This window comes from Sardina pilchardus, chromosome 4 (genome assembly GCF_963854185.1).
Source record: "Sardina pilchardus chromosome 4, fSarPil1.1, whole genome shotgun sequence".
Classification (NCBI taxonomy): domain Eukaryota; kingdom Metazoa; phylum Chordata; class Actinopteri; order Clupeiformes; family Clupeidae; genus Sardina; species Sardina pilchardus.
This window is the reverse complement of record NC_084997.1, coordinates 33,649,895-33,794,073: the sequence shown is the minus strand read 5'-3', so window position 1 is coordinate 33,794,073 and position 144,179 is coordinate 33,649,895. Positions and strand designations below refer to the sequence as shown.

Genomic DNA, 144,179 nt, shown 5'->3' with positions numbered 1-144,179 from the left:
CCAACCTCCACATCCCAGCAGTGAGTCCCTGAGTTAAAGCCCTCAGAGCCCAGGACACTGTGATACTCATTAAATCTCTCTGGGTTATCAGGAAGCTGCTGCTCCTCATCACCACGTCTCACACTGGTCAGATCCTCAGACAGGATGAAATTGGGTTTTGCTGTGTTGGGATCCAGAGTTACAGGAGCTGCAGAGAGAAACAATAATAGTCTAAGTGAAAAGAGAACACCACACACGCATGCGCACGCACACGCGCACGCACACACGCGCACACGCACGCACACACACACACACACACACACACCACAGTCCATTCATGGAGGGCAAGGCCAGACATGGTCATCACACCCACATTCCACCATGTGTTCTCTCCAACCTCCACATCCCAGCAGTGAGTCCCTGAGTTAAAGCCCTCAGAGCCCAGCACACTGTGATAATGATCAAACCTCTCTGGGTTATCAGGAAGCTGCTGTCTCTCATTACCACTTCTCACACTGGTCAGATCCTCAGTGTGCAGTGATGAATTGCGTGCCAAACATTAATTGGGCATCAATGCTGAGCTCATGTGTTTTCCTCCATCTATATCCAGCAGCCCAAAGCAGCAGCACTTGTGTGGACTCTACCTGAGCTGCTCTACAGTAACTGCAGTCTTCACTGGTAACATCCTCAGAGGAAAGACACCAGTATTAAAGTATGGAAACACTCTCTCAGTGAAAGTGTGTGTGAGAGTGTGTAGGTGTGTGTTATTATCAGGGTCAGAGAATGACAGCTTTCCTCTGTCCCAGTCCAGCTGCACTCTGATCCTCTGGAGTTTGTGCTGCACTGTGAGGCGAGTGAAGGGCTGTGGTGCAGCACGTGCTCCATATGCACCATCTTTATAATACACAATCCACACTCCACTCATGGAGTCGTAGTTTCCCTTCCTATGGAGAGACTCTGTCATCACACCCACATTCCACCATGTGTTCTCTCCAACCTCCACATCCCAGAAATGAGTCCCTGAGTTAAAGCCCTCAGAGCCCAGGACAGTGTGATACTTATCAAACCTCTCTGGGTTATCAGGAAGCTGCTGCTCCTCATCACCACATCTCACACTGGTCAGATCCTCAGACAGGATGAGATTGGGCTTTGCAGTGTTGGGATCCAGAGTCACAGGAGCTGCAGAGAGAAACGAGAACAGTGAAAAGAGAACACAAGCATGCCCACACACACACACACACACACACACACACACACACAGACACACACACACACACACACACACACACACACACACACACACACACACACACACTGAAAACAGACACAGACCTACACAAATACACACACATGCATACACAAGCACACACAAACACGCCCAAAGACACACACAACTCAATGAATTAGAATCATTGCTCTGTGGAAGCCCTCAACTCTTCATGCACATGACCCCTTCACTCCAGTGACTAAATAATTTGTGTGTGTGTGTGTGTGTGTGTGTGTGTGTGTGTGTGCGAGCACACGCTCTATATGCACCTCCTTTATAACAACTACACTCATCAAGATACCCAAAGCACCAGAACACTCACCACACACCAGCCTGAGGTGGAGAGAGGGAGTGCATGGAGGAGACAATTACACTGGAGGTGATGAGGGGACTGAATGGAGGAGACAATTACACTGGAGGTGATGAGGGGACTGAATGGAGGAGACAATTACACTGGAGGTGATGAGGGGACTGAATGGAGGAGACAATTACACTGGAGGTGATGAGGGGACTAAGTGGAGGAGACAATTACACTGGAGGTGATGAGGGGACTGAATGGAGGAGACAATTACACTGGAGGTGATGAGGGGACTGAATGGAGGAGACAATTACACTGGAGGTGATGAGGGGACTGAATGGAGGAGACAATTACACTGGAGGTGATGAGGGGACTAAGTGGAGGAGACAATTACACTGGAGGTGATGAGGGGACTAAAGGCCCGAGTATGGTCGCGCATCTGCGTCACGCGCACGCGGCACTGGTGAGCGCGTGACGAGAATTGCGTCATTTTTACGGCATGCGTCGCGTCTTTGAGTCGACCAAAATTTAAGACCGCGCGTCTCTTTCACGCGTAGACTGCGCATGTGTGAAACGGAACTGCTGTAAAGACGCCGCTCCAGTAGGTGGAGCACGTACAGAAATAACGCTTAAAACGCAGCAAACAGAGACAGAAGAACACTTAAACTGGCGTTTCCTACACGCTAACGTTGTTATATGATGACAAAACATTAGTCTTTGAGTATTTTAATAGTCAGTTGTAAACAAAGACCTCCTATGTAATCCAAGTTGTGTAAATGGACTGAAGTTCGCTCTAAATATATACTTTTATCGATTATGCTAACCGTTAGCATCTCTATGGGATTTCTCATACACATTAGCCATAAGCTAACCCATTAGTTTAGCTGTAACTTGGAATGCTAGCCAACGCGTGGTGTGCTGTGCCTGTTCTGGTGGATGATAAATGGAGAGATGTGAAGAACCAACTCATCAAACTTTTCAGCAAACATGAGAAAGTACTAGTGGTGCTTCTCCTCATCTAACAGCTGCTTTTTTTGTGTATTTAAGTGTGGAACACTCCTTCCCTGGCTCTTCCTTAGTTCAGTGGTCGCACATCCTAGAGCAGGGGTCTCAAACTCAAATGAGCTGGGGGCCACTGTAACCAACATCAACTGGTTGGGGGGCCGCATAGGTCCGTCCCCCCCCCCCCCCCCCCCCCCCCCAAGTCTGTGGTTTACGAAGGTGTAAATACTGTATAGCCTATCTAATCATCATATGATGCCTGGATGACAATACCTCGAATTATGCACCTCTCAGTAAATACTGAATGTTGAACATATTTGAGCAGTTTTACTTTACTTTTTTTGTCCTTTCCCCTACATAAGAAATTAACAGCAAAACAGTAAAATGTAACAACAGTAAACTATGGCTACGCCTACTAGGCTACTAACACAACGCTTTTGTAGGCTATACAATGAAGTAGCCTGGTCAAATCAGTGCCTGTCAAGTGACTTTGTAATTTTTCAGCTGTCTGTACGGGGTCCAGGACACTATCATCTCAATTACCACTGGCACCTCCATTATGTTGGGCAGAGGGTCGAAGCATGGTAGCCGCTAGAAAACACTGTCGTTCACTCAAAAGACGCACCTTCACAGACGCACCCAGATCACTGTCAATTACGATCGATCATAATCTCCAAAAGGCAGACATACTCCAGAATCAGATATGTGAATAACAGACCCAAGACCTCATGAAACGTGATTTTTTGTTTCAACATTTGATGTATTTCTGCTTCAGTTTGTGCAAAACTATGTCCTGCATGCATCGCTTTCGCGTCATTGCAAACCGCACGTCTCCTGCGTGTAGTTTAATGAGGGGGCTAGTTCGTGAAAACGTTGCTTGAATCGAAACACTTGATGTCTAGCAGGTGGAGTCTAGGCTACAAATGAGACTTGTCACCGTACCTCCCGTCTGTTTTAACCCGTGTCGTTTATCGCATAGAAAATACCCTCAAGGGGCGACTTAGGCATTATTATTTTGACAGAAAGTTGCGGGCTGGAACATGTTGCAAGTAAACAATTGCTAATTCGTGTTGCTGTCACGAGCCTGAGCTATGGTAGCGCAGCCATAGAGCTCAGCCCACGATTGTTACAAACTATAAAATGCCCAGATGCATGCGCGGGCCGCACTAACATTAAGCTTCGACTTCAGGCCGGGGGCCGCAAAATATCATCTCGCGGGCCGCAATTGGCCCGCGGGCCGCGAGTTTGAGACCCCTGTCCTAGAGTATCACAGTTAATTCGTAGTGCGCCGGCGCTAATCTTGATCGGCTGGCGCGCATTCAGGACACAGACATTGGAGTATGCCTCTTATATGCGTCTAAAATGACGCACGTCAAATGTCCAGTGCCGCGTGCGCGTGACGCAGACGGAGGAGTGTGCCAGAGCCTTAAGTGGAGGAGACAATTACACTGGAGGTGATGAGGGACCAGACTGAATGGAGGAGACAAATACACTGGAGGTGATGAGGGGACTGAATGGAGGAGACAATTACACTGGAGGTGATGAGGGGACTGAATGGAGGAGACAATTACACTGGAGGTGATGAGGGGGCAAATTGAATGAACCGAGTTGGGATTGTAGCCAGGACTCTTCTTTACCACAGAATGCCACAGAATTTCTAATGACCACAGTGAGCCAGGGCCTCGGTTTAATGCCTCATACGACGGACGGGACATTTATAACACACACACATACACACATACACACACACCACAGTCCATTCATGGAGGCCAAGGCCAGACTCACACCCACACTCTCTCTGGGTTATCAGGAAGCTGCTGCTCCTCATTACCACATCTCACACTCACGACTCACACTGGTCAGATCCTCAGTGTGCAGTGATCGATGGGATCCAGCAATATGTGTGAGCTTGAGTTTCTGTGTGCACGAGTGTGTGTGTGTGTGTGTCTGTGTGTGTGTGTGTGTGTGTGTGTGTGTGTGTGTGTGTGTGTGTGTGTGTGTGTGTGTGTGTGTGTAAACAGTAGGCTACTCACTGTACTGAACAGTCTCCTGAAACCCTCTCTGGATCCTGCAGTGTGCACTGGGCTCTGGAATAACATTCAGGAGTCAGTGCTGCTGTGGGTTTGGGTTCAGAACCACAGAGAAGAGAGAGAGACAGGAGGCAGATCACTCACCTTTCCACTGTGCTCTAGTTCTGGAAAACAAAGGATGAACATGTAATATTACTACACAGCGCACACACACACACACACACACACACACACACACACACACACCAGCAACACACTCAGTAATAAATATCAATTAAACACAGAAATGTCATATCATCACACACAGAAAATACAACTATATGGCAAATACAATTAATCTGTGAGGCAAATATGCCAGAAATAACTGGAATGCTCATATGGAATACTGTATGTGGCTAATGAAACATCCTAATGTGAGAGACTGTTTGAAAGCATTCAGTACAATTCAGCACTGCAGAGGGAGAAGGAAAGAGCTGGAGGTGAACTGCCACCTGGCTGCATGGAACAACACCGACTACCTCATTAACAGACCGCAGTATGTGACACTTTTGTGACTAATGTCACTAGTCTATTGTGGTGGTCTGCAGCACTGGGGCTTTCTCTTCACTCTGTCCACTTCAGACACAACTCAAACACCTGTCACCTCCAGCAGTTCTCCCACAACACAGACATTATCAGCTGGGTAGTAAAGGGGGATGATCTACAATACAGGGAGGTTATCGCCACATTTGTTCAATGATGTGGGAGGGACTATCTTCTCCTGAATGCGAGATGATTGACTCTCACCGTCAAGACAGCATCATTTATACCAGTGAACATTCAGATTCAGGGAGTTGGGATTGAGGCTGTACCAGTCTACAGATACGATACCTCCACAATAAACTGGACTAGTCATACAAAATGTCCTGGGCTGCTCTCTCCACTGATACTGTTGGTCAGAGGAAGATGTTGGACAAACTGGCCACCGTCATGGCCCTCACGCCCCCTGCACTGGACAGTGGGAGCGCTAACAGCTACTTTAGCAACAGACTGCTGCATCTATCATACTCGTTAAAGTCAGTGAGGCGAGCAGGTTATTAATAAGTGGAAATATCATATTTACAGTAGGCTATGTGGCGTTATGAAATGATGTGTAAAATGATGGTTAATAGAATTACATGTTCCCTGTCATATAAACAAACCAGCGATCAGAAGAGTTAACACCTTTACAGGCAGTGGATGGTCCCTACCTGCAGGAATGTGATGTCATCATGTTTCATCGTCTCTTCAATGGCTCTGATGGTGTCTGAAAGAGATGAGATCTCTCTGCTCATCTTCTCAATCTTCTCCTTCATCATCTGACTCTTCTGCTCCTCTTCCTCCCTCAGTGCAGCTATCCTGGCTGCCTCTTCATCTCGTAGGAACTGGTGAAGCTTCTCAAACTCCTGCTTGATTTGCCTCTCTGTGTGCTGGGCCTGAGTCTGTATAACATCAAGTCATGTTTACTCATTTAAAAAGAGAATAAGCACAGAAAATCAGTACTTCAGTCAGACTTACATAGAGTCGCATCACAAAGCAGAGTATCAGTTGAAGTGTACTCATTTAGAAAGAGAATAAGCACATAAACACTACTTCAGTCAGACTGACACAGTAGACTGGCATGAAAAGTGCAGAGTAACAAACATGTGACAGGTGGGGTCTATATCAGGTGCACAACAGAAGTGCTCTGTTCAGGGAGCGTAAACGTAATTTTTAGTTGAGTCTAACTCTTTCTAATGTGTGCAGTAATCTCGTGTCTGGTGTAGCCAGTTCAATTGTGTTTCAGGACAAGCACCATCAACAGAGTGCTTCAACTGTACACAAGACAGAAGATACAGGGGTGTGGTGGCATATTTGATACCAAACTATTTTGTTCCAACTCAAATTAATTTGTTTCAACCGTCAACATGAATTTGAGGAATATATGAGGATACAGTCAATGACAAAAATCAATTCCGACATGAATAGTGAAAAATCACACAGTACCTTTAAGAATATTTAGAAATGACAGGTGATTCACATATCTACTGATTTCATACATCAAATGATAAAATTACAGCTAGTATGTAAAAACCAACACATCACAAAGAATGAGATGACAGGTACGTCATGATTCACATTCTCTAGTACAGATGTTACATAAAATATGCCCCCACTCACCTTGATGTGTATTGCTGTTTGATCACAGGTGACTTTAGCCTCTTCAAAGGTCTTCAGTTTCTTTTGTAAGGGCTGCAGTTTGATCTTGAGCTCCTCCTGGAATAAATAACAGACCTCAGTGAATACGGCATCATCTTTTCTGACACCAGTTGTTCATTAATCAGGTGATTAAATCTCATATCATGGTCAAGAGGAAACACATTTTACCTTACGGTCAAGAGCTGCTTCATCAACGGGGTGAAATTTGTGGCCAGTGTGCTTTTTGGAATCTCTGCACACCATACACACAGGCTGTTTATCCTCCAGACAGAAGAGCTTGAGTTTCTCACTGTGCAGACTGCAGAGCACCTCAGACCCTGATGAAGCTCTCTGACTTCTCTCCTGTAAGAACGTCTCACACAGGTTCCTTAAGTGGAGGTTAAGAGGAGGATCCATTGATGACTTCCTACTGCAGACAGGACATTCTCTGGATCCTTTAGTTTCCCAGAACTGCTGCAGACAGACTTTACAGAAGCTGTGACTACATTTCAGCAGCACAGGGTCCTTGAAGATGTCACAGCACACAGGACAGGAGAAGTCCTCTTCGGAAAATGATTTTGATGCCATAATTGACTGTATATTGAATACTTACTGACTAGCCGTTTACACAACTTCACTTTCAAATTAGCTGAAAAATCTTGTCAGTTACTCCGTTACAGCAATGAATTGTAAATCCACAAGGCTGTCATGACCATCTACATGCATTTGAGACATGTATTTAGTTTGTTAGTTGAATATAAAAGTATCCAGTACCCTTGTACCTGTTCAGAGTTCACAGAAATAACAGCAAGTTTGTCTGCCTCAGCTCCCCACTTCCTTGTTCAACAAGAGAGAGTCAGAGGGAGGGACCTGGATCTGTTATCTAGAGAAAGTGCAAAGTCGAGTCTAAATATTTAATATAGCCTTACCCATAAACTGATTGCAAACACACAGTAGCACTTAACCAACTATATTGTTTTTCTTTTCTTTTCCTCTCACAGGTACAGTATGTGTTGGAATTATTTTAATTAAATAAATACTTGCCTAAATGAATTGAAATACACAAATCAGCAGATCCATATATGATAATATCTTAAAAGGGAAACCCTAAAATTGCCTTGTAGGCCCTCAGATTATTCTACAGAGGAGGACACATCACATCATGACATGGCAGGAGGATGATGGGACAGAAGTGCATCTCTGCAGGAGGACTGCTGTAGTGTGCAGCACTCTGCTGCCCCCTTGTGGCTATTTGGAGGTGGACACAGTGCCTGTCAGCCCATTTCCATCTATGGGTTTTCACAAAGATACTTTGTTGTAGTTTGTGTTTATGGGTTTGTTGTAAATCGTGTCTAAGGCTTCAAAATTGGGATCACTTCCTCTAACTTCCCCTAACACTAACTTTACTCAACAACCTTGAGTGCTTTTTCTGCTAGTTGGATGTAATTGTTGATATGACAGCATCAGAGTCAGTTTGATGGGAAACAAACTCGTAATAGAGCGAATCATGCTGCTAGCAAAGCAGGAGGGCCTGCTGCTGTCAGGACCAGTGATGCTGGCAATGCTACCAAAAGATCTTGTTAGAATCATGAATTGCAAGACGTCACACACATCAACAAGTTATAAGGAGCAGACGTGAATGATGGCAGAACCGGGCAGTGAAGAGAACAGAGAGAGTGAAGAGAGAAAGAAGAGGAAAAGAGAAAGTCGACCTCGGTCAGGCTTTTATTTCAGTTGTAAATAACAAATACTCTGCAACTCTAGGGGGAGCTTGTTAACAAAATGTACACAAAACTGCATAGCGCCCTTCTCATTTGTCTATCCTCCCTTCCTTCCTCGGTCCTCGTTCCCACTGATCTAGATAGAGAATGATGGGGTGGCAATGGAATAGTCAATCTATATAGACCAGTGGGAATGAGCCAGAGGACTGAGGAAGGAAGGAAGGGAGGATAAATAAAAAGAAGAATGAGAAGGGACCATTGTATATCTTTAAGGCTATGTCCAGAAGTCAAGCGTGCACGCTGGGCAGCGTGCATTTTCTGGAAGTTACGTTAGAATAGACTGTCCGAAAGTCAAGCGCTCTCACTAGTGGGTACTTCGTTTGGCGTGATTTCCAAGCGTGCATCGATGCATCTTTTTTGGCCTCAGATATCCCATAATCCATTGCGCAGCGCAGGTCAAGCTCCACACGTCATGCAAATCGTCAACACACCCCCCTACCCGAGTCAGGTGACGCCAACTAGTTAGTGCTGTCCAAATGTAGATAGGGACGCACACTGAGGAGCAAGCTAACTAACACGCTACTGGGAAGAAGGTACTACCCAGCGTGCACGCTTGACTTCTGGACACAACCTATGTGCCTTACTGAAGGGTTCAAAGGTGGAAACGTAACCACACTACCACCACGCCCTTGACCTTTGGTCAGATACAAACCTCTCTGCTACTGCATGTTCACAATCATTATTAGAAACGGAAAACACAATTGAATTATGTGTCTGATTAGCAGGTCCATTTATTCAAAACAGCACTCAGGTATGACGTGAGTTAAATTACTTTAGTGTTCCATACTGTTTCTATGGCAACTAAAGCTACTCTTGTTACATGTGTCTAAACCTTTAGCCCTTTACAAACATTCAAAACAGTGACAACCACACAGCAGGTGGCCAGAGATCACATGTGTAAACCTGAGAAAGTGTGTGTGAGAGTGTGTAGGTGTGTGTTATTGTCAGGATCAGAGATTGACAGCTCTCCTCTGTCCCAGTCCAGCTGCACTCTGATCCTCTGGAGTTTCCGCTGCACTGTGAGGAGAGTGGAGGCATGAGGAGGAGCGTGTGCTCTGTATGCTGCACATGCACCCCATCCATCCATCCATCTATCCATCCATCCATCCATCAATCCATCCATCCATCCATCCTGCCATGTATCTGTGGAGGATCAGTGCTGCACTGATACACCACTAATAACATTCCATACAGAATAACAGACTGCTTTTAATGAAATGAAAATAGATGAAAGATGAAGATAAAATGTGAAAGTACAAACAACTACTATACAATGGCTATATAACTATACAATTAAATTGAAAATAATTGTGTGCCAAACATCAATTGGGCATCAATGCTGAGCTCATGTGTTTTCCTCCATCTACATCCAGCAGCCCAAACCAGCAGCACTTGTGTGGACTCTACCTGAGCTGCTCTACAGTAACTGCAGTCTTCACTGGTGAGATCCTCAGAGGTAATAAAGTATTAAAGTATGGAAACACTCTCTCAGTGAAAGTGTGTGTGAAAGTGTGTATGTGTGTGTTGTTATCAGGGTCAGAGAATGACAGCTCTCCTCTGTCCCAGTCCAGCTGCACTCTGATCCTCTGGAGTTTCTGCTGCACTGTGAGGAGAGTGGCGGGCTGTGGCGCAGCACGTGCTCCATATACAGCACCAGTATACCTCACAAACCACAGTCCACTCATGGAGTAGTAGCTTCCCTTCCTCTGGAGAGACTCTGTCATCACACCCACATCCCACCCTGTGCTCTCTCCAACCTCCACATCCCAGCAGTGAGTCCCTGAGTTAAAGCCCTCAGAGCCCAGTACACTGTGATACTCATCAAATCTCTCTGGGTTATCAGGAAGCTGCTGCTCCTCATCACCACGTCTCACACTGGTCAGATCCTCAGACAGGATGAGATTGGGTTTTGCAGTGTTGGGATCCAGAGTCACAGGAGCTGCAGAGAAGAAACAATAATAGTCTACGTGAAAAGAGAACACCACACACACGCGCACACGCACACGCACACGCACACGCACACGCACACGCACACGCACACGCACACGCACACACACACACACACACACACACACACACTCATCACCCACATGCCACCATGTGTTCTCTCCAAGCTCCACATCCCAGCAGTGAGTCCCTGAGTTAAAGCCCTCAGAGCCCAGAACACTGGGCTACTATCAAATCTCTCTGGGTTATCAGGAAGCTGCTGTCTCTCATTACCACGTCTCACACTGGTCAGATCCTCAGTGTGCAGTGATGGGATCCAGTCACAGCAATGAGTGTGAGCTTGAGTTTCTTGTGTGTGTGTGTGTGTGTGTGTGTGTGTGTGTGTGTATGTGACTGGGTGTGTGAGGTTGTGTGCACTTTCACAATGTTCAACAATCTTGGGTCTCTAAATAGCAATAATCTGTGTAATTACGTAATTCGACAGCCCTAAGCCCTGACGATTTTTTGTGAGAACACGCACCAAACTCTGTGAGTCCATGAGTCTGTGAGTCCGGACATTGTGATTGGGCCTGTGTGTTTCACTTACTGTACTGAACAATCTGCAGCAAATGCAGTTAGGGAAAGAAATGTGTGTACTCACTGTACTGAACAGTCTCCTGCATCTTCTCCCAGACTCTGAACTTCAGGTTGCCCAGGTGCTTTACCACATTGATCAGAGCTCCTGAAACCCTCTCTGGATCCTGCAGTGTGCACTGGGCTCTGGAATAACATTCAGGAGTCAGTGCTGCTGTGGGTTTGGGTTCAGAACCACAGAGAAGAGAGAGAGACAGGAGGCAGATCACTCACCTTTCCACTGTGCTCTTGTAGTTCTGCAAAATAATAAAGGATGAAAAGTATTAAACTCCACATTCTTTTTTAACAATGTATTTTCCGCTGCTGTCATAACATTTAAGCAAACAAGAGACACAACAACCGCACAACACACACACACACACACACACACACACACACACACACACACACACACACACACACACACACACACACAGTTCTCAGTCACTTGCACTAACAGATCACCACATGGTCCCACAGGTCCACAACACACCAGCAACACACTCAGTAACCAATTAAACGCACATGCCAGAAATGTCATATCATAGCCTACACAGTTAACACAATTATTATGGCAAATACCATTAATCAGAGAGGCAAACAGGCCAGAAATAACTGGAACGCTCATATTGAATACTATATGTGGATCATATGCTAATGTGAGAGACTTTTTCAAAGCTTTCAGTACAATTCAGCACTGCTGAGGGAGAAGGAAAGAGCTGGAGGAGGAACTGCCACCTGACTGCATGGAACACCGACTACCTCCCTACCAGACCGCAGTATGGGACACTTTTGTGACTGAGTCTGATGTGGTGGTCTGCAAACCTGGTGGGGCTTTCTCTTCACTCTGTCCACTTCAGGTACAACTCAAACACCTGTCACCTCCAGCAGTTCTCCCATGACACAGACATTATCAGCTGAGTAGTAAAGGGGGATGATCTACAATGCAGGGAGGTGATCGCCACATTTGTTCAATGATGTGGGAGGAACTAGCTATACAAAACAGATGGCCTGTACAAGAAGGGCCATAGCGGTCTCCATCTGCAGATATAACTGAGGGCCTTCAGTGTGTGCAGGAAACTGTTGAGGACTTTCCATGACACGGTGGTAGCGTCTGCACTTTGATAATCAGTGGTCTGTTGGGGATGTGGGAGTTCAGAGAGGAACAGAAAGAGGCTGAATAAGCTGCTCTGTCCTGGGCTGCTTTCTGGACTCCACTGATACTGTTGGTCAGAGGAAGTCATTGGACAAACTGGCCTCCATCATGGCCAATTCCTCACACCTCCTGTATGGGTCAGTGGGAGCGCTAACAGCTACTTTAGCAATGATAGTTGCAGCAGCGACTGCTGCATACTCGTTAAAATCAGTAAGGCAAGCAGGTTATTAATAAGTGGAAATGTCACAACACCCTTACAGACAGTGGAGATCTTACCTGCAGGAATGTGATGTCATCAGCTCTCATCTTCTTCTCTATGGCTCTGATTGAGTCTGAAAGAGATGAGATCTCTCTGCTCATCTTCTCAATCTTCTCCTTCATCAACTGACTCTTCTGCTCCTCTTCCTCCCTCAGTGCAGCTATCCTGGCTGCCTCTTCATCTCGTAGAAACTGGTGAAGCTTCTCAAACTCCACCTTGATTTGCCTCTCTGTGTTTAGGGCCTGAGTCTGGATAACATAATTTCATGTTTACTCATTTAGAAAGAGAATAAGCACAGCAAAACAATACTTCAGTCAGATTGACATACAGAGTGGCATCAAAAGTGCGGAGTAACGGACATGATGACAGGTGGGGTCTATATCAGGTGCACAACAGAACTGTTTTGTTCATGGAGCGTGAACGTAATTTTTAGTTGACTGGTCTTTCTAACATAAGCAGTGCTCTTGTGTCTGGTGTTGCCAGTTTAATTGTGTTTCAGGACAAGCACCATGAACAGAGTGCTGCAGCTGTACACAATACACAAGATACAAGTGTGGTGGCATATTTGATACCAAACGATTTGTTCCAACTCAAATGATTTTGTTTCAGCTGTCAACATGAATTTGAGGAATATATGAGGACTCAATGCAAATCAAACAGGCTAATAGGTTCTGGAAAAAACGCCATGCTTATCTCTAGCTATGGTGAAGGGTATGTGATGATGTGGGGCTATTTTAATTCCAAAGGCCAAGGAAACTCTATCAGGATGGATTGTATCCTGGATCCAGCTGGCCTTTAAAAATAAAAATATGCCTTCCTCTATGGGAATTTAACATAGGAGGGCAAATACTTATGCCCACTGTATTTTAAGGAAAACATTTATTTATTTACGATACATTCTTCATTCACAAAGAACATTGGTGTCCTAAGGCTGGATTTTTACTCCCTTTTCAAATTGAGGCATGAAGATCAATTTCCAAAAGATGATTTTATATTCCTCTTTTTAGTCAACATAAGCAAGGGGGCAAATACTTTTTTCACAGCATTGTATCGGCTGATTTCATACATCAAATTATATCATTGCAGCTAATCAATAGCCTATGTAAAAACCAACACATCACAAAGAATGAGATGACAGGTGCATCATGATTCACATCCTCTACAGGTGTTACACAAAATGTGCTCCCACTCACCTTGATGTGATCTGCTGTTTGATCACAGGTGACTTTAGTCTTCTCAAAGGTCTTCAGTTTCTTCTGTAAGGGCTGCAGTTTGATCTTAAGTTTCTCCTGGAATAAATAACAGACTTCATTGAATACGGCATCATCTTTTCTTACACCAGTTGTTCATTAATCTCCAATTAATCAGGTGATTTGCTCATATCATAATAAAGAGGGAAACAATTCTTACCTTACGGTCAAGTGCTGCCTCATCAACAGGTTGAAACTTGTGGTTGGTGTGTTTTTTGGAGTCTCTGCACACCACACACACAGGCTGTTTATCATTCAGACAGAAGAGCTTGAGTTTCTCACTGTGCGGACTGCAGAGCACCTCAGACCCTGCTGAAGCCCTCTGATTTCTCTCCTGTAAGTAGCTCTCACACAGATTCCTTAAATGGAGATTACAAGGAGGATGACTCTTTGATGACCTTCTCCTGCAGACTGGACATTCTCTGGATCCTTTAGCTTCCCAGAACTGCCGTAGACAGACTTTACAAAAGCTGTGACTACATGACAGTAGTACAGGGTCCTTGAAGATATCACAGCACACAGGACAGGTGAAGTCCTCTTCGGAAAAAGATTTTGATGCCATAGTAGACTGTATACCGAATACTTACTGACTAGCCGTTTACACAACTTGCTTTCACTTTCAAATTAGCTGAAAAATACTGTCAGTTACTCGGTTACAGCAATTGAATTGTAAACCCACAAGGCTGTCATGTCCATCTACATGCATTTGAGACATGTATTTAGTTTGTTAGTTGAATATAAAAGTATCCAGTACCCTTGTACCTGTTCAGAGTTCACAGAAATAAACAGCCTGCCAGTCCGTCTGTCTCAGTTCCCCACTTCCTTGTTGAACAAGGTTAAGGTGAGTCAGAGGGAGGGACTTTGCCTGAAGCGGATTCTGATTGGCCAGTTCTGCTAGAGGGAGTGAAACAGCAGTTGGTTATCTAGAGAAAGTGCAAAGTCGAGTCGAGAATGTAACATAGCCTCTTACCCAGTAACTCATTGCAAACACACAGTACAGTAGTATTTAACCAATTATATTGTAATTGTTTTGATTTTCCTTTCACATGTGTTAAAAATAAATGTTAAAATTATTTGAACTTACTCGGCTAAATTTATTTAAATAAACTGATCTGATTCATTTTGTCAGCCTAAATTATAATTTATTTGCACTATACAAGATAAAATGGAAACCCCACAATTGCCATCATTGTGTAGGTTCACATGGCACGAGATGATGGGACAGAAGTGCATCTCTGCAGGAGTACTGCTAAAGTGTGCAGCACTCTGCTGCCACCTTGTGGCTATATGGGGGTGGACACAGTACATGTCAGCTCAATTCCCTCTGCTTGACTCATGCTGTGGTGTGCCAGACCAACTGCTCGACAGTCTAATCAGCACCAGCACTGAGGAGTGGACCAACTGATCTACAGTCTAATCAGCACCAGGACTGAGGAGTCCCATACACAAAAGAAATATATTGGCCATATATTTTCAAGATTGTATGTTAATATATGTCAGAATATATTTTGAAATATATTTCTGAAATGCATTTTGAAATACATTTCTGAAATGCATTTTGAAATACATTTCATATATTTCTGAAATATATTTTGAAATACATTTAAATATAGGGTGAAAATACATTTTATATATTTCTGAAATATATTTTGAAATACATTTTATATATTTCTGAAATATATTTTGAAATACATTTAAATATAGGGTGAAAATATATTTTATATATTTCTGAAATATATTTTGAAATACATTTTATATATTTCTGAAATATATTTTGAAATACATTTAAATATAGGGTGAAAATACATTTTATATATTTCTGAAATATATTTTGAAATACATTTTATATATTTCTGAAATATATTTTGAAATACATTTAAATATAGGGTGAAATACATGTAAATACATTTCTGAAATATATTTTGAAATACATTTGAATATAGGGTGAAAATACATGTAAATACATTTCTGAAATATATTTTGAAATACATTTAATATATTTCTGAAATATATTTTGAAATACATTTAAATATAGGGTGAAAATACATTTAATATATGTCTGAAATATGTTTTGAAATACATTTAAATATATGCTGAAATATATGGCAAAATGTGTTTCCAAATATATTACAATATATGTTGAAATGTGTTTAAAAATATGGTGAAATGTTCTATTTTTTAAATATAAGTGTGTATGGCCAAGTATACTTGCACATGCAATGGATTTGGTCTCTGCATGAATTAGTGAGATGTAGCACACATTAACCCACAGAGTGAGCTACCTTGCTTGATCAGGGATTGAACCGGCAACCTTTTGGTTACAAGTCTGAATCCCTAACCAGTAGGCCACAGCAGTCTTGCTGAATGTGTTGTGATATATAACTTATATTTGACATATATTTGTCAAATATATGTCAAGTATATGTCAATGAGCAGCAACATACAGACAATGCTTAGTAGTTCTGCTAATCCACTTAAAAATCTGTGATTTTTGTGACACCTACTGTATGTATGGAAACTGACTTACTTAAGTTCCTATATTGTTGTTCTTTTTTCTCTTGTATATTTGTGGAACCGACATCATATTAAACCCTATAGATTAAGAATGGGATGTCACTTAAATTCATATATGAGTCAAGGCAGGTGACCAAATACTTTTGGCAATACAGTGTATATGTTCTCTGACAGCAATCTATTTTGCATCATTCATTAATACACAAGATAAGGTGTTGTATTTCAAGGTAAAAAACACATCTCACAAATACATGTGGGACTTGCCTGACCTGAGTCCTGACCTCAACCCAACCCAACCCAACCCTTAACCACATTCCTTGTATACACAACTATACTAGCCGTTTTTTTTTTTTTTTTTTTTTTAAATATGCCGTATGTTTGCATATATCTTAAAACATATTTCACCCTACATTGTAAATATATATATTTCAAAATATACTGTATGTTACAATATATTTTATATATTTTTTTTATATTACAACCTCATTCTCTGAATCAAATTCTCAAATGCCTGAGTACATTTATTGAATTAATCTCCGTTTTTGTAAAACCATAGACTGCTTTCACCTAAGTAGGTGCATTTTACAAAACTCATTAACCTGTTTTGCAAAACTCTAAACACATGTTCATTATAATGCACTTCTTAATTATTGATAACCAAACAACTCAGAAAGTGAACACAATTAGAGCACAGTTGTCCCCATTTGAACACTACCACTCAAAATGTATAACACTTGTGTCTAATGATGTGACAACCAATATAAGTCAGTACAGAATTTACAGTAAACAGGAATTTCAATGAACAGAAACCAGAGACGCATGGGGCAAGTGTGTGTTAGAGGTGGTATACAAGGAAGAGGAGGGGGGCAGGTAGGGGAGGAAGAGGAAGACAAAGAGTCCCAATACAGTAAATGATGACAGTATGCCTGGCCCAATACAGTACACACATCACAACACATTCAGTAAGACTGCTGTGGCCTATTGGTTAGGGATTCAGACTTGTAACCCCAGGCAAGGTAACTCACTGTTAAGGGTTTGGGTCACTGTCACTGTTTGGGTTAATGTGTGCTACATCTCACTAATTCATGCAGAGACCTGCTCTGCACTCATTGGATAGACCAAACCAAACAGAACAAGTTATTGCGCTGTCAGTATCTATCTTGTACACCTGATAGCGAAATGTAAGACAACGAAATATGTAGCAGGGTAGGCTATATGGAAAACATTTCCCCTTCCCTGACAATTTGATTGGTCCGAACAGACCTCTATTTAGAATAGTAGTAGCCGAACGCAGAAGTGCCAGACCGAAGTTCCCTGCAGAAAAAGGATGTACTGTAGGTGGGGACAGGGATGTGCACAGGAATTTTGAGGGGCAGTTGCTCGGACCTGAAAAAAGGGTACCCCCCCCCCCCCCCCCCCCTTAAAAAAAAACCCCAAAAAACACAACTCATCTCTTGGCCAATCTGATATATGCCTCATTCTGGTCCACATTTTCCAGGGTCTGGGGGCTTGTGGCTGCTCCTCATCTTAGATGTAACATAGCCTTAGCCTATGAAAAATTGTCATTACTAGGCTAAAATATGAGTCTGATTAATTAATCAATTCGCCTACACAGTGTCATCTTTATGTCATCTTTATCACAGTGCATAGTCTCTGTCTCACCTGCTGGTAGGCTTTTTCGTAGCCAACCCTGCATTGATGTGCTGCCCTTTGCTGCCTACTTGAGTTGTCTCTCCCTCTCCTGATTTTTTTCAGTGATCATTTTTACTTCAATACCCTAGTGATAGGATTTAGGCATTCAACCATTTTGAATGAAATAATGAATGTGATGCATTAGGCTACTTCCATCATTCATTGTTCTTGCTAAAACGAAATGTGAGAACTATTATACCAAAAGAAAATAGTAGGCTAGCCTGCTATGGGACAACGGGCTGCTTGTCTGCTTGCAAGCTGTCTGATTAGGCTAAACGTAGCAAACTCAGCCTGGATTTATGGAGATTGTAATTAGAGTGCATGAAAATGCACTCTACTGTTATCCGGTTTCTTCTTATTACAGTGCATGAAAATGCACTGTACTGTTCTTCCTAGGCTTCTTCTTATTATTTTTCTTCTTCTAACGCTCTTAATGCAGCTTCAACCGTTCAACGCTATTTATTTTTCATCTTTGTAACTTTTATACTTTTTTAACTATTAATTTAAAACTGTTAAAATTTCCCCATAGACTTAACATTGCTCATTATGACATCACGGCAGCAATTAGAATGTTACGCCAGGTGGCCAGTCCAGGTGCAGCAGCTCTCTCTCTCTCTCTCTCAGGCTTTAGCTCTCTTGAGACTACATTTTCTGTTCCCCTGTATCAACTGTATCAACATAAGTCTTCCTAATTCCATCCAACTTTCTATCCATTCATCTTCTTCAAACCATTCACTCATCCACCCATTCTAAACAGTCTGCCTATCAACATCAATTAGACAATCTACATTCAACTTTTAAACAATCTACTCTGTCTCAGGCTTTAAGCACACTCTGGCTCTCTTAAGACTAGCCAGTTAAATTGATTACACCTGTATCTGTATCCACTGCTCTCAGTAGAGAGCTGTGTCTCTCCATTCTACAAGAATATAAGGCACATTCCATCCAACTTTCTATCCATTCATCTTCTTCAGACCATTCACTCATCCACCCATTAAACTGTCTATCAACATCCATTAAACTCTCTGTCTATCAACATTAATTAGACTATCTACATTCAACTTTTAAATTATTTACTCTGTCTCAGGCTGTAAGGATACACTCTGGCTCTCTTAAGACTAGCCAGTTAAATTGATTACACCTGTATCAACTGTCAGTTTCTCTGGCTTTAAGCATACAATCTCTCTGAAGACTACATATCCTGTTAACTGTTTCCTCTGTCCACAACTGTTTCAAAATAAAAGTCCTCACTGCAATAATACACTATGAAATCATTTAACCATTGAAACTACTCAACTATTTAACTGTTCAACCATTCCAACTGTCAGTTATCATCAACTATGCCTCCAGTCAACTACATGAAACCTCCATGTACCTAGCAACCAACATAGCAACCATTAAAATTAAGCGTTTATGACCGTTTCCATAGCAACCAACATGATTATACTGCAGTAACTTCTTGTTTCCTGATAGTGCCCACCATGGATACCCTAGCAACAAATGTTTCAAAATAAAAGTCCTCACTAGCAAGTTATCTAGTTAGCATGGTTAGCATTGTTAGCATAGCTAGCATTTTTAGCATAACTGCAAAAAATCATCAACTAAGTTAGCTAATCAACCTGGTTAGCATTGTTAGCATAGTTAGCATTTTTAGCATTACTGCTAGAAATCATCGGTTAAGTTAGCTAATCAACCTGGTTAGCATTGTTAGTAAAGGTAGCATTGCTAGCATAATTAGCATTTTTAGCACAACTGCTAGAAATCATTAGCTAAGTTAGCTAATCAACATTTTAACATGAATAGAAACCATTAGTTAAGTTAGAACTGGAATGTTTCAGCTTTAAACTGTCTACCTTCACACTATCAACTCTCTGTATACTACGCAACCACCATGTTTACCCTAGCTACACCTTAGTAACCATATCTACATTATCTATCTTTTTTTGCATTTTCATGCACTGGTAATTCCTTGGAATTGCATTTCTAGTTATTATTAGAGTGCATGAAAATGCACTCTACTGTTATCCGAATTATTCTTATTATTTATCATAGGTGATATTATTCTTCTAACGCTTTTTGTGCGTCCAATTCAGCTTCAACCGTTTAACGTAGAAACTTCATTCAAACTGCGCTGCGTAGGTCTTACTTAGGTGACTTCAGCTATGTATTTTTCAACTTTGTAACTTTTATACTTTTTGAACTATTAAATAAAAACTATTAAAATGTCCCCATAGACTTAACATTACATTATGACATCATAATAGGGCAATTAGAATCTTATGCCAGGTGGCCAGGGCCACCTGCAGCAGCTCTCTCTCTCTCTCAGGCTTTAAGCATACAATCTCATTAAGACAACAGATCCTGTTTCACTACTCCTCTGTCCACAACTGTTTCAAAATAAAAGTCCTCGCTGCAATAATACACTATTAAATCATTTAACCATTGAAAATACTCAACTATTTAACTGTTCAACCATTCCAACTGTCAGTTATCATCAACTATGCCTCCAGTCAACTACATGAAACCTCCAGGTACCTAGCAACCAACATAGCAACCATTAAAATTAAGCTTTTATGACAGTTTCCATAGCAACCAACATGATTATACTACAGTAACTTCTTTATTTCTGATAGTGGCCATCATGGATACCCTAGCAACAAATGTTTCAAAATAAAAGTCCTCACTAGCAAGTTAGCTAGTTAGCATGGTTAGCATTGTTAGCATAGTTAGCATTTTTAGCATAACTGCTAGAAATCATTAGCTAAGTTAGCTAATCAACCTGCTTAGCATTGTTAGCAAAGTTAGCATAGTTAGCATTTTTAGCATAACTGCTAGAAATCATCAACTAAATTAGCTAATCAACCTCGTAACCATAGTTAGCATGGTTCGCATTGTTAGCATAGTTAGCATTTTTGCATAACTGCCAAAAATCATTAGCCAGGTTAGCTAATCTGGTAATCAGGTAAACTAATTCAATTTTAAACAGTCTATCTTCGCACTATCAACTTTCAAAAACTATGAAACCACCATGTCTACCCTAGCAACACCTTAGTAACCATATCTACATGATTAATCTGTACATTTTTGCATTTTCATGCACTCGTAATTTCCTTGGAATTACATTCTCTAGTTTTCGGCATTATTCTTCTTCTAACGCTTTTTGTGCGTTTAACACAGCATCAACCGTTTAACGTAGAAACTTCATTCAAACTGCTCTGCGTAGGTCTTACTTAGGTGACTTCAGCTATGTATTTTTCAACTTTGTAACTTTTATACTTTTTGAACTATTAAATAAAAACTATTAACATTTCCCCATAGACTTAACATTACATTATGACATCATAATAGGGCAATTAGAATCTTATGCCAGGTGGCCAGGGCCACCTGCAACAGCTCTCTCTCTCTCTCAGGCTTTAAGCATACAATCTCATTAATTTAAGACTACAGATCCTGTTTCACTACTTCCTCTGTCCACAACTGTTTCAAAATAAAAGTCCTCGCTGCAATAATACACTATTAAATCATTTAACCATTGAAAATACTCAACTATTTAACTGTTCAACCATTCCAACTGTCAGTTATCATCAGCTATGCCTCCAGTCAACTACATGAAACCTCCACGTACCTAGCAACCAACATAGCAACCATTAAAATTAAGCTTTTATGACAGTTTCCATAGCAACCAACATGATTATACTAAGGTAACTTCTTTATTTCTGATAGTGGCCATCATGGATACCCTAGCAACAAATGTTTCAAAATAAAAGTCCTCACTAGCAAGTTAGCTAGTTCGCATGGTTAGCATTGTTAGCATAGTTAGCATTTTTAGCATAACTGCTATAAATCATTAGCTAAGTTAGCTAATCAACCTGGTTAGCAAAGATAGCATTGTTAGCATAGTTAGCATTTTTAGCATAACTGCTAGAAATCATCAACTAAATTAGCTAATCAACCTCGTAACCATAGTTAGCATTGTTAGCATAGTTAGCATTTTTGCATAACTGCTAAAAATCATTAGCCAGGTTAGCTAATCTGGTAATCAGGTAAGCTAATTCAATTTTAAACAGTCTATCTTCGCACTATCAACTTTCAAAAACTATGAAACCACCATGTCTACCCTAGCAACACCTTAGTAACCATATCTACATGATTTATCTGTACATTTTTGCATTTTCATGCACTCGTAATTTCCTTGGAATTACATTCTCTAGTTAATATCATACAACTTCATGATGATTATTGTTCGTTTGTTATACATTACTAACAAACCTTTTCCGACAACGTTGAGGAGGCAGTCGGTCTCACCAGACAACCGCGACAATATCTTTAGTCGAGGGCCGCGATAGACTGTCATGCAGGCTCAACTCAGTTGCCAGTCGCGTGAAGCGCTGCAACAGTAGCCTATACGTAAACAGAATTTGCCCTCCTTCTGACTTTCACTATCGGTGCCCCAATGGAAGTGAATGAGGCTACTTTTACTTTGCGATTTTTAAAAAATCTAGGCCCACGTGAAATTCTGCATCCATTGTAGCCTACAATTTATTATTATTGTTTGCCCTCGGAAGGGCAACATGAGTCGAGAAGGGCATATGGGCAGTTGCCCGAGCAACCTGAGCAACCCCCCTGTGCACGTCCCTGGGTGGGGATAAACTTCGGTCTGGCATTCAGGCTAATATATTTCACCCTATATTTAAATGTATTTAGAAATATATTTCACCCTATATTCAAATGTATTTTCACCCTATATTCAAATGTATTTTCACCCTATATTTAAATGTATTTTAAAATATATGTCACCCTTTATTTTAATACATTTTCACCCTATATTTACATGTATGTAGAAATATATTTCAAAATGTATTTCAAACATATATTTCAAAAATGTATTTCAAAATATATTTCAAAAATGTATTTCAAATTATATTTCAAAAATGTATTTCAAAAATGTATTTCAAAATATATTTCACCCAATATTTGAATGTGTTTTTAGCTTATATTATAAATGTATTTAGAAATATATTTAAAAATATATTCTGACATATATTAACATACAATCTTGACAATATATGCCCAATATATTTATTTTGTGTATGGGTACAGCGGTATGCAATTAAACATATATTTCACCTGTTAAAAATCGCAAATATATGTCAACTATATGTCAAATATAAGTGAATTTATATCACAATATATTTCAAATATATTTCAGAATATGTTGTTATAAGCTGTCTGAAAGATAAATATATTGTAATATATTCAACATATATTTCAAACACCCAAAAATATATTAAAATATATTTATTTTGTGTATGGGGTGGACCAACTGATCTACAGTCTAATCAGCACCAGGACTGAGGAGTGGACCAACTGATCTAATCAGCACCAGGACTGAGGAGTGGACCAACTGATCTACAGTCTAATCAGCACCAGGACTGAGGAGTGGACCAACTGATCTAATCAGCACCAGGACTGAGGAGTGGACCAACTGATCTACAGTCTAATCAGCACCAGGACTGAGGAGTGGACCAACTGATCTAATCAGGACTGAGGAGTGGACCAACTGTTCTACAGGCTCAGATGATATCTCACCCAACGGCAAACATCCCCAGGAGTCTTCACTGTTCCAGCATTATCAGGAGCAGGGGAGGACATCATGAAACCTCCTGACCTTCTGATAGGGGTCTTCACTGTGCAGCAGAGCTGAGGGAGGAATCATTCAGTTGGCCAGGTACACAAGACTCTCATCACTACCCCTGCCAGCCCTCCATCTCAGGACCTCAATGGGTTTATTATTTGACTGCACACTTTACTACCTGCTTATAATGGTGCTGCTGTTCAATACAAATGACTTGATCTGCCCAGCAGGGGGAGCAATGACTTGTCCAATAGTAGAATCAATGCTATCTTGTGCTATGCTGTGTGACTGGTATACAGTACAAGCCTACAGCTGTCCAGTTAACCAGGACTCCATATTTGCATCTGGTCATTTCAGAAATAGCCTTCTGAACAAACACTTAAGCACACATGACAGGATGTAGATGTGGTGTAGATTGTAATATAATCATCACTTCATAGAAAGATTTGAGGAACTCTGGACAAATTCAGTTATCAGCAGGAGGTTCAACTTGCTTAACAGGTTGAACAACAAGATTGCACACTGGATCCTCCAAATATAGCAACAGTAACTTTACTCAACAGCCTTGACAACCTTGCATCTCCTGTCTGTTGGATGTGCACTCCACAGCCTTGAGTGCTTCTCCTGCCAGTTGGATGTGCACACAGCACACTCTGGGCTGGGTCACTGTCTCATGAGTTTGAGAGTGTGTGCACCCTTCACCACTTAGCAACTGTTGCCATGCATAAAAACAAACCTCTGGAGTTGGTGGTATTTTTTTTTTTTTTTTTTTTTTCCATAATTTTGTTATATAGGTACTAGTATCTATGCAATGTTTGAATAAATAAATAAAGTCATTAAAATAATGACAAAGCATACAGTAAATTGCTGAGACACTGGTCTTGAGTAAACAACAGTCAGTCAGGCCTGGTAAGGTGTGTCTACAGTACAGGTAACCGGTGAGCTACGACAGCTCTCTTTGTGTTCGTCACACAAGGGGCAGGGCTCAGGGCTCAGGGCAGGACTGTCAATATTATTCTCACTTTCCAGCAGCAGAGACTCAGATGCGGTTGACTGCAGAGGAGCAGTCGGGTGGAGATATTTGAGCGGTTATGGGGCCACTAGTTTGCATGTGGCTCACTTTCTGTGGGACGTATTGTGTACCCATAATCTCACACTAGTCACACACTACGGAACAGGAAGTTTTCAGCCATAGGATTTATTTTCGTTTGTAACCTGGGACAGTGCGGAGTGCAGTCCGGAGGTGTGGATTTTTTGAACTTCACACAAGCTTCCGTTCTGGCTGACCCTTATGTGTCAGAGGAGTCAGGACTTCTCCCCTGGAGGGATCCGTCCTGTCCAGCGATTAAGGCGTCCAGGGCTCTGTGTCCTGCTGTGTCTGATGATGACCTGGGTGACCCCCACTGCAGGCTGGGGTGAGTGAGTGCCATCAACACGCAGAGAGAGAGAGAGAGAGAGAGAGAGAGAGAGAGAGAGAGAGAGAGAGAGAGAGAGAGAGAGAGCTACCTTAAATATTATAGTAGCCTACAATGCAGCTACTGTATGTACGAACCTAAGAGAATGGGCCACCTTAAATAGTATAGTACGATGCAGCTATGTACGGACCTGAGAGAACGGGGCTACCTTAAATATTATAGTACAATACAGCTGTGCACAGACCTGAGAGAACGGGTTACCTTAAATAATATGGTTTGATAAATTGGACAACCCTGTTATTTTTTTACAGTGCAGCTACTTCCTGGGGGTGTGAGTTGGTAGGGCAGCGAAGAGCAGTGAAATGCAGGGAATTCTGGAGTTGTTGGCTGTCATCCTCATGAGCCAAAAATACATTCTTGTTTTTTTTCCTCCCATCTTATAGGGCAGAATGATACACGGCCATTAAAATATGACTGGGTTTCTGATGATACAAAGCTTAATGCAAATGAGTGAAAACCCCCTTTAAAGAACCAGGCTAGTCAACAGTATAGCCTCAAAAGTTGTGGGTTCAGACAGTTCCCAGCTTCCACCATAGTGTCCTTGAGCAAGGCACTTAAGCAGCTAGATATCATCTTCTATCATCAGATAGCAGCTGGTTAGGCCACCAGGTGGACATGCTGTCGCGACATGAGGAAGCTGGTATGACCAGTCGGTCGTGTGGGATACTGCTGGTGTGAGATGGTTGTTGGTGACCAGTGATTTTGCTAATGGCGGTTGTTGTTCTTTACAGATCACCACATGCTTGAGGTGCAGAACACAGTCCAACGTGGTCCCAACAGAGACCTGCAGTTCTTCCAGACCACCCTGTTTAACGGAGACGTCGTTTTCCACTGCCAGAGTCCCACACTGACAGACCGGCCGAGACAGGAGTGGGTGAAGGACACATTCAGCGCGAAGGAACTCCAGAACAAAAACAAGTTCTGTGTGAGGCAGTTCTATGAGCACCTGCAGTGGTTTGAGGAGATCGATAGACACATCAATGGGACTGCAGGTAAATATAAAATAATATGATGTGATATTATGTAATATAAATGTTAAATAGTATAATGGTAAAATGTAAATATATTATAATATATTTACATTTTATCAAACTGTGTTGCCCTTTCTTTTTTATTGTTATAACATTTTTTTTTTTTAATGTTTCAGAGATTCTCCAGAGACGACGTGGCTGCATGGTCAACAGCTCGGGACTCTTTCCATTCGACCAGTGGGGTGTCAACGGAGAGGCCTTCCTGACCTTTGACCTCCACACTCTGACATGGACGCCCCAAACTGAACACGCAGCCTCGGCAGCGGTGGAGTGGAACCAGCTGGATCTGAAGAACCAGATCAGGAACCACGTGTACGGAGACTTCTGTCAGACTGCGTGTCGCACGTCCCACAGCTTGGCCAAGAGAGAGATGCAAGTGCAGGTCCAGAGAGCAGTGCACGCAGGTGAAAAAGCACACACGCACGCACGCACGCACACACGCACGCACGCACGCACGCACGCACGCACACACATATAGACACACACAGACACATGCACGCAGTACGCACACACACACACACACTCGCACACAGACGTGGGTGAGTTACACTGGCTTACTGAAGTCTACACTGAGACATATTCATTACAGTAGTAGAACTTACACTTCATTACAGTGCTGGGAAAGCCTGCCTTGAGAGAGTTTAACCACTACACTATCACCGCCCTACTGTACATATGTGCATACACTGTGTTCACATCATTTCATCTCATTATATTCACCATGTCAACACATTACAATGCAAGTTGGAAAGCTAATATAAGACATTTGTGCATTTGTCTGGTCTTACAGATATGGAGGTGCATGTTTTCACCAAACCCATCCCAGACAGTACTGACACAGACCTCAAGTGTCACGTGACTGGCTCTGACCTATCAGGCGTGAGGATCCAGTTGACTAAAGATGGGGTTCCTCTGGATGGAGAGGTGAATCTGACCGGACCTCTTCCCAACGGAGACGGAACCGTTCAGATGAGGGCCCATGTCAGGGTTCCGCTGGCACCAAAGGACACAGAGGCTTACCAGTGCTACGCCCACAGAGACCCCAATCAGACTACAGTCGCATGGGGTATGTTGTGGGCGATGGAACATCGCTGATGGTTATAATATTTATTCTATGATCATGCTGCCACAGGTTATAAGGTCAAGTCAAGTCAAGTCAAGTTTATTTCTATAGCGCATTTCATACACAGAGGTCATTCAATGTGCTTTACGTAAACAAAACCCAAACAGTAATAGCAGCATAGATGGCCATATTTGTGGCAATGTTTCAGGTAACTGTGTGCATTCCTCTGTGACAGATGTACAAACAGTGGATAAGAAGTCTGCCTCCTCATCAAAGCCCCTGGATCACGACCGCAACACTGTCGGTGGTGTGCTGGTGTGCACAGTGGGTCTAGTAGCCGTTGTTGTGTATGCGTTGATAAGACTGAACGTGCAGAAACTGACAAGTAAGACGTATTTCATTACTGTGTGTTTTTGGGTGTGTTTTATTACTGAAACAATTAGCTTTCAAGACCATCTGTGTGTTATTGAGTGTGTTTCATTACTGACACAATTAGCTTTCAAGAACATCTCTGTGTGTTATTGGGTGTTTCATTACTGACACAATTAGCTTTCAAGAACATCTCTGTGTGTTATTGGGTGTGTTTCATTATTAGCTTTCAAGACCATCTCTGTGTCATTACTAAATTAAGCAATAAGCCCGAGAGGCCGTCATTTGCACTGATTTTAGAACATCTAAGGGGCGTTGTTAGGCACGACGTGCGAACAGGCACAGCTACGAGAAACAACGATTTATTCATAGATAATCATTCTTCCGCCAAGAAATATATTTCCTCGCCCTGGTTGCCAAGCAATGTCAAGACGCAGCTTCTCTAACGTTTGTATGTGGCTTAAGTCGTTGTAGCGCAGTAATATAGAACGAAATGCGGTCAAGGTGTGTTCGTGTTGGATTTTACAACATCATTGAACACGATTCAGTCAATCATAATCAAGGACTGGAACTATCAGTTTCAGAAAGATGTGCCACTGTATGAGGCTGTTATGGTTCAGAAATGAAGTACAAACTTCCTTACGATTCTTGTTTTTGTTATGGTTTGTTTCTCTTCCAGACATTCGCTGTGTATCCGTTGAGCGGCAGATCAGATTGTATCTCCAGTTTGTCTTATCCGATGATGAGTATGACAGATGGATGAAGATTGCTGATAACTTCTATGGAAAATACCAAATGGCTTTGAAACGCACCCGACTGTAATCACGGAACCAGGAAAACCATCTCATGGAAACATTTATTTTGAGAACGGCTCGTATTTTTGTGATTTATTCTTAATTGTTTTATTATTCAATTTGCTAGCTGATAATTGGCTGATGCATTTGTGTAAGGTGCTGTATAATGACTAGAGACCAAACATTGCACTTTACTATGACTACTATGAGCAGCTTTAACTTAATTGACTTGAGTTAGGACACCAACAATGAAGCTTTTGAGAGGAAGGGTGTTTTAAGATTATGAGGCCGGCAAGTTTACAAAAGATCAGGCGAATTAAGTGTCAGAGGCAACATTTGGAGTTGGATCCACTACATGACTGGTGATGAATTTCATTGAAGTAGCACTGAGGTGATCAGGAGGTGATGAAAGGAGAGTCAGTCTTGTGGTGGATGGAGGTCTTATTTCTTACAGTCAGGTGACTTGATGTCCGGGACCAAAACCGGGGACATAATCCCCAAAAAATTGAAAAAACAGAGACATTTTCAGTTTGACTATCAATCTGATTGAACTACACAAGTTTTATCTTCAAAAAAACGGGGACATAGTTTTTCTGTATTTTCCCGGGGACAGGCAACCAAAAACGGGGACTGTCCCCTGAAACCGGGGACGTCTGGTCACCCTATCCTACAATACTGTGACGTGTTTTATGGAGGGAAGGGGGTCTGTGCTGCAGGACAGCATCGATTAGGGACCCGTTGTGGGACAAGTATACTGTAACCGAAGCACTGATGATGAAGCAGGTTGTCCCCTGTGGAATGCTCACAAGAGTGGGTGCTTCCTGCTATTTTACAGCATCAAGTATTCTGTTTTATTATTACATTACAGTCAGTAGTGCACACTGCACTGATTTGCACGTTGTACTTTGGCGACACACCCTTTAGCTTTGTATGTTAGTATGCATTATAAAGTATGTATACTTTATGTAGTATGTATTGCATTGACCCCTCACCCTGGGTAGTGATATTCTATTGCAGTGACCCTTTAACCTGGGTAGTGATATTCTATTGCAATAACCCTTTAACCTGTGATATTCTATTGCAATGACCCTTTAACCTGGGTAGTGATATTCTATTGCAATGACCCTTTAACCTGGGTAGTGATATTCTATTGCATTGACCCTTTAACCCGTGATATTATATTGCATTGACCCTTTAACCTGGGTAGTGATATTCTATTGCAATGACCCTTTAACCTGGGTAGTGATATTCTATTGCAGTGACCCTTTAACCTGGGTAGTGATATTCTATTGCAGTGACCCTTTAACCTGGGTAGTGATATTCTATTGCAGTGACCCTTTAACCTGTGATATTCTATTGCAATGACCCTTTAACCTGGGTAGTGATATTCTATTGCAATGACCCTTCAGCATTATATAATTAATCTGTCGTCTGTGCCAGCTGTGGTATGTTGCAATATTGACATTTTAGCCTGGTTAGCCTGCTAGCCTAGCCTGGCTAGCGCCTACCACTCCTCAATGAGACGTGGTCTGGCAACCAAACGGTCATCTTCTCGTATTTGAAAAAAATGCTCAGATCCGTTCATTGAGCGCTACGGATGTCTATCAAATGCATCTGTGCATAGCTCATCATCGTCTTGCTTTCCCCCCTGTTCTGTGATTGGTCCCCTATCTGAGGCAAAAATTAGGGCGGTAGTTTCCAGGCTGAATCCCGCATGAATCAAATCGCGTGCAAGGCAAAATGGGAATACCCAGGCTACTGCTAGCCAGCGGTATGCTATATTAAAAGGGGTAGCCAGTGATATGCTATATTAAAATGCAAAATGATGAAGAGAATTGTGTTTGTTAAGCTATGATGGAGCCAGATGAGGTGTGTGTGTGTGTGTGTTTGTAGGTGAGAGAGTGAGAGAGAGAGAGAGAGAGAGAGAGAGGGAGAGTTCACCATTCTATGAGGCCCTCATAGCTGATTGTGTAGTCCTGAAATATACTGTATCTAGTTTAGTAATTCTGAATTACTATTAAATATGTGTCTGAACCTTTATATGTGGTAATGGTTCTTTGTTTTAACTATGTTATAAGTCCTAAGCTAATTCTACGCACATATTACTCTGTTCTTGAACGGTGACTATATAGGGCATGGATGGTATTGGATCACTTGTGATCTATTAAACAGACAAAATAAAGAAGCATTTGTCCTGTACGAATAAACTGAAGGTTCTTAAATAAAGCTGCACAACGTGTTGTCTTATTGTGTCATGTTCACTAGACTCTCTTTGCACTTTCACTTAAACAGGTTTGGCTGCATTTGTATTCTGATACTGCAATATTGGAGGTTAACACAGGTTATCCAAACCCGTTTGGAGCGACGATCTCATGCAGCTGTTGCAGTTCACACGCACGCACACGCACGCACACACACGCACGCACGCACGCGCGCGCACACACACACACACACACACACACACACACACACACACACACACACACACACACACACACACACACACACACACACACACACACACAGCCAGTGGCATGCTTTTGCAATGACCCTTTAGTGCCTGTGTACGATGTGGTAATGACAGTTAATTATGGGTAGGCTACAGAAATGTCCCTTTAGCCTACGTAGCTAGCCAGTGGTATGCTATATTCAAGTGTTCTCTCTTATCAGAGAGTGAGAGAGAGAGAGAGAGAGAGAGATCACCTTTCTATCGGTGGTTAAACGATTCTGAATAACTATATGTGGTATGGTCCTGTATTTTCTATATCAAAAGTTCTGCGCTGAGTCATGGGACAAATGATGCATATCTGTTCCTGTGTACAGTATGTTACCATATAGGGCGCCATCTTTGTTCCTGACACTTGTGAGTGTTTTGACAACAAAAACAAAGACCCATTTGTCCTGGTAAGAAAAAGCTGAAGGTTCTTAAATACAGCTACAGTATACAACGTGTTGCGTTATCGTGTTGTTATTGTGTTGTGTTCGCTAGACTCTCAGCACATTTTCACTTGGCTCAAGGTGATATTCTTCTGACAGGAAGTCTTACAAACAGGTACAGCTGCATTTGTTTCAAGCTGTTCTCTGCTTGAATCTGCAACATGCAGTCTTGGAGGTTTACATAAGTTATCCAAACCTGTTTGGGGATTTTTGTGTGTCAACTCGAGGGCCGTGGACCAAAGGGGCGTAAGTGACATTTTGGTCAAAATTGAGTTATATATATCACCTGAAAGCTCTTGATGAGCTCTCTTAGCTGACACAATTATAGAAGTAAAATATTTATGAATATATAGTTATTGAACAAAAACCAAAGGTCTTTAACTGTGAACATATAGAAGTTATATACATATAGATTTGTTTTGGCTCTCCTGTAAAGTTGGTGAAATGTCACTTACGCCCCTTTGGTTCTCAGCCCTCGAACTTTGCAATGTTTTTTTTTTTTTTTTAGCACACACGCTCGCACGCACACAATGCAAACAACTCTGTGTCTGTGAATGTATGTGATTCAAGTAATACAGACATTAAGGGACAATAATTTAAGTCTGAAGTCTGATTAAGTTCATAACTATGCCAAACCTACTTGGGAATGTTATATCATGAGCAAAGTCCTCAGCACCACCTTGGTGGGTCAGACTTATTTAAATTATGGCCCTAAACTTAATTTCTCTTTCACACAGAATCGGTGTAAATAAATAGCATATTAAACAGCCCAGTAATGCCCTTACACAGTCCCTTGTGTGGACACACAAGCACACACACTTTGAAACAGAGCTGTAGAATTATGAAAAGTGTTGCTAAAGTGTTAATAAAGTACACATACTGTGAGCCTATAATTTATATGTGAAGTAGTAGTTGTCTGCAGTGCACAGCAACAGCTAAAGTCTGAGGTTTGGCGTTTCATCCCTAGCTCTTGTGGACTGGTTAACTTGAGCACCCAAGATCAACAACACATCTGCAGGGCCAGAATGTACAAGGGGGCGTGGCATCTGACAGTTTCAGAACAAGAACACAGAATGGTGTCACTTGGATCACAACAACAAGTTGGAAACTCGTTGCAATTCATCCAAACCCTTAACTCCGCCCACTGGCCTCATGCAGTGAACTAGCGCCCTATAGGGCGATACAGTGAACAGCTGTCTATTGCCATCTTGTGGCCACTCAGCAGTCCTACACACTCAGGGCTTCTTGTGTGGCACCTACTTGGCTAACTCTAGATGGCAGCGGACAGGAGCCCTGCAAGAAAGGTTTTGATGAAATACACACATGCAATGATTAAATCAGGAACACCAGAACCTAATTCAGTTCATATGGCCTGTCTAGTGACTAACTGTGTCAGGTTTGAAGATTTTTCAGCCTGCTTGGTAGATCTTGCACAAACATTGTATGTCATCAACTACCTGTAAACAGTTAACATGCGATTATAATGAGTAAGTATGAAGATCTTAACGGATTTAGAAATGTCATGCAAACACAGTGTCATGATGGAAAGAACCATGAATGCATGGACAGACAATCAGAACAGTAGGTCTATTAGGCAGTGGATGTTTTTGTGGGTGTTTTGGTATATTTGAGCGATCCCTGATGAGGGAGCACTCATTTTTATTGTAAATAAGTTCTACGGCTTTCATGATTAAACCTGATTAAGAATAAAATTGCAAATGTAGAAATCCAGGTCTTCCCAAGATCATTATTTTCTATTCATTTCAGAAAAACAACCTCAGCCCACCGCCTACCAGCACCACCGCCTGCCAGCCAGCATTGGTAGACATAAGCAAAGAACTTAAAAGGGGAGGTCAAATTATTTGAATCAATATGGTCATATACAGTACAGGCCAAAAGTTTGGACACACCTTCTCATTCAAAGAGTTTTCTTTATTTGACTATGACTATGACTATGAAAATTGCTGATTCATACCGAAGGCATCAAAACTATGAATTAACACATGTGGAATTATATATTTAACATAAAAGTGTGAAACAACTGAAAATATGTCTTATACTGTAGGTTCTTCAAAGTAGCCACCTTTTGCTTTGATTACTGCTTTGCACACTCTTGGCATTCTCTTGATGAGCGTCAAGAGGTCACCAGAAATGGTTTTCCAACAGTCTTGAAGGAGTTCCCAGAGATGCTTAGCACTTGTTGGCCATTTTGCCTTCACTCTGCAGTCCACACGGTGGTTGGAACCAAAGGTCTCATCAGACCAAAGCACAGATTTCCACTGGTCTAATGTCCATTCCTTGCGTTCTTTAGCCCAAACAAGTCTCTTCTGCTTGTTGTCTGTCCTTAGCAGTGGTTTCCTAGCAGCTATTCTACCATGAAGGCCTGATTCAGCCAGTCTCGTCTTAACAGTTGTTCTAGAGATGTGTCTGCTGCTAGAACTGTGTGGCATTGACCTGGTCTCTAATCTGAGCTGCTGTTAACGTGCGATTTCTGAGGCTGGTGACTCGGATGAACTTATCCTCCGCAGCAGAGGTGACTCTTGGTCTTCCTTTCCTGGGACGGCCAGTTTCTTTGTAGCGCTTGATGGTTTTTGCGACTGCACTTGGGGACACTTTCAAAGTTTTCCCAATTTTTTGGACTGACTGGCCTTCATTTCTTATGAAGTAATGATGGCCACTCGTTTTTCTTTACTTAGCTGCTTTTTTTCTTGCCATAATACAAATTTTATCAGTCTATTCAGTAGGACTATCAGCTGTGTATCACCCCTGACTTCTGCACAACACAACTGATTCCCAACCCCATTTATAAGGCAATAAATCACACTTACAGTATTAAACTGGGCACACATGTGAAGTGAAAACCATTTCAGGTGACTACCTCTTGAAGCTCATCCAGAGAATGCAGAGTGTGTGCAAAGCAGTAATCAGAGCAAAGGTGGCTACTTTGAAGAAACTAGAAGGCATATGTTCAGTTGTTTTACACTTTTTTGTTAAGTACATATTTCCACATGTGTTAATTCATAGTTTGATGCCTTCAGTGTGAGTCTACAATGTCAATAGTCATGAAAATAAAGGAAACTCATTGAATGAGAAGGTCCAAACTTTTGGCCTGTACTGTATCTAACTTGCAGAATGTATAAAAAGGAATGCTTACCACCCATTTATCAACTAAGACACAAACCAAACTATATTTAATATTGAACATTTGTATAAACACGACACGAAAAATAATGATTGTAGTAAGCTATGCTGTTTTTGTTGTTGCACATCATAACTTGTATCATAATTTTTACAGGCTACTACACACAGATTGATTAATGCAGGCCAGGTATCAGATTATGACTAACCACTGTTAATAGGAAAGATTGATTGTCATTTATTAGATTAGAATGATTTGATTTGCCCCTCTAAATGATCAAACTATCATGGCTTTGGAATTTGATGTCCCATAGTGGCTGTTGGTGATCTTTACCAGGTCTTTTTTGATTCACTGTTTTCTATTTTATTATTATCAAACAAAGTGGTACAGTGTGATGCCCACTAACACAATACAAATACCTCCCATACCCCATATAGACCTCACAATAGACTATGGACTCTTAACTCAAGAGAAAAATAGGGGACAAAGAAAGGATATACAGTACAGGCCAAAAGTTTGGACACACCTTCTCATTCAAAGAGTTTTCTTTATTTGACTATGACTATGACTATGAAAATTGCTGATTCATACCGAAGGCATCAAAACTATGAATTAACACATGTGGAATTATATATTTAACATAAAAGTGTGAAACAACTGAAAATATGTCTTATACTGTTCAGTCTCTCTCTCTCTCTCTCTCTCTCACACACACACACACACACACAGACACACACACACACACACACACACACACACACACACACACACACACACACACACACACACAAACACATAATCTCGCGGATGTGTCTGGTGCATGTGATGGATGGGGTATATCACAGCCAAGTCAAATCCTAAACATACAGTATGTTTAGGATTTGACTTAGCTGTGATATACCCCATCCATCACATGCACCAGACACATCCGCAAGATTATGTGTGTTTGTGTGTGTGTGTGTGTGTGTGTGTGTGTGTGTGTGTGTGTGTGTGTGTGTGAGAGAGAGAGAGAGAGAGAGAGAGAGAGAGACTGAACTCTCTCTCTCTCTCTCTCACACACACACTCACATTCATTCACTCACTGACACACGCATACACACTGCATTCTTCTGTACATTTTTCACACATTCATTCTTTTACTCACTCTGACACTCTGACACGCAATAAACCTTGACCATTTTGGCAAATGCTGGTGAAGTCTGAAATGTTTTTACTTTGGAGATCATTGGCAGTGTGCCAGTGATTCATCCCAATTATTTAATCTCGATTTACAAAAGGTTATATGATAACAGGTGCCAAGTAGGAATGCCCCTTTTATTGTGTACGTAATTCAAGAATGACTTTTGTAGGGCCCCATTTTTGTATTTTGCCTAGGGCCCCAAAATGGCTAGAACTGTATCCGCCTTGATTAAACTACAGCAAAACAGGTTTAACTGGAATTTGTTGGACTAGCTATTAGGAGGTGTCAGAGTGAAAGTAGATCACAGAGCTGTTTTCCTCTCACAATAAGCGGCAGTTGATAACCTTTACAAGTGGATAATTATTTTTACCTGAAGGTTGCCTATTGACAACTCTCTGTATTTTTTCCCTCTTCAAGTGAGTGATTACTGAATTATGTGCCACTTTCAGTCCTGGAGTTGATATGATCTGAACGCCAAATGCACGAGCGGACATGGAAATTATCTCCTTCGGCGGATCAGATTCAGCTGAGACGTCTGTGGGTGCTGTCTCTGATCAGCATTCATCTCTCAAATGGTTCAGGTACAGTATCCGTTAGCTTCAACCAATTTTTAAACCAATTGTTTTATACTTACTGTAAAAACCAATATTGAGACTCAGGTTTAACTTCACTATCATGGTCATGTGTCTGTTTGAAACTTTTGGTAGCCTATATGCACAAATGAGTGACAGTTAATTAACTTGTCGGTTCTTATTTCCTAAAACAATGTTCATTGCTGATTTATGTAATGCTTTGCCACTCACAATAAGGCCTGTTGTCAGGTGTTTTCACAAAGGCAGAATTAAAGCTATATTGTGTAAATTATTGAATTGATTCTAAAATCTATTATTTCCTTCAAAGATTTGCGCTCATTCATGTGTATAACTAATGCCCCCCCCCCCAGATGTCGACACACTTGAGGTCCAGTACACAGTGTATCCTGACTCCGATGACAAGCTGCAGTTTCAGCAGACTACTCTGTTCAACGGATATGTGGTATTTTCCTGTAGCAGCCCAACACTGAGAGACGAGCCCAGACAGGCCTGGACAAAACAGACATTCACTCCAGATGAACTGCAGGAAAGACACCAGGAATGTAAACAACAGAAGGATGAGCTGTTTATTTGGTTTCAGGAGATTGTTACAGCAACAGGTGGGTGGTAACTACTACTACTACTACTAGGGGAGAACTGGTACAATTGTACTGTAGATAGATACATGTAGATAAATGATGGAATTCCTATGTTAAAGCAAACATGCACAATTATGGTATCATTTAGGTAGGTAAATTGTGGCTACATTTTGGCTGGATCCTAAAGGTGAGCTTGCGCCTATACTTTTGGATGATTTTGGCATGATTTGGGCCAGTTAAGGGCCATACTGCACATCCACCCAGGAGAGTGGGGAGCAGCTGCGGCTTACTGGTTAGGGCTTCAGGTTTGTAACCAAGGGTTTGCCAGTTCGATCTCTGACCAGTAGGGAAAATGTGGGTGGAGGAAGAGATTGAGCACTGCATAGAATTGATCCTTTTTTGATACCGTAATTGAAATAAATGCATTTAACCCACTTTAACCAAATTAGTGAACACACACAGCACACAGTGAGGTGAATCACACACTAGCCTAACCCAGAGCAGTGAGCTGCCTGCCCAGCCAGCGGCACTCGGGGAGCAGTGAGGGTCTGGGTGCCTTGCTCAAGGGCACTTCAGCAGTGGACTGGTCGGGGATCGCACCGGCAACCTTCCGGTTACAAGCTTGAAGCCACAACCAGTAGGCCACGGGCTACTCTGGTGTGTAGTGTCATCTGTGTTTGTGCCTCTGTCTGTACATACTGTTTAACAACCTTAACCTTTGATTGTACTGTCCTTGTGTCACCTGAAAGGGATGTAGAAATAACATGTACTATTACTATTGTTATTATCGTTAAGGTAAATATAAAGTACCATGTCGTGCGGTTTTGGAAAGTAAAAGCCACATATTGTTTCCACCTGTATATTTAACACAGGTGAGTTCACTAGTTAGATTTTTACTTCCTGAAGCCAGACTTTTACAACGCTGTTCACTATTTTCCATGACACAGGCACATGCAAAATGATTGTTATTGTATGTTCAAGTACACTGGTGTAACACTTCCTTATTCCTTCATACTGGAGTTTTCTGCAGGAACAGGCCTTGTGTAGGTGTGTGTGTGTGTGTGTGTGTGTGTGTGTGTGTGTGTGTGTGTGTGTGTGTTTGTGTGTGCACACATGGTCCTGCCATCCTGACCATACACTTCATGCACTACGCATATTATGGAAAATGACAGAGGGGGCACTAACAGTTTGCATAAATATGAGTAGCTTTACTGCAAACGCCTTTTCACTCTTTCATGTACAATTTCAAAATTATTAACACCATGTCACATAGAGTGCTTATGTGCGGCCCCTGTCTTTACTGGTTTTATCAAGTCGATATGACCAAAACAAACACATTCAAAGGTTATTGTGAGGTAGCATAACACCATATGATATGGTCTGCAATGGTTAATCAATCGTACAATAAATGAGCTTTAGCAATCATACATTTTGACTTTTTTTGTTGATTATATCTGAAAACAATTCCTCTTTGTTCAAGCCAGCAGTGTGTTGTGTTAAAAATGTGTTACAGGATTCATGATTTTAGCACTGTTACATCGACAGCATTGTTTCATGATGCTTATCGTTACAGCTGTGTCAAGGTTGTAACAAAGGTACATGTCGTTCTTAAGTTACAATTCTTGACAAACCATAACGTATTCTTTTTTATTCTGTTTCAAGTTTCATGGAGCAAACATGTATGACTCCGTTCTGGTTTCACAGCTCTCAAATCGAATGTCAAATTGAGTCTGAACTGAGAAAAAAGTGTTACAATTGTACTAGTTCTCCCCTAGTACTACTACAGTACTACTGCTCTTACCAGCACCACCACTACTACAACATCAATAATAATAATAATAATAATAATATGCTTTTAAACCAATACAGAGTTTCTACAGCGACTTTGTGGCTGTATAGCCAACAGCTCAGGAGTCTTTCCCTTTGATAAGTGGGGTGTGAATGGTGAGGACTTCCTGACCTTTGACCCCGAGACCCTTAAATGGACGGCTCTGTCTGACCTGGCTGCCCCGGTAGCAGTGGAGTGGAGCAAGCATGCTATCAGGAACCTTGTGTATAGGACATTAGGACGATGTTATGTGACAAGACCTACAATACCTTTTTGATGAAGAAAGCAAAATGGACAAATGACAATCCACAAAGAGGTAATTGTAAAAAACTGTGAGCTACTAAGCGGTAATAATCTTCTAAAGCAGTAAAGCCAGCGGCAGCAGGAGGCCACGTGGCTACAGAGTATTTTAGAACAGCTAAGGGTCATTGTGAAGGTGAATCATAATACATAATAATGTACGTGTTTCTTTGTGTTATGGCAGATATGGATCTTCATATTTTTGCCAAACCCATCACAGGAATCACCTCAGTCTACCTAAAGTGTCAGGTGACAGGCTCTGACCTATCAGGAGTCAGGATCCAGTTGACTAAAGATGGAGTTCCTCTGGACTATGGGGTGAATCTGATTGGACCACTTCCCAATGGAGACGGAACCGTTCAGATGAGGGTCCAGGTTCAACTGACACTAAGGGACACAGAGGGATACCAGTGTCATGTCCTGAGGAGTTCTCTTAAACGTTCTGCATTCTGGGGTACTAGTTTGTCTTATGTTTTTTTGATCAGAATATGATTATGAAATTGGCTTTGCTGGACTGCCCTCACTGAATTAAACTTTCGCCTTACAGATGGACTATCACTTGACAGTAAGGCTGTGCCTCTGTCTAAAAGCTCTTCGTCAGTAGATGTGATGAAAGTGGTAGTTTGTGTAGCGTTGGTGGCATGCTTTGGAGCTGTGACTTTTAACATACACCGGAAATCTCTGACCCGGCTGAGCCATGGTAATAAGTGTCCTTGTCCTTATCCTTGTCAGACTGAAAAGTTATCATTTATTCATGCTGTCGGAAATATGGGACTAAAATTGGTTTGTATTTCAGCAGCAGGGGGATGTGCCATCAGCATGATTGAAATGGAAATAAAGAAGTACCTGCAGTATGTAAAAACACAAGAGAAGTTTGAACAATGGACAAGAGAAGATGACGAATTCTACACCTGCGTAACAGAACAGCAAACACAGGTCAAGTCTGCTACCACAGATCGTATTTTGTAATAAGATTATGTATGGAAATGATATAACCTACTTCATATATATTTGTGATCAGAGTTGTTTGTAATATGTGTCCCAGGTAACACGCCCATCTGGGGCCTACATGGGATGTTGCTTGGGTTCAATGGTCTTCAACTGGGCATGGGCTCAATGTGGGCTTTTCCGTTGGTTGATGCTGGGACCCACATGGGCAGCCTGCCAGCCCACCAGCCCGCCGACCTATTTTATTCCAGTCAAAAAGTTTGCCCACCCTTGTTCTAATCCAAGTAGTCATATTGGTCACTAAAACATCACTTTTTAATAATCTTGCTTCTTTTGATGTATGGTCATGTCAAGCCTAATCAGCAGCCTATACACCTCCTTGTATCAATGTATCTACCCCATCTGACTTCAAAGACCACAATTGCCTATGAATGAACATATGAGTTTACTTCATATGAATGTCAGAAATATTGTTCCTAAAATGGAACTAGTCAGAATGTGGGTCTCCTCCTCAGACCCTGATCAAAAATCTGGTTGAACAAATCTGTTTTGGATTTCTCTACTCACATTAATGAATAAAACTAAAACTAAATTCCCCATAGTGATCGTCTAAGCAAGTGTGGTGGGCTTGCCACTGCGGACTAACAAACTCACATCCCCTATCTAAGCTTTTTGAGTCTTTTTCAGTTGAGACGTCCTCGTCCTTCAACACACTGGCAGATGTCCTAGCCGAGTTTCAAGAATGTGAATGTTCATTATGTGAATGTGAAATTGTGATTCAAAGAGATTTAATATGGGATTGTCTCTCTGACAACTCTGACTCTTTGAAGCATGAGTATTGCAACTTGCACATTTTATTCTTTCCCCTACTTACTGTAATAGTTAACACCAAAATAAGTCCACTCTAATATATCTAATACTCACCAATACAGCACAGAAATATCCAACTGTAGATGTTTTCTCAAATGACACCAGACATTGAACAATAGCTTCTGTCAGGGGCACCAGGCCAAGTCTTGTTAAGATAAACTTTTGAAAGGTCAGTAGAAAAAAAAACTGATGGGATCTACTTTCACTCACTTTTTTCTTTTATTTTTCTCTGATTTAGGACACAAAAGCTGTATAGGCCCCAGCAAGGAATTCCAACTCTCGTTCTGACTTGATGTAGTTCAAATTCAAAAAGTCAAAACATATGTAGTCATCTCATGAGAAAATGTAAATCTGACTTATTCCTTCAATCAATTTCTAGTAATCTGAATAATCCCTCCAATGTCTGGGAAACAATCTCCAACACACCCTGTTACTGACACCGCCCTCCTTCAACATATTGCACAAGATACTCAGCCAATAAAAAAATGTATTGTTAATTTATGTAATGATCATTTCATTAAGGCAGATAATGTATTTGACTACATCCATACTGGCATCTCCTCTGTTGTCTTCAGTTTGGAGTTTTGTAGCTCTTTTATTATTTATAGTTTATTGTGTCTGGACTTACAATATTGTATACCATTTTTACTATACAGTACATATACCGTTTTTACTGCAATTATTGTAGACTTTTTATGTTCTAAGTGTACTTTTACTTTTGCATGGCTCCTTTAATTAACACATATTTTTGCCCATTTCTCCACCACGCCACTGGTGGTAAGTCAAGGTATTGCAGGTGGTATAGACAATGCATTCAATAATTCATAAGCGCGTGTGTGTTTTATTCATCATTCTGTCGGTCTTCATTTCCGTTATCCAATTTGTACTGTAACAATTCATAACAATAAATGTATTATTACAGTATGCTTGTTTGGTCTTTCTGTATGTTCATGATATTGACATAAACAATAAACACATGATAGCTGATTGAATACTACACTGCATACAACAGAATCAAGCACAAGTTCAGTTGGCCTCATAGCTTACACTGTGGTTTATCTCAGTTTCCCCTTACTGCTGGCAGGGCTATAGACCTCTGAAGTTTGCCTACAAAAATGCCACCATCTTTGCACAAATAAGGAGATCCGGTATCTTGAGATTTTTTCTGGGAAAATAACATGGGGATTTTCAATTATCGCACCTGTTAAACTCTCGCGGGGATGATGACATTGGAAATGCAGACGTATTTCACTACACAATTTTGTCCACTGCCGTCTAGTGGATACTGTGATCTTCGGTAGGTGAAGACGGCACACTTTGATCTTTGCTACCCCAGAGCTAACTTACCATGCAACTTGCCATAGGCAGTTAGCTTCAATTAACTCCCGGATCTCCTTATATGGGCAAAGATGGCAGCTTTGGATCATTTTTGTAGGCGACCTTCAGAGGTCTATTCACACCTATATTTACTCATATTTTTACTTCTTACCCCACCAATAGTGGTCCTCAGTTTGCTTACTCATCATTTGGATCACACAGGGGGTCAGGATTTGACTGATTAGCTTCGCCGATTAGCAAGGCACTTCCTCGTCGCCATTTTCCAGAAATACATCATGTCCGGTGCCGTTTTCCCTGCGTTTTCCTCATGCTGATTGGTGGCTGTTCCACTCTCAGCTCATGCACGAGCTTAGTGTGGGCACGAGCTCTCCTTCTGTACCTTACGTCAATCAGTAACCTGGCACTTAATTGGCTAAGTAAAACGGCACCGGAAACAAGTCCCTTGAAACGCCATGTTGAAGCCTGAAAAAAATCGTTCAATTTTGGCACTTTTCACTAGCCTAGCATTCCCATTGAAATGAATGGGGGCGGGACTTGTTCACTTTCTCCAGTTCTTATAATACCTCCATGGGATCACAACCAGTTGGAAACCCTTGATGCAATTCATCCATGCCCTTAACTCCACCCACTGGCCTTATGCAGTGCACAGATGTCTACTGCCTTCTTGTGGCCACTCAGCAGTCCTACACACTCAGGGCTTCATGTGTGGCACCTACTTGGCTAACTCTTTATGGCAGTGGACAGGAGCACTGCTAGAACATTTGGGCCCTCTCACAGGTCATCTCTGGGGCCCCCCTTTCAGTGCTGAGCTCTTAGCACTCCGCTGCCCCCTACAGGTGCCCCTGGGAGTGGAAATGAGCCCCGAAAATGGCATGTTGAAAAAATTTGACATTGAAATTGAAATTGAAAAGCTGTTTTAATTTAAAGCAAAACCTTTCTTCTTCGGTCCCCCTATGGTTTGGAAGCGGAATTGACCATTACTGCTGTTGTATTTAATTTAGCTTGCCGCAGCCTACTGTTCAATTCAAAGAACTTTATTTTTTTCCGTTAGGAACTTCACATGTGGAGAAGCAGCACATACCATCACACACACACACACACACACACACACACACACACACACACACACACACACACACACACACACACACACACACACACACACACACACACACACACACACACACACACACACACTCTCTAAAAGATAATAATAAATACAATACATAAAATACATAAATACATAAAAGAAGACTAAGAGTGACTGTTCAACAGTCTAATGGAAGCAGGCACAAAGCTACTGTAGCCAGGGCTCTGTTTGTTCTGAGTGGGAGGGATCTGAGTCTGTGTCCTGAGGGCAGGGGGCAGTACTGACTATGGAGAAAGTGAGTGGTGTCTTTGGATATGCATGTTGCTTTTTCCACAGTTCGTCTTTTGTATATGCTGGAGAGTGATTCCTGTTGTTGGCCAATTATTTTACAACTTAGCTTTATGATTCTGTTGAGTGGGTTCAGGTGAATACTGGACAGTGCCCCAAACCAGGATGTGATGTTGAAGGTGATTATGGACTCAATGAAGCATCTGTAGAAAGCTGTCAGAACTGATGAGTGGACCTGAAGTCTACGGAGTTTTCTGAGGAAGAATAGACGTTGCTGGCATTTGGAGTAGATGATGTCTGTGTTATGATGGAAGTTCAATTTATGGTCAATCATTGTCCCAAGGTACCTGTATGTGTCCACCCTCTCTATAGACTGGTTGTTGACAGTTAGAGTGGGGATGGTGGTGGGGGCTTTACGGAAGTCAATTAGTAGTTCCTTGGTTTTTGATATGTTGAGGTCCAGAGAATTATGTGTACACCAGTCTGCGAAGGAGGCCAGCTCAGACTGTGGTTGATCATATGAATTGGTGGGGTCCATAATAACAGTGTCATCAGAGTACTTGATGTATGTGATGTCTGGGTTAGTGCTCTGACAATCGTTAGTGTAAAGTGTGAATAAAACCGGTGAGATTACAGAGCCCTGTGGAGCGCCTATGGAGATCAACTTATCAGAGCTGAGATGGCCATTTACTCTGACTCTCTGATGCCTGTCTGTCAGAAAAGACAGAACCCAGAGAATGAGGTGGGGATTGACCTCCATCTGGAGAAGCTTTTGGCCCATCAGATGGGGTTGCACAGTGTTGAAGGCACTGGAGAAGTCCACGAACACCAGCCGAACAAATGACTTGGGCTTTTCTAGGTGGGTGTAGGCTCCATATAGCAGCGTCAGTATGGCATCATCCACCCCCCTCTGCCGCTTGTATGCAAATTGGAGTGGATCGGTGTACATACTGACCTCCTCCTGCAGCTGTGAGAGAATTAACCTCTCAAAGCTTTTCATGACCAAGGATGTTAAGGCCACTGGGCGGTAGTCATTGTCGCAGGTGGGGTTGCTCTTCTTTGGTACGGGGCAGATGATAGATGATTTCCAGATTGAAGGGATGGAGTGTTCTGACAGGGAGCGGTTGAAGAGGTCACAATAGACTCCAGCAAGCTGGCTGCAGCACTCCTTGAGCAGGCGGCCGCTGATCTGGTCCGGCCCTGGTGCTTTATTTGGTCTCGCCCGCCTCAGCACCAGCTCAACCTCCTCCTGCTGTAGTTGCCAGTTTGCCTTTTCATGAGTCCTGGTCAGTAGCTCCCTCATGAGCCCCTCCCTTTCATGCTTGTGGTCAGTTTTGTCAAACCGACAGTAGAACTCATTTAGTCTCTCTGCCATATTGACACAGTCTGCTGCCCCTGTAGTGGGCATAGCTGAGTTGTTATTGGGAAGGCCAGCTAAGGTTTTGACACCTTGCCAGGCGTCTCTTGCTTTGCCCTCCTGGAAGAGTTTCTCCATCCTTTCTTTATATTCTCTTTTCGCTGCCTTTATTTGTTTATTGAGTTTGTTTTGGATGAGTTTGGACTCAATTTTATTCCCGGAGATGAAGGCCACTTTCTTTTCGTTTAATGTTGCTTTCAGGTCTTTTGTAATCCAGGGTTTATTGTTAGAGAATATTTTAACAGACTTAGTTGGAACAATCATTTCCTCGCAGAACGTGATATATCCAGTGACTACATCGGTGGCTTCCTCAAGGCTGCTTCCCTCTGTCAACACATCCCAGTCTGTACATTCAAGGCAGCTCTGGAGAGTTTCAGTTGCTTCTGTGGTCCATTTTTTAACACACCTTTTAGTCACTCCCTCTCTTTGCAATTTTGTGCGGTAGGCAGGGATAAGATGGATAACATTGTGGTCAGCGGTACTAAGAGGAGGTTTCCTGCTAACCCTGTATGCATTCTTCACATTGCCATAACAGAGGTCGATTGTCTTGTCACCTCTGGTAGCGCATGTGACATACTGTTGGAAGGTTGGCAGAATCTTATTTAACCTACAGGCATTAAAATCGCCTAGAATGAAAACAGGCGAGTCAGGAGATGCGCATTGGATATTGTTGACGCACATAGCTATAGCCTCCGCTGCGCGTGTGACGTTGCCAGAAGGAGGAATATAAACAAGCACGACGGCCAGCTGACTAAACTCGCGGGGAAGATATTTAGGTCTAAAAGATACAGAGAGCAGCTCCAAATCAGGAGTACAATATGTGTGCTTCACCTCAGCAGTCCTGCTCCATTTCTGGTTTACATAGACACACAGCCCGCCCCCATGTTTCTTGAGGCTACTCACAGTATCTCGGTCCAGTCTACTGTAAGTGGTGTTCCGAATCCATCCAGAAGTAGCTCTGTGTCGGCAATTGTGTTGTCCAGCCAGGTTTCGGTGAGACAGATCAGGCTCGCCTCTCTGTATGCCCATTGGCAGGTAACGTTTGCCTGTAGTTCGTCCAGTTTATTCCGTAGCGAACGGACATTAGAGAGTATGATGGATGGGAGAGGCGGGCACTTAAAAGTACCGGTGAGTCTTTTCAGCCTCTGCCTGACACTCCCTCTCTTACCCTGCTTCCTACTCCGGGTATCCCGCCGGTGGCCGGGACTGGTGTTCGTAACGTTACAGCGCCTCAGTTCTTTCCAGTTTACATCCAGATTTAGTGCAGGATAATCCGTACTTCGCAGGAGGAGCAGGTCTTCTCTAGAATACTTCAGAATTCCCATTCCGAGTCCTCCAGGTACCGTCAAGAGTGATCCAGCTGTCCAGAAAATCCACGACAGTAGGCACTTCCTCATTACGAAGAGGTTACGTTAATGTTGCTGTAACTCCCGAACTGATACGAGACGCTCCACTTTGAGATGATCCGAGATACATGTGTGTACCACACAGGAGACGCTGACAAACTTTGACGAGCATAGACTTTGACGAACATAAACAACCAAGGCGCGTAAAGAGACGCGCAACTTTCACACTCTCTCTCACAGACTCTCTCCGCTCTCTCCACGACTCGCCATTACAGCGCCAGGTCACAGGTCACACCACCTCAGCCAGGAGTGTTGTACAGTAAGCAAAGCATGTTATTTGTTTATCCAACACTGGCTTTGGAAATAACGATGTCCACAGACATGAGTACAGTACCCAGATAGCAATTTCCTTTGGGCCGGATCCGCATGAAAGCCTTTAGATCCGTATGTAGCGGACCTACGGTATCTGACTGTGGGCCAGATGTGGCCCACACACAATAAGCGGACCCGTATTGCAGATCCGTACAACACAGAATAAGCGGACCCGTGTCACACACAATAAACGGAACCATATTGCAGATCCGTACCACACACAAGAAGTGGACCCGTACCACACACAAGAGGCGGACCCGTATTGCAGATCCATACAACACAGAATAAGAGGACCCGTGCCACACACACACAATAAAAGGACCCGTATTGCAGATCCGTACCACACACAAGAAGCAGACCCGTACCACACACAAGAGGCAGACCCGTATTCATGGGTTTCATCAGGTCCCTTTGCACAGGTGTATCAATCACCATGCAGTCTGCATTGATAATCAAGGTGCTTCATTTTATACACCTGTGGAAAGGGACCTGATGAAACCCATGAATTGCAGATCCGTATACCACACAACAGAGCGGTAGATAAAACAGAGTGGCGACACTCCCATAGACCTCCGTAGGAAAAAATGGCAGTGCTTTTTCCAGGCTATTTCCTCGTTATAGGACTTTTGGAACTATTTACAGCCAATCTCTTGGTCAGTAGTTAATGAGTTAATTTATTACACCTTCCAGCATCTAGAAGTACATCCCACCCTCCTGGAATTCAGCCATTCAGCGCAGGTTTTTTGGAACTTTTGATCGCGTGGCGGCGACATCAAAGCGTGTCGCAACTCTCTCTGCTCTCTCTATGGCTCTGCCACACACAAGAAGCAGACCCGTACCACACACAATAAGCGGACCCGTATTGCAGATCCGTACAACACACAAGAAGCGGACCTGTACGGGTTCGCTTACTGTGTGTGGTACGGATCTGCAATACAGTTCCGCCTCTTATGTGTGGTACGGGTCCGCTTATAGGGCTCGGGATCATGACGTGAAAACTTTGCGGGCACAGCACAGCTAATACTATATTTCTGCTTCTTGTCTTCTGCATCTGAATGAATGGACATCACGTTCAGTGCGCTACCAACATGGCGGCAATATTCCTAGAATGCAAGTCGTGTGCCCGAGCCCTATTGTGTGTGGTACGGATCTGCAATGCGGTTCCGCCTCTTATGTGTGGTATGGGTCCGCTTCTTGTGTGTGGTACGGATCTGCAATGCAGGTCCCATATCACATATGACTTTAAGCAGACATTCACAACATCCCCAACTGGTCACCACTATAAAAAACTTTGCAGAAGAATTAAGGATGCTTATCACAATTTTATGACTTTATAAACCTCATGGTTTAGATATAAAATATAACCTAGACATTCTCTGATAACTTTAATTATATTTTGTGTAGGCCTACTTTGTTTGCTTGTTTGTTTGCTTTGTCTGCTTCCCAGCATGCATTGCAAATATTAGTTTTGAATTTTGAAACAATGTGGTTGGGATATTTTAGCTTATAGGCTAACCTACTCCACTGATGTTTTGAACAACAACATTACCAGATATGACCATTGACTTAGTAATTTATTAGGGGGGAAATACACCGTAGTCGTGAAAGTATTAGACCTAACCGGGTATAAATATCCAGCTAACTAATCTAATTATTGTTCATCTGGACGTGATCATCAATCTCCAAGCCGCACCCACAGGTAAGATAAATAAGTGTGTGAAATGAAATACTAGACGGTAGGCCTAATTGCAAATCATTACTGCATGCCAATTACTGCTTAACAACGTTGACAGCTGTTTCACTCACATAACGCCACACGCTTCCTGACAGATTGACTTGGGTAATCTCCATGGCGCAAATGTTAAACGGTGAACAGGTAGTTGGGTGAAATTCGATTTTTCCTCTTTTTACGTCGCAGTGACAAAATACGTTTTTTAAAAAGCTCTGAATCATCGCCGGGACGTTATCTTGTTTGTTGGGAGCAGTCTCAGCCCTTATTGCCACCAGTGGGGTGTCCTACGAAGCAAGTTAGACAAATCTAGGTTATCTAGACATATCGAGGCTGCACAAAGCCTCAACTCGGGTATTAAGTTAAGTGATCCTACGACAGCAGGTATGTGATAAATTTGTCAAACTAGGCTTTCAGCTCAGATCTGTGCGCGTTCTCGTGGTTGGGGTGATTTTGACCAATCGGGAAACGTGGAGACGCACAAGACAGCCTAGGTTTAAAAACGATTACTTCCGCATTTATGAGCGGTAGCGAAATCTAGGGTGGTCTTTTTTAGTGTCTAACCTATAACATCAAAAAGTCGATGGTCATCAGATATTGTATGGCATGCATGTCCACAGTAGTGACATATTTGCACGCACAACATACTTAAAAGCGCCTTCGAGATTCAAAATGTTTGCAGAGGCGGGGCCGAACCTGTTCAAAGTATGACAGATTAGCACACGTGAGATAACTTCGTTGTTTAAGATAATGGATTGGTTAGAATTGGTCAGAGGGCGGTGATATTTCACGATTTGAGCTATAACCAAAGATCCTTAAGGCGTAGCAAGATACGTCGTCGTAGTTCATGTCTATGGGCGCAAAACGGGGATCACTTCCTCTGCATAAAGAGGCGCGTCATTGCGTGTCAGACATATTCATGGGTTTCATCAGGTCCCTTTCCACAGGTGTACAAAATCAAGCACTCGATTATCAATGCTTGATGATGTTCCAAAATAATCTTGCTGCTCTTTCAAGCCCTCTACATTTATTAGTTCTAATATGGAAGTAACACACACAAAGCATACATTTCAAGGAATTGAATAAAAACATCAGTGGAATAAGGAAATATGTCGCTGCTCTCATTAAGTTACCCCAGCGCCATCTGATCGTCGTTAGCACAAATCAGGATTTGGTTCAGCTGGCTAATGTGTTGTCAAGGTAGAGCGTACGTACAGTAGCAACCGGCCAACATAAGCAGAGTAAACAAGAGGGGCACACCTGATATAAAGTCGATTTTCTCCAGACGGGAATGCTCAAAAATGCTAAAAAGGTACCTGAAGTGGTCAAAAGGTGTTGAGGGTCATGAAACTGTGCCCAAAATTCACATTCCTAACTCAAGAGAATGGAGATTTTAGCATATAGTTGAAATTCTGATCTATGTCCATAGACTTCAATGGAACAGTTGCTGCCTCTGCTCTGCATAAAGGGGGATTTTGACCCCCCCTCTTGCGATTCGGGTTCCAGGAAGTGGCTTCTCATGAAGTATCTTGCTCCGCCCCTTAATGATCTTTGCTATAACTAAGCACATAACCCGCTCCCGAGCAGGTTTGGTTGCGAGCATAAGATACCATGGTGATACAGCGACGCTAAAACAAATCCACTGTCGTATGACAGCATACCCTGGTTTTGAGCGCAACATACCTCGCTAAGCCACTAATCGAGCTTCGTAGGACACCCCACTGATCAGTTAAACGGATCCAAAGCAATTTTGGACCGATGTGCGTTTGGACGTCGGATCAGGTCCACTATTCAGATCCGTGCCGGATGGCGTGGTAGGTGTGTTTTGCTATCTGGGACGGACCTGGACGAGTGCAAGTTCATATCTGCCGCAAATCCGTCAAACAGATCCAAAACAATTTTGGACCGATGTGCGTTTGGACGCCGGATCAGGTCCATTATAAAGATCCGTGCCGAATGTTGTGGTACATGTGGCCCAGTTCCGTCCCAGTGCAGTTTTGCTATCTGGGTATGCTGCATGATTTTATGAAAGTGTGACGTATTGCAACATCAGAAGCCAGTCAAATTGGTAGTTTCTTATGTCTCATTCAAACTACAGCTCCAGTACCCGATCTGGCAAACTTGCATAGTACGGTTTTAGCTGATAGAGGGCCACAAAGTGAATGCAGAAGTGTCGTTCATCCAGTTACGAGTTGATGAACCACTGAAACGATTTTTGAAACATTATTTACAAAAGAATGTTGGGTGTTGCCATAATGTTTCCAAAATCATTTCAGTGGTACTTACAGTACTTGTAGCTGAGATGTGTTAGATATCGAACAGGCTGGACAGGTCAGACAGTTTACAGATAAGGAGGAGGGTCAGGAGGGCTGTGGTATTTGACCCAAGCACCACAATACACCAGCATGAGAGACGGAAAGGCAGTGTCATAGAGAACAGAGTAGCTAAACATACCTACATAATGTTACCACACACACAGGCACACATAACATAGGGTCTTAGTTGGCTGTGATTGACTACACTCAAGCTTTGCTGCCTGTGGATGGATCAGAACCTAGTCTCTCCTGCTGCTGTCTCCTGTGACCCATCCCAGAGAGGAGAATGGGGGCTCTGCGTTGTCTCCTGTGACCGATCCCATAGAGGAGAATGGGGGCTCTGCGCTGAATGCTGTGGTGTCTGATGTGACTGGCACTGAATACAGGTAAGTGGACTCACTACTCAGACACATTTTCTGGACCTATTACTGCACTGGGTGAGAGAGTTGTTGTGAGATTAAAGGAGAGAGAGAGAGAGAGAGAGAGAGAGAGATAAAGAAAGAAAGTGATACTGTATACACATTCACTGTGAACATGGAATTACACCTTAAAGGAGAAATCGTAGTGTAGCACTGTAGCTGCCTATAGTAACTTGAACTAGATAAAACCAATTGACCCTTCCAGAAGTCCCGCCCTCCATAGTTACTGTTGCTACGCCTGTCAAACTTTCGCACCTTGCCCGTCTATTACAATGGAGGAGACACGGGATTTTTTAAACAAATGTAATTTACAAAGACATCGCACCACACTGAAAGCTCATATTTGGTCACTAGCGAGCTACATCTGTCCTCTGTCAACTACAGTTGCATTTTCAGCTCTGAACAAAACCGTTCATGAGTTATTTAAGCAAAAGTCGAAGGTACGCGTTGTTTTCGATGGTTCCTCCAGGCTAGTACGAATGAAACGGGCGGGGGACAAAACTAGCATAACGTTTTAAGCTATACTTCCATAACGTCAATATTTGACAACATAACATGATTGGTACTTCAACTAGGTATTATTTTAGACAGAATTGCTGACGGGCTATACATACGTCTCGTTGAATGTCTGTTAAGAACTTTTTGCCGCCATCGTGAAACGTATCTCGCGGTTATGGAAATATCACGCAATATGCAAAATTTAAAGTTAGAAAAATACGTATTTCAAACTATATCATGTCTTTATAGTTCAACATGTTATTTCACCGTGATTTCACGTGTTTGGGGGCACCACACATCCAAATAAATGCCCTTAATGGCCCACAGGCTATGCAGTCTCCATAGGTTAACATGGCAAAAACTCGAAAGCTTGCCAGGCCTTGCTTGCCTAGTTACGGGTTGCTAAGCCACGATTGGCCTTTGGCGGTTTTAGGGCGTGGCTCTGGAAGGGTCAATTGTTGTCCGAGATTTTTTCAGACTGACAGTACTTGTTAGAGCCATAGATAATAAATCATATTTGTTTACTTTGTGTATGAGTATTTTTATAATTTATATAATTTCATGAAAGAAAGATCTAGAGTTAATGGTCATTTAAAAATGTTAGGAACAGGAAGAAACATTTTATTTATTATTTATGTAAATGGAAAGTGACATTTTCTCGGATAAAGATTTTAAATAAGTAATATAATTTAATAATATTTACTATTTAATAATAAGTAAATAAGGATATGTCAGTTAATTTGACAAAACTGAAGTTGTCTACAGTTTTGAATTGCACATACTAAGCATTCATGATTAGGTCAGTGTTCATATAGTCCTTTTAACTAGTAAAAACTTGGCTGAGACCTTTGGCTTCAATTTGGCATTATTGTGGCCAGCCATAACAGGTAAGAAGCAGCCAGTAGTGTATGGCTGAATCATGGCATATTTCTGGCCGTAGCATTAGATTAAGAGTATAGACAGGATGGGGCAGCCCTGGCCTACTGATTAGGGCTTCGAGCTTGTAACCGGAGGGTTGCTGGTTCGAACCCCGACCAGTCCACGGCTGAAGTGCCCCTGAGCAAGGCACCTAACCCCGGGCAGGCAGCTCTGGGTTAGTGTGTGATTCACCTCACTGTGTGTTCAATTTGGCTGTGTGTGTTCATTAATTCGGTTACATGCAGAGACCGAATTTCCCGCACGGGATCAAAAAAGTATATATATTCTATTCGTCTGAGGACGAATACGGGCTGTTTGAAATGTTAGATTAAGAGCGGGGAGATGCGGTGTCCGAGGAGGGCCACCGCGCTCAGTTAGAGAAAGCAGTTTCAAATACAAAACGATGCAAATTAATAAAAGTACAAACAGAGAACGTGGTACAAATGAAAAAAAACACACTGCAAGAAACAAAGGCAAATGCATCTTCATGAAATGCGCTGCTGCTGCAGATAGAGAAACGATGCAAAACACAAAACGCTGCATCTTCATGAAATGTGCTACAGATGCAACACTGTTAAGACAAATAGTGCCTATGTTGGGACATTTATGCCATTCATCTTGTGTCTCCTATTTGCATTACAAATATTCTTAACTTCACTTACAGTACAGGCTGAGGCAGAGGACTTGGGTCAATTCTGATTGGCCAGCACAGTCAGTGCAAAGTCATTGCTTTAGTTACAAACAAAAGTTCTAAGAAATTACTGGGCGTGAACATGGAAGTAGTTTGAACAAGTGGAAAGTTACTTTCATTTCTGGGTACTGGAGGCAGCAGACATAACTGGAATTATAGGCTATAAGGCCGTACATGATTGCTATTGTGTTTTCTTTACAGCTCAGAACCAAATTTTATATCTCTGATGTTCAGATTGTAAGTGACTAGACTACTGAATGATGTGCCAGTTTCTTTTTTCTGGAGTTGACAGGATACAAGAAGACATGGGAATTAGACGACCACATACATCTGAGACTCCTGTAGGCCTATGTGTTTGCCTGAGTCTAGTTATCTGCATTCATCTTTCAAATGGATCAGGTAGGGTTTAGTATTACCTTTGAAATCAATAGAATCATCCCTGGTTTGTGTCAAAATAACACTAGGTTTATACCTTACGTTCGTTTTTATGTTTATTTTTATGCAAACTTTCTAAGCTTGGCATCACAAACTAAATTATATTGCCAAAATACCTTCCTGAAATTAGTTTTTGTAGGTTGGGATGAGACCTTGCCCTTATGGAACAAAAATGTATTGTCATTTATATGGGGAAATATCATGTGATACTGTATATTAGGTAATATATTCCCATAATGGAATCTAATATTTATACTTTTCCAATATTGCAATATGGGAAAATACTGCAATAATTGCCATTTTCATATATTGAATTAATACAGTATTGTAAACACTATTTAACACAGGCTATCATGCACAACTGAGTATGTGTCATGCATACAGCACATCTACTATTTCAATTGTTTAAACCCTATACATTATGTGAAGCTGTTTCAGGTGATCTTCTACTTAAAGCAACACCATGTCGTTTTTCAACCTTAATAATACCTTTCCAAGACCCTTGTGATGGTACATCGATTTACAATAGGTTGAATGACACGTCTGCCATAGCCTGACGGTGTCTGTATCGCTTTTACTGGCACTACAGAACTTTGGGTTTCGGGTGGGAACCCGAGCACTAAAAGAACAACAAAACTTGACTGCTTTACAGCATACACTTCCCCTAACACTTCCTCAAATTCAGTGAGAGCCCAAACCAAGGGGGTAGGTATAAAGGTATATTTGGTGTAAAAGTCACGAGCACATTTAACTGCAGATTTCGCATTCGCACACTAAAGTCACACATGTGACCCTGTAAAGCGGAACCAGTCGTTTCGGTAAAATGTATTAAATTAAGTTATTGTGCTCACGTGAACGGCCATAAACCATAAAGGTATATTTGGTGCAAAAGTCAGGAGCACATTTAACTGCAGATTTCGCATTCGCACACTAAAGTCACAAATGTGTAACCGTACATTTGAAGTTGTACATATTTTTTCCATACCTTGTTAACACAAAATAGGGCTACGGGTTCACGAATCCGTTTTACAAGTTTACAAAACCGTTTTACAGATACACGAATTCTCACCTGTGAATCACAAGTTCCTGGCCTCATCCCCTCGAGACTTTTGCTCCATTTACACTGCAACGATTGGGGCAAAACACATTCACACATCCGTGTTTCATAGTCTGAGAACATGCACAACATTCGTGCATTTGTAAACCCAAATGTGAACTAATGCAACAGAAGTTGTGCATCTGTGAAATATTTTCTCATTAATAAAAGTCTTACACGACTACAAGTGAATTGATACAAGTGCTTAAGTCTACATCTGCGAGTTTCCGTCGCTGTTTTCCAGGGACGAATACCTTTGCACCAGTTATTCCACCTAGCGATGTGCAAAACCGATTTGTACTTGTGCACACAGAGAGCATCGATCGAAAACAAAACAAGGCGGCCGGATCTGGATCTGGATCGCGCCCACACATCCCTGCTCATATAGGCAGTGTTGGGCAAGTTACTTCAAAATCGTAATGGTTACACATTTGTGACTTTAGTGTGCGAATGCGAAATCTGCAGTTAAATGTGCTCGTGACTTTTGCCCCAATTATACCTTCATACTAGTAGGCATATTCCCGGAAGTAGAAACACGAAATGAGCTGGTGATCAACGCTCTGCTAACTCCCATGGACGGCCATAGATTGCAGATTTTTTTGCGATCCCATAACTTCATGTAACATGTGCCCTGTGTCGCCCTTATAGCTTCTGTGAATTCTATATAGGGTATCGAAGGCAAAACTAATTCACTTCTTCCTCGTATATAACGTTGGTTTCTCGTAAAGAAGTATAGTTAGCATGTCGGTTGGAGGGAAGCTAACGTTCAAGGGGAGATTTCCCGTAATGTTTGGATGAGAAGCTGAGTGAGCCTGCACGAAAACCATGACGGAAAGTCATTCGCAAGATCAGTGAAAATGCGTGTAGCCTACGGTAGCCTACTGTTTGATAGGGTAAAGCATTACCTAGAGACAAGTAAATATAATAATAAAATTAAAAATGAACGTTAACAATTTCAGAGGTTTTCGATCTATCAGACGAGTTACAGCAATGTGCAGGATGGCTAACGTCACGAAATGAGTACGAGTCTGCGCAGTACGACGGAAAGTAAACGGAATTTTGTTTCAGCCCCCTTCCATTGAGAACAACGGAGTCTGTTTGTCCACTTCTTTTATGTCTATGGCCCAAACTAGCGTGTATGTTGCAGTAAAAGATGTTGATAGCCGAAGCAGCAACGAAACCGAAAGTGTTATGATACAAGAGTAAACTTTGTACAGCCTGATGTTGAAGTAGCGATTTAAGACAAAGCCCCTTTTTAGGACAAAAAACAGCTAGTCAGAAGTAATTAAGCCTAAACGGCGTGTAGGCTACGTTTGACAGGGGCTAACCTACATTCTTGAAAGTAGGCCTAATCACGATTACACAGACAACATAATATTTTAGGCTAACTAACCTAATGAGTCATGTTGGTTTATAAACTTTTCTGGTGAAAGTATCTTGCCACAGGCTATACTGCAAATCAACTTTTCTACTTTGCAGATAACTATTATAATATTGCCGATATGCCATTACCACACAAATAATCAAATTACATATCCGTTCTGTAATGACGCTGGCTTATAAACATGAGCTAGGCGATCTTTTGGCGTTTGAAAAAAATAAAACCCATGGAATTATATTCATATGATATCATATGCTGAAATGTATGTCACTGTACCTGGGATAGACATTTCACAACGCAGGTAGTTTGAGTTTGCCCAAGACGTTAGAACTCCTGCAGATTTGGCTTGTCAACAAATGCACGTGTTAGCGTTGCTCAAATATGCTGTCATACGAAAAGTGGCTATGTTTTATCGTGGCTCTATCACCTGTGTCATGCTGCCAACTAAAACTGCTCGGGAGCTGGTTATGTGTGCTAAGTTATAGGCCAAACCGTATAAATGTACCGCCTACTGACCAAACATTATCTTGAAAAACAAAGTTATCATGTGTAAGATTCAGATTCTGTCATTGTAGTATATTGATACTACAGTATAACTGCTTAGCTAAAACCTTCTGTTAATTGTAGTTAAACAGTGCCATCTAGTGGTGGTTTAGGTATGCGGTGTTCCTGCCTGTGTGAGTAGTCTGAGAGTTTCAATAAAAAGTTGCAGACATGGAAATCCGTCTCCGTTATCAGCTGTTATGGATATATTAGTCCAAATATATTACAGTCATATCTTAGCTCTGCCTCTTCAAACATTTTGGGCACGCAAATATACCACTATGGACGTGAATAGCCTACAGTACAACATCACCTCACTGAATATGAGGCAGTCTACAAGGCCATCAGCAAGTCCATGCAGCACCAGAATGGGCCTGATGCTCAGTTTCGCAAATTACATGTCAAAGATATGTGTTGATAACTTTATTGTTACTTTGAGGCTACCAAAGGACGCTGTTGTTCTATTCCTTTCGATTATCCTTTTGGTACTGTGCTCCTTGTTCCTCGTTGTTAGCCGTGGTAGACTACTGTTAGTCCATGTCCAAAATGCATGCACACTTTTGCTCTGACGTCACGTGGGATCGGTCTGGTTAATCTGCCAAAAACAACACTCTTGTGTGTTTCCCCCCAGATGTTGACACACTTGAGGTCCAGTGCACAGTCCAACATGGCCCAGGTGGCAAATTGCAGTTTCAGCAGACAACTCTGTTCAATGAACATGTGATATTTTCCTGCAACGGCCAAACACTAAGAGACCAACCACAACAGGACTGGGTAACACATGCATTCACCCAAGAGGAACTGGAGGAAAGACACCAGCAGTGTAAACGTCAGTTTTATGAGCACTTTGCTTCATTTGAGAAGATAAAACAGACAATCACAGTGTCAGCAGGTGGGTCATATAAATAAACAAATAAATTGATAAATTGAAATCTGCAGACGAGAATATTGCAGTACATAAGTAGTTTTATCCATTTGCCAATTAAGCATTTTATTCTTGATTGTTTATTTTGATTTACTCAAAATGCTATGGAAAAGAAACAAATTTTTAAATCATTACAGAAATTCTTCAAAGACGTCGAGGTTGCTCAGTCAGCAGGTCAGGAAAGTCCTCCTTTGATGAGTGGGGTGTGAATGGTGAGGACTTCCTGACCTTTGACCCCAATGCTCTGAAATGGACAGCTCAGACTGATGAGGCCGAACTTATAGCAGCAGAGTGGGATGGACACTGCTATATGAATTATGCTTACAAAGCTTTTAGCAATAAGTTGTATGCTGTATTACCTATCTTGAAGAGGAAGGTACCAGCAAGGCTCAGTGATGATGCGCACACAGGTACATTCCAGCAATGTGAATCATGACATATTGTGTGTTTACGGTGCTTACCATTTGGTATCGTGTCCCGCTCTTGAGTAGGAAATGGGGATGGCACCAATGGCCTACCAAATGGGGTGATCCTGGTCCTGGTTAAAATGCCAGACATGTTGGCTTTTAAAGAAGTAGCCTTACATTCTGACACCATCTTAAAACATTGAGTCAAAAACTGGTGCATCAAGGGTAGCTATATGTGACGTTTCATCAAGTATTGCTCATAGACAGTAAGATGTTTGCTGCGGTCACATATGTCACCTTATACAACTCGACAGACAATGTGGTATCTAGCTTTATAATATCTATGGCAGGCATCACCAAATGGAGGACCGCAGTTCTGTCCGGACCCGTTATTGTCGGCCTAATATTATGAAAGACCATCATTAGCCAAGCCAATCAACTCGATTGTTTACATTTCAGCAACAGAGAATAGGCCTAGCGGGGGAGAGAGGAGATGAGAGAAAATGGCTTGCTCAAAAATAGATGGTGAAAACAGAACTTTTAAAGATGAATGGACGGACCAATATTCATTCTGCTGTGAATATGTGCTATGAAACCAATGAAACTGTGGCGTTGATTTAAAAAAAATGGTAACATTAGCGTCACTATGAGATCAAACACGGGTCGTTTGAGGAAAGGTAGCCTACGCACAGAAGTCCGCAGTGAGGGCAAGTCAAACTTGAAAAGCACTCCGAGAGCGCAGACCCCCACAAGCGCCCCCTGAATCCAGAAGGTTAATCGGATCACTCCCAAAAGGTATCGTTTCTTGTTTAGGTAACTTCAGACCTTCCGTCCATACATTTTTGAGTTATCTTGCTAACAAACAGACAAACAAATGCAAACCCCAATGAAAACATAACCTCCTTGGTGGAGGTAGGCCAATAATTATCAAGTTGAAAACACACTATGACAGGTCTACTTGCGTGATCACGCATGCATTTACAGGCTAATGAGTGTTCGTTAAAGATTGCGTGGATTTTGGTGCAAAACAAGAGAGCATTTGGCGATGGAACAGTTGTGAATGAGTGCTTAATGCGGCTGCAGAAACTTTACAGATCCCATTGTCAGCTTCAACAACAAGACAATCTGAACTATGAGCAGAGGATGTACAGTACTTGCACAGCTTGATGCAGCTGTTCAGAAAGCTGTATTTGTTTTCTTAAATATACACTTTTATTTTATTCAAAAGATTCGGAATGTTTTACATTAGGCCTACTTGAAATATAGGCCCATAGTTCAGGCTGCTCAAAGCTGTGTTTGCATTTTCTATTTATTGTGACCGGCGCTAGCGTAGCTAGCGAAGCGGTCATATAGGTTGTAGTCAAAGTTTTTTTTTTTTTTTTCCGTCATCGATTCTGAATTTTTCGTCAACGATTCCCGGGACACCGTAACACCAGGGCACATGAAACTTGGTGGGCATGTAGCCCCAGTAGACTTCTAAGGAAAAATGTTGTTTCGTCCCCGGGGGTCACTCCCCCCCGCGCTGCCCCCGCCCGAAGCCCAAAAATGGCAGTTTTTCCTAAATAACTACCTGAACCGTGGCACCGAGGATGACAAAATGTTTATGTTGGTCTCAAGAGCTCGCATCAACTTAGCTTATAACCAGTCATTTGTGATTTGCACCCCCATGGTAAAAATTGAAAATGCAATGTAATATTGCTTTAATTACCCCTGTCTTCAGATGAGATGCTATGAACTGCACCAAATTTCATGTGTATGACTAACCTGACATCCTCTGGGAGTATGCCAAGTTTTGTGGAATTTCAGCCATGGAGGGCTATAAAATAAATGGCCTGTAGATGGTGGTATTAACTCTCTGGAGTCTAAATCCCCCCCTGGAGATTTGAAAAACTGTTCCAAACACACATCTCAATCTCTGCTAGTTTTTGTCCTAGAAACATATAAGTGACACCATTAGAAACCTTTAATCAACTAGTTTCCAATTATATATGTTTTAAAAGAGAATGGTTGCTCTGGGTGCAACAAACATACAAACATGCAGGAACACACACACACACACACACACACACACACATAAATACACACACACAGACACATACTGTACCTACACACACACACACGCACCAGCACATACACACTTGTGCATAAAAAAATACACAAACACATGCACAAACACCCTTACACACACACACACACACACACACACACAGATGCACAGTACAAACACACACACACACACACACACCTCTCACACACACACACACACACAGAGAGATGCACAGTGCACACACACACACACACACACACACACACACACACACAGTGCACACACACACACACACACACATCTTTGAGTACCTTTTCTGAGATGCAGCACTGTGTGAGACCACCGGAGCTGAGAAGTGTGTGTGTGTGTGTGCATGTGCGTGCATGTGTGTGTGAGTGTGTGCCTGCGTGTGTGTGCACTCATACACAAAAGCAAGCACAAGGGGGGGGGGGGGGGTGCATGCGTTTCTGTGTGCCCATGTTTGTGTTTGCATGTGTGTATGTGTGTATGTGCATGTTCTGTGTGTAGCACACTAGGTGGCGCTATAGAGTTCCAATAGCCTACCTAATTGTTGTGAATGTGTGTTTTAACCATAATAGACAACGTGCTAGGTGGCGCTATTGAATCTCCAAGCCACATCTGAGGCCAGAGCTCTGTTTCTGCCTAGCAGCAATAAAAACACAGCTCACCAATTTTGATTCATTTTCGTGGATGTATATGTCAACCACAACAGGTAACACACTAGGTGGCGCTATAGAGTTCCTAAGCCACACCCCCGGCCAGAGCTCTCTCTCTGAATAGCTATAGCAAAACACATGCCCACCAAATTTGGCTAATTTTCGTGAATGTTTTTGTCAACCACAACAGACAATGGGCTAGGTGGCGCTATAGAGTCCCTAAGCCACACCCTAGGTCAGAGCTCTGTCTTTGACTAGCGGTAGCAATAACACACAAGCCCACCACTAGGGTTGCCAACTTTCTGAAATCCAAATCAGGGACACCCCCCAGCCCCCGCCCCCTCAACCCCAACCCCAACCCAACCCGCCGCCAACAACCCTCCGGTTGCATGCGCACAGTAAGTAACACCATAAATTCACACATTTCACAGTGATAAGTTTTAGGTTTACACAATTTTGCATGAAGTAATTTTGTTGTAGAAAAATAAATGTGTTAATAAATACGGTTAATATGATGCTGTTTAATCAATTTACAAATGGTGCACTGTCACTTTAAGACTCTTGCCAACTCTTGCCGGCTCCACTCAGTGGCTACTGTGCCTATGGCTGTGCCCTTGCAGTTTATAAGTGATCAGGAGTGGAACTAGTCTTCACGTTTTTCTTAACGTCTTTCTAAACGTTTCTTATAAAAAGGAGATATCAGTTATCAACAATGACAAGCCCGCTAGCACTCTCTCTCCCTTTCATGCGCGCAGCGCGCTCAAACCCGTTCCCAATTACGTTATGAGTAACAACGTGAATTAGATTTGCTGCAATAGAGATTTCAAAGAGTAGGCTATCATCCCTAAATATGCTGTTTTGATATTGACATCGTAAATGTAAACGATCTCTAAGAAGAGTGTAAAGCAGTTTGCAGTAATGTTAACCACAACGTCGTTGCTGGAAAAAAGAAATAGCGAACAGCCCATTATAACTTGTGCGTGGCGGGCCAGATCTACAGTATATGATAAAACTAATGTATGCTTGGCGTGCCGCATTAGTTTGGACACCCCTGAGCAGTCCCGCGGCCCTTGCGGCCCACAGGTGCAAAACTGAAAGTTTGTTGCGGCCCTCGTTGGGTTGCTGGCGGCCCAAGTTTGGGCTGACAAGGCTGTGTTTGAAATACGGGACAGGAGCTGTCCCTGAAGGGACAAATCAATATTACTCATAATTCGGGAAATCCCGCGTAATACGGGACGGTTGGCAACCCTACCCACCACATTTGATTAATTTTCGTGAATATATGTGTCAACCACAACAGACAACACGCTAGGTGGCGCTATAGAGTCCCTAAGCCAAACCCTAGGCTAGAGCTCTGTCTCTGACTAGCGATAGCAATAACACTAGTGCTGTCAAAAATATTGCGTTATTAACGCGTTCACTCAAAACAATTTTAACTGTGTTATTGTTTTTTATCGCGAGATTAACACTCTTCCTGACCTGTGACAAGTTTTTTCATAAACTGCTGTGACCACGTTAGAAATACTACAGGACCCGGCTGTAAATCAGAAGCAAAAGTAAGCGCGCCCCACAATGTCATCAGTTGATAAGAGCAAAGTTATCTGCATGTACTGTGGATGTGAACTGAGTTACCATCCTAGCACGACTAGTTATTATTAGCCGTATTGAGAATGTGCAAGAAACTTAGAAGACTAAAGTAGAGCAGGCGTTGGGGCAGACAAATACAGTTGCGCTAACGGGAAATTAGCCTACTGGACTCGGTAATGAGAACTATCTCGGGGTAACGTTAATGTGAGTGTATGTGTGTGTCTGTGTGTGACATCCTCTGGCTCTTCTCTCCCCTTCCTACTACTGTAACGTTAGGCTAACGTAATCTGTCTTGCGCCTGTGTGAGTGAGTGAGTGAGTGAGTGAGTGTGTGTGCATTCGTGCATTCAGTGTGTGTGTGTGAGAGAAGAACAATGTTTGAATTAGGCTTGAATTAGGCTACAACAATTAAGAGCTTTAGATGTCCAGCTGAAGACGTTAAAATGGGCTGCTAACAAACCAAAACAATGGAAAGTTTAGTTTTAAAATATTGTCAGGGTCAGTTGATAAGAGCAAAGTTATCTGCATGTACTGTCGATGTGAACTTAGTTACCATCGTAGCACGACTAGTTATTATTAGCCGCATTGAGAATTTGCACGAAACTATTAGAAGACTATGTAGAGCAGGCGTTGGGGCAGACACAGTTGCGCTAACGGGAAATTAGCCTACTGGACGGTGATGAAAACTATCGAGGTAACGTTAATGTGAGTGTATGTGTGTGTCTGTGTGCAACATCCCTCTGGCTCTTCTCTCCCCTTCCTACTGCTGCGTTATCTGTCTTTTGCCTGCGTGCGCGCGCGCGCGCGCACGTGTGTGTGTGTGTGTCTGCACGCACACGTTCATGCACATTCGGTGTGTGTGTGTTTGTGTGTGTGTGAGTGAGTGTGTGTGCATTTGTGCACATTCGATGTGTGTGTGTGTGTGTGTGTGTGAGAGAGAGAAGAACTATGTATGAATTAGACTTGAATTAGGCTACAACAATCGGAGCTTTTTTATGTTATTGCAATATCTGAACTTCTAGGAGTAGAGATGTTTGTTTGCTCAGTGGTGCTGCCAGCATTGTGTCATCTGTCCCAATAGCCTACCTATTGACAGTATTAGCCTACTACAGACATGAATGGCTGTAACACTATACTGTGGTTTGCAATAAAAATAAATAAATAAAAAAAAAACATTTGCACAAAGCAAGCCTATCCACTTTACTTTGACATGAGTATTAAAATGATAAATCAAGGGACATTTTGAACAGATAAAAATGTGCGATTAATATGTGATTAATCGCGAGTAGACTAGGACATTCATGAGATTAATCGCGATTAATTATTTTAATCGATTGACAGCACTAAATAACACACAAGCCCACCAATTTGGTTCATTTCCATGAATGTATGTGTCAACCACAACAGACAACGCACTAGGTCTACCAAATTTGGTTCATATTTGTGAATGTTTGTGTCGACCACAACATATAACGTGCTGCTAGGTGGCGCTATAGAGTCCCGAAGCCACACCTTAGGCCAGAGCTTTGTCTCTGACTGGCAGAAGCAATTCCACAAGTAGCTGCCAAATTACATCCAATTTGTAACCTTTTTTCTGCCTATAACAACAACTTTCTGTTTCTTAATAAGTCAATTCAAACCCTCGCCATTTCAATATACTTCGAAAATTCTAAAATCTGGTTGCAATTCCTCTTGAACAACCCCTCAAGATCATTTTAGTGCTTATATGACATGATTTCGATAAACCGTCTAGGAGAAGTGTTTCAAAATACGTGATGTGCAAAAATCATAATCATAATCATAACTCAAATTCCTTGAAGATTCACTATGTAGTTTAAATGTAAAACTTGTTCAGATTAATACAACACACATGCCTACCAAAATATACATGTAGTTCATTTCCATGCATGTACAGTATGTGTCAACCACAACAGACAACGCGCTAGGTGGCGCTATAGAGGCTCTGAGCCACGCCCTAGGCCAGAGCTCTGTCGTTGAGTAGCGTTACCAATTCCACTCATAGCTACCAAATTTCAAGAGTTAGAGCATGCCAAGTTGGTGAAAAAAGCTAAAATGTGGCCCAGAAGAAATTTAATCTGAGCAAAAACAATAGGGCCTTGCACCTACGGTGCAGCCACTTCAGTGGCCGTACCTCGGTGCTCGGGCCCTAAAAAAAAAATCTTTTTGTTATTTATTGAAATAGAAATAAATATGTTTAACAAAATTATTGGTACCCCTACTTTTAATACCTCCCTTTGTCAATAAAACAGCTTGTAATATTCTTCTCTGATACCCCATAAAGATTGAGAATACAAAGTAAGGAATTTAAGACCATTCATCATCACAAAACCTCCCCAGATCATCTAGATTGCTAGGTCCACACTTGTGCATTCTCCTCTTTGACTCATCCCACTGTTTTTCTATGGAGTTTAGATCAGGGGACTGCAATGGCAATGTCTGAAGCTTTTTTGTGTTCAGTAAACCATATTTGTTTTGATCTGGACATTTGTTTTGGTTCATTGACCTGATGAATGATCCAATCATGACCAACTTTTAGGGCCTTGGCAGAGATTGTTTGATTTCCTTTGAAAATGTTCAGGATTTTCTTGGTGTTCATGATACCATGCACCTTAATTAGGTTCCCAAGGCCTTTGGGAATTAAAACAGCCCCACAATAGCACAGCCCCTCCACCATAATTCTGATTAGGCATGGGATTCTTTTTAGTATAGTCATTCTTCTATGTACGCCAAAGACACCTTAGTGTTTTTAGCGAAAGAGCAACATTTTCTTTTCATCTGACAATAGACCACACTCCCAGACATGTCATGGTACCATTCAGTAACTCCTGCCATTTACATTGTTCATTAAATGACTGGACTGGCTTTAAATAATCTATTAGCAGTGAGGTCACTTTTGGAGATTTTTTGGGGGACTTGGTGACCCCAAGATGATAGCTTTGTCTGTAACTCTCCAACAGTGGTTCTCATGGAATTTTTTGCCTATCATACCATCCTCCATACTGTACGTGGGGGCAAAATAACCATGGGTCCTTGTCCAAGTATGTTTGTCACATTTCCAGATGATTAGAACCTTTTAATCATCATTTTTAACTGGAAATGTAGGCATTTTCAACAAAATACCTAGTTTCCATAGATATTCTCTTACTTACAAATGTCAACACACTTTCTTTTTATTTCAATTTAGTGTATTCTCTTGTCCCTCCAATGTTGAAAAATGACAAGAGGATTTAGCCTCTGAGTGACTTCATTTTCACACCATAGTGAAATAGAATGTCGTGAACTACTTCTGAAAGTTCACAGACACTCTGATTTACTTTAAAATGTTGCATTTACATAAGAAAATGCTCCTGTTCATTTTTTTACATAATATGTTTCAGGTGCCAATAATGGTGAGCAATGTGTTTTTGTTATGGTTATGGTTATGGTGATGGTGATGGTGATGGTGATGGTGATGGTGATGGTGCTTAGCAGACGCTTTTGTCCAAAGCGACATACAAACAAAACAACACAATAATTAAATTTAGCAGTTGATCATACTATAGTGTTGATATAAGCTAAACAATAAATAGTGTCAATATAAGCAATCCAATGAAAATAAAAGAATGACTGAAAAGGAGAATAGTTAAACAATAAAGTCATTCAATCAAATTACAGTAATTTCCCTCATATAAGCCGCATTGAGTATAAGCCGCAGGACAGTGTTTTATGCAAGTTAAAAAAAACAAAACCATATTGATAACATATTACCTGTCCCCGTGTATTAACCTCATAGCTGAAGAAATGTTGCAAAATCAATGTATAAGCTGCGACTAATAGTCGGGAAATTACGGTATAGGCTAATAACTATAACTAATGCATGAAAACAATAATAAAAACAGTGTCAATTTAATCAATGGCCTAATGGTACCAAAACTACACTAAAACATATTGTACAAACCTAACCATAAGAATATTAGTAGACTAAATACATATTGAATTGTTAAAAATATTTCTTTCTTTATGAGATTTTCCTTTTTCTCAGAAAAAAATTGCTTCCGTTGCAGGGTATATTTTTCCTCATTGTTTTCATTGTTTTGATTTCATTCAAAAGATTTTTTTTTATACCTATTTTTAGTCGACTTTTACCAAGAGTGCCAATAATTCTGGAGGGTACTGTATATACCTGTACTGTATATGTTTTTTATGAGTTTGTTTTGTAAAGCGGACATTGAATGCAGTCATGGGGTGTCATCAGTATATTGTGCTGCATTTGAGTGGATATGTTAGTCCATGTTTTGATCGGATAACTGGATATTTGCAGATGAGGAATTAGAATAGTCTAATTGTTTTTAGACTATTCAGCACCACAGTCCAGCTATTTAAAGACTTCTTCTTCCTCTTGTAGGTTCAGAGCTTCATATATTTGGCAAACCCATCCAAAGAGGAACCGTCACATATTTACAGTGTCATGTGACAGATTCTGACCTATCTGGAGTGAGGATCCAGTTAACTAAAGATGGGGTTCCTCTTGATCATGGAGTTCATCACACTGGGCCACGTCCCAATGGAGACGGAACAGTTCAGATGAGGGTCCAGGTTAAGACCACAATAGACAACAGCAAAACATATCGATGTGAAGTTCACAGTGAAACTGTCAGCAAGTCTGTTGTCTTTGGTAAGATCAACTTTGTCTCAAATGTGAATTAATGAACACTGTATGTATCCATAAAACGCAGAAGAAATGAATTGCAATCTATTTTCACAGATGACCCGTCAACTCTCCAGACCATGATTTGGGCTGTTCTCCTTGTCATTCAGACTGCTTTATGTAACTTGGTGATTTGTATGATAATAATTGGTTGCCATGTGTTGATGGAGTATGTGTGTGGAAGATAGAGGCAGCGGCGGCAGCAGCATTGTTCACATTATTAAATCATTATTTTCTTAAAACGATATTTATTTCACATAAAATTACTAATTAGAATCATTTTCACCATTAATAGATGAACTTCATTCACTTTTTCCTATATGTCATACATTTATTTCTGTTTGAAATTGTACCTATCTAGGAGGAGATATTATTGGAGCTATTATTAATGCCAAACCTGCCTTTTTAAAAATATATTTTGAAATTAAGGATGTTTTTCTGTTGTTTACGTTTGTCACACCACGGGACAAATGTCACATCGAAGGACAAAGACAGTTATTGCATGAAGAGAGTCAGAATATATGTAGTGTTTATTGTAACATTGATAAAGGAGGACATTTGTTGCTTTTTCAGGCTATTTTTGATGATTGCCCATTGTCAGTCAATAGTAATAGTACTTAATTGTGTTGAACTGTTTTGTTGACTATGAGACCACGGTGAAGTTTCACTTTGTCTATGAGTTCAAATAATAGGTGAGTGTAGATGCATGTAGGCTATACTCTGCTAGTCACAAACAGGTTTTAGTAAAGCAACTGCAAGGTTTAGTGGAATCCCTGTCCCATATAGTCTTGCCTGCACCAGATTCCTTCAAATGTGCCACTGTTTGAAGTTGCATTGCTTGCTGTTAAAAGGAATGCTAGATATTATTCTCATTGGTTTAAAGAATATTACGCCCAAAACAAATGACTGATTAAGAGACATAAGAACAACCCTTTTGCGTCCAGCACCTGATCACAAAATCACACCATTAGGTGCTGTGTCCACCAATCATGTTTTTTTACGCTGAGAGCGCCCTCAACCTCCTTTTCTCGGTGCTTCGGTCAAGTGTTTATTGTTGCTATATTACCAAAACCAGAGACGGTTTATGAAGAGAAGTGACATTGATGAGCCCAGTGCTGTTCTAAAAGTTGAACAGATTTAAATTTTGAGCGCTCTGAGCGCTGCGACAAAAAACGGTCAACGCTGAACTACATAGACTTCATATTAAACATTGTCGCCGTCGGCGTAAAAAACACAATTGGTGTACACAGGCCCTAAAATTAGTGAATGTGGACTGCCACGCCTTTAATGTCTATAAACTTTGTGCTTCTGACCATCCGTTTTTGATCGCCAAAAGAGGGACCATAATCCTCAACAGGGAAATTACATTTTATAACATTGCATAACATTCATGTAGTCCATTCCATCTAAAACATCCCTACTGAAGAAAACAGCAAGAAACCAATTTATGCTGGTAGCTGGTTTTAGCTAGTCTTTACTGGTTTTCTTCCAGCTATTGCTGGTCTTTGCTGGTATAGCTGGATAGGACACCAGGTGGACATGCTGACGTGACCATCTGAGGAAGCTGGTCATGCTGGTGTGACCAGCCTGTCATATGGGATACAGCTGGTATACTGTCCGGACCTGAAGCTTTTCTGGGGTTAGTTTTCCTTAGGGTTTTAAGAACATCCTCAAAGCTCAGCACCTGTTCATTGTGATGAGCCTTCACTGCTGGTGTGTTCTTTAGTGCATCAAACCGGCCAAAGTAGTTGTTTAGATTATTCAGGAAATCAGTGTTGTCATTACAGGACATGGGAGTAGATTTATAGTCTGCGGCAGACTGAATTCCCTGCCATAGTCTCCTGTCTCTGTTGTCCCTTGTAAGACTGGTAATTTTCCATTCTTGATCCTGACCTAAAGTTATATCTGCAAGACGGGGGAGACAACCTCACAGCTGGACACTCCTTTGTGTTCAGGTGAACTGTTTGCATTTGACTGTCACCATTGTGTGGAGACCACCATCTGGCCAGGGCTCCTGGCCCCATGCCAGGCACACCTCCACTCCCCCCTCTCCATGCCTTGGATGAACTAATGCTGAAAACTGAAATGTATCTGTTTCATGACAAGTGATAATGTATCTATGTTTGGTATCATTTTTAATGTCTCAGTGCGAGAAGTAAGAGGGTCTCAGTGGTACAATTGTAAAATAAATGTAAATATGTTTTTGGGAGATCTAGGCGGAAAGTGCCCATGTTCGGATGAGAAACCTCCCATTCACCTTTTGTAATGATAAAAAGAATACCCTGTGGAGGTCAGAGGTCTTTCTGCAGTCACAGCGTCTATATGTTAATTTCTAAGGTGGAACCCCACCGTGATGCCTCCTGTTTCTGGATGGATATTTAAGAACAGACAAGAGTGACACGTCAGATTTCTGCTTAGCAAAATCTCCACTATTGTATAGCCCAAGCTAGGAGAGTCTGATTAGCACTCCAAGCTGGAGTTAGGATTGGAATCTCTCTGCTTAAATAGAGTTCCACTTCTTTAGTCAATTCTACATCAGGTATGATATCTTGAACTTTACTTTAGGCTGATTGTTTTAACTGTTCTACTACTTTATTATTATCTGTACTTTCATACCTCTATTGATTACCTTTATATCTGTGTTGATTATATTAGAAAGATTACAAATAAATGTGATGTTAATTGGTAATTGGTAATATTCTTTTCTTGAGATTGGAGTCCTAATCAAGGCATTTGTTTGATCAGATATCTTAACAAGTAAATTGTCAGTTAAACTGCGTAAACCTGTGGAGGCTAGTCATACTATTAGCGGTCACTGCTCTGATTCAGTTATGCACCAAGCCTTGTGAGCCTCTGCGTGCTAATGCCGGGCCCGGCCTGTTCAGACAAACCACTAAACAGTCACTGAACTGGTAAGAGAAATAGTCAATAGTCAATGAACTGCAGATATATTGTTAATGATGTTAGGTTGGATCTCTTTGTGATTAAACAAATCGGCCTTGTAGAGAGATAAGTCTAGAAATACTTGGTATTTATTGTAGACTCTAGACTGATATTTCATAGTCATCGGCAGCGTAGCTAATTCTTATACCATAATGGAGTCAGATGGTCAATAACAAACTAGTTCAACACAACCTCATTAGCGCACCGGGCAAAGACAGAACACGTATATAAGCAGGAATATATAGTTGTATATTTTTCCAGCTTACACCCTAAAAGGATCTTGGATTTTTTGACTATGGGCTCTTTTTAACCACTGACAGCTTTGTTCAGATTTGCATCAGTAGACTTAAGGGCCACTTCATCACCAGGTTTAAAAAACCGAGTTTCTCTCTCTCAACAGGGATCGCACCTCAGCTGTCATTCATGGTTTCTCATTTGCTCTGACAGTGATGTTTTAAGTGACAGACATCATCCATGCATTTGTAGATGTAACTGGATACAGCATAAGCGTACTAATTGATGTATGAGATGGAATAGGGGGCTGTTGAAGGGTAAAAGTCCACACTCCTCCTTGTTGTCCCTATCAATGCTGCCATGGTGTCATAGACACCTCAACCGGCACAGGCAATGTGTGTTTGAGGGAAGGAATTGATGCTTATGAACAACAAAAGGTAATATTGTTTCTCAAAGTCGAGGATCAGAGGATTCGTGCTTGGTAAAACTGAACCCTGCGAAGTCAAATCCTTCAAAAACAAGGCAAAGCTTCTTCTTAGTGTTCGGAAACATACAATGGACCAGACTATCAGACTAAGTTTAGGCTAAATGGGGGGGCCTCTTGTGGCTGGTCAGTGCTATTCAGCCACATTTCAGTTTTTTTTTTTTACTATTGCTTAAGCACAATTTGCTTCAGTCAAAACTATACAACCAATTACCAAAATTCTATTTTATAATACTATCGTAAACAAACCCAATTGTAATCTGATTATGTTTGAATCAGTTATACACTAATGTCATTTTGTTTTTTAAAGAAATGTTGTTCAAGTAGGATTAGAGGATAATTTATAGAACAGGAATATACTGACCCAAGCCCCTCCCTCTGCCTTAGCCTTGTAACATGAGGAAGTGGGGAGCAACAATGAGACAATGATACAATCAGAGGAACAGCAGTGCCTGTCATATCATGATCAGGAACGTATTCTATATAGAAGGTGTTTTACCAAGCTGATTTTTTACACATTATTGTATTACATGTATTGAAGATATGAACGTATGATTAATGAGACTCAAAGTGCCATAAACTTTTCATCTCAAAGTAACGTTAACCTTTCAGCATTAAAACATTTCAAACTGTTAGATATGATTTAGAGCATACAAAACAGATACAAATAGTGCCTATGTTGGACATTTAACAAAGTGCCATTCATCTTGTATCTCCCTATTTGCATTACACATATTCATAGACACTTTCACTTACAGGCTGAGGCAGAATGAGGCTTGGGCCAATTCTGATTGGCCAGCACAGTCTTTGCAGAGTCACTGACACACTCCACAGTTTTGTTATCAACCAATTGGCTTCCATTGCAGTCAGCGCAAAGTCCAAGATACCAGGTTGTGTTGTCATAAATACATAAAACCAGCCATGTGATTGGCATGTTGTTAAATGGCCAACATAGGTACTATTTGTTTGTATGCTCTAAATCATATCTAACAGTTTGAAACGTTTTAATGCTGAAAGGTAAACGTTACTTTGAGATTAAAGGTTTATGGCACTCTGAGTCTCATTAATCATAAGTTCGTATCTTCAATACCTGTAATAAAAACATTTTAAATGACAGCTCCCATGTTTTGTTTAATGAATACTCCCTGATGCCCTCAGGGAGAAGATACAGGGTCTCTTTAAGCAAACATAACCGGTTGTCCCAGTGTCAGTTAAGCTCATTAATGAGCAAATGTGTTTCTCTGTAATACCAGAACTGTAACATGTACAAGCAGTGTTTTACATCTGTACCAACATTTTTAATATGAAGTATTTGTAGTGTGTGCTAATATGTATTGTGCACTGCACTTTGAAATGCACTTGCACTTTACTGTGCACTGCACTTTGATATGCATTAGCACTTTATTGTGCACTGCACTTTGAAATGCACTAGCACTTTACTGTACACTGCACTTTGATATGCACTTGCACTTTTATTGTGCACTGCACTTGGAATGCACTAGCACTTTATTGTGCACTGGCACTTTAAATGTGCATTAGCTTTAAGCATCAGGTAGGGCAGATTGCACAGTCAGCTCCTCTTTCACTTTGGTCCTCATTTGGTTGCCAGCTATGTACCTTCCTCTTTGTCTTTGTTTGGTTGTCCATATTGTCTGACACATTGCTGTCTCTGTATGTTTTAGCGTTTGTTATGTGTTATGGTTTGTATAATAGTATTGTTTTGTTATAATTTGTCCATTGATAGAATTTGACATTTATTTTGCTATTGTCCTTAAATTTAGCCATACCATGCTATAATTATTGTTATTATATAATTAATTGAGTGACTTATTTGATTGCTGTTCTCATTTTCACTGTTTTATTTCTCATTAGGTTAGTGCTTAAAATGATTGTTTTATTGATAATATTGCTAAAAATAACCATAACCATAACCAACCATAACCATGTCTGCAGCAGTACCCTGTCTCTAGCCCAAATTTCTCCCAAGGGAGACGAATAAATTAACTTGACTTGACTTGATTGATAACAGATCGCAGATATTAGACAGGGGTGAATTGGTAAAGTAAGAGGTGGGTAAACTAGATAGATAGATAGATAGATAGATAGATAGATCTATAACATATAAAAACAGCACAAAATTGTTAAGACTCGTAGCATGTTTTCCTGATAACCAGCAGTCATTTGTTTTGTGTTTCAAAATGTGTCTGTCACTCAAATCCATCCCTAGCACTAGCCCTTCCAGGTTAACTTGGTTTTACACCGTCCCAGCAAAATTAATTTTTGGAATATTATTAATAGGTCTAGGTTTTGAAGGTGTCTGAAAGATTATGGCACTTTGAGGTGAAAGGTGTATGCCACTTTGTGTCACATTAATCATATGTCCATATGGGCACTATTTGCCTGTTTTGATTTTGTCTTTTTACCAAAAAATCTTGAATAAGAGCAGTAATTGAGATCAGATTGGCCCACATTGATTTTGTAATAGTGTAAGAATGCATTACAGCCATTCACGGTTGACAATATGGTTGACAAAAAGACATAAAAATAGACATAGACATGACACTGGTGACAATAGATGCTGAGGTAGTAATGTTGAAAGTGCTGATGATATGCAGGCAGGCAGGCAGTGAGCTGTTCTCCCAGCTGTCGCAGGGAGAACAGCCGCTTGTGTGCCTTTTTCAGGAGGGCCAAGGTGTTCAGGTCACGGGAGGTGGTCAGCCCTAGGAAGTGGCAGTGCTCCGCAGTGGCCACTGGGGTGTTCCCCAGCATGAGGGGAGGGGGCGGGGCTGCGCTTCCATAAAAGGCCATAAAAGACAATGTACAAATGAGTTGTCCAGAGTAGCCAAAGCTCACAGCTGCAGGAATGCAAATGTTACCATACACACAGCTATGTGCTGATGCCACTGGCACCATGTGATGTGTCTTCTCTAGATTAACCTAGATGGACTTCCCTTCCACGGAAAATCCCCTGCTTCAGATACAATTCACCACTGGCCACGCTGTACTGAGCGGCGGTCATATTTTGTACCACTTTGCAGTACATCTAGTTCATAATTTGTACCGCTTTGCAGTACATCTATTTCATACTTTGTACCACTTTGCGGTACATCTAGTTTTAGTTACAAAGACATGAATACTTAATTCAGGCCTCACCCACTGACGCATCAACCCTGGGCGTGAACATGGAAGTAGTTTGAACAGCAAGTGCAACGCTACTTTCATTTCTGGGTGCTCGAGGCAGCAGACAGGTTGACCGGAATTGTAAGCTATTACAAGACCACACATGATTGTTATTGTATTTTCTTTACAGCTCAGAACACCATTTTATCTTTCTCGGATGTTCAGATTGTGAGTGATTAGCCTACTGAATGATGTGCCAGTTTGTTTTTCTGGAGTTGACATGATCTGGGCACCAGAGCAATTCAGGAATTAAGAAGGCATGGGCATTTTCTCTAGACGACCACATACATCTGATACTCCTGTGTGTGTTTGCCTTCTACTTATCTGCATTCATCTTTCAAATGGATCAGGTAGGGTTCAGAATTATCTACCAAAATCAATAGGATCATGTGTCAAAATAACACTGAAATAGTGTACTTTCACAATGTAAATATTTTTACTTTTACGTTTATTTCTATACAAGCGTTCTAGGCTTGGCATCACAAACTATATTGGCGTGAGACTTTGAAAAAATTGAACATGTCAGGTGTGTGTGAAAAGGATTGGTCAACAATGTTTCATTCCTGCTGCCTTGCAAGTGAAATGGCATTTGCCGCTTCTGTTTATCGTATCTTTGAACAGTGTATTATTCCACCAGTCTAAATATAGGCAAAGGATGGGTGTGGAACAAGATTTCAAAAATCTAATAATTTGTTGAGCTTTTTCAAGATCATTTACACAAATTAGTTACATTACTCAACAGAATGCTAAATCCTTAGAAAACATTTGTTTTAACATTGTCCAGATATTACAAGGAAGAAACATTCTTCCGTATTTATCAGATCAAGATGAATGAAAACACACCTCACTTTGGTTTGATGTTGTTGTCAGGAATGGGTAAGAATGCACCAAACATCTTACAATGAAATATCCAATCCTCTACTTTTAAGTGTATCAAAATACATTACAAAATACAGCACTGCATTTTTGTATGTTGAAAATGCAAAAAAAATGCTCTTTCAAAGGAGAAATGTGTCTATTTAATATACGCATACTTCTTCATCGGTACCTCTGTCATGTGCTGCAATGTTGCTACTATATGCGAACGACAGGATTTTACAGCTCTGATGCAATGTGGTTGACATGACATGGCCTTTTTTTGGTCCAGAGTGTCAAACTGAAGTAAAGAAATGTCTAATCTGCAAATTAATGTGGTTATATTGTTCAGAAAAGTCTGTTTTATATGGACATATGGAGCATTCATGCCAGTCATATTCCTATGTCTCAAAATTTTCAGCCAAACCAGGAAAAGCTCATATGGCGTGATTGTCCCGATCCCATTTCATAAAGTTTGATTTTGAATTAAAAAAAAATCTAATGAATATATTTTCCCATTACTACAATGAATACCAAAGATGTCTACTTGTAAGTCTGTAGTGCTTAAAGTCCAGGCATAATATTGTTGAACAAGCTTTAAACAAAAACATTTTGTCCCAAAAATCAATATCATATGGTGTGACCCTAAATTATGTTTTTTAAATGTGCAATTGTGTGGAGACAGTTAGGGATAAGGGGTCTTTCTTCATTTCAGAAGTATAATAACGTCTCAGAAGGACTTGGAGAGTTATCTCTCATATTTCTTTCAATAAATCAAGTATTTCCAGCACTCCTATCTCAGTTCCCCTTTTCACTGTCTTTTGGTGTGACCCATTTTCTGGAAAGTTTCAAAAGTAAATCGTTTTTTGGTCAAAATGACATTTAAATCTATGTTACCATGTTAAAGTGAGCATATGATTTTGGTCCTAGCATGTAGCCACAAGACTCATTGTTCTGCTAAGTGCATGAAACCTCATATGGAGTGACCCCATATCATATATATACAGTATAATATAATAGTGTTACACACCCAAGAAACTGGAGAAACTTTAGGTGTGCAAATAACATACCATTAATCTGCCAGAACAAAACTCTCTTATGTGTGTTCTCCTTGTACCTCCTCCACCCCCCAGATGTCAACACACTTGAGGTCCAGTACACAGTGCTTCATGGCCCAGATGGCAAGCTGCAGTTTCAGCAGACAACTCTGTTCAATGAACACGTGATATTTTCCTGCAACGGCCAAACACTGAGAGACCAACCACAACAGGACTGGATAGCACAGGCATTCACCCAAGAGGAACTGGAGGAAAGACACAAGCAGTGTAAAAGTCAGTGCTATGAGCAGTTTGCTTGGTTTGAGAAGATACAGGAGACCATCACTGTTTCAGAAGGTGGGTAAATAAACAAACAAACCTATTAATTGAAATCTGCAGAAGGGAATTATATTATATAAAATTATATTATATTAGCAGTTTTAGGCTTTTGGCAATTGAGCATTTTACTCATAATTGTTAACAGAAAATAATGATTTTTTAATATATATCATTACAGATACTCTTCAAAGACGTCGAGGTTGCTTAATCAGCAGCTCAGGGAAGTCTTCCTTTGATGAGTGGGGTGTGAATGGCGAGGACTTCCTGACCTTTGACCCCAGTGCTCTTAAATGGACGGCTCAGACTGATGAAGCCGACCCTTTAGCAACAGAGTGGGATGCGGAGTACCGTATGAATAATGCTTACAAAGCTTTTGGCAATATGTTGTGTAGCAAGGCCCTCATCCTGAAGATGGAGCTAGCAGCAAGGCCCAGTGATGATGCACACACAGGTACAGTACAGCAATCTGAATCATGACATATTGTGTGTTACAGTGCTCACCATTTGGTATTGTGTCCCACACTCTTGAGTAGGATAGGGGTGGAGCAAATGGCCACCGAATGGGGTGACCCTAGTTCAGGATGTTAACATTAATGATCTAAACCAACCAGATCTAGACCAGAACTCAGGTTAGATTAGATTTAACTTCATTGTTGTTGTGCAAAGTACAGTACATTAACACTACTAGAATAGTAGAGACAGGTAGTGCAGTGTAAACAGTATGGCATATAGTGCAGTGTGGACAGTATACAGTTATAACAATAACATTATGAAAGCAGATTAAATTTGAATATTCAGTATGGACAAAATATAGACATACTGTAGTAGAATAGAGTGAGTTTGGTTATCATGTTCTAATATAATTGGTTTGGTGAGATGCATGTTTGATTCAGTCAGACCTAATGGTTAGCAGTAGGCTTTATCCCTGTTCTGTTTTTATGAGTCTGTCTGGTAACTTATTGATGGAGTCATGGGGGTGTTGGTATATTGAGTGCTGTTATTGAGTGGATATGTTAGTCCATGTTTTGATTGGGTAACTGCATATTGGCAGATGACGAAATGACAACTACTGTTTTTAGACCATTCAGTACCCCGGCAGTGTTTAAATACTTCTCCATCTTTTATTGTAGGTGTGGAGCTTCTTATCTTTAGCAAACCCATTCCAGGAGGAACATATTTGCAGTGTCATGTCACAGGCTCCAGCCTATCAAGAGTCAGCATCCAGTTAACTGAAGATGGGGTTCCTCTTGGTCATGGAGTTCATCACACAGGACCACGTCCCAATGGAGACGGAACAGTTCAGATGAGGGTCCTGGTTAAGACCACAATAGACAACAGCAAAACATATCGATGTGAAGTTCACAGTGAGACTTTCAAGTCTGTTGTCTTTGGTAAGATCAATTTTGTGTCTAGTGTGAATTAATTATGACTGTATCAAGTAAAAGCAGAGGACCTTAACTGTAAACTCTGTTTTCACAGATGACCCATCACCTCACCAGAGTACTGTGATTGGGACTGTTGCAAGTGTCATTAAGATAGTTACAAGTAACATGCTGTTTCTTGGGGTACTGATTGGTTGCCATGTGTTATGGCTGCATGTGTGGGGTGTGGGTGAGGGGGAGGAAGGGCCGCGGCCGAGGCTTAGGCAGATATAATCATAAAAGGTAGTCTGTGTTGTGTGTTTTAGCAAAACAGCATTGTGTCTGACTGACTTGTCACTATTACTATTATAGGTAATACAAGTTAGCAAATTGACTATGCTAACTAATGCACATAGTCAAGTGGTCAGTTGCCTTTTAAGAAATCTGAGCTGCACTGATACTAGCATGCTTGCCATATGTGATGCTATATTAATGTTTTGGGACAGCACATGTATTCTTATCCATATTTATTCTGCCCTCATAATGTTACTGTTCATGATATTTACTGTAAACCATACTACCTTACCTCTATACCACTGTTTACACTGTGGAATATTGCACTGTTTATACTGCACTACCTGAGTACTGTTCACATTGCATATTTTCACTTCTGGTTAGATGCTAACTTCATTTTGTTGTCTCTTTACTTGTACTCTGCACAATGACTAATTTAATCTAATATATATATATAGATTAGATTAAATTAGTCATATAATATATATATATATATATGATGAAGCATCTATCTATCTATCTACCTACCTATGTAGCATTTTTGTAGCAACATCTTCATATTTACAAAACAAGACTATAAACACATTTTGACTTATCAAACTGGACGCTGAGGTATTCGATGGCCGTTGTTTCGCTCAGACCTTATTTGAACCGTGTTACCAAACACACTATTCATTTTCTCATAGAGATTTTATCAGACGAATCTAACGCTAAAATCTCCAAGCTTCCACGTGACTACCACACTCTATATATCTCTTATGCTTCTTGCTCTGGTGTGTCAGCTTCCTCACTATGTTCATTTAGTATACAAGTGTGTGATGCTATTGAAGGACACATTTACTTTTTAGGTTGTTTAGCAAATGTACAGCATGCAGTTTAACTGCTTATCTAACACAATGGTTAGCTTGTGAGTTTCAATAGCCTTTGCAGAGGTTTTTGGTCAGACAGGTCGAGTCATACCTTGGGGTCACTCCCCATGACAGCTTGGGCTGTTGTATCTGTAGGTTTATTAATTAAAACATCTTTTGCAGATTAAATAGATTTACTGAAATACCACAGAATCTGACAAACAGTTAAAACTGAATTTGTGTGAATATTAGAGCTGAAAAACTATAAGAATGCAATTGTAGAGTTGAAACAAACATAAGGTTTTATTGAACTGAAGGTGACTCCAAACATAAAGGACGAAAGCAGGAGTTGTAGGTCATCGTTTTGACTTATTGCTATATAAAGACCAGTGGAACAAGACCCATCTCTCAGTGATATAATTACATACTAGCTTATAATTCGGAAATGTACACAGCAGAGGGTTGAGTATATGAGTATGAGTATGGGCTAGCTCTTCAGACAAGCATGTTGACCATGCACTCAGACCTGTTCTGTCTCCTTGGACTTCCCCACTGGGGCCATTTTTTGGCTTTACACAAACTTCCATCTCACACAGCAACATTCCAGTGAAATGAACCAAGTGGAACTTGGAAAAGGTTCTACTTCTACAGTAAGTGTGAGATGGAGACATATGAGCAGTAAATGTGAATTCATCTGCCTTTCTCTCTATAGGAATAGAATAGAATATATATACTTTTTTGATCCTGTGAGGGAAATTAATTTCTCTGCATTTAACCCAATGTACCCGAATTAGTGAACACACTGCACACACACAGTGAGGTGAATCACACACTAACCCAGAGCAGTGAGCTGCCTGCCCAACCAGAGGCGCGCAGGGAGCAGCGAGGGGTGAGGTGCATTGCTCAAGGGCACTTCAGCCGTGGTGGACTGGTCGGGGAATGAACCGGCAACCCTCCGGTTACAAGCCCGAAGCCCTAACCAGTACACCACGGCTGCCCCACATTCATGCAGCGTTAAATACGTCGTCCATTGCTCCTCGGGCCTCGATCTTCACTGATCTACAATACATAAAGAATGATGGGGCGGCAACAATGGGATAGTCTATCCCTTCTTCTATCTTTCATTATGTTGTCTCAATACCTTCTCGCTCTCTCTTTGGCATGAAAATTCATAAAGAAAGTGTTGCCAAAGCATGCGCGCACACACACACACACACACACACACACACACACACACACACACACACCCCTCTTTCTCTCTCTATAGGTGTGTAATAAATTAATGAAGATGACGACCTGAAAACGAAGAGTAGCACTCACCTCACCCATAGTATAATACTTGGGTCTCTACTCAGTTTCATCTTGTTGCACATGAAGACCCATGTTGTGAACTACAGAGTCAATGTTGCAGTGCTTCTGTTTGAAGCTGTGGAAATCTCTTGAGGTGCTGATCCATTAACCTCTATAGCTATAAGTGTCTACCACTGATCTACAGTATAAATTCTTTATAGATCAGTGGTCTACACCCAAAACTCTACGAGGGCACAGTCCAAACTAATGATGACTAGACAAGCACTCAGAGCGCAGAACTCCACCAAGCGAAAACATAACCGACTCCTGGATCCAGACAGTGATGACGGATCACTCCCATAATTTAATCGTTTCTTACTTGGGTCATTTCAGACCTCTCCCGGAACATTTCATTGAAATCCATCCATAACTTTTTGAGTTATCTTGTTAACGAACAGACAAACAAACAAGCAAACCCAGATGAAAACATAACCTCCTTGGCGGAGGAAATGATAATGGCAATAATAATACCCTGCAAAACCAGTATTATTATTGCCATTATCATTATCATCGGTGACATCTCCCAGCCGATGCATTCCTTCACCTGGCAGCTGGGTCAGGACACACAGAGCTAAAAATAGAAGTAAACAGTAAACAGAGACGTACTGTAGTGTGTGCGTGTGTTCAGGAGGGAAGTAGATGTCCCACACCTAAACTGGGTGGGGCAGTAGACTGTGGTTGTATAATCAACAGTTCAGGAGTCTTTCCCTTTGATAAATGGGGTGTGAATGGAATGGTGAGGACTTCCTGACCCATGAACTCTCAAATGAATGGCTCTGTCTCGTGAAGCCCACCCTTTAGCAACAGTGGAACAGACAGCACCTTAGGAACTATGATACAGAGCTCATGGCCAGGTTATGAGTGCCAACATCTTGAAGATGAAACCAGCAACGAAGACTGGTGCTGTTGGCTACACTGAGCTATCTGACACATGAAATAACATTTATGAAAACAGGGGGCGCTGTGGCACAACTGGCTACAGTGTCCATACCACATCTGGATCTCACCACATCTTTCTCTCCTCACTATCCTGTCACAATGAAGGCAAAAAGCCCTGTAATATAAACTTTCTTAAATAGCCTAAATAAAGTAAAAAATATACTTTGTTACTTACAGTAATTTCCTGTGTAGCCATAGGACAGTGTGTTATGCAAGTTGATAAAGCTAAAACAACTAAAGATGGGGTTGTGCATTACAGTATGTCATGCTGATATGTTTATATTACTGATGACAGTCTTTAATTTCAACTCGTAGGTTTCAAAGCTGCCCAAACTGATGACAGTTCCTCATATCCAGCTCCAACTCATACACAGAACTCTGAAGATATAGATGTCACAAAATGCACAATCAAAATGCCTACCTGTCAGGACAATGGATAGACCATAGGCTCCTCTCATTAGTCTTTTTATCTATCCTCCCTTCCTTTCTCGGTCCTCATTCCCATTGATCTAGATAAAGAAGGAAGGGAGGGAGGAAGGGACGGAGGATGGATAAAAAGACGAATGAGAAGAGTCCCATGTAAATGTGGTGGCACAGCACTGCTCGTTAGCACCCTGTTACATTAACTTCATGATCACATGACTTGAAGATGTTTATTAGGTGTGGATACTGCAAATTCATATTTCAAACTTACAAAGGCCTCTGAACTGTCATGAGACAATTACAGATATCATTGTGGGTATTATGTATTTAACTAGCCTATATTGTGTGGTTTTCACCTATTGCGTCTTAATTCCTTGTATTTCTACAGTATGTGACACTGCAAGTACAGATGCAACACTGATAGAAAAGTCCACTCGTCGTCTGACAATAAAATGTGTACAATCAATCAGTCAAAGGATGGCACTCTGCTGTCACACTGTGGTGATAAAGGGAAATGCAACAAACTCACACTTTCTTTTTACAATTTCTTAGGTGGTTTCTATGCAAGTGGAAATGAGTGAGATGCCTTTAAGGACTAGAGGGGTACAGCTGAAATAAGCATACTGGATTAATGTAAAGGGTCAAGTTGATAGCTACCCAGCTAAAGCTATCTTAAGACTGCTGGGAGCATAGTAAGTCCAATTATATATATTTTGGGTGGATTGGAAATGCAAAAGCTGATGGTGTAGGCTGGGGCTATGTACATAAGTTACAGTACAGTACTGTTAATTGTATGTTTGTATGTGCTGTTTTTCAATGTGTGCTGTTTTTTAATGGCTTCTTGTATGGATTGTGGAAAGGTGAAATGCAAGACAAATTTCTGTGCAAACAGACATTAAAGTTTTATCTTATCTTATCTTAACTGTTTCAGTCCCTTCTATTCCTCCATGGTTTTTCCCTAAACCAGATGCAGAACTAGGCATTCACAAGGAAATAAAAAAATAAATCGAAGAAAATAACAATAAGTGAGGGATATTGTTAAATATTATCTGGATACACACTTTTCTGATCATATTGTAGCGCCGAGGCTATAGGCCCCTTGTTGGACTGCTCTGTTTGTTTCCCCTGTGTCTCCTGTTTTCCCGGTCTGTGCGCGTGTGTGTGTGTGTGCGTCTGTGTCTCCCTCTCCCTCCTGTGTCATAGAATGTGTCAATCAGTTCTGATGTGTTGTGATTGGGGGGAGGTGTCCAGGGGGGAATATTTAGGGGATCAGATAGGTTAGTTATTGATAGAGGAGGGATTAGAATAAGGGATTCTAAGACGTTTACTAAGTTTTATCAGAGTTGAAGTAAATTACGTGCGAGTGAGTTGTGTTGAGTGATTGAGTGACTGAGTTAGCAATTTAGGGATTAGCAGTGAGGACTTTGTTGTTTTTGAGTGGACACCTCCTGCTGCCCGTGTACTAGCCTGTACACTATTAAGATAATAAATTAAGTTTTTGGAACGACATTCAGCCTCCCTGTCTCCTAACTTCTACTCGGCGCTACAATATATTCATTACAGATGGCTCCAAAGATCCAGAGACAGGACACACTGGGTCAGCCATCTATATTCCAATGAATGGGGTTATTTGACAGGAAAGACCAACAGATCATTTATCAGTTTACACGACAGAGCTGGTTGCAATTTTGTTGGCCCTGGAATGGGTAGAGGGAAATTACTTAAATAAATCAGTCATATATCTTATAGTTATTCAGCGTAGAATTCATTAAATCTGGGAAATCTATATATAAAAAATATATTGTTCATAAAATTAATATGGTTTGTACAATTTAAATAGGCCTACATAGGATTTGAAAATTAGATTGCTTTGGGTACCTGCACATGTGTGAGTGAAGGGGAATGAGGAGGTTGATAAACTTGAAAAACAAACACTGAAACATAATACAGTACAAATTCCCTTTAGTAAATCTGCAGCTAAGACATTAATTAAAACATGCAAGACCAGCATGGCAGGCGTAGCCTATTGGGTGTGTCATGATAAAGGGAGACATTGATATCATACAGGCCAACAACTAGACGTGGATATTGGAAGGACAGAGTGCAGGACTCGGAGAGAGAACACGTTTGGTAACTTCATTTGTGTTTTATGGCAGTTGGAAAACCAACTTACCGGTGACGCCAACTTCGCCAAGACCCGCCCTATTCTGTCTGGGTTCATGCAGCCCAAACAGGACGCGCGCGCGTGGTATGCCAACCGCCAAATAACAAAGAAGAAGAAGAAGAAGAAGAAGGACGCGCGCGCGCGCGCAAACAGACGCGGCGGGAAGTTTGAATAGCCTATGCAACTTACTTTCGCTTTGCTTCGTAACAGAATAGGCTAGTAAAAACAACATGTTTGTGTTTTTACAGTATATACATCAAACTGTATGCTATTTTAGGAATTATTACAATCTGAGTTAATCTGAACAATAAACACAGCCGAAGACATGTTCCTCTTTGGATGGTTAGGTTCACCTGCAACTGCAATGCGGATTTATTTGGGTCTACTGATCTACGTCCCGTTCTCACATGGTTCAGGTACAGTGTTTTAAATGTTGCCTATTTATTTAGGCTATTGCTCCGAAATGTATTATTACCTTTGTTTAATGACGACCTAAAAGATTCATTAGAACTTAATCTGGGTTTAGAGTGTGCGTGCCGAGACATGGAAGCACTCACACGTGGGTGCATACTGTACGTAAGTCATACTTACACCATATTTTACAGAAATAACCATGATTACCCATTTTTAAAAGTAACACTGTACTTTGTTAGTCTGTATCAAAAGCGGTTGTTCGATTTGTGTGAATGACTCGCACGGATCCTGAAGTAGACTACTACACATGACTTGACAGTCGCTCCTGCTTTTGTAATATATTATTTCAGATAATGTCAGCTTCTTACTTTATCTAGCCTATAATCACACAGTTTCAACTAAACTCCCAGAATGGGAAAAAGCTAACACATTGCATTGAAAGTTTTTATGAGAAGAAAGAGATTTAGAGAATATTGATGGCAGGGATAAGCTTAAACTTTTGTCACTTGATCCAATTGTTGATAAAGGACAGCACTACTTAGCTTTTGACGTACAGTAATGAACATGGGTAACACAGCAAGCCACGGACCATATCAGACTGCAATTATGATACAAAGCATTTGACAGTTTTGTTTCACCCTAAATAGCTCTAAGGTGTTGGAATTGTTTCAAAGCCTCGAAACAATCTGGCACAATTGCTTAGAACGCTTCTACAAAGCCTCCCTTTGCCCATCCCTAACAAACAGCAAACAAACAAAATCAACACGCCATCCACCTTACCCACAGAAGACAAAGGAGACCAAAAAAGGGGTGTGGTCATTGTTGGCTGTCTTCTCCCCTAATGGCCTAGGCGAGGGTACTTCCCATCTGAGTGCACTGGCTCCCCCACAGCACTGGTCCCTTCACTACGCATCTCATGCCCACATCAGTCCATCCTGTTATATACTTTACTGTACGTGTGTGTGTGCGTGCGTGCCTGCGTGCCTGCGTGCGTGTGTGTGTGTATGTGTTTGTTTGTCATCCATAACCCATATGCTACACATGGGATACCTCTCAACATCTCTCCTCGATCCTCAAGACTCGTTCCCACTGATCTATAACTAACACTGGATAGCCTGTCCCATTGTTGCCGCCCCATCATTCTTAGATCAGTGAGGACGAGGACCGAGGAAGGAAGGGAGGATGTACAGTATAAAATACCAAATGAGAGGCACCCATAGATAATGTATAGGATAATTTCCCAACTATTAGCTACATTGATTTTGCAAAATTTCTTCAGCTATGAGGTTAATACACGGGGCAGTTAATATGGTATTAATGTAGTTTTGTTTATTTTAACTTGCATAAAACACTGTCCAGCATCTTATGCACAATACGGCTAATACACAGGAAACGATATACAGTATGTGGGACTTATGGCAATCTTGCTCTGTTGCAAATTATTTCATTTACTCTTTTTAATATGTTTTCAAAAGCAATTACTGTATGTGTTATCCACAATCCATATGCTACACATACTGTAGATATTGGTCTGAACTGGATCAGGTGATTTGCCCCTGCCTACTGTAGAAATGAGTGAGTGACATGATGTCACCAAAGCTCTGTCAAAATTTGGCCTGTTATGGAACAGTTTCTCACACGGTTACAGAATCTGCCAAACAATCTTCTTATACAGTATGTGTTCCTTGTACCCCCCAGATGTTGACACAGTTGAGGTCCAGTACACAGTGCATCGTGGCCCAGATGGCAAGCTGCAGTTTCAGCAGACAACTCTGTTCAATGGACACGTGATATTTTCCTGCAACGGCCAAACACTGAGAGACCAACCACAACAGGACTGGGTAACACATGCATTCACCCAAGAGGAACTGGAGGAAAGACATCAGCAGTGTAAAAGTCAGTGCAATGAGCACTTTGCTTGGTTTGAGAAGATAAAACAAACGATCACTGTTTCAGCAGGTAGGTCATGTAAAAAACAATCAAATAAATCAATTGGAATCTGCATGCAGGAATACAAATTACATTATTTGGCAATTGAGCATTTTATTCATAACTGTTTATTCTGATTTACTAAAAAAATAGTATAGAACACAAAATCATAATAAAAAAAAAACATTCTTAAATCGATACAGATATTCTTCAAAGACGTCGAGGTTGCTTAATCAACAGCTTAGGAAAGTCTTCCTTTGATAAGTGGGGTGTGAATGGAGAGGACTTCCTGACCTTTGACCCCCATGCTCTTAAATGGACGGCTCAGACTGATGAGGCCAACGCTTTAGCAACACGGTGGGATGGAGAGCACTTTATGAATAATGCTTACAAAGATTTTGCCAATAAACTGTGTAGCAAGACCCACAACTTGATGGAGTTAGCAGCAAGGCCCAGTGATGATGCACACACAGGTACAGTACAGCAATCTGAATCATGACATATTGTGTGTTTACAGTGCTTACCATTTGGTATTGTGTCCCACTCTTGAGTAGGACATGGGGGTGGAGCAAATAGCACACCAAATGGGGTGACCCTTCTCCGGAAAATTAACATTAATGATCTAAAGCCGCCTTCACATTGGCACTCCGTAATTCACAGTGCTCCCCCGTCGGACGTCGGACTTGACCGTTGGAAGTGTCGGAGGCTTTTCGAGTTTGGGAGTAAAATGTACAATAGTGCTATTTTATTTCTAAATTAATTGCCTAACTGCCCTAATAATGTTAAGAGACCATGTAAGACAGTGACATGACAAAAAACTTCGTTCGGAAATAATTATTTATTTTACATCAACCGTTATTTTTCACAAGATGGGCTTGTGCACCACTATGGATCATACACGTTCCTTTTCGATGACTTTTGTTTTAAACTTTATCGTTTAAAAGCATGTAATATGACATTATAAAAGATAGATATTCAATTTGTTTATCAGTACCATAGCAACGCTAACTTCCTTCGGATAGGAACCGTCCGTTGCTGTCGTACGAGTTCAATTTTTTTAACGCATGCGGATGACCAACGGACCCGATTTTTTTCGCACCGCACTGTTCGGACCCATTCGCATACGGCAGTGGTCCCCAAATGGCGGCCCGCGGGCCAGATCCGGCCCGCGCACAGTATTTTTTTGGCCCGCCACGTCAACTATGAACAAAGGTAAACAGTCATGTTGGCCACGCGTGATTAGCGATCTCTCTTCTTCAGTGGGTTACAACATCTGATAGTCATTCACTTTTCATACTGTTCGTATCCGACGTCCATGTCAAATTTATTCCAATTGATTACAAATGCTACAATGAAACTCCATCTCATTCTCAGGTTTTCATTGCCTGTCCTCACAGCACGCATAAGCGCACACACGCACAGACATGAGCAGTCCATTTCTAGCTGAAGTAGCCTAACCGCTGGAAGTGGCTACAATACACTCGCGAAATCCTTCTCGTTTTGATTACGTTAAATCCGTGTCAATAAACCACTGCTAATATTAATGCACAGTTTTTGCGAGAGCTACTTTATTAATATTTGGGAAAGTGATAAGGGGCTGCGACTGCTCTGCTGAAGTGCCACGACGGCACAGCACAATGAGCTTCAGAAACAATCACGACATTTAGACTACCCCAAAACGTTAACGGAATTCTCCCGAAGCTCCCGATTAGCCACTCAGGGCCTGCATTCAAAACATTAAAGAAATTAATTTAACAGATCATGGCAACTGCATGCAAGGTTAACTAGGCCTATCATGAGGTTATTAAAGCTGGTTCAGAATTAGTCATTGAATCCAAAGCTTTACTTTGCAAGATAAAAGTCTAATCTAACAACCTGTTCAAATATACCAGAATATAGAGGAAGTTGCATCTAGCAGAGCTCATTTTTTTTCTGCTGATCTGTAGGCCTACCACCCACTTTCAAAAAGCCCCCAACACCCATGGGTGGATGTCCACATGGGTAATTGTCCACAGTTTGCCTCTGTTCACATCAGGCACTTAGGCCTAGATAAATGTGTGGCAGCTGATAATGCTTTACGTTTCATTTAGAAAATGTGTACAATTGTTTGTTTGCTATTAGTAATAATAAATAGTTTTTAACCTGCCGTATCACACAGATTTCGGGGGGGGGGGATTTGTTGGCCCTCAGCCTCACTTGCTGTACAGAATTTGGCCCTCGGGGAAAACTAATTGGGGACCACTGGCATACGGTCTGCGAATCTCCATAGGAAATGAATGACTTCCGGCCGTTTCGCAGCCGTATCTACTGTGCCAATGTGAAGGCGGCTTAAACCAAATCAGAGCTGATCTGGCTTCAGTGAATCACCAGTTCGCACTTAGAGAATAATAATATTATTTTCATGCTTTCATTTAAAGCAGAGTGAGTTTTATTATCACATTTTACTATAATTGGTTTGGTGCATGTTTGATTCAGTCAGACCTATTGGTTAGCAATAAGGTTTATCCCTGTACTGTGCATGTTTTATGAGTTCCGGGAGGGGTATTCCATCAACCTGGCTAATGAAAGCGGTGTTTACCAGAAATAGCCTGGCTTGAACTAGCGTAGATTTTCACTTGGGGCTGAAGCCGTTCCATTACCTCAAGTTAGCTTTTAGATTGGGTTACTGCATATTTGCAGATGAGGAAATGACAATGGTTTAAGACCATTCAGCACCACAGTCCAGCTTTTACCCCGGCAGTGTTTTACTTCGTCTTTTACTGTAGGTGTGGAGCTTCATACATTTGCTGACCCCATCGCAGGAGGAACTGTCTCATATTTACAGTGTCATGTGACAGGCTCCAGCCTATCAGGAGTAAGGATGTATTTAGCTAAAGATGGGGATACTCTTGGTCGAGGAGTTTATCAGACTGGATTACGACCCAATGGAGACGGAACAGCTCAGATGAGGGTCCTGGTTAAGACCACAATAGACAACAGCAAAACATATCGATGTGAAGTTCACAGTGAGACTTTCAACAAGTCTGCTGTCTTTGGTAAGATCAACTTTGTGTCAAATGTGAATTAATTAACATTGTATGTTAAAAGCAGAATATCTTAACTGTAAACTCTGTTTTCATAGATGACCCATCTCCTCACCAGAGTACTGAGAAATGGACTGTTGTGACTGTTATTGGGACTATTATATGTAGTCTGGTGATTCTTGGGGTAATGATTGGTTGCCCTGTGTTGGTGCTGCATGTGAGGAAGATGAGGAAGGTGAGGAGGAAAGCGGTGGCAGCAGCAGCGGAAGAGGCAGAGCAGCTATAATCACAAGGTATTCTGTGTTCTGTGTTGTAAGAAAACAGCATTGTGTCTTACTGACTTGTCACTATTACTGATCACTCATTTTTATGTGTAGGTCTCCCAACTGATGACTGATCCTCATCTTCAGATTCAACTAGTGAAGCCTTTCAAAGAAATCTGAAAAAGAAACTGTGATGCATCACACTGATGGCAGGTCAACTTGAGATTCAACTCAAAGATTGAACCCTTCCACATTTGGGGGGGGGGGCGGGGGCATGTGTGATAGCTTTAACAAAATGCAGTCAAAATAGCAACCTTAGTATTTCAGTGTGCTTGATATCCAATTTTAATTTTCAATTTAATTTCACTTATAGAGCGCCAAAACATTTCAGGGGTCGGTTTCACTAAGGTAGTTTAGACTGGTCTATGGCTTAGATAGGACTTATGTTTCTTTATAGATCAGTCTAATGCAAGTAAGCCAGTTTCATTTTAGACTTAAAAAAATAGACACCTCACCCCCAGGCTAACATGGGTCTAAAGGGCTATCACCATGATAACAACAGAATAGGTGCTAAATTACGTCAGCTTATCCATTTGAAAGCAGGCTAGCATGGCTAGCTAATGTAGGGCTTCAGTCCTATGAGTCAACAGCGTCTGCTTTAAGAGTTCAGATGCAAAAGCCTCTAAATCCACTTTTTGTCAAAAATGAGATAATGATGGTGAGTGAATGCTCTTCACATATAGTGTAAGTTAATTCAATAATTAAGCTTCAAAACTCACTAAAAACCATTCTCTTCCTGGTCTGAAATATTGATTTGTAGGCGAAACCCTATAGGAGCCTGATACAAAATGTTCATTTAAAAGAAAAGTGGTCAGACGGATTTAGAGGCTTTTGCATCTGAACCCGTTATGCACACATTAAAAGAGCATGCGGACTGGTAGGTTGGTGGAAGTAACGTAGCTTCCTAGCCAGCTAACGTTACGCTGCCTCGATGGGTAAAGTGGGATAGAACATGGGTAGCTGCTAGGACAAGACGGGAGCAAAATATGTATCTGTTACGTTAGCCAGCAACGATAACCACACTAGCCACTATGCATGACACAAAAAAAGTCTTTATACGTGTTAAGCTCCTCCAAAATGCACAGTTTCTCTGAGTGAGTAAAAGCTACGTGGTTAGTGTCCACTCGGTCGGCCATGTTTTTTGTTTTGAAAAGAGTCTTAAAATAACCAGATTACCCACAATTCTTTGCATCTAGTCCTACTTAGGATAGTCGGTGTCTTAACTGCTTTGTACAACACTATTATTTAGACGTCTATGCTAAGTCTGACTATACCCTTAGTCTTAGTTATAGTCACAGTCTATCTTAGTGAAACCGGCCCCAGATGTCTCATGGCGCTTTACAGAGGGTTAAACATTCAGAGAGAGCCCATGAGTGGACAGTGAACAAGGGCGAGGGAAAACTCCCAATAGGAGATATGTAGGAAGAAACCTCAGACAGATCCACGACTCCAGGGCCTAACCCATCTGCCTAGGGTCAGTTAGTTACAGTACAGTACGGTCATTTAGTGCTGTAACTGCCTGACAGCTTATTGCTGACACGTATCCCGTGCCTTCTGATGTTAGACACGTCCACTGTGTGGCCAAGGGAATGTCCACTGAGGTACGAGCACTTAACATGTTTTATTATCACTCTTACCCACCAGTTATCATGTGGCATGACTTCTTTGCTACTGCTAACTACAGTAGGCTATACACATGGTCATTTGTGAGTGATCAGTTAACTTTTTGGAAATCTCAGCTGTACTGATGTTAGCATGCTTGTCATATGTGAGATTGATGCTTTGGGACAGCACACGTATTCATACTGCATATCCATATGTATTCTGCTATTATAATGTTACTATTAATGCACTGCATAGATCTTCACTGTAAATCATACTACTTCCTTAGCTGTATACTACTGCCTACACTGCACTCTATGTGAAATGCTGTTTATGCTGTATATGTTTCTGGTTAGAGGGTAACTTAATTTAGTTGTATCTGTACTTGTACTCTGCACAATGACAGTTAAGTTGAATCTAATCAATAGAGAGAGCAAATGAAACAAACACAGGGATTGGAATCCTTTGTAAATGTATTTATTTTAGATGCCCTTCATGTTTTATGTTTTGTGCATAGATACAAGGTTTGCAGTTTCAAATGTTCAAAATTGTACATGACATGTAAAATGACAATAAAGATATGCACTCATGCATTCTATTTCAGATCACTGTTAAGTAGGTTAGGGGACAATGTAATTAGTCCTTTACAGGGCCGCACAGTACAGAACATATCAATTTCAGGTGTTGTGTGGCAATGTCTTACTTGCTGACTGTAGAATGGCACAGACGAAGGCATTCTTTAAGAACTTTTATTAAGGTTCAAACTGTAGAGGTAACAGACATCGTGCTCTGGTCTCAACTACTACCGGTAGTGGGGGCTTACGTGTGATGTCACCACGTAACTCACTGCATCATTCTACATCCCCCTTCTTTAGTATAGAACTCTAACAACAGAAAACATATCATATTCCTTTGGAAATAGACCTGCATTGATGAAGCAATCCATTAGTTAAAATAAAATTAAAAGCATCACCCCACATAACAAAGGTTATCTTAAAATAAACTCAGGCGTTTGTATTGCATCCCATTTGTCTTAAAGAGTTAGAAACAAAACATCTGCTCACAAGGAGAAACAGAATAACAGCATAGACATATTATTTCTTTTTTTTTTATTATTATTTTTTTTTACATAAACACTTCATTAGCAAAGAGCTTGTGATCAACCATTGTATTTGGGGTTAGGCTTTAGGAGCCTACCATATCTGGAATGGGCAGAAGAGGGCTCAGTGGATGTTTGCAAAGGTGACTCTCTAGAGTGGCCAGGTGTGTGTTCCGTGTGCGTAAGGGGTTGCCTGATTGGAGATGCCGGGACATCGGGCGCATTCTCAATGCTGTCCTTTCCTGCTGATGAATCTGTCGGTGACACTGGATCCAATTCTGCAGGCGTTTCTGCCACTGGCAGCAGGTGTCGTCGGTTCCTGCGGTATTCTCTGCCTCCCGATTCCACCAGGTAAGATCTTGGTTCGGCTGTTGCCCTTTTGATGATGCCTACTTTATCATGTCCTTTCTCTGTTTGCAGGCGTACTACTTGGGAGTCTTGGAGTGGAGGGAGAGACCGGCTACTACGATTGTAGATTTTTTTCTGTCCTTCCCTCTTCTTTGACAGATGGGTGTGGACTGTCTTGGAATTCATTGACTTTGGTTCCAGCAGGTGTCTGCTGATAGGCATGGTTGTGCGTGTTACCCTGGACATCAATCTCTGTGTAGGTGAACCCAGTGTGCCGTCTCGTGGGACGTTTCGGATGTTCAGAAGGTTGAGAAACAGGTCGGTTCCATCTCTTTTTGATGTTTCCAGCAGACGCTTCGCACTTCGCACAGCTCTTTCTGCCAGTCCGTTTGCCTGATGGTACTCTGGACTGCTGGTGACATGAGTGAAATCCCAATCTTTAGCGAAGTCTTTGGGGGTATTCACACCTGCCTTGTTTAGTTCGATTAAAACGAACTCAAGTTCGTTTCTTGCTTGGTTCGGACCTTTTTGACTGGTGTGAATACAATCACTCGAACTCTAGTGCGGACCAAACAAGCGGACCGAGACCCAGCTGAGGAGGTGGTCTCGGAGCGGTTCCTATCGAACCCTGGTGCGGTTCGTTTATGGTGTGAAAGCAGACCGACCTCGATCCGACCCAGTTACAGAAATCTACCTTTTTTGGATTTGACGAGCTCCCGTAGTTTTTGCGCATTATGGGAAATGTAGGATAGCTCCGTGACGCACAACAGCTGTAAGCAGCAGTGGGCTAACGCTTTTTTGCCAACAATAATTTGATTTTGCATCTCCTACCCGTTCCGTCTTCCGTATGCCTGCTGTTAGCATGTTGGACACACATGAGAGCTCTTCTCAGCTGTTTTGTTTCACGTCTTCGTCGTTGCAAAATTACCAGCATGATATTGTTAAACTTGCATCAAACGGTCTTGACACTCAAGCACTTCTGCAAAGCTGTAACTGAATAAACTATATTGCTAGGATAATAACGAGTACAGTACGCAAACATAGTATTTACGTGGGCCAACTTTGACTTTGGCTTCCCATTCTTCACCCCACCTACACGTTTACCAGCCAATGGTTGAACGACCTTAGCACATGTGCTTTTGTTTATAAATTCTGGTCCGGTTGCAATTAATCACGGTGTGAAAGCGAACCGCACTAAAAAAGAAAAAAAGAAAAAGAAATTGGTCCGGACCAAATAAGTGAACTAACGGACCTTCCTGGTGTGAATACGCCCTTTGAAAATTTGGCTTGTGTACTGCGTTCCACAGTCTGACAACAGCTTGTGGGGAATTCCATGAACTGAAAAATGACGTTTCAGCTTGTTGATCACACACTGTGATGTGATTTTCTTGATAGGATCCAGTTCGAACCATCCTGAATAGGAGTCTACTAGCACAGAGTAGTGTTGGCCATTCCATTCAAAAAGATCTGTCGCCACTGTTGACCATGGGAGTTCTGGGACCGTGTGCAGTTGCACGGGCTCCTTTTGCTGATGTGGTTTTAATGCATTGCAAGTGCTGCATGACTGTACGTAACAATCAATGTCTTTAACCATTGTTGTCCAAAAAACTACATGGCGTGCTCGTCGCTTGGTGGCCTCAGCACCAGGGTGTCCTTTATGGAGCAGCATAAGGTAGTCTTTGTGTAGTGTCTGTGGAATTACTGCTCTTGTGCCTTTCATTATTATTCCATCTTCCACACAGAGCTCATCTCGGAATGGGAAGAACTGTTTCACTGTGTCAGGTACCTTGCTTAGCCGATCTGGCCATCCATGCCTAATGATGTTACTCAGCGCCTGAAGAGAACCATCCTCCATCGTGTGAGTGCGGAGTTCATCCTGGCGACTGGATGAGATGTGCTGCACAGCCATCACCTCAAAGTCCTCCGATTCTGTGAGGTGTCGAGCTGTGCTGTTCCGTGGTGCACGTGACAGCATGTCTGCCAAGTGCAACTCCTTCCCTTTCTTGTAGACTAACGTGAGATTGAACTTGTGTAGCTTCAGCATCATGCGTTGTAAACGTGCAGGCGCTGTGTGGAGGGGTTTCTTTAGGATTGAAACTAGGGGTTGATGGTCTGTCTCCACAAGCACTGGTTTTCCGTATATGTAATCATAGAACTTGAAACAGGCAAACACCACAGCAAGCAGCTCCTTTTCAATCTGTGCATACTTTTTTTCCGTTTCAGTGAGAGTGCGAGAGGCATAAGCCACTGGACTGCTGCTCTGGAGACACGCAGCACCAAGGCCGTACTGTGACGCATCACAAGTAAGAGTGACGGGTGTCTGCACATCATAGTACCTCAGTACAGGAGGTGACGACACGCATTGCTTCAGTGTGTCAAAAGCATTTTGCTGTTGTTCAGTCCAAGTCCACGCTATGTCGTTGTGCAGGAGCTGATGTAGAGGTGCTGCGATGTTGCTGTGGTTTGGTATGAACTTGGCCAGATAGTTTATCATGCCCAGGAAACGCTGCAGAGCACCTTTATCCTGAGGTGGCGGAATGTCAGTGATAGCCTGAATCTTTGCTGGATCCGGCTTCAGCCCCTGTGCAGTGAAAACATGTCCAACGTAGCTGACCTCTTTCAGCTGAAATCTGCATTTTTGTGGATTCAGCCTCAACTTGACTTTGCGTGCCCTGTCAAGCACTTTTCGCAGGTTCTCGTCATGTTCCGTAAGGTCCTTTCCTCCGACTATGATGTCATCAACGATTATTGCACATGGGAGGCCTGCAAATATCTGCTCCATAGATCTCTGAAAAACCTCAGATGCTGCATTGATACCGTATGGCATCCTCAGGTAGCGATATCGCCCAAACGGAGTGGCAAAAGTGGTGAGGAACGAGGAGACTTGACCCAGCTTGATCTGCCAAAAGGAGCACTTGGCGTCAAGCACTGAAAACACAGTTGCACCTGACATTTGCGCAGCAACCTCCTCAACAGTGCGCATGGGGTGATGGGGGCGCATTATCGCCTCATTTAAATCTCTTGGGTCGATGCATAAACGGATCTTGTCAGTGTCTTTTTTGTGTGTGGCCACCATTGAGGACACCCATTCAGTGGGTTCTGAGATGGGCGTGATGACTCCTTGTTTCACCATGTTCTCTAACTCTACTTTCACCTTGTCCATCATGGCAACAGGAATGCGGCGAGGGGGGCGGACAACAGGTGTGACATTTTGGTCCAGTTTCATGTGGTAGGTTACAGGGAGTGAACCTAGCTCATCATTAAACAGCTCAGCATAGTCATGGAACCACTTTTGAGAGGAGTTCTGTCCAGTTATGTCCACTTGGAAGACTTGATCTCTCAGAGTTATCAGGCCCATTTTTAAACAGTCTGGTAGCCCTAGCAGTGGTTGGACTTTACTGTTTACCACATGAAAATGCAGGCTGTAGAATCTCTGATCATTTGTCTGACAATCTAACAACACAGTCCCCTCAGTGTTTATCACTGTGCCTCCATATGCGACAAGCTCTGCCTTGCTATTTTTATTGATTTTTTCTGCATTTCTCACCTGCCTTAGTCCATCCAGAGAGATGACGTTGCACTTAGCACCAGTGTCCACTTTCAGTTTGAGCGTCTTGCCATTGACTTTTACATTGCAGTGCAGTTCTTTCTTTAGGCCTACATCAGTTTCATTCAGTGCATTTACTTCACTTCCACCTAATGACAGCCCATCTATGTCAAATGATTCAGAGTCCTCACTGTTGCTGTCTGAGTATGTGTGGGCTATTTGATTGACAGATTTGTACTGTTTATTCCTTGCTGCTGATCTGCAGTGATTTTTGAAGTGGTTAAGCTTTTTACAGTAGTGGCATTGCTTCCCATACGCTAGACACAGTTCTCACTTTGCTGGGTGATCATGGCCACAATTCGTGCAGCTAATGTTGTCACCCTGGTCTCTCTGCTGCTTGTTGCGAGCAGGTCTTTGCATTCTTCGGTCTTGGCGTACTGCATCCACGCTAACTGAGCTACGTGGCGCAGCTGCCAGTGTTTTAGTATGCTGTTCAGTTAGTTCGTTGATTTTACAGATTTTGATAGCTTTTACTAACGTTAGCTCACATTCTCTTAGCAGTATCTTTCTCACGCTGTCAGAGCTAATGCCACAAACAAGCCTGTCCCTAATTAAATCGTCATGCAGTGCTCCAAAATCACACGTTTTTGCCTTATTTCTGAGTGCACTTAGATATGACTCTATGGTCTCACCAGGTTTTTGGTTCCTTGTGTTGAATGAATGTCTCTCCATTGTGATGTTTGTCTGTGGACTGCAGATATCTCTAAATTTCCGTTTTAAACATTCCGGATCCTCTCGTGATTCCTCAGGACGGATCACCTCGTCATCTAGATTCAATTGAGCCGGCGCATAGGTGAAAGTGCGTTCCCTCTCGATAGCCTCGCTTCCCGCTAGATTGAGGAGTATGTAGGCCTTTGTACGGTCGGGCTTGTCACCGTGGGCAGCTGCTATGAAGATGTCGTATTCTTGTTCGAATATCCGCCAGGCCTCCGCAATTTTGTCGTCGAAGACTAGCGGATCTGGACGACGGAATCCATCAGCCATGCTGCTAACATTCACCGGGCAGCGTTAGCAGATAGTCGCGGTCTAACTTGAAAACATGTAACTAACTATATAGAGTACGACAGAAACGTTTTACTTCTGACACCATGTAGAATGGCACAGACGAAGGCATTCTTTAAGAACTTTTATTAAGGTTCAAACTGTAGAGGTAACAGACATCGTGCTCTGGTCTCAACTACTACCGGTAGTGGGGGCTTACGTGTGATGTCACCACGTAACTCACTGCATCATTCTACACTGACATTCACCTCTAATGTAATTCCATTGCAATAACCGAACAGCCTACTGAGAGACTACAGGTAAGAGTAATGTTGAGAATAAGGTTTCAGATAACACCTGTCACACCTAACACCAAAACCCCAGGTAAACCAGCACTGTGTCAGTATCAATAGATACAGCAACACACCAGACAACCATGTACTAAGAAAATATTGCCAAGATTAATAATTTACTCATGTGATTGAGGTTGCAATTGGCATTGCATTTGAGACATTTCCAACATTCTACAAGATACAGGATATTGTAAGTAAATTGACATTACATTTGAGATTGAACCTTTCAAATATTCTACAAACAAACCTACTGTAAGTAGGCTACAGTACGTGAGTATGTGTTTTGGTAACGTTATCCTCACATCACAGTTTGCTTCTGCTGTTGTTGGGTTTCATGGTCCCTTTCCACAGGTGTATACGGTAACTCAAGCACATTGATTATCAAAGCAGACAGCACGGTGCTTGATTAATAGCCTACACCTGGGACCAGGGGAAACCCATGAATAGCGGCATGTTCAAGACTTTGGACGTTGTAGCCTCCTTTGTCATCGTTGGAAGTGTTATGTTGCCACAAACATATCGGCGTCTTTTTACTTTTTTATTTTATTTGAGCCGCTTGGGTAACTTTTCGCGTATGGACTCGTCTTGCTTCGTCTCTTTTAGTGTAGGCTACTGTAGGCCTACTTCCCAGTCGTCCTCACCTCCTGTCACTAGCTTGTGTGTTTATTTTCGGCGCCGCGCAGTGTTACGGACTAGTCTATTTCTTTATAAGAGCAGGGGTGTCGAGACAACATACTGAACATTTTACTACTGTAGGCTACTTGAACATTTAAATGTATTTTTTCAAACATTTAATAATATTTACCATAGGCTACTTTTGCACCGTTCACGGTGATAAGGGGCTTTTTCTTTTCTTTCTATATCCTTTTTGAGGTTGGTCTCCCCCTACTACGACCGCTGGTAGGGGGCCCCAATCAGTGCCTTTGATTATGCCACTGGTAGCCTAGAACACTTTCACTTTCTGAAATAAACGTGTTCGCGCCATAATCAGGATATTTTAACGAGTCGGCTAGTTCTTATGTTTTACAGCATCTCAATCTAACGGTCTATTACATGAATGAATAATAACACATTTTTCAAATGAGCTGAGTTAATTTGACCAACAAAGGCAGAACACATGGTCCTCTTTGGATGGACAGGTTCATCCGCAACTGCAATGTGGATTTCTTTGGGTCTATTGATCTACATTCCGTTCTCACATGGTTCAGGTAGGCCTACAGTGTTAGAAATGTTTTTCAGCTTTATTGCTCCAGTATGTATTGTTACTTGTTTATGACAAAACAATGTAAGACCACGCAATTACGTTAGTATGATCTGTTTAAACATTTATTTGTTATCAATTAGGCTAATAGATGCCATAGTTTTGAATTAGCCTACATTGCCATTTATTTCATAGCAGACACATAACAGAATTGCCATCATGGTTTGTAGTCCATGTTTCCTGATTTGGAGCTAGCCGGCTTTAAAAAACAAAACAAAACAAAACAAAACAGACTAATTAGGCTATGTCACTGAAATCAGTCTTGAATTTCTAATATTTATTTGAATGAGCAAGCAAGAGAGAAAATGAAATAAGCAGGCCTATCAAAACCGAATGAGAAAAGTGTGCATAGTCTCAATTCTGAATCTAAAGCACTAATATTACTTGATCGGCGTATTTAAACACTAGCCCCATAACTATTGATTGCCGAATCTGATTAAAGGCCTCATAAAAGCACCTCAAACCATCAGATTTGATCCGACATTTCTATAGAATTCTTTCAGTTTTTCAGCAGGTGTGCCACACGTTAGAGAATGTCTATTAAGAGGAGAATGAAAGGAAAGGAAACTTTCGGTTTATGAACTGGTTGCAGTTCCTGTACAGTTCCACATGAGGGCGCTCTCGAGCAAGTGCAGAATGAATGGAGGTCTATGGAGTTGTGTACTCCTCAAAATTCACCTTTCTCGGGATATCATTTGTTATTTTGAAATTGTAATGTTGCATTCGAAAGGGGGAGGGGGGCATAAGTTACTTATTTGTTCTAAAAAAAACTATCAAATCTGTCAATGATGTAATTCATAAGCAGAATGCTGCGTTATAGGCAACAACGACCCAACCTGTAAGAAATGGAAAGGACATACTTCTAAGTGCTAGTTCACTCAACTTTCCACCTGTAATCCATGTTGAATTCGCAAAAACAGTAACAGCATAGTAAAATCTGAGATTTCTCAACGACAATCAGGTGACGGAGACAAATCGAGGGCTGAGAACCAAAGGGGCGTAAGTGACATTTTGGTCAAAATTGAAAAAAAAATGAAAAAGAGAGCTCTTGATGAGCTCTCTTAGCTGACAAAATTGTAGAAGTAAAATATTTAGGCTATAAATATAGTTATTGAACAAAAAACAATGGTCTTTAACTGTGAACATGTAGAAGCAGTTAGATTTGTTTTGGCTCTCCTGTAAAGTTGGTGAAATGTCACTTACGCCCCTTTGGTTCTCAGCCCTCAAAATTTAGCTGTTTAGCTCCATAGACCCCCATTGCTTTTGTTCATGCTCGCAATCCACCCTAGTGGAACTGCAACAGATTGCAGGTACAATGGTGTTAATACGGAGTGAACCGGCCCTGGTGGTAGTATTCAAATGAGTTTACATGGGAGCAATGCAAGAGTTCTCCTAATGGCATTTCCAAAGAAGGAAATATGAACACATGTGAACATATATGAATGTGAATGAGTAAATCCTTTGGAATGTGTAAATGCGGATTAAATGCAGATTATACCCAAATTGGTCAATTTAGTGTTAGCCTTTAATCAGCAGCAAGCAGCCATAGCAATGGATACTTTGACTGATCTTGACTTTGAGAAACAGCATCTATCTCTCCTGAATTACTGAAGCTAAGTAGAGGGATGTGCCGTCAACGTCGCTAATGAAGGCGGCACTTAACAGAAATAGCCTGGCTTGAACTACCATAGACTTTCACTTGAGGCTGAAGGCGCTAAATTAAAGGGATAGTTCGGGTTTTAAGACACAAAGTTATATGGGTTCCCTGTCAGCAACGTTGTGCATCAGCACTGACTTACCCCCCGACAGCGTCCTGTGAGCCGAGATCCAGCCGGTTTTTGATCGTTTTTGATGCTGAAGAAAGTAGTCCGGCAAGTTTCTGGGGTCACGAAAGTAAAGTGTTTTTCTTCTCAAAACCATATGCGTTCAACAGAGTGATATATTTGCACCACAAAAACGTTGTCCAGCTATCAGTAGCGCGCAGTGATAGGAATCGCGAAAAATAAGTACGTGATAACGAGGTTTGAATTTTTCCTGGACAACGTTTTTGTGGTGCAAATATATCACTCTTTTGAACGCATATGGTTTTGAGAAGAAAAACACTTTACTTTCGTGACCCCAGAAACTTGCCGGACTACTTTCTTCAGCATCAAAAACCGGCTGGATCTCGGCTCACAGGACGCTGTTGCGGGGTAAGTCAGTGCTGATGCACAACGTTGCTGACAGGGAATCCATATAACTTCGTGTCTTAAAACCCGAACTATCCCTTTAAGTTCGCTGTATCGTGCCTTTGTTCATTTGAACAAGGTTTAGGTCAGCTTCATGTCTGTTCGTGCCTGCGGTAGAAAAGTAGAAAACAGTAACAACAAAACAGTAGATTGCCGAAAAAGGGATATAATTATATTGTAAAATTAAGGGGAGTATAAAGGACTTCTGTTTGATTTACAAGTGCCATCTACAGGATTTTCATTGAAAAACATAAAATTGAACACTGAGAGAGGACAAAATACAGTAGATGCATACATTTGAGAATAATGAAAGCATAAACTGAAACGACAGTGATTATGGTTTGAAATCAACGGCGAGTTTGATTGTCTTCACTTTTGAACAAAATGAGTGAATGAATAAATAACATAACTTCAAAACAACTTTGGCACAGGCTATTCAAAATAGCCATAGCCTGTATGTTCCTAGGTTAAAAGGATTCACTCCTAATTATTGTCTAGGTGTAGGTGGTCATCAATACAATTGGTATCAATGTAATGTAGTCTCCTGTAAGTCTAATAGTTCTGCCAAAGTGTTTGTGAAATATAATGGCCTTGTTCTGGAACTGTTTGTAGTTGCCCTTCTCAAGTGGTTACGGAATCTGCCAAACTATACTTTCATGTGTTTTCTCTTGTACCCCCCAGATGTTGGCACACTTGAGGTCCAGTACACAGTGTATCAAGGCCCAGATGGCAAGCTGCAGTTTCAGCAGACAACTCTGTTCAATGGACACGTGATATTTTCCTGCAATGGCCAAACACTGAGAGACCAACCACAACAGGACTGGGTAACACAGGCATTCACCCAAGAGGAACTGGAGGAAAGACACCAGCAGTGCAAAAGTCAGTGTTATAAGCACATAACTTCTTATGAGAAGATAAAACGGACAATCACTGTCTCAGCAGGTGGGTTGTGCAAATAAACAATCAAATAAATCTGCAATTACAAATCGCATTATACTAGTGCATTTAGTAATTTGGCAAATAAGAATTTTATTTATAATTGTTTATTTTCATTTACTCAGAATAGTATGGAACAGAAAAGAATGGTAAAAATGTGTTCTTTTTAAATCACTACAGATATTCTTCAAAGACGTCGAGGTTACTCAATCAGCAGCTCAGGAAAGTCTTCCTTTGATGAGTGGGGTGTGAATGGAGAGGACTTCCTGACCTTTGACCCCAATTCTCTTAAATGGACGGCTCAGACTGATGATGCCAACCTTTTAGAAGCATGGTGGGATGGAGAGCACCATATGAATTATGCTTACAAAGCTTTTTTGAATATTTTGTATTCTGAATTACCCATCTTGAAGACGAAGCTAGCAGCAAGGCCCAGTGTTGAGGCACACGCAGGTACAGTACAGCAATCTGAATCATGACATATTGTGTGTAACAGTGCTTATATGGTATTGTGCCCCAGTCTTGAGTAGGTTGGGGTGGAGCAAATGGCCATAAAATGGGGTGACCCTGGTCTAAGACGTTGATTAACATTGATGGTCTAAACCAACCAGATCTGATCTAGCTTTTGTAGACCACCTTCAGTCAGTTAGCATTGGGTATTTTCATGCTTATATAAAGTAGAGTGAGTTTGATTATCACATTTTAGTATAATTGGTTTGGTGTGATGCATATTTGACTCAGACAGACCTATTGGTTAGCAGTAGGCTTTACACATGTACTGTGTATGTTTTTATGAGTTTGTCTGGTAACCGGATATTGAATGGAGTCATGGAGTCAGTATATTGAGTGCTGCAATTGAGTGGATATGTTTGTCCATATTTGCAGATGAGGAAATGACAATTACTGTTTTTAGACCATTCAGCGCCACAGTTCAGTTTTTACCCTTTTACTGTAGGTGTGGAGCTTCATACATTTGCTGACCCCATCGCAGGAGGAACTGTCTCATATTTGCAGTGTCATGTGACAGGCATCAGCCTATCAGAAGTCAGTATCCAGTTAACTAAAGATGGGGTTCCTCTTGGTCATGGATTTCATCAGATTGGACCACTTCCCAATGGAGACGGAACAGCTCAGATGAGGGTCCTGGTTAAGACCACAATAGACAGCAGTAAAACATATCGATGTGAAGGTCACAGTGAGACTTTTAACAAGTCCGTTGTCTTTGGTAAGATCAACTTTGTGTCAAATGTGAATTAATTAGCACTGTATCAGTGAAAGCAGAAGACCTTAACTGTAAACTCTTTTTCCACAGATGACCCATCACCTCACCGGAGTACTGAGAAACGGACTCTTCCATATGTCACTGGGATTATTATATGTATTGTGGTGATTCTTGGGATACTAATTGGTTACCCTTTGTTGGTGCTGCATGTGAGGAAGATGATGGAGGTGACAGCAGCGAAGAAAGCCCAAAAGACAGCTTTAATCGTCTAAGGTACACTTTATTGCCAAACGTATTGGGTCACTTGCCTTGACTGGCATATGAACATAAGTGACATCTCATTCTTAATCCATAGGGTTTAATATGTCATTGCTCCACCCTTTGCAGCTATAGCAGCTTCAACTCTTCTGGAAAGGCTTTCCATAAGGTGAAGGAATGTGTTTATTGATTTAAAAAATATCATTCTTCCAGAAGCGTGTTTGTCAGGTCACACACTGATGCTGTTAATGTGATATTTATCACTCACCAGTCAGCATGCGGCATGTCTTATTGTGCTAACTACCTACAGTGTGCACCTTGGTCAGTTGCATATGGTCTGTATCCTTTTTGGACATCTCAGCTGCACTGATATTAGCATGCTTCTCATATGTGAGATTGATGCTTGTGGACAGCACACGTCAGATCCATATGTATTCTGCTCTCATAACGTTACTGTTAATGCACTGTATAGATCTTTACGGTGGGGGGGGGGGGGGTGTATAAGCTAGGGCGGCGCTGGAAGAGTTTAGTAGTGGTTGTAACTTTCATGGTTTTCTGTTAAAGAAATTATTATGTTAATATCATTGTTAAGTACATTTAGGTGTGACACAGTTATCTTGCAAATATTCATGTATACGTGCACTGCTGATGCAAAGAATATTCTTGCCAACATTGTTCTTATGTACGTCAAGGGAAACAGACCTGCAAAAGCAGGATATGGGAGCCAGGACGAATAAGGACAAGGCCACTCTTCTTTCAATAAAAAGTTGCCCTGAGTTTCAGTATATAGCAATATAGCATGACTGGGAGAGGAGTTGGCAATGGATATAGAAAAAGATGGGGAACCACTGCTGTAAACCACGTCATTCACTGTATAATATTCTGCACTTAATGTCATAATGCTGTGTGTGTATTCTGTTTTACTGCCCTACCTGTCTATACTGTTCATGTTGAACTTTCTGCTTTTTGCACTTCTGGTTAGAGGCTAATTTAATTTTGTTTTATCTGTACTTGTACTCTGTAAGTTGAATGTATACTGTAATCTACTATGTCCTCCTGAGACCCGACAATTCATTTTTGTCCTCTATAGGGGACATCAGTCTAAGTCTTATAAATGAAATACCATTCATGGTAACTATTTCAATCCTTTTGTACTCTCAAGAGGACATCCTGGGCTTAAAACATTGTTTTGCATAGATAAAAGGTACGCACTTTGAAATGTCTTTACATGTACAACAACAATAAAGATATTCACTCATGCATATACAGTAGGACAAAAAGGGGCGTTTTCCTCCATTATGTGAGGCCGAATTGTAGGCAAATTATAAACAACAAACCTATGGTAGGCCTACCTATGGACATCCAAGCCTCCCTGTTGTAACAATAGGACTGTTTAATTACTGTACTGTTGTACGGGGACTGTTTTAAGGGTTACACCGCACGGGCGGACTTGTAATGTGGAGATGTTAACTGCATCTATTTTCAATAAATGTTCAAGTAAGCAAGACTGCTTTAATCGTCCATAATGTATAGCCTAGTCTAGATATAGGCAGAACATAATGAAACATGGTGGCAGTGGTGCACGTCGAACATTACTACACTAGATAAACAGAAGTTTAACGTTAGCTGACAACGATGGAAGGCTTGAAACCCCCGGGAACTTTGTCGTTGGACTCCAACAACTTAGTGAAGACATGGAAAAGTTGGAAGGAGGAGTTCGAACTGTACGTGGACCTATGCCAGATGCAGATGAGACGACGGAAGTCAAGCTATTCAACTATCTCGTCGGGTAAAAAGGCAGAGAACTTTGGGCAACTTTGGCGAGTGCTAGCCCTTCAGCAAAGACCACAGTGAGTTCAGTGATCAAGCAGTTCGACGAGTAGGCTACACTGTAAAAAATCTAACTTGGCATTTGTTATGCAAACAAAAGATTTTCAGTACACAAAACTCAAATACTTCAGTTGCCTTTCCAAACTTGTTATAAACATTAATCTCAACCATTCCAGTGAGTTAACATTGTAAAGTGGAATAGGTAAGTTGACAATACTCAAATTGTCAAGTATCTGGGCTAGAGCGAGATTCTTGAAGTTCACGCATGCGCATTTGTGCCAACTACGGGGATTCCCACAGGAGTAAGGAAGGATTGGAAGCGGCACGAGTCTCAGACAGCCAGGCTTTGGGAACTATCACGTTTGGAAAAGGTAAGTTCATATATTTCTCTCCATTCGGATCAAACAATCTATTAATCTAACCCATAGATGTCAATATATGGGCATTTCCCAGAATTCGGGTCAATTTATGTCCCCTGGGTGTAATTATATGAAAAACAAACTAAATCGAATAAATTTGAGCACCACTAATTAGTATAAACAAAACCAAGCATAGACTTTTTTTATGGTTGCTCATACTAATGATTTTAACACATTTTATTGATGTTTTATGGTACAAAAACTATGTTTTGGTGTTGTCCCACACTAGAGTTTTTAGATGTCACGTCATATCTCAAACATTATTTATCACAAATTAATAAAAAAAAGTATGCATATGAATTAAATGTTACCTGAACTAATAGACTACATCCACAGATTAAGCATATATATGCATTTTATACTCTATTTTGCTCTATTTATACCTGTCCCATGGTTTTGCCGTCATTACCATCACACTCTACATAGAGGCACTTTCCTACTGTTTTTTCATCAAAAATGTATTTGGTAGCCATGGTAACATAATATCATAGTGGAGCACATGGATTTCAAGCTGCAAGACAGATGCCCTAATGTCCAGAAAAGTGACTAAATCCACTCTTTATTCTTCGTGTTGGGCATGTACACTTATTATGCGTCATTACCATACGTGTTGTATTTCTGTATTTTAAATATTTTTTTAATTATTTTTTGTCACTTTAATAGTTAAATTGTGTACATTACACATAGAAAGCTAGCTACACTTGCTTAGTCATCATCTCTGCTTTGGAAAGCTAGTTTTTTGACAAAAATGTCATTACCAGCACAGTCATTACCAGCACATTTCCATCAGTGATTTGTCATCACCGCCACAAAATGTCATTACCAGAACTGCAGTGTCATTACCATCACAATACATATTTTTGGCAATAAATGATGTATAAATTACAAAAATATCAAACTATTATGTATTTTTGACAATGTTGGACAGTCTAGATGATCACTGTATTAGTTTACTATCAGTGATTTGTCATTATCACATCAAACTGTCATTACCAGAGCTGCAGTGTCATCACCATCACATACATATTTTTGCCAATAAATTAGGTATAAATTACAAAACTATCCAACAATTATATATTTTGACAATGTTTGACAGTCTAAATGATCACTGTATTAAAAAAGTTTTGATTTATGGCATTTCCTTAAAATAAGCTTATATTCAAAACTAGGGTAGATTGATGAATCAGAAATGTAGATACTAAAATGACTATAATTCATCTTGCAAGTAAAAAACAACAATACCATTGAGCTAAAGATGAAATAGATTTCATTAGAAACCAGAAAATGTTTTAAAAGCATTGATTTATCATTTAAGCTTCATTTTTTATATCTTTTTGATGATGTGATGGTAATGACACATTTACTTGACATAGTTAAGAAAATGGCAAAAAATAATAAATTCCCTTATTGTATGGTCTCAACCAAGCTCATAACGTCACTCCTGACTAAAGGACCATTAATTTGATGTATACCAATTAGTCAAATTTGGAATTGTGATTTTCAAAATTTCAGCAACCCAATTTGACCCCTAATCTGGGAAATACCCATATATTTGAATCTAACCTAAGAATAAGAGGACAGGTTGCCGGACGTTTTTGAAACAACCACGCAAATATGTTATCATCTGAAACGTCTTTGAAAAACCATTGCGTCGTTGGTCAAACTGAATGAGCCAAAAACGTTTTCTTCACCCTCTAACTTAACACAGAATAAGTGTAGCAGGCTACACAGCATTAAATGTTGTGCAACATGACGTTTTAAAAGCTCTAAATTAGCCTACATTTCATTTGATTCACTGGTCATTATTTAGACGTTTAGCCTAGCCATCAGCCTATCAAAAGCTGGTTAAGGAAGCAGCTAGCTAACGTTAATGTTATAACGTTAGCTACAATATGAAGCCCCACTGACGTTTTCCACGATTTTACAATTTTCATAAAGTTCAAATATGTGTAACGTGAAAGTATTTGCTGCTTATTGACGTGCAGCACAACTGTAGCTAAGTTTGGTATAAAAACAGTGATAATATCTCCAATATACCCTTGTTGTGACTTGAATATGGAGTGCTAGTTTGCCTGCTAGTTTGCCAGCTAGCTAGCTATAAACGCACGTGGTTCCGAGGCCATGCACATTTTGCATATAACATTAAATTGTTCATGCCACAGCAAATGGTAGACTACCAAGCAAGCACTTATAGCTAATATGGATAGCTAATAAATAATAGTGTATGGCAGCTAAAATTACTATTTCATATTCTAATAGGATATGTTTTGACTATGTTAAAACTGATAAGGGCATGACAAATGAAGTGACCAAATCACTTTGCAATATTTTAACCCAGAAATACTTATGAGTATTAATATACAGTAATGTTAACATGTATTTCAATCTGATGGCCCAAATTGCTTTAGTTCAAGGTATTGCATATAAAGCATTTTTAAAACTGCCATTTACAATATTATAATAATCTCACTTGTCATTCTCTTTTCTTTCCTCCCCTCAGATACAACTCCCTGCAATGCAGTGCAAGAACTCAAATGGGAGGACCCTCGTCAGTCATTGCCAGCTTGTACATGCTCAAGGAAGAGCTAGGCCCTGCCCCTATCTTGATTGTGTCTGCACCTTTAGGACATCAGGTACCTTGAACTGTCATGTAGCATGCCAGATGTACTAACGTTTGCCTCTCTAAAATCGTATTTTCTCTTTCACGACATAGCCTACACTTCCCAATCTGTTAGACTAGGCATTATGTCATATCCCTAACCTACATGCAGTAAATAGTTCAAGTATTTTTTTAAGTGGATTAGTAGAACCATTAGGCCTACTCTGTCTGTCGCTGCTCGGTGACATCTCTTTGTATCATGTATGATCGCTAAACTTTGATTCTTTTTAATGTTGCAATATTCAACTGCGCTTGTCGTTCAGCTCTGCATGCGCAATTGGCGTTGTACAGGGGGAAAATAACACCTATTTGAAGTACCAATCATAATATGTTGTCAAATATTGAAGTTATGGGAAGTACATAGCTTAAACTGTATGTTTCTTTCGTCCTCCGCCTGATTCATTTGTACTGGCCAGGAGGGAGGGACGAACGAAACAACACGCATGTTCGCATGAGACAGATGTAGGTTGCTACCGTAATTTCCCAACTATTAGACGCGGCTTATACATTGATTTTGAAAAATTTCTTCAGCTATGAGGTTAATACAGGGGTCGGCAACCCAAAATGTTCAAAGAGCCATTTTGGACCAAAAAAACAAAAAACAAATCTGTCTGGAGCCGCAAAAAAATTAAAAGCCTTATGTAAGCCTTATATGAAGGTAACACAGGCTGTAAGTGTATATTATCTATATTAGCCTACTATCAAAATGACTAAGTAGGCTACAACGAGGCTACATAACGAGCTTTCATGATTAAATGTTTTTCCCTACAGCGCATCTCGGAGAGAATGACACACCACGTGACTACTCCGCTGGTGCTTTAAGTTCAACTTCGTGTAATCACCGTCCGTGAACCGTTGTTTTCCACGTTTTAATATCTCTCAGGTTGCAACAAAATTTCTCCAGAAGTAGGCTACTGCAATCGCACTTTTTCCCTCAGTCCCAACTGGGTAGTCGGCTGCAAATGTAGCATGCCTTCCCTGAAAATGTCTTTCTAAATGTCTCTCTTTTTGTTGTTCGCCAACTTCTCATTACAAAGCAAGCAAACATGCAGGCAATCCTTCCGCAATGGCAATGAAAGCAAATGATTCGGTCCATTCTGCCTTAAATTCTCTGATCTCATCGGCTATCTTTCTCTTTTTCCCTTTGGGATCCATGCCATGGCCATGCTGACACCCGCCGGTTTGTTTACAACCACAGCCACCTGCATGGCACGGCGCCGCTCTGAAACGTGTGTCGTAGGCTATCAAATCTTCGTTGACAGAAATGTTGAACTTTAATATTTATTATGCACATTTTTACAACATTGGAAAACGTTAAGAATGTTTGTCCTGATACAGAAACCATATTAAAACAAACAAACAAAAATCCCCCCATTCATTTTCATACATTGTTGAAGACGCTCAGGGAGCCACCAGGGTTGCGCTAAAGAGCCGCATGCGGCTCCAGAGCCGCAGGTTGCCGACCCCTGGGTTAATACAAGGTAGCAGTTAATATGGCATTAATATGGTTTTGTTTCTTTTAACTTGCATAGAACACTGTTCTGCGGCTTATACACAATGCGGCTTATATGCAGGAAATTACTGTAGTGACAAAATATTAGCTTTCAGTGTATTATGATGTCTGCAAATGACATTTCATTCAAAAGTCCCGGTTCTCCTCCTATGTAATAGTCGTGCAGGGTGCGAAAGCTTGACAGTGCTAGCAACAGTAACTACAGAGGGCGGGACTTCTGGAAGGGTCAATTGCACACTTGTCTGTGGCTGTGTCCCATCGAAGAGGGCAGGCTATGTTTCAATGCATCATGGATGGTGCTTGACTGACCCTAGATTTTTTTTCTTCTTTCTTTCTGCTTGGATTCTCAGGATACTGATGCAGAAGACACCTACACAAGCATCCTCACAGTACTCGAAGATGATGTTGCTGTCAAGTCTCTTCCAATGGTAATCAACATTGCAATCAACCTGGAAGAGACTGTGGTCCTAGAGGACATTAAAGACTTGCCAAAGACTCTTGTACGCCAGTTCGTAAAGCTTACGCTGAAGAGAATGCGTTCTGGATGAGCAGGTGTTAACATCAAGTTCCACAAATACCCTCTGGATCACCTCGAATGTGTAACTAAGGTCCTTTGGACATTGTGTGTGTGTGTGTGTGTGTGTGCGCGCGCGCGCGCGTGCGGACGGACGGACCTTCAGAGGGAGAAAGACATAATGCAGACTGACACACAGGCAAACACATGCACACACCATACATTTACAAAATGCATTTTTTTGTTTGATATTTAATAACTGCTCTTAGATATTGACACATTTGAGCTTTTCCTGAAAGCTCATGTTTTTGGAGGTGGATCCATTTTTTACTGTTTGTGATACCAACACTTGTGCTCACAGCGTTAAATCACAAAATAAAACATCTGTTGTGACTGATATGGTGTTTGACTTGTTTTTATTAGTTGTACTAACTTAAGCTCTTCTTACTTCAAATATTGAGTTACTGCTACTTCTAACTTCAGTTCCTCTTAACTTGAAATATTGAGTTCTAGTAACTTAAGTCCCATTAACTTAACATTTCATGTTCTACTAGTTTAAGTGTATACTTACTTTATTGAGTCCTGCAAATTGAAATATCAAGTTCTGCACACTGCAGTTGAAATAACTTGAAAAAGTCAGTGAAATTGGTTGACTTTTAAATTTCAAGTTCAACTAACTTTTCTTTTTTTACAGTGTACTGCAACCCAAAGGTAAACGAGACTGTAGAAAGGTATAGATTTTTCACGAGGAACCAAGGCTTGGATGAAAACGTGGACAGCTATGTCTACAAGAAGAACTCAAAGATCTAGAGAGAAGAGGGATAATCACACCAGTGGAACGTAGCACAGACCGGATCAGTAGCATGGTCGCAGTGAAAAAACCTAATGGGAAGCTGAGGATCTGCATAGACCCAAAGCTGCTGAATCGGGCACTAAATAGAAGTCACTATCCACTCCCAACTATAGATGACATACTCCCGGAGATGTCAGAGGCAAAAGTATTCACAGTCTGCGACGTGAGGCAAGGCTTCTGGCACGTCAAACTAGAAGAAGAGTCGAGCTACCTTACCACATTCGCCACCCCATTTGGTCGCTTTCGTTGGCTAAGGATGCCAATGGGGATAAGCCCTGCACCGGAAGTGTTCCAAAGAAAGCTCACGCAGGCCCTGGAGGGCCTCCCAGGAGTCTACATCATAGCAGATGATGTGTTAATCACAGGGGAAGGAGCAACACAAGAGGAGGCAGAAAAGGACCATGATGAGAAAGTCAGGCGCTTTCTAACCAGGTGCAGAGAGCGCAACATCAAGCTGAATGCGGACAAATTCAAGCTCAGAAAAAAAGAAGTACCCTACATAGGTCATCTGCTCACGGGTGAGGGGCTGAGGATTGACCCGGAGAAAGTACGGGCGATCAGAGAAATGCCAAGGCCGACAGACGTAAAAGGGGTACAGAGACTAGTTGGGATGGTCAACTATCTCTCTAAGTTCTATGACCACCTTTCGGATGACTGTGAGATTCTGAGACAATTCACACACAAGCAGAACTTGTGGGAATGGACAGACATCCAAGAAGGAGCGTTTCAAAGACTGAAAGACAAGATTGCTAAAGCACCAGTCCTACAATACAACAACAAGGAAGAAGAGTTGACACATCAGTGTGATGCATCAGACACAGGACTGGGGGCCGCCCTGACACAGAAAGGTAAACCAATAGCATTTAGTAGTAGGGCACTCACACAAACTGAAAAGGGCTATGCCCAAATAGAAAAAGAATGCTTGGCCATAGTATTTGGAATGGAAAAGTTTCATCAGTATACTTATGGTAGGGAGGTCACAGTGCAAAGTGACCACAAACCTCTGGAGAATATACACAGCAAGGCATTACTTAGTGCACCTAAGAGACTGCAAAGAATGCTACTCAGGCTGCAGCAGTATGATATTACTGTGACCTATGTTCCAGGCAGGGATATGCTACTTGCAGACACACTGAGTAGAGCATACTTACCAGAGAGCACTAAAGGAGAGAGTGAAACAGAGATAGAGACTGTGAACATGGTCAGCTACCTACCCATTTCAGCAGAGAGGCTGAGTGCCATCAGGGCTGCAACTAAAGATGACACAAAGTTACAGAGTGTGGCAAACAGAATACTAGCAGGGTGGCCAAAGAGGAAAAAGGACTTACCAAGTGACATCAGGCACTACCACACTTTCCAAGATGAACTGAGTTTCCAGGACGGCATAGTGTTCCGAGGGGACAGAGCGGTGATACCTGATGCACTCAGGATGGACATGGCGCACAGGATCCACTCCTCTCACTTGGGAGTAGAGGGATGTCTGAGGCGAGCGAGGGAGTGTGTATACTGGCTTGGAATGAACGAGGAGATCAAAAACTCCATCTCCAAATGTGACATATGTAGGTCAGTGGACCCAAAGCAACAAAGAGAGACACTACACCCACATGACATGGCCAGCCGACCCTGGGCCAAGGTAGGAACAGACCTTTTCTCCTTTCATAATAAAGACTATCTGGTAACAGTGGATTATTATTCAAACTTTTGGGAGGTAGATTATCTACCTGACACTAAGAGCAGCACAGTGATAAAAAAAAAACTCAAGGCTCATTTTGCCCGACAGGGGATTCCGGACATTGTAATTTTGGACAACGGACCTCAATATGCATCACTTGAGTTTCAGCATTTCAGCCAGAAGTGGGGCTTTGAGCGCAGGACATCGTCACCGGGATATCCGCAAAGTAATGGGAAGGCAGAGTCAGCGGTAAAGACAGCCAAGTGCCTGATGCGGAAGGCTGCAGCAGCGAGACATGATCCGTACTTGGCCATGCTGGATCATCGCAAAACACGCCAAGCCAGGGCCTCAACACAAGCCCAGCACAGAGGCTCCTGAGCAGGAGGACCAGGACCCTGCTTCCCACAAAGGACACTCTACTGAACCCGGAGGTGACGCACACCGAACAGGGACTGAAATACAACAGACAAAGACAGGAGACGTACTACAACCGCACAGCAAAAGACATGGACACTCTTAAAAGTGGTGACAGTGTGAGAGTACAACCCTGTGACACACACAAGGGCTGGAGACCAGCAAAAGTGGTCCAACAGGTAAGCCATCGATCGTATGAGGTGGAGTTAGAGTCAGGAGGTGTTTTGAAACGTAATCGCCTGCCTCCTCAGACGCAATCTCACCGAGCTCACACCAACGCAAAGCACAACCACACAAACAGTGACTGAGGCAGCCATACCATCAGATGGCCCAGCAGGAGACTGAGACACGGTCACCAGGTCAGGTCGACGAGTTGTCAGACCCTAATACCTGAAAGACTATACTGAATAAATAGAGTATGGACTAAGAGAAAAGAAAAAAAAAAAGTTTGTTGTTATGTTTTGAGCTGTACTTAACTGCTTATGTTATGGTATTGGATCTGTTGTAAATGAGCAGAGCATATGCTACACGGATATTGCACTAGAAGACCTCCGTTCAGGGAAAGGATCTAACTTGAAAAAAAGAAAAGAAAGATGTAACACCCTTTAAAGTCCGCACCAAGAAAAGAGCAATGGAAAAATTATTGTTTTGCATTTCTTAATTAATTAGGACATTAATAACGAAAATCAATTGTTTTTTTCAAACTCAGACCCCACAGTTTTCTAGATATAGGCCTCTACCAAACGGTTGAGATGTCTGTTAACAGTAAACGCCAGATAACTTTATGCATACAAAAAACATCAAATAAAAAGGTTATTTCGTCCATGTCTTTATTATTCATTCTTATGTCATTAACTACATGGGCATAAGCACCGTTTGGTTGAGCTTGATCAAGGCGTAAAAGGACATCTCAACCATTTGGTAGAGCACGTTTTTAAACAATTATTTGACTGTTATAAGAGGGTTTTTTTTTTTGCATTAAGTTGCATAATTCTGTTCAAATGATAATGTGTCGAAAAAATATTCTTATTTTGGAAAATTTCGCTGAAAATCAACCCTCATGTAACGATCGAATTTTCTCGGTCTCATGGCTTAGTGAGGTATGATGCGCTCAAAGCCAGGGTATGCTGTCATACGAAAGTGGATTTGTTTTAGCGTCGCTGTATCACCATGGTATCTTATGCTCACAACCAAACCTGGTCGGGAGCAGGTTATGTGCTAACTTATAGCTCAAATCGTGAAAAATCACCGCCCTCTGCACAGATCTCTATACAGACTATTCCAAAGTTTACAGGCTGATTGGTGCTTCGTTTTATGTGTAGACACCTAGAGCAAGCTGCTGACGAGGTTTGCCGCTGTTTTGAGCAATGTTAGTGGTTTAAAAATGCGATTTTGAAAGCGTGTGGCTGTTAGCCCCATGCTAACCCACTGTTTGCGATTTTGGGCTGTAGCTCCTGCCAGTGCTAGCTCCAGTGGCGTAACAAGGCAAGTGCGGGCCCCGGTGAGAGAAAATCCTTCGGGCCCTTGCGCGAAGGGTACTTTTCTGCAGCCCAGGAAGTATTATCTCTGATACATGAAATACACATTAAGGGTGACTATGCAAAGGACCTGAGGCACCGAAGTAGTTTAGTAGGCTAGTTACAGATACAATTTCAAATAAAAATCACACGACTACATGATCCATTCTGAAAACATAAAAAATATATTTTATTAATAGTCTGCAGGCCAGTGTAGGGGAGAGCCGGGTCAATTGAAACGCGGGACGAAAGTAACACAGCGATTTCCTCGAAAACCATGCACATCTGAAATGTCATATGTCGTCAGTTTGTTCAACACACAAGACTTGCCAACCACGGGAAATCTCGTGCCATGACGTCATCGAATTCCAACCTGTTTTTGACACTGGCAAGTAAAATCTTATGTGCGGTAATTTTTTTGTGATCACAACTCGTGTTTATTGTTTCATGCAATGATCACATGACCATAGGAGAGATGAATCATTACTTAAACATGTCTGAAAGTGTTAAATGTCAGCATTTTGAGGTTTAGAAGCAAAATATGTTTAAGTGTTAGTTAGCACTGTCAATCACACTATCAATGCAAAAAAAAAAAAAAATGTTTCAAAATAAAAGAGGAAGATCAATTGTGAATCCCTCAACAAGGCTTACAACGGGAAATAAGTCAATTAGATGGAAATGTAGTCATCAGCATGAATATAAAATGAAGAAATGTGAGTTTAATCGAAATGTGTATCTCGACATTGACGCACATGGAAAAAGACATTTTTTGACCTACTTATATTTTGAAGAATCAGGTGAAATTTTAGCCATGACAAGTACAGAAGTATGTTGTTAGGTATGTTTCATAAAAACTAGAGTAAAGTGAATGGTTTCTGTTTACAATATGCTGTTTCATTCGTCCCACACATGTGTTTCAATTGACCCGACTGGGCGGGTCAATTGAAACAAATGACAACTTACGTTCAAAGTTAAAAAACAACGCGATCGCTCAAGGTGTATACGAAATTACACTGGTAACTAAGAGAGGACACATGTGAGTTTTTGATCATATGACAACATTATTTGCATCCCTTTCACCTGTTTTGAAAAAGACGTTAAACTGAAAAGTGTTTCAATTGACCCTGCTCTCCCCTAATCTAATATTAGCCTACTGCATTAACATCAACTCGCATGGAATTATAGGAACACCCAATGCGCTGAAACTTTTTCAACCCTCTGCTGAAACTGTAAGCGTAGATTGCTTGCTTATAAACTCGCACTGCGCAGAATCAAAACTTAATTTAGCATAACTTATTTAACCGTGCAGAAACCAAATAAAATCATTAATATCCATACAATCCCCAATATGCATTAATTAGGCCGTGAGACCTTTATTGTGCAAAATCGTCAACGATGTTCCCAATATTTAATGCTCTGGCTCTCGTATTTTCAATGGACAGGATAGCTAACCCACTGAGCCTCTAGTTCCCCATGCTGCTCCTCAGGAAAGTCTTAATAAGTTTGAGTTTGGAAAAAGATCGCTCAGCTGTTGTCACAATCACACGCAATGTCAGAAACATGAGAGCAATTAGCTACACACTTCCCCGAATGTGGATGTTACACTGTCGTAAATAATCTACCACCAGCATTTTGGCAAGTTGAAAAATAGATGTTAGTAGTAGTTTGGCTAGCCTAGCACGCCCTCCCAGTGACGTAACACCTTCGGCTTTTGCTGTCGCTGGTCTGGTCAACTGCTAATCGGGAAGGATTTCTGAGTTCCCGAAATCTGCGGAATTGCCCCCTTTGGTCGAGAACCAATCAACTTTGAGCAGCTCCAACGGCTCTGGGTAGAGGCGTGTTCAAGGCAGAGGAAAGAGTGTTGTTATTGGTTTAAACTCGGCAAACCGCTTTCTGACATCGACCAGTAGCAAATCGAGGCACTTAAAGGAGGCGGGTCAACCAGCGCTTGGAGAAACCGTGTTAGCACAGGCTCTTGGTCAGACTAAGTCTCGCAGAGCCTTTGAAAGTCGATGGTAATCAGGCTATAGTTTGGCCACCCTTCCCCTTGCTCTTTACGCTCCTGCCGCTTCTTGCAGCCGCTCGATGACTGAACGATGACTGAAATGTGCAGCCGCACTATCCATTAAAAAAATTGCAACACATCGCTAAGCCTACTGTAGCTACCCAGATATCCTTGCTGTATCTCGGTAGAAGGAAAGATAAGCTGGCGAAACAGTATGACGACAAGGAAAGATGGTAAATTTGATTTGGCCATTTCTATTTGATAGTTTGATTCTTAATGGTGAAGTTCTAAAAAAAAAAAAGGCAGGTAGCGACGGGCCCTGGGAGGTAGGTAGCGACTGCACCTGCTGCACCTACTATAGTTACGCCACTGGCTAGCTCTGTACTGCGTGATGAGAGAAAATTACTTCCTCCACGGCTTAGTTGATGTATTTTCATTCAGAAAATAGCTTTATTTTCATTTTCCGCCAAACTTACGCTTTAAGGCTTTGTGCAGCCTCGATACAGTATGTCTAGATAGCCTAGATTTGTCTAACTTGCTTCGTAGGATACCCCACTGAACTCGGAAAACAGCAGTACTGGATCGGGGTCGAGCATGTGTAACAGAGGTCGTTTTTCCCCTCCCTCGATCACTCTGCGTTGTGTTTTGGAATGACGGACGCCACAACCGACTGCAATTTCTGTTGCTTTATTGCTGAGATATTGGGAAAACAAGAACATAATCAGGCATGGAGTGAGCCAGGCGCATCACAACTCCTCTGCCTCAGGACAGTTGCAATAGAGCCACGACCAGCAATTAAAGTTCCACGGTTTACAATGTACAGTTTACATACAAATATTCAAACAATTATACAATAAGCTAGCATACCTGAGTTATTGGGAGAACAAGAAAATAATCAGGCATGGAGCGAGCCAGGCGCAAAACAGCTCCTGCCAAACAGATCAAGTAAACCACTCATTATACCACATGTCTCAGCTACACCTGCAGCGAAAGGGCAAATATAAACGTTGCAAAGTGTGCACGGTCGGAACACATTAAAACGCATGTCATCTCATGTCTCATATGTAATAAACATCACACTTTGATAGATGCATAACAGAAAATCATAAAACGAAAGACAATAGACACTTCAACTTCAATAAGACACATAGGCCTACCTCTGCCTCAGGACAGTTGCAATAGAGGCAGATGAGGGGGCTACATAGAACCTTAAAGAGTCACTGCACCCTAAAATAGGTTTTTTGAGCTGTTGATTGATTGAAAATACTCATAAGTGGTGATTCTGGTGAACTGTACTATTACCAGGGTTAATATTGACAAAAATCGTGTTTCTCGACAAACTAACATTTCGTCTGATTTTGTATTGGAGATATTGCTCTCCGCGCATAGCCTACCACAGTTTGAAGCATGCCATGACATGTTGGTCCAAAATACTATTGGAATGCTGACGTTGTCCTGCACTTTTAGTCCAACACTATGTCACCGGGTCGTTACAAATTAGGACTGAAACGCCCCAACACCTGCTACCCTGATTAGCCTACCTGTGATAAGCCATTGTCTGCAGCACTCATTCCCAGATTGACACGAAATCACCATGGTTTATTGGTTGCAGCAGTGCTGCACTCCCTCTCCAAATTTCAGAACGTCTCGCCCATTTTGAAAGCCTTTTTCAGAAATGTGAAGTGGGTGGAGTTATGGGGTGAAGTAACTCTTTAAAGGGGTCTCCACCGCGGGAACCAACTTCTGCCACACCCAAGCCACACCCATGCCACACGCCCCTGTACTCCAGAGGCGTGGGAAACTGCAAACCTGCACAGAATATGCAGGGAAAGTGGGGAAATTCAGAGAAGCATAACCAACCCTGCTACACATGCTGACAATAGCTGCATTCGCAGGCTACAAACAGTCATGCCAGCCGCAGTCTTGATGCGCCTAGGAGTGAGGTTTTAGTCAATTGATTGAGGAAGTGCTTTGACAGTGTTCAGGATATACTTGGGGACAGTGAAAGTGCTTGTGACAGTTAACAAACAGTGATGGTGCTTATGGATGCTATACTCGCTATGAACTCTCATTATAAACTTGCAATAGCCTAAACTCTCTACTATAGCCTACTGAACGTTCTAGGTTATGAATGAACTCTTTGACTTTTCTACTCACTATAGTAATCACTATAATAATCTCTCTATTCACCAGCAGCAGCATTGTTGGAGAAGGCCGTAGTCACCATAGACATTGAGGGGGACGCGTTCCCCCCAATATTCAGATACGACCAAAATGTCCCCCCCAATATTCGGACATATGTCACGGGGTGACTAATAGGAACAGGAAGAAACGTGTCTCGGTTACCCGGACCGATTTGGGTGCTGCTCACAATAGAATTGCCCCGGTCTCATTAGTGTAATGCTAGACAGGTGTGCAGCGGGAAGCAGCGAGCCAGCTGATTGGGGAGGGACAGCTGCGTGAAATGCTTTTAATCTCTGACTTTGAGTCACACAGCAAGCGGGGGAGCAGGACGAAGACTGGAAAGCTTCGGAGAGTATCTACAGGCTGGGCCGAGTGAGGAGTCTAATTGCAACGCGACGGAGGATTGTGGATTGCCGTGGGCCGTCAAACTACGGAAGGACGAGAAGTTCGGATACAAACAAAGCTAAGTGACCTTTCCCTTCTCTCGGAGTATTGCTTGAGGACCCGGGACTTACGTGTGTGTGTGTTACATACCGCCTGTTCGTTGCTTACTTACTGAACATTAAGCCAACTGCTGTTACACTGCTACGCCCATTAACCTGCTTGTCCCTGGTGCGTTGATTGAGTATAGAGCCCACTAGTCTGCTGCTTTCCTGTGGATTGTACGAACATTAAGCCAACTGCTGTTACACTGCTACGCCTACTAGCCTGCTTGTCCCTGGTGCGTTGATTGAGTATAGAGCCCACTAGCTTGCTGCCGTGCCCTGTGGATTGTACGAACATTAAGCCAACTGCTGTTACACTGCTAGGCCACTAGCTTGCCTCTCCCTGGTGTGTTCTTGAGCATTGAGCCCACTGTTGCTAATAGCCAAAGCCCGCTAGCCTGCTGCCTTTCCTGTGGAGTGTATGAACATTAAGCCAACTGCTGTTACACTGCTAGGCCACTAGCCTGCCTCTCCCTGGGGTGTTTATTGAGTCGAGCCCACTAGCCTGCTGCTTTCCTGTGGATTGTACGAACATTAAGCCAACTGCTGTTACACTGTTAGGCCACTAGCCTGCCTCTCCCTGGTGTGTTCTTGAGCATTGAGCCCACTGTTGCTAATAGCCAAAGCCCGCTAGCCTGCTGCCTTTCCTGTGGAGTGTATGAACATTAAGCCAACTGCTGTTACACTGCTAGGCCACTAGCCTGCCTCTCCCTGGGGTGTTTATTGAGTCGAGCCCACTAGCCTGCTGCTTTCCTGGGGAGTGTACGAACATTGAGCCAACTGCTGTTACACTGCTAGGCCACTAGCCTGCCTCTCCCTGGTGTGTTCTTGAGCATTGAGTCCACTGTTGCTAATCGCCAAAGCCCGCTAGCCTGCTGCCTTTCCTGGGGAGTGTATGAACATTGAGCCAACTGCTGTTACACTGCTAGGCCACTAGCTTGCCTCTCCCTGGTGTGTTTATTGAGTATCGAGCCCACTAGCCTGCTGCTTTCCTGTGGAGTGTACGAACATTGAGCCAACTGCTGTTACACTGCTAGGCCACTAGCCTGCCTCTCCCTGGTGTGTCCTTGAGCATTGAGCCCGCTGTTGTTAATAGCCAAAGCCCGTTAGCCTGCTGCCTCTCCTGTGGAGTGTATGAACATTGAGCCAACTGCTATTACACTGCTAGGCCACTAGCCTGCCTCTCCCTGGTGTGTTCGTGAGCATTGAGCCTGCTGTTACTAATCGCCAAAGCCCACTAGCTTGCTGCTTTTCCGGTGAAGCATATGAACCCCCCCCCCCGCCTCGAGCCTATCTAACCCAGTTCTGACTTTCCCTTTTCCCCCCTCCACCACGGCCTGCCTCGCCGTCCCCCTCTCGACTGTCCTGGACGAGTTTGCTTGTTGTCCAAACCTGGTAGCCACTGCCCCCAGAAGGACCGGAGCCTCTAGCTTGACGTGAGAAGAGAATTGTGTGCCGTGTCTTGCGCTGACGTGTGTTTGTGTGAAGTGTTCCCCCTTCAGGTTGCGGATTGGGAGACCTGCTTAATCACCACTTAACTACGAGTGTGAATCTACGTGTGCTGGGACCACACCCCCCCCCTGGAGTGACATTGCTGTGAGCGTGTCCTTCCCCATCCTGCACTTTTTCTGGAGCTGAGGTCCTGGTCCCCTGGAGGCGACGACCACCCGGGCAGACGACCGTCGAGCCACAGTCGGGACGGTGCGGAGAGGCGGCGAAGACCTACCCAGGCGCGTGTGTGGGAGGAGCTTTGGAATCGGACTGTGGTGCGCCGGGCCGAAGATCGTTTTCTCCTATCTTCCCATACGGACTGACTACACACAACTTTTTAGAGACTTTCATACCAACCCAAAAATAAAGTGTATTTTTCTATTGATCCACGTCTCCCTCAGTGTCATTGGCGGGTGTGGGCTGCTCCTCAAGGTAGTGGTTGATTGGCGCAGCAAGCGCCCCCTAGCGGTCACAAGTGGCGTAGCCGGCAGGATAGCTGCCTTGAGTGGAGCAACCCCCCACCTGCCAATATGACTGAGGAGGCGAACGCAGCTGCCCGGCCGCCCACAACCATGCCCATCTTCATGGGTGCACCATGGGCACCCAGGTATGGAGGGTCAACCTCAGAGCTCCCAATAAAAGAGTGGATAACGCAGACGGAATATCTCGCTAGCCTCCAAGGGCTAAACGGACAGCAACAAGCCCAGTTTGTTTTGGGATCGCTGGAGGGCGAGGCCAGGAGGGAAGTGCTGGCTGTTCCAGAAGAGGACCGCAACACAGCGACGAAGATTTTCGAGGAGTTGACTAAACTGTATGGAGACCGTACCCCAGCCGCTGCCCTGAGGGCCCAGTTTTTTAATTGCCGACAGGGACATAACCAGTCACTCCGTTCTTTCTCGTTGCAGGTCAGAGAGCTGTTCACCCGCCTGAAGAGCCGAGGCGACGTTGGCTTCGGAGGGGGTGGCAACCTTGTGCGTGATCAGTTTGTCTGGGGACTGCGGGATGGGTCCACTCGCCAGGCCCTGAAGGTGATGTTGCGTCGCGACTCCACTCTGTCCTTTGAGGCCATTCGGAAGGAGGCGCTGTCCCTGGAGGTGGACGAACCAGAGGTGGGTGCTTGTTCGGTTGAGTGTATGGCGATCGGGCGCTCCGGCCCGAGCCCCGCTCCAAGATCAGCCACCCCCGCAGACTCTAGTCCTGCCCCAGACCGAACTCCAATGGCTGACTGGAAACGCGAGCTTCGGGAGGACATCATGAAAGAAGTAAAAGAACAGATGGGGGAGCTGTCTAAGAATCTGCTGTCCGAGCTGCGCGCCAGTCACCCGTCCGGGCCCTCGCCGCATAGGGAAAGGGCGTTCTCTGATGGGGCATGGAGAACCAGACCAGCAACAGCGCGATCCAACTCCAAGCTGCAGTGGGACGACCAGGGCCAACCCATCTGCCTTCGTTGCGGGGCCGCGGGCCACATTAGCCGCCACTGTCCTTCTCGCCGCCCCTCGCAGACGGATTTTTAGCTCGCCCGGGCACTGTGGGGCAAGTGACCGGGACGGGGTCTGCTGATCCTAGCCTCCATCCAAGGAACACTTTAATTGGGCAATGCCCCATAGTTGAAATAGAAGTAAATAATCGCCCTGTTGTATGTGTGGTTGACACCGGTTCCCAGGTCACCCTATTTGCTGAGAGCTTGTGTAAAGAGGTGTTCGGGCCACCACTAGGGGCAAGCGAGGAGATTCCTTGGTTAACGTTACGGGGGGCGAATGGGCTTAGCATACCATATATTGGCTACATAGTCAGCGACTTGCAAGTCCGAGGGGTGCGGGTACCAAACCGAGGCATTGTTGTGGTTCGGGATGAATGTTTGGGGTCCCATCGTGCTTTGCTGGGGATGAATGTGTTAACGGAGTGTTGGCAGCATCTGTTTCAGGTGGGGAGCCCAGACGGAACAGGACCTTCCAAGTCCCGGGCAGACAAAGAGTGGGAGCCAGTGATTGCAGATTGCCGCCGAATCCAGACGGCGTCGATGCAGCAAGACCGAATCGACACGGCCCGAGCCGCTTGCCGATACGCAGTTACCATCCCCGGGGATAGTGAAGTGCTCATCTGGGCCAAGCTGCCTGCCCGCGCCTATGGAAGGGAAGGCTGGGTCTTAGTCGAACCACACAGCGAGAGCTCACCTGTCCAGGTTGCCTGCTCCATCACGACTGCACACCGGGGGCGTGTTCCAGTGCGGCTGCGGAACCTACAGCCCCACCCTGTGACCATCCATCGACACCAAGGTCTCGCTCGTGTTTCCTCTGTGGGCACTCAGCAGGTGAGGGAGAGGACCGACGTGTTCTGCAACCTGGTGAGTCCGGGGGTGGTGGAAGTTGGGGTGGTTGAAGTGGGGCAAGTAAGGGGAGAAGGAGCTGTGGAATTGCCTGAATGCTTGTCTGGGGAGTCCTTACAGGGGGAGGGCTTGAATACGGAGCAGCAGCAACAACTGAGAGGGCTCCTAAACCGGTGGCAACACATCTTCTCCGCTCACGACGAAGACTACGGGTGTACCGATGCAGTTAAACATCAGATCCCGACCGGAGACGCGGCCCCCATCCGTGAACGGTACAGACCTGTGCCCCCCACGCTGTATAAAGAGATTCGTACATTACTCCAAGGTATGTTAGATCGTGGCATTGTCCGTGAAAGCAGTAGCCCGTGGGCGGCTCCCATTGTGCTTGTGCAGAAGAAGACGGGGGCGTGGAGGTTCTGTGTAGATTACAGGGGGCTCAACAGCGTGACTAGGAAGGACGCCTTCCCATTACCGAGAATCGAAGACTCCTTGACTAGTCTGACACAGGCCGCCTGGTATTCCACCTTGGACCTGGCTAGTGGTTACTGGCAGGTCCAGGTGGAAGAAGGGGACAGAGAAAAGACAGCCTTTACTACCCCGTTCGGCCTGTATGAATGGGACCGGATGCCTTTCGGCCTGTGTAACGCGCCAGCCACCTTCCAGAGGCTTATGCAGCGGTGTCTGGGAGGTTCGCTGGCGGAGTCTACACTTGTTTATTTGGATGATGTCATATCCTTTTCCGCAGATTTCTCCACCCACCTGCAACGTCTGGAAGACATCTTCCAAGCGATGGAGAAGTACGGCCTTAAACTCCGCCCGGACAAGTGCCAGCTGTTCCGGAAGGAGGTACAGTTCCTGGGGCACAGAGTAGGCCCCCATGGGGTATCCCCGGACCCAGAGAAGGTCGCCGCTGTCCAGGACTGGCAGCCCCCCACCACAGTTCGGCAGGTGCGGGCCTTCTTGGGGTTCGCGGGATACTACAGGCGGTTTATAAAGGGGTTTTCAGCAATTGCCAAACCACTAAATGGGCTGTTAGTTGGCACCGGGCGCCCTAGGGGCCGACGCTCCCCATCCATCGTGTGGAGTCCAGAATGTGCTACAGCTTTTGAACAGCTGAAGCAGGAGCTCTTGCAGGCGCCCATTCTGGCCTATGCAGATTTCACCAAGCCCTTTGTGGTATATACCGATGCCAGCAACTGTGGGCTAGGGGCCGTGTTGGCACAGCAGCAGAACGGGGCCGAGAGAGTAATAGCGTACGCCAGCCGGAGCCTCCATCCGGCTGAGCGGAACGACTCCAATTACAGTTCCTTCAAATTAGAGCTATTGGCCATGAAATGGGCTCTGACGGAAAAATTCAAAGATTACCTATGGGGAGCAGAGGTCACTGTAGTCACCGACAACAACCCCTTGGTTCATTTGCGTACGGCTAAACTAGGAGCAGTGGAGCAAAGGTGGGCAGCACAGTTGGCAAATTTTAATTATCAGATTCAATATCGACCAGGTAGGGAGAACACCAACGCCGACGTACTCTCCAGGCTTCCCTCTCCAGACACCAGGCCATCCAGCGAGCAGCCCATCACACCACCGGAGGACGGACTTCTGGTTGGGGTTGTGGTAGCCCCGGGGACAGCAGACGAGGCGGTCCCCGCCGAATGGGGCTGGAACCCACGCTGCTGGCAGGAAAAGCAAGGGGGAGATCCAGACCTGGCCACTGTCTGCCGGTACTTGGAGGTGGGAATGCCGACCGCACCGGAGAGAAAGGCGCAATCCTCAAGGGTGAAGCAGCTGTTGAGCCAGTGGGAGAGGCTAGGTTTGAAGGAGGGGGTGTTGTGTCGGACGATCCAAGATCAACGCACCAATGCTATGGTCACTCAGATTGTGGTGCCACACGCCCACGTTCAAGCCCTCCTGGAAGCCTATCACAGCCGCATGGGACACCAAGGGCGGGAGAGGACCCTCTCCTTGCTGCGACGCCATTTCTTTTGGCCGCAGATGGAAGCTGCAGTCACCTCGTACATTCAACATTGTCCCCGCTGCATCCTACGGAAGACAAATCCAGACGGTCGGGCCCCGCTAGTACCGATTACACCAAAGGCCCCGCTCCACATCTTGGCCACCGACTTCCTCACCTTGGGGGTGTCTGCCGACCGGCACCAGAATGTACTAGTTGTGACCGATCTGTTCACAAAGTACAGCTGGGCTGTTTCCACGGCTGACCAGACTGCACGGACGACTGCACAGGCCCTGTGGCGTTATGTGTTCCAGGCCTTCGGGTGCCCAGAGGTGCTCCACTCCGACCAAGGCCCAAACTTCGAGTCGGCCCTGCTCCGAGAATTGTGCCGGATCTATGGGTGTACGAAGACCCGGACCACCCCCTATCACCCCCAGGGGAACGGGGGGTGCGAACGGTTTAATCAAACCCTATTGGGTCTTCTAGGGACGCTGGAAGTAGAGCAGCAAGAAAGGTGGGTGGAGCACCTCCCATCTGTATTGCAGGCATATAATAACAGTGTCCATAGCTCCACAGGATATGCGCCCACCTACCTTATGTTTGGACGACACGTGCGCCTCCCCGTTGACTTGGTTCTGGGTACCATCGAGCCAGAAGGAGCCAAAAGCACTGACGACTGGGTGAGTAAACATCATGCACGATTGGAATATGCTTACAAACAAGTTTCTGCCTGTCTAGGGGCTGCAGCAGACCGCCAGAAGCGACAGTACGACCAGACAGCCCGTGAGGCGCCTCTCTTGCCTGGGGAGAGGGTCCTGGCCCTGAACCACCGTCGGAAGGGGAAACTCAGCAGCCGCTGGGAGCCTACCCCATATGTGGTGGTGAGCCGACTCGGGCCGGATCGGCCGGTCTACCGGATACGACCGGAAGGAAGACCAGGACCAGAGCGCACGTTACATCGCAACCAGCTGCATCCCTGCCCCAATTATCCAGCCACGCCTGCAGAGACACAGCAGCCAGAATCCGGGCCATCGCCTCAACCCCTGATGGCTTGGGCTTGGACTCCAGGGCAACCGGAACCAGCCGAAGCACAGGCCCCTGTGGAGCCTGGCCCTAACCGGCCCCGGAGGGCCACCCAAGGGAGGGCCCCAGAGAGGTATGGTAGCTGGTCCACCTAGACATGTCCTCGGGACGAGTACACTTAAGCAGGGGAGGATGTCACGGGGTGACTAATAGGAACAGGAAGAAACGTGTCTCGGTTACCCGGACCGATTTGGGTGCTGCTCACAATAGAATTGCCCCGGTCTCATTAGTGTAATGCTAGACAGGTGTGCAGCGGGAAGCAGCGAGCCAGCTGATTGGGGAGGGACAGCTGCGTGAAATGCTTTTAATCTCTGACTTTGAGTCACACAGCAAGCGGGGGAGCAGGACGAAGACTGGAAAGCTTCGGAGAGTATCTACAGGCTGGGCCGAGTGAGGAGTCTAATTGCAACGCGACGGAGGATTGTGGATTGCCGTGGGCCGTCAAACTACGGAAGGACGAGAAGTTCGGATACAAACAAAGCTAAGTGACCTTTCCCTTCTCTCGGAGTATTGCTTGAGGACCCGGGACTTACGTGTGTGTGTGTTACATACCGCCTGTTCGTTGCTTACTTACTGAACATTAAGCCAACTGCTGTTACACTGCTACGCCCATTAACCTGCTTGTCCCTGGTGCGTTGATTGAGTATAGAGCCCACTAGTCTGCTGCTTTCCTGTGGATTGTACGAACATTAAGCCAACTGCTGTTACACTGCTACGCCTACTAGCCTGCTTGTCCCTGGTGCGTTGATTGAGTATAGAGCCCACTAGCTTGCTGCCGTGCCCTGTGGATTGTACGAACATTAAGCCAACTGCTGTTACACTGCTAGGCCACTAGCTTGCCTCTCCCTGGTGTGTTCTTGAGCATTGAGCCCACTGTTGCTAATAGCCAAAGCCCGCTAGCCTGCTGCCTTTCCTGTGGAGTGTATGAACATTAAGCCAACTGCTGTTACACTGCTAGGCCACTAGCCTGCCTCTCCCTGGGGTGTTTATTGAGTCGAGCCCACTAGCCTGCTGCTTTCCTGTGGATTGTACGAACATTAAGCCAACTGCTGTTACACTGTTAGGCCACTAGCCTGCCTCTCCCTGGTGTGTTCTTGAGCATTGAGCCCACTGTTGCTAATAGCCAAAGCCCGCTAGCCTGCTGCCTTTCCTGTGGAGTGTATGAACATTAAGCCAACTGCTGTTACACTGCTAGGCCACTAGCCTGCCTCTCCCTGGGGTGTTTATTGAGTCGAGCCCACTAGCCTGCTGCTTTCCTGGGGAGTGTACGAACATTGAGCCAACTGCTGTTACACTGCTAGGCCACTAGCCTGCCTCTCCCTGGTGTGTTCTTGAGCATTGAGTCCACTGTTGCTAATCGCCAAAGCCCGCTAGCCTGCTGCCTTTCCTGGGGAGTGTATGAACATTGAGCCAACTGCTGTTACACTGCTAGGCCACTAGCTTGCCTCTCCCTGGTGTGTTTATTGAGTATCGAGCCCACTAGCCTGCTGCTTTCCTGTGGAGTGTACGAACATTGAGCCAACTGCTGTTACACTGCTAGGCCACTAGCCTGCCTCTCCCTGGTGTGTCCTTGAGCATTGAGCCCGCTGTTGTTAATAGCCAAAGCCCGTTAGCCTGCTGCCTCTCCTGTGGAGTGTATGAACATTGAGCCAACTGCTATTACACTGCTAGGCCACTAGCCTGCCTCTCCCTGGTGTGTTCGTGAGCATTGAGCCTGCTGTTACTAATCGCCAAAGCCCACTAGCTTGCTGCTTTTCCGGTGAAGCATATGAACCCCCCCCCCCGCCTCGAGCCTATCTAACCCAGTTCTGACTTTCCCTTTTCCCCCCTCCACCACGGCCTGCCTCGCCGTCCCCCTCTCGACTGTCCTGGACGAGTTTGCTTGTTGTCCAAACCTGGTAGCCACTGCCCCCAGAAGGACCGTAGCCTCTAGCTTGACGTGAGAAGAGAATTGTGTGCCGTGTCTTGCGCTGACGTGTGTTTGTGTGAAGTGTTCCCCCTTCAGGTTGCGGATTGGGAGACCTGCTTAATCACCACTTAACTACGAGTGTGAATCTACGTGTGCTGGGACCACACCCCCCCCCTGGAGTGACATTGCTGTGAGCGTGTCCTTCCCCATCCTGCACTTTTTCTGGAGCTGAGGTCCTGGTCCCCTGGAGGCGACGACCACCCGGGCAGACGACCGTCGAGCCACAGTCGGGACGGTGCGGAGAGGCGGCGAAGACCTACCCAGGCGCGTGTGTGGGAGGAGCTTTGGAATCGGACTGTGGTGCGCCGGGCCGAAGATCGTTTTCTCCTATCTTCCCATACGGACTGACTACACACAACTTTTTAGAGACTTTCATACCAACCCAAAAATAAAGTGTATTTTTCTATTGATCCACGTCTCCCTCAGTGTCATTGGCGGGTGTGGGCTGCTCCTCAAGGTAGTGGTTGATTGGCGCAGCAAGCGCCCCCTAGCGGTCACACATAGAAAAACAAATAAATTAAAAAACGCTACTGGAAACCAACGGTAACGACCGCGATCTGAATTGTCACTGGCAAAACCACTCAAATGCACAAAATAGCTTAATAGTAGCACCTTCATTCTGGCGTGACGTACGCTTTCAACATCAATCTCACGCTCTCACACACACGCAAGAAATGTCACGCCAAATCCATTCTTCTTTTCCATCAATCTGTTCACTTTCAGTTGACAGTTGGTGACTAGACTAGACCACAGCATATTGTTTAGACAGGAGACAAATTTAAGGCATAGGTGGGCGCTACAGGTATAGTATCTGTCTGTACAATGTTTTCAGCGCAGAGAAATGATCTGAGACGCAAAATGCAAAATGCTCACCCATTCCTCTCTATCGGATTGTCACTAGTCACACTGATATGCATGTCACTTGACAGAGCACGAGCTTGTGGTATCAATGTAAATTCAGCCTACACGAAATATAATTATATATTCTTCTATCTGCAACTCGCAAAAGAATCAAATTGCGCACCAACTGTTCTCTGGTGGATTGCGCACGAAGTTTAGGCTAATCACAAGCTTTCTGATTAGGCTAGTTGCTGTAATAAACGGTTCACGAGAAAATCAACGTGAATACTGAAATCATATTAGGCCTACATTCCATCTCCACACCTGGCCCATCGCGGTGAAATAACTCCCAAGCCATTCTCCAGAAATCCAGTTTTTAAATTGCAATACATTTCTAGTTGTTCTCCATCTTCAGGCTGTGGCACAACCAAAATAATGAACTACTGCTTGACTACTGTGTTCTTCCACTTGTTTGTTTTGTTTAACATTTAGATAAACTACATAGAATTAGATCATACGCATTGCTTTCATATACTGTACCTAGGCATAATTTTAGACTAGCCGAAAACATGACTGAAGTAAAATTATTCTCACGTTCTTAAAGTGACAGGCACTGAATTTGACTTGACATTAAAGATAAATGTAGGCTGTCAATTTCATCCCAAATCAAACTTCTTGACCTATCAATTTCAAAACATTTGTGACACCAATATTCTTATCATGTATTTTTAATTGGCTATGGCTCCTGACTGATGCATAGATAGATAGGCCTAGATAGATAGATTGATAGATAGCCTACAGAACATCTATGATTCTGTTATTAGGTTAACTATTATTGTATTGAATGTGAGTTGTATCAGTCTACAACACCACTACAAATGACACTGGGAAACCCATTCTATTTTATTCATCTGGTTGAACAACTACCGTGTTTATATAGCCTATACAGTCTATATGGTCTGCAGTAGGCTATGGGCCAACCTGATAGAGAGCATGTCGCATGCTGACCTGGAGGTGTGTGAGGAGAAAAACAATTCTGAAATATTTGATAATTTGAAAAAATGATGGAAAATTATGGTTAAGAATGAAATGTGTTGACATATTGTCAGACCCCGCCACAAATTTGGTCCCCCCCAATGTTGACATCATGGCTACGGCCTTGCTAGGCGCTCTGTTGATGTGTGTTGACAAGTGTGTGTTAGCAAAAGCAGGGTCGGTATTATGATTTTGAAAGTAACCTCCGACGTGCTCACATTGTTAACGTTCAATACGATTTCCGATACGTATCGGTTAATCTTCACCCCTACTCATTAGAATACAAGTAATTAGTAATTTACCAAAAATACAAAAATACCCACACAATAATCTTAAGTATTTTTTTTTATTACTGAAAGGTCAAAACACCAGAGGTTGTTATTAGAGCAATAGTGACTATACTCCACAGAATAATAATGTGGATCTACTGTGGATCTACTGTAAAAGTCTGTGAAGAAAAGGCACATTTTGAAAGATACACAATTAAATACTAGATGTTATATGACCTTTTACGTATTTTAATCAAAACTGTATTTCAAACAAGCGTAACATGTATGGCCTTTGTTGCCAGACACATTGAAGAAAAAAAACAATTTCTTGAAGAGAAAGCTGCAAAATAACACTAATATTATATGAAGCCCTTACACTAGGTATTTGAATAAAACTGCATTTCAAACAAATGTAACATGGTTGGCCTTAGTTGCCAGTATATGGGACACACTGAAATATATGAACAAGCTACAAAAGAGAGAGTATTTTAAATAGTCGAAATACAATCCCTCAAAGTATTCTGTTACAAACTACATTTAATTTTCTCCAGACTTAATACAAACATAAATTACAATATATGCTAAAGTAATGAAGTAAGTAAAATGCATCGAATTAAAATAATCCCCATGTCTGCACTTAATACAATGGTAAAATAAACATGATAGCACAGCATAGGATTTCAACCAGCAATTCATTACAGAATTGCTTTGCGTTACCCCACAAAGCTGACAACCATCCATACCAAGTGTTGTCAGTGGATAACATCTTTCATATGGTTTATGGCATATGCTACTGTATGTTGTCGGTTTCATCAGGAATGTAGAAACAGTAGAAGGTTCCCAGCATTTCACAAACTCCTCCTTTCTCAGCCACTATACCAGAAAGTCCTTCCTCAGTTTCACTAGCCAGTTGTAACACAGAGTATGCCAGTTCATTGATTTTATTAAGAGTGGCAGCCGTGCCATAGCCGTAGAATAAGCGCCAACCTACAGTAGCTGTGGGTGCAGTCCATGGATCAGCTAAAACATACCCATTGTACCTGGGGGAGCTATGCTTGTGGCAACCCCCTTTGTGCTCAGTGCCCTTCTATGTGTTCTCAGGTGTACACTAGAGTATGTCCCTTGAGTAACGATAGCCAGATCACACACCCAGTACATCCCCAACGGGACAGCTGGGACTACGCTCTCTGATCACACACCTTCATGACTCCATGCAGGAACATGGAGGAACACTCAGGACAGGCAGCGTGGTGAGAAGAGTTGGTTACACAATGGGTATCATATGAATTGGCACTTTACAGTCAGACGTCTACATACATAATTCTGGTGTTACTGTTTGGTTCTGAGCATATACATATTTCAACAGATAATTTAACATAATGCATTTAAGATGTTTTATGTTCATACACATTTGAGGAGGTATCAGGAAAGCTGTCTAATAGAGTACCTTTCTGCAACATCTGTCTTCTAGCCCTCAAATGGAATGCATCAGCTAATGAACAAGATTGTGATTAGCTTTGACAGCATCATGTGATAGGACACTGATGCCATTTCTTTTACATTAATGGAGAGCTACTCCAGCATCTTGATTTTATTTACATTTCTTTGTAAAGATGCCTAGTTAGACGTAGTCACATCGGTTCCTTTTTCTGTGAAGATATAGCTTCCACTACAGTTTTTGCAGTCAATTCTACTTGTCGAGATTGGCAGTAAAAGGCTGATCTATGGCACACCAATGTAACCTGACTCTCGCCAGATCCTTGTAGTTCGCTGAGCTTCACACAAGGATCTGGGACTTCTCGATAGGAGATGTATTTCTGAAGGCGAGGCCTTGTAAATCATCCTTGCATGTGATATGATATACCACTTGTCCGTTATCTTGAATGACGTGCTAGGCTACTTCAAGCTCTTGCCAAACCCGGTCGGAAGAAGAGTGAAAACATCCTTGCCACCAATAGCCTACATGTCTTGAAAACCATTCTCTGTTCATCTTTTAAAGAATGAATACTCGACAGATTCGACAAAACGGTTGAAATAGCAGAATCAATGTCAGCACAAGACTCCTCGCTGCGTGCCGCCATTGTTGTTTGAATCAAACACTCGCTTCAGCGCTCCTGATTGGTTCATCATTTTTTGCTCCCTGGAAGGAGTTTGGATTGCCCTCGAGTCCAGACCCTTGAGTGGGGCTCAGCGAAAGGCCTCTGGTGGAGCATGGCGGAGCTACAAGGGTCTGGCGAGAGTCAGGCTAACACCAATGTGTTCCGGTATCACTTTCACTCACATTTTTTACAGTAATGACTGCAGCATTGGTATGAGTTTTAACAATGGAAAAACGACCAACTGTCTCTTTTCTGAGTCATTAAACTAAAACATAATGATAGGCATCCAAAATATATTTCAAGCCCTTGTATTTGACCAGGGCCACATATTGCAGGATATATACTGTTTCTCCTACCGTGACAACATTTGTGATGGTGCCACTACTGGTTCCAGTCGTTGTGTGGTTTCGGAAAAGTGTGCACAACACCTCCACTGCTAGAAGGTTCCTCTTTGTTGTAGAGGAAGTAGGCTAGTCCTAAATTCTCTGAGGCCGCAGGTGTCTTCACCAGGGTTGAGACGGGAGATCCACTAATAGCATCTCCCCCCTTTGTATCTGGACTTAAAGCCTCAGAGAGATGACTCACCTACTCAACCTCTTCTTACAAATCGTGCACTTTCTTGCAGTGTATGAGATGTATGTGACTCTTTCCTTTACTTTGACAGCAATCAGAGTGGAGAGTAAGACCTGGTAAGGCTCTTCCCACCTTTGATGGTAGGTACCAGTGCTTTCGATTGATTGTCTTTATCAGCACTACTTTTTTACTACTAAAGTCTACCTTACACTGACAGACTTTGACAAGATTCTTGAAAGATTGTAGTCTTTTAACTAATGCCCCTCATTAAAGCTTTACTTAAAATACTACAATCTTTCAAGAATCTTTCCCAACTCTTGTCAAAGTCTGTCAGTGTAAGGTAGGCTTTAGTCGTTGTAGCACAAACATAGCCTACAAAGAATGAAAAGAAAACCTGGCGTTCATCTTATCTGGTTTCACAAGCCTCTACCTGATGCACTGTTGATATTGCAACAGATATGCAACAGTGTTGCTGTTTGAGAAGAATATCAGACAGCGCTAGCCTACTAGATGGAGCGGCACCTTCAAGGTGGCCTATCCGCTCCAGACAGTGGCACAAAAGTGCAACAGGCTAGCTAGGCTATACATTATTGGGTTCTTTTCGTATTTGTTTTAAGAACCTGCATACTGATTGGTGAATAGGTTATTTATATATACACACACACATATATATATATTGTAAAATAAAAATGTTTTCAAAAATCGGATTTACAGAATAATCTGGCCGGCCAAAGAATATTGCTGGTGGGCCTGTAGGTCACCTGTTGACAATCCATGCCCTACAGATGACACCTACTCACCCTCTTCTTACAAACCGTCCACTTTCTTGCAGTGTGTGAAATGTACAGTATGTGGCTCTTTCCTTTCCTTTACTAGTTGGGAGTGGAGAGTAAGACCTGGTAAGGCTCTTCTCACCTTGGATGGTAGGTACCAGTGCTTTTGATTGATTAAATTTATCAGCACTGTAGTCTTGTTTCATAAAATGAAAATGTTGCTACCAAAATGCTACAGCAAAAAAGATGTCCGAAACATGTGATGAGATGCATAGCCAAAGTGTTTCTAAAGTATAAAGCTGTACAAGAAAACAATACTTAAAAAGTATCTCACTATGTTTAACCATTTCTCATCATGACATTTACATCTAAAATATTGCCACATAATTGTTATATTCTTTTGATATTTTCAGAATTAAATATATTATATATATATATTTTTTTTATTATTATTATTATTATTTTTTGACACCCCTTCAAATCAAATGTGTTTTTTTTGTAAATAGCATACTACTACATCAAATTAAACCGAGACAATTTGTAATAATGTCTGCCTGTAGAGCTAAAGTCCCAAAAACATTCTTTTACGTTGTTTATTTGTTGTTTTTTTTCTAGGAAGGGGTCCATCAAGCTTAATCCAACCACCCTGCACGCAAATGGCACACAAGGATGACTGTTTTTCAGTACAGTTTTAAAACTGTCTTTGCTAAGCAAATACATAAATAATGTATACCTGAGGTAGGCAAATATGAATTTTGGACGGTGATTGTGTCTTTAATGCTGTGGATGAATTGAAAAGAAGTTTACTCTTGATGAAAAACTGCATATGGAAAAGGCACCCATTTTCTAGAATGACCCTTTTGCAGTTCTTGTCTCACTACTTTGTACAAACAGCAACAAATCTGTCTCCTTCTGGGAGAATGCCTATCTTTAGCATTCCCATCACGTCTCGTCCCAGTATATTCCCGAGCCAAGGAGAGACAGCTACTTGAGCTTGAGCTACAGCTAATTCCCCAGGGATTTGGAAATGTATCATCTCAGTACATGGGAATTGCACTATCGCGCCAGAGGCTGCTTTTGCATGCACAATCTCACTGCACATTTTTATATTGGAAGGGAGGTCTTTGTTATTTATGACAGTTCTACATGCACCTGTATCACACATAAACGAAACTTTTTTATTTTCTACTAACAAAATTACAGTTACTTGGTCTGGGGTTTCCTGTAATTTCATTATATCTGCCAGATTTATTAACTCTTCCAGTGGTTCCTTACCAGATGCTGCAGTACTACTTACATTTGCCATTTTAACTCTTTCACAATATTATTATCTCTTAACAGATAATAAAAAAAGGTTCTTAAACTTGATGATACCTGGGTATTTTGACAAAAGAAAACACTGACCGGCTGTAATCTGTTGTCTTTTCTCCCAGTTCTGAGGATCCCGTCACTCTGTTCTCACCGTAGAGTCAGGACTCGAAAACGAGATAGTACATCTCAAGTGTTTATCCTAATACAATAATTTAAAACTAGCCTCCCTCTTTTGTTCCAAACAAAGAGGCAAAAGTCTTTGTAGGAGTCCTCCCTATGCATGGATTTCAGCCTTCCTCCTGGAGAGAACAGAGATGTAGGGATCTTGGACAAGCCTCCAGTTGATAAATGATGCAAATATGTCTTAACTATTTACAGCCAACAGCACGTTTCCAGGTCAAGGGGTTCTTTAGTTACGACGCATATGGGTCAGTACTCCTCAGCAAGACTGAAAAAGAGGTATGGCTTTGCAGATATTTATACTTTTCCCATATTTGCTAAACCTGTGGGAGGTCCCCCCCTCTGTTCTGGTTGACTGTGTGACAAATGTCATGTATGCTTCTGGTTTTAGCATGTTGCCATTTCCACCCACAACCCACAATCAGCAAGTCTTACTTTCACATACGTTGCCTGAGTCTGACAGACATCACGTAGGCTACATCATTCTCAGACACTGTATGTTTGTGTGTGTGTGTCGGTCTCTTGTGAGTGTGTGTGTGTGTATGTCCATGTGTTCATACATGTATACGCCTATAATGTCAGAAAGACATTACATTAAGATCTTCAAAAAGCGTATAGCAGCCGCGAATAGCAGATGCATTCCCACAAGTGTATTACAGTTTTTTTCTGATTGCTTAAGCACATTTTTTGTAACTTTTGGCTATTTTTGCAAATCTCTAAACACAAATTTTCAAAACATGGTAGTTCTCTTGCAAAAGCGAACACAGCTTAATTACATTGCATGTGAATGCAATGTACTGTTATCCCTATTCTTCTTAATATAGTTATTATTCTTTTTCCGACCAAAATCCACGTTTTATAACGCTAAAACCACTTAACCGTTTGACGTCATTCAAACACTTCTACAAAGCTCTTGTAACGGAGATTTGTCCAATGTATTTTTCACATTTGTGAACTTTATACTTGTAGAGATATTTACGATAAAAGATTTTAAAATTCCCATAGAGTTAACGTTGAGACCCTTTGGCGGTAAAGATTAATTGTTACGTCAGTGCTCAGCTGTCAGTAATCAAGGATCTTTGATCCAAATGCCACCGCTGCACCAGGCTGTAACAGCTATGAAAACATTCTACCATGCCACTGCTGTAGGCTAAACCAGGATGTTATCGTCTTGTCTCCTGCTACTCCTTACTTGATTTGTTTATATCGTTACATTAACCGGTTTGCTCTCGGTAACGTTATCAACAGCTAAAGACAATCTAACCTAACGTCAACGTAAACACTGTTTTTAGCTAAAGACAAGCAAGTTACTAGCAAGTTACAAGCAACTAGTTGCACCATTTAGGTTCAAGCCTTCTTACAGTCGTTTCTAGTACAAACTGCATTGCTATCATTCACGTTTGTTTGTTAGCCAGCTAGTCGTTTCAGCTATAGGACTTGCCAGCCAGGCAATCATTTAAAGCTTTCGGCATCAAACCTTTGTTAACAGCGTATTGTACATTCCTATTAGGACAATCACTCACACACCTGGAAACACTTCGAAGAACATAGCTCATCCTGTAGGCTAATATGTGTAGCCTACATAAAATATCCTACTGTAAGCTAACGTTACATTTGCTAGATATCCTACCCGTTGCTGCATCATCGTTAATTGATTGGCGTTGTTTGAGATTGTATTCCGTGTTCCAATGGTGTCTAAATCTATAGCCTATGGCCTACTTTTAACCTGCATTAGTGTATATGAAGGCTATGTAAGCTATCCTACCAGTCGTCACTGTAGGCTACTAAAGTGTCAGCTCTTGCAACTCCGTTTAAGTAGCCTAGGCAACTTCATTTCAGTCTTTTAAAGAGTTATTTTCCGAAATAGCCTATATCCACAATTTTGATGCATTTTCATAAATCACTTTTTAAATGTGACTTTCCAAGTAATTTCAGTGGAATTGTAATTGGGTTATTTGTTATTTATCTATTCTTCTGTGTAGCCTAGTTGTCTTTTTAACTATAGGCCTGATACAATGTTTTACACAGTCAGCAACCTTTTTGCATTTACATGCAATGGTAATTCCTTCCATGGAATTACATTTTCTAGTTAACTTTTCACATCTTCATTAAAATGGTGTTTTTGTATCAAACAGTCACAAGCCACAAGCCATCATCTACTAAGCACACAATGTGGCAACTACACACTGATGGTATGAATACAAAACACATCTGGATTTTGCTTTCTCTGCACACACTTTTGTCATAGTTCTGTAATTGATAATGCATTGATGGGGATATTTTTGTATTTTCAAATGACTAATTACTTGTATTTTAATGAGCTATATGAAGTGGTTGCTACGCTGGTTGCTAGGGTAATCATGGTACAATAAGACGCCTAAATTTAAACCTTGGCCATTTCAATACACTGCAAAAATTCTGTTAGCAATTACTCTTGGGCAACCCCTCAAGATCATGTTACTGCTGATATGACATGATTTCGAAAAACCGTCTAGGAGAAGTGTTTCAAAATACGTGATGTGCAAAAATCATAATCATAATCATAACTCAAATTCTGCTAAGATTTACTATATTGTGTAAATGTAAAAGTTGTTCAGATTAATACAACACATATGCCCACCAAATTTGGTTCATTTTCATGCATGTATGTGTCAAACACAACAGAAACTGTGCTAGGTGGCGCTATAGAGTCCCTGAGCCACACCTGTGGCCAGAGCTCTGTCTCTCAGTAGCGTTACCAATTCTTCATATAACTGCCAAGTTTCAAGAGTTTTAGAGCATGCCAAGTTGGTGAAAAAAGGCCAAACATGACCTGTAAGAGGATTCCACGATAATAATAATAATCTGAGCAGAAGCAATAGGGCCTTGCACCTACGGTGCAGCCGCTGCTTCAGCGGCCGCACCTCGGTGCTCGGGCCCTAATTATTGACTATGGACACCTGGGTGTAAATAGTATTACTGACTATGGACACCTGGGTGTACATAGTATTATTGACTATGGACACCTGGGTGTAAATAGCAACAATGGCTATTTGCCCTATGCATGAATAACAGTGTAACAGTGATCGCTATTTACAAATACCAGGTGCAAATAGCATCTGCCATTTTAGACACCCCGGGTGTAAATAGTAATGTTCATAATTTGCAGCATCTGCCTTATTTATAAGGCAGATGCTATTTGCACCCATGGTGCAAATTATGAACACTGTCAATAGGCCTGTAGGCTATTTACCAATGTGGTGGTTTTCAGATTGTACATGTATGTGATGTTTTAGTTAGAATTCACAGGATGCATTCATGGTTCATAAGCTTTAACATTGGGCCTACTGCCTTTGATCTTAGTGTGGTTCATAGGCTTTAATATGGGGCCTACTGCATATGTTCTTATGTGTTCCTGTGTCTGGCCTTTTTCTGCAAACATCAGCATCAGCATTGCTGAATGCGCTTTCATCTAGACTAACTTAACTGATCATCTAAACAAACCAAAGAATTATATGGGACGGAAACGCCATATTAGGGCTGGTCCTCATGGTCAAGGGAGAGGGGATGTCATCCGCTGGCAGGGTCCGAGATAAGACAATGTGAGGCACACTGTCCTAGGCATCAGACAACTCGCCACATACCTAATTCGGACCACTTTGCAACAACCATCCATAATAGAGATGTCAAGAAGGGAGTTGCCAAGAGAGAATCTATATCATCCACCTGACATATCCTAGTTCCTAGGAACATTGCATAAACTTTACGCTGATTGGCTGATAAGACTAGACCCCCACCATCCCAGGCAGGACGTTCATCGGGATAGCCAGCGGATGACACCTCACCTTCTCCCTATTGTCTTGACTGTCAGCCTGAAACTTTGTTTTCGCTGTACTATCATTGCAATATGGGGAATAAAGATCAACAGTCTACAGAAGTCTCCTGTCTGTATTGTCTCCTACGGACGCTTTGTTCCAGAGTGCTATTTAGTATATAGTTAAGTGTTTAGTATTAGTTAGTGATAATGGATTCGCATAGTGGAACATTTTTTCCACGACACCAGCTCTACAGTTTTTAGCTGTTTCGCCATGTCTGGGTTACTTACAATGGCCGGGTTTCCCAAAATTGTTAAGAAGCTCTTAAGTGCTAAGAACTTCTTAGGAGCGTTGTAAGAATGTTTTAAGAACGCTCCTAAGAAGTTCTAAGGACTTAAGAGCTTCTTAACGATTTTGGGAAACCCGGCCATTATCTGGAAGTGATTATACAAATATTAGGCTGATGAGTGGTCATGTGGTAGCTTGATCAAAGGCAAGCTAGTTCAAAGAGTTGTTTTCTGAATTGTCTTCCAGGCAGCGCTGCCACTGTTGACTTAAAGGCACTTAATCCTACTCCTAACCCTAAACCCTAACCTTAATTATGAGCCCTAGGCTGTTTTAAGGGCATTTTCACTACCTCTAGTTAGAAGCATTTATCCTGGTCATTGTAGGTGCCATTCACACATGCTACAGATATTTTTTTTCAGCACAGTCTAGGCTACCCAGATATGCCACAATATCAGGTATAAATACTTGCATTGATTTGATTTAGATTTTTAAAGCGTACTATACAAATTCTTACATTTTGACGTGTATCTCACCACAGCAAACTGACAGCTCGACATGACTTGCATGGTTCTGTAGGCCTGACTGCCCTGAAAATGTCAATATAAGAACCATGGTGGAGGTATACGTTGGGCCTGAGCAATTTACTGAAATATGTGGTGTGTGCCTTCCAGAAATAAATGGCAATTTTTATGTAGTGCTGAGAAATGACTTTTTTACACTTTTTGCGCTCCATATTTGACACTAGCTGATCTGACCTGACTTTGCGTGGTAGCACACATGACGTGCACAGATGATCATTCTCTGTAATATTTTTTACTGCATTGCAATGAACAAAGTAAAAGCAAAAAAGTGTTTATTTGGCAAACAAATTTGGATGCAGTATGAGTCTTGAGGAGTTTGCTAGGATCTCAAAACCGTATTATGAACGTGACTTGCCATAGAGAAACACATGATAACGTTGGATTATGAACATAGGCTATTATGCCACACAAAAACATGGGGTAAGTGGAGCTAAATGAAGTTATTATTTTGCTGTCACTCCGCTGTTTTATGGCCTAGAATGTTGTATTTGGTATCTGTGGATAGCTCTAGCTCTCCTCTTTCATTTGATATGCGTGCCATATCTTTCTGATGGCGGTTTCACGAGTAAATCAAACGAGAGTAATGGTAGCCGAAGCTATATGACATTATTATTTGTTTGTCACTTCGTCTGATATTATAATACGAAATGATCGATGTACTGTATGTGGTATCACTGCTCTTCTGTCAGTTGATATGCGTGTCGTGTCTGTGCAATGCGGGGTCCACGAGTAATTCAAGCGAGAGTTCTGGATGCGCGGGTGAACGCAGAGCAATATAGACTGTAAATATGATATACTTTGATTTAAATTCATGATTTTATATTATTTTCATATTTGATCGTACAGACACGTGTTTAGTCTCGTTAAGTCTCATCTCGCTGTGACTAATAATCGTGGAGCAATGTAACAAAGAAGAATGTGTGCGTTTTTTGACGCACTTTGCGTCCGTCGGGCTCATAGGGTTAACCCATGCCTAACCCCAGCGCCTTCCAGGCAGCGCTGCCTTGAAGACAAGCCTACTTCTACTCAACTGTACAAAACTGAGATAAAACTAGTTTATCTTTGACAAGTTCAAAAAGCACAAACTCTTATTTGCCGCGAGGTAACGTCATCTAAGAAAAGAGAGAGTCGTTCATACCATGAAAAAAAAGGCATCACCTTAACTGAGGTTCAAACCCTGGACCACTGAGCCGAGATATGATCACATACCCACTACACTACACCCCATGGGGAAAAAGCAGGAAATATTGGATTTAAATTGTGATTGCTAGGTAACGGTAAACAAACTAAAAGGTCGTTTTTCTTGATTTCGCTTACAAACGGAGGGTTTTACCCGTTCACTGAGCAAACTTTGTGGAAATTTAGCACCACTTTCCTATCTCAAATATTGTTTCAATAATCCTAAATTGTTAGATTTAGGACTTAGATAGGACATCTCCTGCCAAGATGGTCCGTTTCTTTTGTTGTTACGTCACAGGGTGTAAATAGCTCAGCTATGTGGCCAAAGCTATTTGCCAGGGGTGCAAATAGACACTCCGTATTTATAAAGCATAAAGTATAAATTACGCCTGTTTTTGGTCGTACGCACGTTTCACAAATGAGGGCCATTGTTTTTGGTCCATCCAACACCCTCCTTTCATTTCATAACACAATACTCAGTCCATGTAAGCATAGATATCCAGCATGTATCTGATGTGTTTTCAAAGTGTTCCTTTAATTTTGAACAGTGTAATTAGGCTACTCAAGTATTTGTACTTAGTTACTTGACACCTCTGACTTTCTAGTACACTAAAAGTACATGGTCTTTAGTATACTTGCTAAATATACTAGTATATACGGTAAATATATATTTATAAATCTACCGGAGTAGGCTATAGCCTACTTACAAAAATAAACTTGAAGTATACTACTTTTTGCTGAGGGGTAGCTTACGTGATATCTGTCAGACTCCAGCAATGCATGTGAAAATAAGACTTGCGTTTTAAAGCTGTTGATTGTGGGTTGTGGATGCAAACCACTACCTGCTGAAACCAGAAGCATACGTGCCATTTGTCAGACAGTCAACCAGAATGGGGGTGGCAGGGACTTTGCAGGAGTTTTTGCACAGCAGCATAAAAATCAGTAGGCCTAATCAATATTGAAGTTTGATTAACCACAATGAATGTATGTTGGACATTAGGCCTATACATGCACAAGCACACTGGCATATACACACTAACAAGGGAACCCCCCACCCCATCCCACCACACACACACACACACACACACACACACACACACACACACACACTCAACAGTGTCTGAGAATGATGTAGCCTACGTGATATCTGTCAGTTCCAGGCAACGTATGTGAAAATATGTGACTTACTGTTAAAAGTTGCTGTGGGTTGTGGATGGAAACAACTACAGGCTAAAACCAGAAGCATACATGACATTTGTCACACAGTCAACCAGAACAGAGGGGGGACCTCCCACAGGTTTAGCAAATATGGGAAAAGTATAAATATGGGCAAAGCCATACCTCTTTTTCAGTCTTGCTGAGGAGTACTGACCCATATGCGTCGTAACTAAAGAACCCCTTGACCTGGAAACGTGCTGTTGGCTGTAAATAGCTAAGACATACAGTATTTGCATTATCTGTCAACTGGAGGCTTGTCCAAGATCCCTACATCTCTGTTCTCTCCAGGAGGAAGGCTGAAATCCATGCATAGGAAGGACTCCTAACAAAGACCTTTGTCTCTTTGTTTGGAACAAAAGAGGCAGGCTATTTTGAAATTATTGTATTAGGATAAACACTTGAGATGTACCATCTCGTTTAAGAGTCCTGACTCTACGGTGAGAACAGAGTGACGGGATCCTCAGAACTGGGAGAAAAGACAACAGATTACAGTCCGGTCAGTGTTTTCTTTTGTCAAAATACCCAGGTCTTATTAAGTTTGAAAAACGTGTTATTTGTTAAGAGATAATAATACGAGTGACAGAGTTAAAATGGGACAGGAAATTAGTACTGCCGGATATGGTCAGGAACCAGAGGGAGAAGTAATAGATGTGACGGAGATAATGGCATTAATGGAAGCCCCAGACAAAGCAACTATGACTTTGTTAGTAGAAGGGAAAGAAATACATTTTTTATGTGATACAGGTGCATGTAGAACTATGATAAATCGCAAAGATCTCCCTTCTGGTATAAAAATGTCCAATGACGTTTCGCGTATACGAGTAGCCAATGGCGAGATACATGAATTACAATTTACTGACTTGATACATTTCAAAGTCCCCGGGAAAAGAAATTCTGTGACAGCTCAAGTCGGTGTCACTACTTGGCCCACAAATTTATTGGGTCGAGACGTGATGGCAATGCTAAATATAGGCCTTTTCCCAAACGGAGACAAATTTGTTGCTGTTTGTAATTAGTGTTAGTGAAACAAAAACTGCAAAAGGGTCATGCTATGAAACTGGTGCCTTTTCCATATAAAATTTTCAAAACTGTCATCGAAAGTGAACTTTTTTTCAATTCATCCACAGCATTAAAGACACAATCACCAACCAAAAAAATAAAATGTGCCTACCTCAGGCATGCATTATTTATTAATTTGCTGAGAAAGATCATTTTAAACTGTAATGAAAAAGTAATTATTGTCTAATGGTTGGATTAAGCTTGACGGACCCCCTCATAGAGGCGGGTCAAACCAAAGGATAAAAAAAAAAAACATTTATTCTGAATAAATATGTCTAATGTTATCAAAATATTAAATTCTGAACATAAAAGTTTGATAAAAAATATAACAATTACATGTTTTATATATTTTATGTATTTTAGCTTTAGACTTAAGGAACACGCTTTGGCTATCTAATCTAATGTTGTGGACGCAAATGGCATCCATTTAGAAATCAGTAGCAATTACAATTCATAGATTCGTTATAAATTCAGATGGGGTTCATCTTGTATCTAAACAGAATGGTGTTCAATCAATCGAAAGCACTGGTACCTACCATCAAAGGTGGGAAGAGCCTTACCAGGTCTTACTCTCCACTCTGATTGCTGTCAAAGTAAAGGAAAGAGTCACATACATCTCATACACTGCAAGAAAGTGCACGATTTGTAAGAAGAGGTTGAGTAGGTGAGTCATCTCTCTGAGGCTTTAAGTCCAGATACAAAGGGGGGAGATGCTATTAGTGGATCTCCCGTCTCAACCCTGGTGAAGACACCTGCGGCCTCAGAGAATTTAGGACTAGCCTACTTCCTCTACAACAAAGAGGAACCTTCTAGCAGTGGAGGTGTTGTGCACACTTTTCCGAAACCACACAACGACTGGAACCAGTAGTGGCACCATCACAAATGTTGTCACGGTAGGAGAAACAGTATATATCCTGCAATATGTGGCCCTGGTCAAATACAAGGGCTTGAAATATATTTTGGATGCCTATCATTATGTTTTAGTTTAATGACTCAGAAAAGAGACAGTTGGTCGTTTTTCCATTGTTAAAACTCATACCAATGCTGCAGTCATTACTGTAAAAAATGTGAGTGAAAGTGATACCGGAACACATTGGTGTTAGCCTGACTC

General features: G+C 42.2%; 7 protein-coding genes and 1 long non-coding RNA gene across 15 annotated transcripts; 7 read left to right on the top strand and 1 right to left on the bottom strand.

Moving 5' to 3' along the window:
* Nucleotides 1-9,294: 9,294 nt before the first annotated feature.
* On the bottom strand, nt 9,295-14,583 carry LOC134079102 (zinc-binding protein A33-like). Its single transcript, XM_062535273.1, has 6 exons — nt 13,938-14,583; nt 13,721-13,816; nt 12,545-12,775; nt 11,347-11,369; nt 11,141-11,259; nt 9,295-10,492 (listed from the first exon to the last, which is right to left on the bottom strand). The coding sequence occupies exons 1-6, from the start codon at nt 14,337-14,339 to the stop codon at nt 9,957-9,959; spliced, it is 1,407 nt and encodes a 468-aa protein (XP_062391257.1). The 5' UTR covers nt 14,340-14,583; the 3' UTR covers nt 9,295-9,956.
* Nucleotides 14,584-24,651: 10,068 nt separating this feature from the next.
* Nucleotides 24,652-30,585, top strand: LOC134079101 (class I histocompatibility antigen, Non-RT1.A alpha-1 chain-like). Its single transcript, XM_062535272.1, has 6 exons — nt 24,652-25,033; nt 25,825-26,085; nt 26,241-26,528; nt 26,915-27,190; nt 27,423-27,572; nt 28,236-30,585. The coding sequence occupies exons 1-6, from the start codon at nt 24,910-24,912 to the stop codon at nt 28,376-28,378; spliced, it is 1,242 nt and encodes a 413-aa protein (XP_062391256.1). The 5' UTR covers nt 24,652-24,909; the 3' UTR covers nt 28,379-30,585.
* A 5,298-nt stretch (nt 30,586-35,883) lies between these two features.
* Nucleotides 35,884-41,603, top strand: LOC134077900 (uncharacterized). Of its 4 annotated transcripts, XM_062533540.1 has the most exons (7): nt 35,884-36,187; nt 36,550-36,798; nt 38,647-38,921; nt 39,090-39,359; nt 39,453-39,605; nt 39,702-39,841; nt 40,962-41,603. In XM_062533540.1, the coding sequence occupies exons 3-7, from the start codon at nt 38,849-38,851 to the stop codon at nt 40,977-40,979; spliced, it is 654 nt and encodes a 217-aa protein (XP_062389524.1). In that variant the 5' UTR covers nt 35,884-36,187; nt 36,550-36,798; nt 38,647-38,848; the 3' UTR covers nt 40,980-41,603. The 4 variants fall into 4 exon arrangements, with proteins under 4 accessions (XP_062389524.1, XP_062389525.1, XP_062389523.1 ...); XM_062533541.1 differs by having other exon boundaries at nt 39,126-39,359; nt 39,702-41,603; XM_062533539.1 differs by having other exon boundaries at nt 39,705-41,603.
* A 9,106-nt stretch (nt 41,604-50,709) lies between these two features.
* On the top strand, nt 50,710-67,526 carry LOC134079099 (hereditary hemochromatosis protein homolog). 4 transcript variants are annotated; one of them, XM_062535270.1, is made up of 6 exons: nt 50,710-51,004; nt 53,437-53,543; nt 57,231-57,491; nt 57,662-57,934; nt 66,647-66,916; nt 67,007-67,526. In XM_062535270.1, exons 2-6 carry the CDS (start codon nt 53,450-53,452, stop codon nt 67,135-67,137), a joined length of 1,029 nt encoding a protein of 342 aa, XP_062391254.1. In that variant the 5' UTR covers nt 50,710-51,004; nt 53,437-53,449; the 3' UTR covers nt 67,138-67,526. The 4 variants fall into 4 exon arrangements, with proteins under 4 accessions (XP_062391254.1, XP_062391253.1, XP_062391255.1 ...); XM_062535269.1 differs by having other exon boundaries at nt 53,430-53,543; XM_062535271.1 differs by having other exon boundaries at nt 53,414-53,543; nt 57,662-57,736.
* Nucleotides 67,527-73,845: 6,319 nt separating this feature from the next.
* LOC134077899 (class I histocompatibility antigen, F10 alpha chain-like) lies at nt 73,846-78,218 on the top strand. Of its 2 annotated transcripts, XM_062533536.1 has the most exons (6): nt 73,846-73,958; nt 74,067-74,140; nt 75,779-76,039; nt 76,200-76,472; nt 77,152-77,412; nt 77,501-78,218. In XM_062533536.1, exons 1-6 carry the CDS (start codon nt 73,894-73,896, stop codon nt 77,674-77,676), a joined length of 1,110 nt encoding a protein of 369 aa, XP_062389520.1. In that variant the 5' UTR covers nt 73,846-73,893; the 3' UTR covers nt 77,677-78,218. The 2 variants fall into 2 exon arrangements, with proteins under 2 accessions (XP_062389520.1, XP_062389521.1); XM_062533537.1 differs by having other exon boundaries at nt 73,852-74,140.
* A 5,362-nt stretch (nt 78,219-83,580) lies between these two features.
* On the top strand, nt 83,581-89,280 carry LOC134077897 (class I histocompatibility antigen, F10 alpha chain-like). The gene is made up of 6 exons (XM_062533534.1): nt 83,581-83,816; nt 85,513-85,773; nt 85,947-86,216; nt 88,509-88,778; nt 88,865-89,059; nt 89,144-89,280. Exons 1-5 carry the CDS (start codon nt 83,726-83,728, stop codon nt 89,050-89,052), a joined length of 1,080 nt encoding a protein of 359 aa, XP_062389518.1. The 5' UTR covers nt 83,581-83,725; the 3' UTR covers nt 89,053-89,059; nt 89,144-89,280.
* Nucleotides 89,281-98,127: 8,847 nt separating this feature from the next.
* Nucleotides 98,128-103,296, top strand: LOC134077898 (major histocompatibility complex class I-related gene protein-like). The gene is made up of 6 exons (XM_062533535.1): nt 98,128-98,287; nt 101,250-101,510; nt 101,685-101,957; nt 102,460-102,729; nt 102,817-102,999; nt 103,114-103,296. Exons 1-5 carry the CDS (start codon nt 98,197-98,199, stop codon nt 102,996-102,998), a joined length of 1,077 nt encoding a protein of 358 aa, XP_062389519.1. The 5' UTR covers nt 98,128-98,196; the 3' UTR covers nt 102,999; nt 103,114-103,296.
* Nucleotides 103,297-104,545: 1,249 nt separating this feature from the next.
* LOC134077896 (uncharacterized) lies at nt 104,546-110,300 on the top strand. The gene is made up of 3 exons (XR_009938790.1): nt 104,546-105,185; nt 107,734-107,866; nt 109,756-110,300. It is a non-coding gene; the product is annotated as an uncharacterized LOC134077896 (long non-coding RNA).
* Nucleotides 110,301-144,179: the final 33,879 nt, after the last annotated feature.

Coding starts and splice junctions, on each gene's coding strand:
- LOC134077900 (XM_062533538.1), top strand. CDS start 38,849: ATGTTATGTGACAAGACCTACAATACCTTTTTGATGAAGAAAGCAAAA. Junction 39,360..39,452: donor TAAACGTTCTGCATTCTGGG/GTACTAGTTTGT, acceptor TTCGCCTTACAG/ATGGACTATCACTTGACAGT. Junction 39,606..39,701: donor TCTGACCCGGCTGAGCCATG/GTAATAAGTGTC, acceptor TTTGTATTTCAG/CAGCAGGGGGATGTGCCATC.
- LOC134077897 (XM_062533534.1), top strand. CDS start 83,726: ATGTTCCTCTTTGGATGGTTAGGTTCACCTGCAACTGCAATGCGGATT. Junction 85,774..85,946: donor AACGATCACTGTTTCAGCAG/GTAGGTCATGTA, acceptor AAATCGATACAG/ATATTCTTCAAAGACGTCGA. Junction 88,779..88,864: donor CAACAAGTCTGCTGTCTTTG/GTAAGATCAACT, acceptor CTGTTTTCATAG/ATGACCCATCTCCTCACCAG.
- LOC134079101 (XM_062535272.1), top strand. CDS start 24,910: ATGTGTCAGAGGAGTCAGGACTTCTCCCCTGGAGGGATCCGTCCTGTC. Junction 26,086..26,240: donor ACACATCAATGGGACTGCAG/GTAAATATAAAA, acceptor TTAATGTTTCAG/AGATTCTCCAGAGACGACGT. Junction 26,529..26,914: donor CCAGAGAGCAGTGCACGCAG/GTGAAAAAGCAC, acceptor CTGGTCTTACAG/ATATGGAGGTGCATGTTTTC.
- LOC134077898 (XM_062533535.1), top strand. CDS start 98,197: ATGGTCCTCTTTGGATGGACAGGTTCATCCGCAACTGCAATGTGGATT. Junction 101,511..101,684: donor GACAATCACTGTCTCAGCAG/GTGGGTTGTGCA, acceptor AAATCACTACAG/ATATTCTTCAAAGACGTCGA. Junction 101,958..102,459: donor CAGTGTTGAGGCACACGCAG/GTACAGTACAGC, acceptor CTTTTACTGTAG/GTGTGGAGCTTCATACATTT.
- LOC134079099 (XM_062535270.1), top strand. CDS start 53,450: ATGGGAATTAGACGACCACATACATCTGAGACTCCTGTAGGCCTATGT. Junction 57,935..66,646: donor CAGTGATGATGCGCACACAG/GTACATTCCAGC, acceptor TTCCTCTTGTAG/GTTCAGAGCTTCATATATTT. Junction 66,917..67,006: donor CAGCAAGTCTGTTGTCTTTG/GTAAGATCAACT, acceptor CTATTTTCACAG/ATGACCCGTCAACTCTCCAG.
- LOC134079102 (XM_062535273.1), bottom strand. CDS start 14,339: ATGGCATCAAAATCTTTTTCCGAAGAGGACTTCACCTGTCCTGTGTGC. Junction 12,776..13,720: donor AAACAGCAGATCACATCAAG/GTGAGTGGGAGC, acceptor TATGTTATCCAG/ACTCAGGCCCTAAACACAGA. Junction 11,260..11,346: donor TACAAGAGCACAGTGGAAAG/GTGAGTGATCTG, acceptor ATGTTATTCCAG/AGCCCAGTGCACACTGCAGG.
- LOC134077899 (XM_062533536.1), top strand. CDS start 73,894: ATGATTGTTATTGTATTTTCTTTACAGCTCAGAACACCATTTTATCTT. Junction 76,473..77,151: donor CAGTGATGATGCACACACAG/GTACAGTACAGC, acceptor CTTTTATTGTAG/GTGTGGAGCTTCTTATCTTT. Junction 77,413..77,500: donor TTTCAAGTCTGTTGTCTTTG/GTAAGATCAATT, acceptor CTGTTTTCACAG/ATGACCCATCACCTCACCAG.